At 39.5% G+C, this 109,605-nt stretch overlaps 6 protein-coding genes across 9 annotated transcripts in view; 3 read left to right on the top strand and 3 right to left on the bottom strand.

Moving 5' to 3' along the window:
* Window positions 1-4,866: 4,866 nt before the first annotated feature.
* Window positions 4,867-49,049, top strand: stag1a (stromal antigen 1a). The gene is made up of 32 exons (XM_023262510.3): window positions 4,867-5,031; window positions 32,995-33,217; window positions 33,722-33,842; window positions 34,020-34,175; window positions 34,564-34,660; window positions 34,759-34,835; window positions 35,726-35,930; window positions 36,153-36,304; window positions 36,567-36,640; window positions 36,758-36,881; window positions 37,088-37,186; window positions 37,292-37,371; window positions 38,547-38,654; window positions 38,875-38,989; window positions 39,105-39,222; window positions 39,485-39,588; window positions 40,128-40,220; window positions 40,590-40,883; window positions 41,533-41,603; window positions 41,928-42,096; window positions 43,309-43,401; window positions 43,496-43,670; window positions 43,908-44,047; window positions 44,436-44,537; window positions 44,656-44,804; window positions 45,205-45,333; window positions 45,423-45,625; window positions 45,724-45,892; window positions 45,998-46,114; window positions 46,703-46,817; window positions 46,930-47,010; window positions 47,494-49,049. Exons 2-32 carry the CDS (start codon window positions 33,189-33,191, stop codon window positions 47,515-47,517), a joined length of 3,783 nt encoding a protein of 1,260 aa, XP_023118278.1. The 5' UTR covers window positions 4,867-5,031; window positions 32,995-33,188; the 3' UTR covers window positions 47,518-49,049.
* A 387-nt stretch (window positions 49,050-49,436) lies between these two features.
* pccb (propionyl-CoA carboxylase subunit beta) lies at window positions 49,437-57,723 on the bottom strand. The gene is made up of 15 exons (XM_023262513.3): window positions 57,456-57,723; window positions 55,797-55,916; window positions 55,643-55,711; window positions 55,491-55,547; window positions 55,262-55,375; window positions 54,873-54,983; window positions 54,545-54,653; window positions 53,222-53,342; window positions 53,027-53,108; window positions 52,803-52,926; window positions 52,573-52,680; window positions 52,127-52,227; window positions 50,530-50,628; window positions 50,349-50,448; window positions 49,437-50,216 (listed from the first exon to the last, which is right to left on the bottom strand). Exons 1-15 carry the CDS (start codon window positions 57,696-57,698, stop codon window positions 50,095-50,097), a joined length of 1,680 nt encoding a protein of 559 aa, XP_023118281.1. The 5' UTR covers window positions 57,699-57,723; the 3' UTR covers window positions 49,437-50,094.
* Window positions 57,724-59,254: 1,531 nt separating this feature from the next.
* Window positions 59,255-65,353, top strand: msl2a (MSL complex subunit 2a). The gene is made up of 3 exons (XM_023262511.3): window positions 59,255-60,310; window positions 61,413-62,815; window positions 63,386-65,353. Exons 1-3 carry the CDS (start codon window positions 60,169-60,171, stop codon window positions 63,686-63,688), a joined length of 1,848 nt encoding a protein of 615 aa, XP_023118279.1. The 5' UTR covers window positions 59,255-60,168; the 3' UTR covers window positions 63,689-65,353.
* Window positions 65,354-67,163: 1,810 nt separating this feature from the next.
* On the bottom strand, window positions 67,164-76,348 carry LOC111563445 (tumor necrosis factor ligand superfamily member 10-like). 2 transcript variants are annotated; one of them, XM_035944573.2, is made up of 6 exons: window positions 76,107-76,348; window positions 71,333-71,476; window positions 70,869-70,911; window positions 70,641-70,757; window positions 69,111-69,343; window positions 67,164-67,910 (listed from the first exon to the last, which is right to left on the bottom strand). In XM_035944573.2, exons 1-6 carry the CDS (start codon window positions 76,218-76,220, stop codon window positions 67,701-67,703), a joined length of 861 nt encoding a protein of 286 aa, XP_035800466.1. In that variant the 5' UTR covers window positions 76,221-76,348; the 3' UTR covers window positions 67,164-67,700. The 2 variants fall into 2 exon arrangements, with proteins under 2 accessions (XP_035800466.1, XP_023118286.1); XM_023262518.3 differs by having other exon boundaries at window positions 70,869-70,914; window positions 76,107-76,346.
* An 8,026-nt stretch (window positions 76,349-84,374) lies between these two features.
* Window positions 84,375-90,862, bottom strand: nceh1a (neutral cholesterol ester hydrolase 1a). Its single transcript, XM_023262521.3, has 5 exons — window positions 90,604-90,862; window positions 88,589-88,844; window positions 88,162-88,231; window positions 87,686-87,857; window positions 84,375-86,449 (listed from the first exon to the last, which is right to left on the bottom strand). Exons 1-5 carry the CDS (start codon window positions 90,742-90,744, stop codon window positions 85,832-85,834), a joined length of 1,257 nt encoding a protein of 418 aa, XP_023118289.1. The 5' UTR covers window positions 90,745-90,862; the 3' UTR covers window positions 84,375-85,831.
* A 12,648-nt stretch (window positions 90,863-103,510) lies between these two features.
* ppp2r3a (protein phosphatase 2, regulatory subunit B'', alpha) overlaps window positions 103,511-109,605 on the top strand; it is a 66,865-nt gene continuing 60,770 nt past the window's right edge. The window contains exon 1 of one of the 3 annotated variants that reach the window (XM_055005879.1): window positions 103,511-103,781. The gene's annotated coding sequence lies outside the window, so the exon portion shown is untranslated. The other 2 variants (XM_055005880.1, XM_055005881.1) reach the window with 2 other exon arrangements.

The following is a 109,605-nucleotide window of genomic DNA, read 5'->3' as shown; positions in this document are numbered from 1 at the left end:
GCAGAAGGAATCCATTAATCGATATTTATCTGTCTCGAGGGATTATGGGTCTGTTTTGAGGCGTTGGCTGTTTATGAACCATAATCAGGAAGTCATTATTCAAAGCTGGGCTCCTTGAATGCCTGAACACTTGTTCTCATTACAGCAGGAGCTGATGAGAGCAGAAATAAGTGAACCACAACGGCAGACAGGACACATTCATCACCGGGCCTCCTCTAGTAGATGAGATAGTCAGAAAAGAAAAGTGGGGAAAAAAATGTTCCTGCTAAGATGAGGATAAGATGTAGGGAAACTGAGAGCAGAAAAACCTTGGCAGTGTCCACCACCATCTGTGTGTTCCAGCGAGGGAGGCGGATGTGATGGGCGATGACTGTCTGGTTCACAAGTGAGGTTGTGATAGACTGTAATGGTTTTTTAGCCGGTAATATAGCACTCTGCCTCTCGTACATTTTGCATTACCACTGTGACGGTAAGGAAGAGAGAAGGGAGAGTGGGGAGTAGAAGGAGACAAGGCAAGAGAGACATGTGGGGAGAGTCCATGAAAGGGATATCAGAAAGACAGCAAGTTAAAGAAAATAGCCTCGGGAGATGAAACGCTGAAAGCAAGGTCAGAGGAAATTAAAAATAGGACAGGCCTGCAGGGGTAGAAGAGCCACGTAAAGCCTCCCTGTTAGTCAACAGAGATGAGACACAGCGGAGAATAAAAAAGGCCTCTGTTGCGTAACTCTCAATGGGTGTGTTTTAGACTAAATAAAGACAGAAAACTATTATCAAAGAAACCCCGTAAGCTCTCCAGAACCTGTGTTTCCCCACAGATTGAGATGTTTGTCACCACTATTGACTCCCGGAGCGATAACCTGTGATTACCTTGACAGTATGAAAGGGTTTTCTCCGCTGAAGTGGCACCAGACAGACTCTGTTTCCATGGTTACAGCCCCGGGAAAAGTTTTTAGATTATGGTTGATGCTGCGATCGAGTGTGTTATACATATGCATCCTAGCGGGGCCACGGTTGTGTGTCTACATACGCCACACAGTTTCTCATCGAAACTCAGAATTGGGGCACTGGCATGGATCAGAAACAGACGTCTGCTGGTTATGTAACGACACACTGCACCATGCATACTCAAAAAGTAAGGTGTAGTCTCAATGAAACACTTTCAGAAGCCTAAATACTGAGTTGATTTTAAAACAGATTGACCATTAAGTGTGTATGCCATACATTTATGAAGACAAAATAGACTTTAATGCTGAAGATTTGGAAAGAGGAAAAATAAAAAGCTTGAAAAGCAAGAGTGAAAATCACTGCAATATATTGCAACACCCTGAACAGATGGTTGTCTTTGTCTGACTTTGACTGAACACGGCCGGAAAACAAAAGAGGAAAAAAGCAAGAGACAACAGTATAATCAGTCAGACAGCATCTCATTCGTGTCGGTGTTGGTGTGCCAATTGCTTGTTTCAATCTATCTGAATAATGAGAGGGCAATGCAGGAGGTTAAATATGCGTAGTGTGCATTTTAGATTTGGTGCTTTGCTGTTTATCAGATCAGAAGGGCATCTTCATATCCATCACAACTATGTTGCGAGTTAGAAGGATATGAGAAACAATGGAAGAACTGAAATCCTAAATTTAGAGCACACGGCATATAAAAAATTGAACACACATCCATTGAGAGAAGCAAAATACTGCATCATACCTGACAGCATACGTGCCAAAAGTGATATAACGTGGCAGCACATGTTTTAAAATGCTATACAATGTCAGTATCTGGTGAAAAGGAAATGATGACTCAATGTCAAGCACTGTTTTTTGCAAATAAAACAGTTGTGTGAAAAAAAAATGCTGCAGAACACAGATTAGACACACTCAATGAACCAAATCTTCCCCTTGCTGTACAAAGCCATTCATTTCTGGCACTGATGTCATTATTTTCTCATTTTTCTGGACTAAAGGTTATCTCTGTTGTGTAAATGCTGCTGTTGTGATCCAGTTCTTGCATCATCATCTTCTGCTAGCAGTCTAACGCAATGTAATTTGCACAGGAAAGGGATATTTTTTGGACAGAAAAACCTACCTTGAAAGAACAAACTTGTAGCCTGACAAAAAAACAGAAAACAAAGTGGCAACAAGATGGCACAGTCTACTGATAAGTACAATATCGACCATGTTGGTGAGCTTCTGACCCGAAGGATTGATCTGGAGAAAAAAGGCTCTCCAGTTCATACTTCCTTGTGTGTTGTTCTTTTGCAGCAGAGCCTCTTTTTTTTTGCTTACGGGAACCAAGTTGTTCCACTGTTAAGGAGCCCCTGGGTGGTGTCTGTGAAATAGTGAGACTTTCCCTGAAGTGGCCTTCAGCAGGGCACTTAGCCACATGGCTTCAGTACATATCTATGTAGGAGTCAGCTTGCAGAATAAGCAAAAATGTATTATTTGTAAGCACACAACAAACACAATAATTATGATGATTATTTTGGTTGGTTATTCACACTCTCTTGATCTTTGAATGCTATTTAATGCATGTGAATATATATATGTTGCATCTTTTTCTATTTGCTTTCTACACACACACACACACACACACACACACACACACACACACACACACACACACACACATATATATGCACAAAACTGCATGTTTCTTCAAAGATTATTGTAAAAAATATGAAAAAAAGGTTTCATTTCTGTGTTGCCAGTTTTATTTTTTTCGCACAAAGCACCTGTGGAGTGCCTCAAAACTCCAAATAATAGAGAACAGTAATGTTAATTATGCCTGCATGTGTTTTGGTTGTATTTGTGTTTGTGAAATAACCCTGAAGGGAAGCTCAGGCTGCAGCTTTTATGACCAAGACGTGCAGTTGCTATGGCAAACAATGCGTCCCATCAGATGAAACACTGCCCATTGTGTTTGTGTGTTTGTGTGTAGGCCTCTATGTACATTTGCACACACATCACTGCCATATCTATTAAGATGGGCACAGCAGAATTTTCTTGTTTTTGCTTAATGCGCCCACTCATTTCCTCTTCCTCACACACACACACACACACACACACACACACACACACAGTATGTAATGCAGGTGTTTGATATCCACTTAATGACTCTGAAGTGGGACTAATGTAATTAAACGAAGTCCCTGCTTTCCCTGTCCGTCTCTATCTCCCTCTGCTTCTGCTGGTATCAGGCCATAGCGAGCTGGAGTGAGTAATGTGAGTACATCCCGGCTCTGTAATTGGGTTTGTGCACATCCAATTTCAGCCCAAGGACCTGGTAGGAGTTCAGCCATGTGCACATGCTCGCTCTGATTTTTTTTATTTTCTTCTTTCTGTTTTTCTTGCTCGCTCTCCAAAGAGGGTGGAGGTCAGATGAAGAATCAAACAAAACAACAGGTCAAAGGTCATTCATTTTTATAGTATTGCACAGTTACATCTTGTCAACTTTGACAACCAAGGAAAAAAAAATCCGTAATATTATTAAAATATTAGCGCTGCAAAGTTGGTAAACCTTCTTGCGAATTGCAAGCAAAAGAAACTTTTCTTTTTCTTGTATGAAAATTAATTAAATCTCTTTGGGTTTTGGACAGCTGATGGACATAGCGAGAGCAGTTCAAAGATGTCACTTTGGGCTCTGGAAAAATGCATATTTCACTACTTTTACATCATTTGGACTGAATTTATTGATCACATTTATTGATAAGTTGAAGCATTTTGCTCGTTTATTAGGTATTTGGCTAAAATGACTGCTGTTCTATCCAATATTTTGTCATTTCCATTTGCACCAGTGAGATTTAGGCTAAATAACACAAACACTTCAGTACACTGCACAACGGACTACATGCTCACAAATGTTTATTAATTCAAATTAATATCTTTTAAAACAGTTACAACAAAAGCTAAACATTATAACCTCCTTTTTAATTGTGATTTATCACAGAATGCTTGTATCAGGTTGCATTTGTTACAGCTTTTAGGTTATATTTACATAAGAAAGAAAGGAATGGCATAAGGATTTTCTGATGTATTTGAAAAAAATGGTTGTATTATATCTAAAAAAAAAAAAGAAAGAAAAAAACTTGCTGTAAGGTGTATAGTATTCCTAAAAGTAATACATATATGTCTGCATATGGGAACTTTAATTTTCTTAGTTTATACTATTTTCAATCGAGAATCTAATCAAAATACAGCTTTGGAAATAATTATAAAACCACTGTGATTTAATTTTCTGACGCTTATTGTGCAGTTCTTGGTGGAGACGTATTGCATTGGCCTCTTAAGGTTGCAAAGTGGTTGTCTTTTTGTCATCTTGCAATTGTCTTTGTTTGATTTGTCAATTTATAAATTAGTTTGGACAGATTTTATGTTTATACACCAATGCACAGTAAGTAAAAATATGTTTTCTGGCACTTTACAACTTCAATATGTCATATCTTCAAACACAATTTACTGCATGTGTTGGATTATCCTAAAAATTTTCATGTATTTTAGAAGATGCTTTAATTATTTCACCGCTATGATTAAAAAAATCTAATAATATTATGAATATTGAAGGCCTGTCTTGCAGACTTTGTACAGAAAAACAACAGGTGGTCAAATAATTAGCTCCAAAGCCGTAATAATTAAAGTGGGAGAGACAGAAGAGGAGGAGGAGGGAGCGTCTCTCTCTCTTTCTCTCCCTCTCTTCTCTCTCTCTCTCTCTCTCTCTTTTCTCCCATGCGCGTCCCCGTCTGTGTTGTGCTGGCGGGGTCTCGGGTCCCTCCCATCCCCGCGCTCGCCCCCGGAGGCGCGTGCCCGCCGCGGCCCGGTGTGTCCGCCAGGGGGCAGCTGTGTCTCGGTCTGAGGCTGCGCCGCTCCCGCTGCATCACAGAGAGGAAAATACCACCAGATGGCGGTTTAGGATTGCTGCTCTTCTCTCAAGGCGCGGTTCCGCTCGCACGGCCAATTTTCAATATTAAAATACGCACGATATTAAAACGAAAATCGATTTATTATCTTGGAAGGCGATAATCAATTTGGCGATGGTCGTGAAAGGTGAGTGCCTTGTGTTTTTGTCGTGTTTTGTGCGGCGGGAAGGGAGACGGAGCACAGATTAAAGATGGTGGACACAGACAGGGAAGACTGGTCGGTTGGGGGATGGGCGCTAGCGGCTAACGGAGGTGAATGTGCTTTCTCTCTCTTCCTCAGTTACAATATTAGCCTAGCAGAGCCGCTAGCTTGCGAGCTAGCCCCCCTCACACAAAAAAATTTCGGCAACATAACTTGCTAGGAGGGCAAGTGGTTGCCGCAGCGTCGGCCTGTTTTTTACCCCTAAAATTTCCATCCGGCGCCGGAGTTCAGCTTGTCAACAAATAAAGAGCCATGCGGTGTGACGTGTTTTCTTGCTCTTTGCAAGGCAGGATTCAGAGCATCACCTTCTCTCATTTGCACAGCCGTATTATGATTGTACAGTATCGCCCTCCTGCCGTGCTGCTGCTTGCTCCGCTTATCTGTTTGTCACCAAAGCTCAGATGCCACGTTGTTGTTGACATATTCAACCATTTTTTTTTTGCACACAATGTGAGATATAAACGTGTTGCTACTTTTTTCTCTCTCCCTCTTTCCTCCCCTCTCCGTGTCAACATCCAGTCTTCAAGTTTTTCAGAGTAGTGGGGACTTTTCACGTGTCCAATAAACATGTTGCTTTTATTTTCAACAATGACAGCACGTGGATGGTTTTGATGTAAAACTGCAGGACGGACTCTTGCATGTTAAACGGGATTATTATGGCGCTTCTTTCACCTTCCCGCCCCCTTCTGTGCGGGAAGCAGGCAAATACTGAGCGGGGAAACATGAGTCACATTAGGGGGGATGGGCTCCACCAGCCACCCCTACAGGTTTAGACGGGCTCCGGCTCCCCTCCCACGCTGACCCCTGTGCTGCTCACCCTGAGCAGTGCAGTTTAAAGGGGGGGATATCGTTAATAGCGGGTCAGAGTGCCTCCTGGCAGTTTGCATGAATCTCAGATTGTTGCATAACTGCTTTGTTTACAGTCAGCCATGTGATTTCTCATGCAGGCTGTCTTGGATTGCTGTCTGCAGCCCTTACGCCTGCCAACTTGTCTTCCATTATCACTTAGGGTTTCCACGCCACACTGCACAAGTCACATTTCATTTTATCCTGCAGAACAAGTTAAACATTTTGAGAATTGCATGTGTTGATTATTCAGAGTTTTGCTCTCTTGAAATAGTTTTTATTCCTGCTGTGCTATTGACACAGTTTTAAATTAACAACTGTTGGAAAATGTATCAGATCTAGCCCTTCAGATTTTACGGGAAATTTATTTTGAATTAGCAAACATCTACACAGATGAAACTAACTTGACCCCATAACCATATTCTGAATGGAGTTTAGCTTATAGGTAGCCAATATGTATCAAATCCTCCTTAATGATGTATGTATTTATAACATAGCACAATATAGCATGATACAGAAATTCTTCTGGATCATTAATTAAGTGGTTTTAAATAATGAAATAGCCAGACATTAATGTCTGTTTCTCTAATTTAGCTATGAATACCCAACAGATTGAGTACTTCATATCCTTATTGTTGTAATTATCTAAAATTTCAATATTGCTGAAAGCACTCATTGATGTGCAACACTTTTTGGTCTAATGCAGCCAGAAATACTAAAATGGCAAATATATGCACGCCACATTATAAATTGTCTAATTTTCCCCAACTGACATTACATTAAGATTTGTTTTTATTAATTACCTTTTAATTTTCTATTGTATTCCACACAAACATCCATAGAGAAACAACCTGACTGAGGTTAACAATTGACCTGATTTCATTAAGGTTTTTTTTTTCTTTTTAAAATTTCAGGCTACAGTCAACTGGCATCTGTTTTATTGCCACCTAAACCTATTGTACAGCATTGCTAGCTGTAAACCTGTTTTGCAATTAACTAATAATTTATTTAGGTGGCCCATCCACAGAGATTTGTCCCAAACAAAAATGTATTTTAGGATTTATTCAGATGTATGACTGCAAAAAATTCATTCCTGTTTTGAATGCAGCTTTAGAAATTTATGAGTGCACCTCTCTAAGTAAATTGGAATGGTCTTGCATACTCCTCTTTTGTTGCAGTGTTGGGATCCTTTGGTGTGATCATGTACATTTTCATTTAACTCATAACATCTAGCTTTAGTCTCTTTTCCATGTGAGATGCCTCGGCGGGTCTCATGTTTTGATGACAGAGCTCATAGTAGTAAATTTGGACTAATTGTTGTTTATTTTCCCAGCAAAGGGATCCATATAAACCATTGTTGGTTCCTGTAGTAGTGACTCACTAAAACACACATTTGCAATTGTACTACAGGTGTCTGGTTGAAAAAAAAAATAAAAAACATCCACTGCTTGTTCAGCTAATAGGAATCGATAAAGTTGGTCTGATGCCAAACAGAAGTGCTCTCTGTTTGGGTATGTAATGAAGGCGTTCTCAATGAACAAAAATAATGGTAAATAGTGTAATCGGTACTGGATAAAACCCATCTTTAAATATTCACACAGTCTTTGCTTCTGTTTGTGGAATACAATGATGAATATTCAATTATGCACCAGTCTGTCCTTGCCTTGAGCTTGGGAATGAAACAGTTTGAAGCTGACATTCAGTGACATTTCTTGCGCAACTTTTTCAAAGGTGGCTGATGTGAAGAGCATGTTATTGTTTCAACCTTTAGATTTTCACAGAGGTTTAACAGAAATGGTGAATAATCCCTTCTCCTTCGTCTATCCCTTAAATCACTTGGCTCTTTGCCCTGGCTCTTCTAATAGAAAGCATTTAAAGGACATAGAATTACATAATGGCACTTAGTAGTAGATGCACATATGCAGCGTCTTGTAATTTTGAAGGTATTAATAATAGCAATGATTATGTAATGGATATTTGTTTTCAGGGGAACTCATTTCAGGCAGCTTCTGTTAAGGAAAGCTAATGAATGTCTCTGTGTTGCATTGGAAGCTACTGTAATTATCTCATCTAAATGTATTAGAGTTTCGTTTAAGACTTTGAATCAAACTGTAAAGAGCAAGCCTAGATTCTGTATCATGAAGGGTGCCGTTTGATAGTTGCTTAGCTTGAGGCTCTCGCCACTCAGCTGCAGTGTGCTTTTTGTTAGAGCCATATGCTTATAATGATACAGCTCAGGGGATTATGTAATGGGTTTGACATTTGTCGGAGCTCATTACACGGTGACGTTGATTCTAGATGTTGGCTATAGAAAGAGCGATATTTCCAGTTCCTTCTGTTGTCCAGCTCTTGGTGGTTTTCAGTACAGTCAAAGAAGGAAAAGCAAAATATTCCTGCCATCTGCCCTCATTAGCCTGTTTAAAACGCTGTCTTCTAATGCTTTGACCATACAGCACCTCTTTCAGCAATGAAACCAAAGATTATAGTGATGAGAGATAATTCTACCTTACCCTTTATGTCTAATGGGGATAGTATAATAAATCGCATATACATAGGTGCGTTTGGTGCAATGCTCTGACCACATTTAACATACCAACAACCCTAGAGGTCTGTGAAGATGCTATAGAATTACACTTACACTGTATGTAAAAGTGAGACAAGCATATGCACCTTATTTTTTCAGTGAAAATATGAGGCTAAAATAGTGCACTTAAGCCTTGCAGCCTGCTCGTGTCAATATGCGAGTAGCACTGCAGAACATTTTGCAAAATAGTTTAGTCACCTCTGACTTGATTGAGGCTTTCCTTGTCATGCGGTTTCCTGTTGTGTAATTATATGCATTGTTGTTGTCAGACCTGTTGACTGTCGCTTTTTCAGTTGAAGTTGGGAATGAGGTGGCTGTAAAACCAAGTTGACTTGGTAGGCTCATGGTGACAGAAGGATGCAGTAGGTCTAAATAATTTGTAAGACTTCTTCTGGAGAAGCAACTTAGAAAAGAAAGCAGAGAGAATATAAAACATACTAGAAGCATGATATACAAAAGATAGTTGAAACATCAAGTTGCACAGTCCTTTTTGCCTCCATTTACTGAATTTTGGCAGAATATTTCTATTGTTTAAATACTAACACTATGGAGTGTGGTTGTACCTGGTGTATTCCTTCAGCATATTATGTACATTCATTACCAGCACACACAACGTTATGTGCAGTCTCATTAAGCAGACCTTGAAACCAAAGTACAGGTGCACAGGAAATTCCGTCACATCACATTACAATTTATTAGTCTGGAAATACAATACATAGAATTGTGTGATCATTGAAGAATTTAGTTGACTGAAAGATGTGCCGCTGGAGGCATGATAGATGTGTTAAATAATAATATAGAATACATTTGGTTGTTCCAATGTAAATTCATAATTCAAGGAGCTGCAGAAATATCAGAGCCCATACTAGAAGGGAGACACAAGTTTTTATCAATCACAGCCCTGGCAAAGTAAGGGGTGGCAGCATGTTAAAAGAATTCTATTTGAGAAAATGCTGCACATTGAACGTCTTAATTTAAGTACAACTTTGGAACTTTTCCCAGCTCAGACTAGACAACACCGTCACTGTACTGTACCAGACACAAGACTATTTTCCTCTTGCAGGGATAATGAATACTAGTTTTGCTTTATGGCCATAATCAACCTTTTATTGCATGTTTTAATCATGCAATGTATTGCTAAGTTGAGTATGTTAGAAGTTGCCAGTTTGATCGGAAAGGAAATCGCATGTTGTCAACTAACACAGTAATGCAGTGTTGACATAGCGATTGGTCACATAACACAATGACAGCAGATTATATTTTCATTACCAGAAGGCAGGCTATTTTTGTATCCAGAGGCTATTTGTTTAAGGAATGCTATTCAGCTGTCAGGTGGAGCACTAATGATCCTAGGTGTGTTCTGTTGTGTGTTTTGGAGGTGTGGAATCTCTCGCTGGTATTCTTGCATGGCTCAGTGGTTGCTAGGCTGAGCAAGCTGCTTTTACCTGCAGTGTTTGCTGATGCAGACCAGCTATCATCGACTACCACTAGTTTTGGGTTTTTTTTTAAAGTCAAGAATAGGGAACATAGTCCCAAGGACTCATTTTCCAAGGTCGAGACACATCTTTGTCTTTCTCATCCCACTACCTTTACTAAGAAAAAAATACTTGTGTGCAATCTGACAGAAACATACACTTTTTGTGCATTTACATCTTTCAACATCTTAAGTTGGTCCCTGTTTTCTTATACAACTTCCCTACAAGTGTAAAAGTAAGTAGGAGTTACTGATGTTTTTTTGTTGTCGCTGTTTTTTTTTTGTTTGTTTGTTTTTTTAAATTAATAAATCCTTTAAATGAGGATTCAACTTCTCTGGCATGAAATTATTGTAGTTAACCTTACACTGTCTCTACATCAAGGCCATTTCAGCTGCATTTCTTAGTCATCTGTCTCGTGCGTGTGATAGAACAGGCAGCATAGTGACTTGTATTTTACTGCCGCACTGTGTCTGTAAGCACGACCAGAGGTTTTCTTTGTTATGCTTCAAGTTTGTTTTCCTTCATTTTATGTGCGGGGCTACTGTTTATTGTGTATTTAGCTCAAAGCATGTCCACAACAGCTGCTGCTGCTTTGCTAATGTGCTACACTTTCTGTGTGGACGGTACTTAAACTGATCCTGCTGAAGAGATTTGGGAAGCAGCATTTACTCAAGTAGTTAACATTTTGAGGCCCTGGTTCATGAGTATTGACACGTTTTGTAGTTTTAACTCAAACTGATTTAACAGCTACAGTTTCTAAATATATTATGAAACACAAGTTGATAAGCCATGTTTACTGGCTAATTAATTTAAATTCTGAAAGGGACATTTCTTTACATTAACCTTTTGACGCTTGATAATTTTCTTCACTTTTATACTTTTTCAATGTTAAAATAAACCAACTGCACTGCAACTGATTTGAGATGTTTTGATATGTATTGGTAGTGTGTGCCTAAATAAAAATTGCCCAGTTTTTTCCAGAGTGTTTTTAATTTAACTGTGTAATTAATTATAGGGCCTCAAACAGACTTGAATTTTCCAGATGACTCCCTGAAGTTCTAGTTAATTTTCTACTATTTTAAGAACATTACAAGGTCTTTGTAGCCATAGAAATGCATTTGAGTGCAAATGGTTACTTTCACTTCTACTACTACAGCAGGCTTATACGTAGTAATAAGTGTCCAAAGGCATTACTGTCCTTTGTTTTCCTCCTAATCATTAGATGAGCTGGTAATACGTCAAAATTGGCCATTTCTGCAAAAGGTGTAGACACAGTTTATAAGGCCTTGGAAAGTTGTTTGGAAGTATCTGCTCAGTAACCTTGGAAAATGTGTATTATTTTTGCTGTAGACATGTTGCATCTACTGCAGGTGACTGACACTGGAGTTTATTTTGGAGAGTTTGGATTGTGTTAGATAAAACTGGATAGCCGCCTATTGTTTCAGGTTGAGCATGCTGGATGCACTGTCTTTCAGTCAGATTAATGCATCATCCCAGTCATTGTCATCTTATTGACTCTTCAGTATATTTTGCATCCCATAATGGTTCATCGTGCTTCGGGTTAAATTTTTAACATTTTATATTTGACATTGTTTTTACTTTGAAGTTTTGCTTCTGTCAACTTAATTATTCTTTCTCCACTATTTTCCTTTCATGCACAGACGACTGTTATCAGTCATAAAGCTTAACCACACAGTGGCTTGGTTTTTTTTTTTGGTTTTTTTTTGTATTTCATAACGTACGAAGTGTGAATTCAGCATCAGTCAGATTGTTAACAGTAAGGTGTAAATCCATGGAAACATAGGACCAAAATAACACAATATATGATGATGCAGCCACAAACTTTCTTCTCGCTGGCAGCATAATAGGTGAAACATTACTCTGTTGTTATTTCCATCACTTGAAAAACATCCAGTTACATTTACAAAGCGCTGGTGTTTGTCTCGTTACAGCTCAGATTCTCAGGAAGGAATAAAATCAGGATCCATTGGCAACAAAGATATGTGGTTATTTCTGGGAGTGCTTTTCCAATTAAATAATTGATTAAAGGAAATGATTTACGAAACAAGTCACGTTTTGCAGTAGTAGTACAGTAGCTATATTAAATTCTTAGTGAATGGTGTATTTTGGCGCCAATTTTCCACTTTATTGCCCAAAATTACAGAATGTTTTGATGGATGTTGTGGTGTACATCATCTGCCTTCAGGATTTAGGACAGTTAGGAGATGGTGTCCCCGGCCTATGATTGGATTGTTTGTTCTGTTGGTACTGACAGCACTTCATTTTTACATCAGCACTGTAAAGCCAAGCTTTGTAGACTGGAACACCTTATTAAAGACTGAGCCTCAGACAGTCGGCTTAAAGAAATGACTGCCCGTAGCACTTCTCTCACACTGAGTGCAGGAGAGAGTTCAAGGTGGCATATAGAGTCGCAGAAAAGATACATTCACATTTCACATTTTTATAGGCTGATGTTTAGCTGACAGTATTTGTCACAACTATATAGAAAGAACTACAGGCATTGTGCAATCATGGATACACTTTGTTTAACATCCTGTTCCCATTTGCCCTTTTATATTCAGTGTGTATATATATATATATATATATATATATATATATATATATATATATATCGTTGCAAATTGCCTGTAGCAACCTTTAAACAGGTTAGTGGTAATCGCATTGCTTTGCGGATGACTAACCAGTGATAATGAGGCAGTACACATGTAAACATTTACAAACAGTTCAAGGCCAGTGCACATGAGACATAAAAATGTGTGTATATAATGGATGAAAACATTAAAGTGGAACTAGGATTATAACAAATAAGACAGATAAGGGGGAATTAAAATCAGAAACACTACAAAAGCAGCCGGATATAATGAATAAATGATGGAAAGCATTCTAAAGTCAGGTTTAAAGGGTTGGCTTTTAATTTTGTTTAAAAATATTAACATTGTCAGAGCCCTTGACATGCTGTTTCAATAACTCAGAGCATAAAAACCAAAAGCTGCCTCACCGAATAGTCTGCATTTGTCAGTTTCCTAATCCACGGGTGGAAAGAATTTTCTTTCAGAGTATCGGCCAACAGTATAGTAGTCCAGAGAAAGTCTTGGATTTGCATAAACATTGATTGAGAGGTGTGAAATGTATCTGTGGCTCCTCTATGAGTGTAGTCTATGTTTTTTATTAATGAAAAAAGAGGTGATGATATATTGTTGATCTCTTTATGCAGCAATCTAGTTTGTCTGCTGTTTCAAACAGAGTTTGATATCCTGCCTATGGAGACTCTCAGGGTTGATGTCTGGGAGATAAATAAATTCACGTCTTGGCTTGGAAAGGATTTCATTTGTTATTTACGTTCACAGCAGCCAGATCTAAATTTGGCACCAGACCTGCAAATCCTTAAGGTGTCATTCATACAGGCGAGGTTAACAACCGGCTTCTAGCAACAGCAGATACCACCTCCCTAGCATCAGCTGCGGCAGCGTCTGTCTCAGCGGTCAGTGCTATTTGTACACAGTCTTACTTAATATTGATTCACTGGCTTGTGCCAAGTCAATTCTCCGGCTGTAGAGTGGAAAATGAAGTGGTCACAAACAGACGAGAATTGCAGCAAAGTGAGCTACTCGATGGAGCTTTCTCACAGATCTGGAAATAGTTTGGCACATCTTTAGCGGTCTTGCAAAGTCTCACAACCCGTGATGCAGAAAAGCTGAAATCTGGAAAAGTATTTTAGCACATAAAAAAGTGAAAAATGTCTTGGATTCGTGGTTAGGTAGTTTGATTGTATTGATTTCATATGAATCTCACTAAGGTCTGATACAAGTGAAGATGTGATGAGATAGATTTACAGATAAGAGATTTGTTCCGGTTTTGTTCTCTACCCTGCACGGAGACATCGGTAGGTTAACCATCTGCTCTTTCGGCCTGTGTGCGCTGGATTAAGCGGCTTCCCTGCCCACACTGGCCGACTCAAACAGATTATTTACCCATAAATCTCTTTCTTATTCCCTACTGAATGTCTGAATGTGCATTATCTTCACAGCATTGTCCACATACAGAACAAACAGTCCTACACAGTATCAGAGAAACACACTGCAAACTGATTCCTAAAATTGTTGTCAACTGTAGTCAAGGTCCGGCAGGCTTTGTCTGATCACTATGTACAATCACTGATGGGCTTTAACAGTGTTTATACATAATCACCATTTGGCTCGTGTCAATATCAGTGCACATAAATGTGATTTTTACTTTTTGATAATAGAAAAGACACATTCTTCATCTACTACATTGTGTATGAACTGGAAATCAGTCATTCTTTCTTCTGCTTAGCCTTTTACTATTTTCTGCTGTAGAGATGCTGTGTGTAGCATGTGTTAAAAAGGCAAAGGTATGTGCTGTGTCATGCCTTTGTTCAGTTCTCTGTTCAGTCAAATGAACTGAAAATAACTTAGAGTGAAGCTGGTATGTGGTATATGGCCAACTCCTACTTCTTATTTGCATTTTCATTGATGACTTGGTGATGTATCTCCTGTAAATGCCATGCAGTATAATGACTCAGACTCTTTTCCTCACGGTGAATGTTTTCTGTCAGTCTATGAAGTGTAAATGTATAAACACAAGAATTTCTATGGTATCATGACTCACCCAGCGCTTCACATCCTTAATCTCCAGCTATGATTTATCTACATGTTCTATGCTTTGCATGTTGAGTTTGGGTTTCTTGTAATAGGATTCACTAAGTGGTGTTTTTTCTTGACTTTTACATCAACCAGCCATAGTAGTGTTGCAACTCTGAAGTGGGGATGCAAATAGAGCTGCAACTAATAAATATTTTTAATATACTTTATTTTGCATATATTATCTCAATTGATTAATCACTTGGTCTATAATATATGATAATTTCCAAGATGACAGCAATATAGATCTTATTTTGACCTACTAAATTCCAAAGTATAAGCAACAAATTGTCACATTTTACAAGCTGCAACTAAAGAAACTTTGACATGTTTTCCTCCAAGATGTCTCATTGTTTATCAGAATAGTTGCTGAGTGATTTTATGTTGATCAACCAATCAGTTAGTTCATTAACCTTTTTGGGTCCAGGTGCAACTATACAATTATTCCATTTTTCCATGAATACTTTACATCTAAAACATTATTTTTAAAAAAAAATGTTTTGTCAAAGATAATGGAAAAAGTTAATTAAAATTCCATTTTATTTCCACAAATACATAGTTAGCTGGGCATGAAATGAGAAATCCTCTGTAAAGAGCTTTTACCAGTAATTTTTTATTTATATTTTAGCAGTGATGTAAGTTTAATTAATTACATGTTTCTGTAATTTGACTAATTGATTGATCGAGTTCATGGCCGCTCTGCTCTAAAGTAATGATCTCTTTGTTGTGTATTGTCGAAAACACTTTAACAGTCCCTGGTAGACAAAGCTAATGCGCTTTTCTCAGCTGAATAGGTTGGTCTCTAAACATTACTGAAAATACTGCTCACCATGAATCTAGCCAGTTGAAGTTACCTATTCTAAACTGTCTCTTTCTCTTTGTCTTGCCATTTGTGTCACCTAGCCAAGATTTGCATACTCTTACCTCCTTGAAGCAGTGTTTTAAACCAACCATCTGCTTCACTCAAAGCTCACTAGCCTCTTCTTGTGATCCCTGAGCTGCAGTCTGTATCTGGGCAGTTATTATTCCCCATCCTCAGCTGCCTGTACATTATTGCTACATAACAGCATTTTTTTTCCCTTCTCGTGCTTTGACATCTGTCTGCTCGGATTAGCAGGCTACTTCCGCTCCCGTGAAATCTTGCCACTAGATGATTAGGAAGTAATAATGGGTGTAAGGACTAATGGCCTCCGCGAACAGTGTGCGACTCTGTGTTTGTGTGTGTCCTGCCCTCCGTCCTCTTCATTTCTTCTTCTCTATTAGAAGTGAATATGAGGTAGGCTGGAAATCTGGGCCAAGGTGAGAGAGGGAGCCCAGACAGATGAGAGAGGAGCAAATTAGTCTCTTTCTGCTCCCTCTCCTACAGCTTTCCCCCCCTCTCTGAGCTGCTGTCACACTTCTCCCTCTTTCCCCACCTTACCCCTCCTCCCATTTGCCCCCCTAAACCCTCCCTTTCGTCTCCCCCTTCACTCTTGCGGCTCCATTTTGCGTCAGCTGCAGCCAAGCAGGCAGCCATTGCACACAGAGGGGGAGAAACATTCATTGCCTTTTCCCTGCCTCATCTGTCTCTTTTATGCTTCTCCATAGTGTTGCCCTTTTTTTCTCTCTCTTATGATCTATTTATCCTTTATTCACAGAGGTAGTTCTCAAGAGATTGAGGGAAAAAATCTATTTTTCAGCAGAGATTTTATCAGTTTGTGCAGTTCATACAGCATCCTTCCCCTCCCCTCCTTCTGTGCTAAGATCAGACTTTGTGTGCTGCAGAGAACGAGCGTACAGTAGTTTGTGGCAATAACAGATGGCTGTATGTTTATGAGAGTGTGTGTTTGCGAGGCAACATGACTACGTGTCTGACTGTGTCTTTCTGTGTTGGATGGGTAATCTCCCGTGTGACATAATCATAATCTGGTTAAACCAGACGGCCACAGTTGGCCTCAAGGCTGCTCCACATTATAAGGCCAAGGCTCTTTGGTCTCAGTATGTATGGAGGCTGGCACCATGATAAAGTGCAGTTATTGTCTTGGTGGTTCAGCTTGTAGTGGTGGCCCAGAGGGACTGACTGTGGTTCAAGCTCACAAGTCAGGCTCGGATTGGTCTTCATTGTGGAGAGGCTTTAAAGGCTTAAGAGCTTGCTGATTTTTATGTGTTGCAGTTGAGAGTGGTGTGACATTGTTACTATTTGTTTTGACTTGATTCAAAAGCCAGGACTTGTTCCCACACTTGTCAGAAGAACAAAGACAACATAATGAGAAGTTCAGTTTATTAGATTACATCAAATGGACTTATTTTGACCTCAGAAACTGGCTATTTTCAACAAAAAATATCACTGTACACTACCTGCATCACATCACACTGCAGACAAACAGATTTACCGACCCTCTGGCAAATATAGTGGAGCATTCACCAGCTCAGTGCCTGATATTTCGTTATTTCAGCTGTCTAACATATGAGACAACAAAACAACATTTTTTTTTTAAACAGCAGCATATTAGCTTGCAAAATTAGCTGAACAACTGATCCTTTATTGAAATGGTTGCCAATGCATTTTCTAATCCTCAGCTAATTGATTAATCTATTTGTTGTTTCAGCTCAAGTGCAGTCAGGAGTAAACAGTGTCTCCTTTTACAAGATTGTACTCCTTAAATGTAAAGGTTTAAAAGTATCTCTTTATCTCTGTTTCTGGTACCTGTAAGGTTAATTTTCCTCTTTGGCTACTTGTAATAGGATTCTGTCATACTTGGCTTTATACTGTTACCCTAACATAATAAGAAATGATAGTACCACAACTCTGACGTGGGGATGCAAATAGGGTGGCAACTAATCAATATTTTTTATTATATGTTCATATGTATATATTTTCTCAATTAAATGATAAATCATGTCGTCTATATAATAAATGGCAAAACTCCACTGAGACAGCTTCATTGGCTTACTAAAACCCATAATATAAGCAGCAAATCCTCACATCTTAGAAGCTGCAACAAAAGAAACTTGAACATTTTTGCTTGCAATATGTCTGCTTATCAAAATAATTGCTGATTGATTTTTTTTGTTGATTAGTCCATCAATTGACTAACCTTATCAGGTTTGGATGCAACATACCAATAATTTTGTTATTCCATAAATCGTTTACAGATTAATAAGATTAAGATTATACTCCTTAGAAGTAAAAGTGCAGTGTCTGTCAATGCGAAAGTTTCTGGTACCTGTCATGGGACATTTACATCCTTATTTTTTCCTCTTGATAACTCAACATTTCAAGATTTGTAATTACATCTTACTCAATTCAGATTCAGATTCACTTTATTGCTTATCTCCCATGTGATGAAAAGGAATGCAGTGGTTGCAGTACAGTGATTTGAGTCGCAACCAGTAATGTCCTAAATGCGAGTATTTCCCATTTATTAAGGCACCCTTCAGTGAAACACTGTTATACTATACTTTAAAAGCAATATGGATGATTAACTCGTGGCTGGCATGGTTGCCCTTCACTAGATTTATCTTGTATCAGTTTCAACTAAATGTTCTTGAACTGTGCAGAAATGAAGTAGGTGCATTTCAGTTCTTTTTTTCTCTTGAGTTGCAAAGGCGTTAACATCACTTTACTGTCATTTTAATTTGAACTGACAGGTGTTAGTCTTAATGCATCTCTTGAGTTGACATACCTCTGCTATTCTGCAGTTGATTTCTATGAAAAAGCATCACAAAATGCAATAATAGAACTGTCTTGAGAAAGTATTTGAGATGTCATGCTGTTAGCGTGCCAGCTTAGGTGAATTGAAGGCATTGTTTGTACATGATGTATCTGTTTGGCCTGTTGAAATTTCCTGTTTGTAGTTGGTTATTGCTGCAGCATGTACAGATCATACAGGTTAGTGCCTGCTGTTACCATAGTCTGTTTCTGTTCCTTTTTTTTATTTTTTACAAGCACAGCAGTTCTGTCTAGTCTGCAAATGTGTTTCTACAAATGCTTACTCCTCTAATGTATTGTTTCTTGACTTCCTTTCTGGCATTGCCTCTAATGCTGTGCACTGGGTAGCAGTCATTTCATCCTGTACTTCGCACACCAACACCTGGCAACACTGGGAATATGAGTTCAAGGCTTTGTGTTGCACATTACAGGATGAAGTTGGTTTGTGGATATATGTGTTTTGACTTTCTCTTTACACCACACAAAGAACATTTCTGTATTTTCTTCCCAGTTTGAAGCTAGATGATTTAGTTAATTTAGAACACACCAACAGAAACAAATAAGCGAGATAGAAGTCCCACACAGCGGGGGGTTTGTATGAAAGCAAAACTTAGTTAAGCCAAAACTTTTTGGATCTTTTTCGTAGTGGTTAGTTAATTAAAAGTAATGGTAGGGTTTGTCTAAAAGCACTGTGTATTTTCACCACTATGAAAAAAAGATTTCTGCTCAGCTCTCTTTATTTTCTTCTTATTACTTTCTAGCATGAATAACATACTTCATGCAGACTTACCACACATTTTAGACATAAACCCAAGATGATCACACTTTCCAAACTATTTGTTCATTTTTTTGGCCACCATGCCCCCTACCTTCCCTCCTCTGATGTATTTTGCAGATTTAAACTATGAGACAGTCTGCTGCAGTTAGATACCAGTATGTAGTAGAAACACTACTATATCTGATGCAAACTGAAGCACTATCAGTTAAAAAAAAAGCATTGCTTGTGCTGGGTATGACAAGTTGAAATAGTCTTAGATAACTGAAATATTTAACATTGGCATGTTTTACTAATCACACTGTTGCATGGATCTCATTGGCCCTGCAGCTGCAGAATGTTAAAACTGAGTCACTTATTCAGAGTTGAACTGTTGACTCGATGTTGGCCTCTCGCCAGAGTGTTTTGTAGAACAGAAAAGTCCTCAAATTTACCAGTTTCCCTCCAGTGGTTTGTAATTGCAGGCACTGTGCTACTATATTTAATTATAGAAGTTCATCATATGTCAGTTACTACCACTGATTGCCATTCACTGTGCTGTTAAGTCGTTCCTGTGAGCACTTCAACCTTAATTACATTTATGCTGTCGCTTACAGCTTCTCACTGCGCCTTACAAGCATAATGCCTATGACCTTGGCCAATTGATTTTGTAAAATTCAAAATGCAGAGTTTGACTATAGCAGGTTAGGGCCAATAACATGCTAGAAAAACAGTTTTTTGAGGTCGTCAGTTTTTGGTTTCTGTCTTTATTTTTCTGCCAAAGCAAGCAGGGAGATGTTTCTGCTGTCTTCTTATTTCCAGCATTTTCTGCACTCTTGAACAGGATTAATTGAAATCCTTTCAAAAGCACAGACATATTTTATATTATTAAGGCTTCTTAATTTAATTAGCTGTCAGTGACGAACCAGTCATTGCACTCTATCGTGCACAATTTTTCAGTCACCTAGAGTGTTAAAAAACAGTCTAACACAGAACTTAAATGCTGTAAAACAATGTTTCATTATTCTTTGGTCAGTTACTTTAAAGTATAATTTTTCCAGTTTTATACTAATTTCATTTTAGTTAAGATAAACACTACAGTTCTTTGTGTTTGTACTAAAAATAGCTTATTTGGGAAAAGAAACAGTTTGACATGTTGGAAAATGCACAAATTTAACAGACATTACATCAAAAACAGGTCTATGTAGAAATGTAGAAAAGCTTGACTTAACAAAGTGTTGTCTTCAAACAGCTGAGCATAGTAGTGATAATAATAATAATAATAATGTTAAGTGGGGCTACAGTTTACAGTTGTTTTTGTTGATGAATCTGGTGATTAGTCTCTCAACTGGTCTAACACTTTTTCTCAAGGCCCAAGGTAATGTAAAATTAAACACTAAAAAATCTAGAACCAGTGACTGAAGGTTGCTTTTGCTTGACAAATTATTGAATCTGTTATAAAAAGTTATTTAAATTGTTTAAGCTCTATTATGAACCTTATTTAAGATCACAAGGTAAAAACAAAACAATAGAGTACACAGTATTATCTGTGGGGAGACTGATATGCTCTCAAGCTCAGCACAACACAAGAAGCTGTCTGACTTAATTACAGGCTTTTTGTGTTAAATACACACATACTACAGATGTCTGGAGGGCTATATGACACCTAGCCAGGTGGTTTACACATTTTTCCTTGTAAATTCAAGTCTTTTTCCTTCAGGCACTTGTGGGAAAAAGGCTATTTTCACTCCTGACAGACATCATCAGTGTGTTAAAGCCTTTTTCTATCTACATTTTTTCATTTAACACTACTTAAGAGTTTGTGTTTTTTGTAACTCAGCAACATTATATACATGCATTGAGTTGAGCTCAAAGCACATTTGTCCAGCTCCTGGTTCATTCAGGTCCCTGTGCAACTTAGACCTGCTGCTTAGAGGATTGACCCTCTCATTTTCCTATCATGCGATGATCCCTCAGGTCACCTGCTCCACCAAGATTCAAGTTAATTGAATCCATTTAAATCCATCCAAGCTAAGCTGCTCTGATACCCTCGAGCGGCCAGCATTCACACTTGACACTGCTGCAGCACTCTTGAGGGATAAACACAAGATGAATGAAGAGTAAGACACTTCACTCTGCCTCTTTACAACATCTTAGTGCCTTTATAAAGAGTGGTGTTAAAAGTACATTGCAGAGACCACAGTCTGACAGGAGGGAGAGGAGATACGGAGTATGGTTTACAGTTACAGATAACTGCTGAGGCTGATTTGGGTCAAATTCTCCTCAAGCTCAAAGTGTCAAGATGAATTGTTTTTGAGAAAATAATGAGCGGTGAATGGCCGTGGTGTAGAAAATTGCTTCATTTGAGGTCTTTTACTGGTGATGTTGCTACGGAAACCAACATCATAAGTGCTTTGCAGGGTTCAACTTCAATTTGTGCAGACAAAATGGTCAATCAGTTTTTAATAAGTCAGCCTGCCACAATGTTGTCCAAACCACTTTTTGATTATTACCACAGAGAAAGGTGGAGAAGTTAATCCACTTCAGCCTCAGCTCAATGTAACATCGACTCAGCAAGTCGGCAGCTGTAGTGTACAGAGACTGGAGAAACAAAGTTAAGCAGCTTTAGCGTGTGCCATTCAGCTCTGCAGAGTGCTGCATTCAATGAGCTTACAGCTGTAATATAAAGAGAGAAAAATTCCTCTCCAGTTTCCTTTCAGTTGATTTTTCCTCTGTAGTTTTTAAGTAAGCCAGTGGACAGTTTTCTATGTAGTGACTTTTGCTTGTACCCAACTTTTGTTTGCTTCAAGGCCATCAATTTTGCTTCACTAATGGGCTCGTGGCTTCCAGTCTGCCTACATGGCTTATTAATGTGAAGTTACTCAAAACTTTTCACTTTCACATGTTTCAGAGCTGAAATATAGGGACACCGTGGCCTGCAGTTGTGTTGTTTTTAATATGTGACTGCTTTTTCACAGAAAGAGTTCACTTTTTTTGCTTTTATAGCAATGGTTTCACCACTCCTTCAGTTGCATGTTCCAAATCAGATTTAGGTTCTAAGTACGTATTCTGTTGATTCTGTCAAAAAAATCCTGTTTGCTTCTTTCGTTGGAATAAATTTTTTTGTAGCATACATATGGTTGTCGCATGTGTTCGGCATTGACAATGAAATTGTCCTTGTGACCCTTTGACCTCTTGTAGAATCTCTTTGTGCGTTCATTGTCACCTTACTTTGAAGTTTTGCTTTGTGCCATCTATCAACCTGAGTGACACAGCTACTATAAAAACAAGGTTTATTGTGAGTCGTAGCTTACTTAACGTGACAGTCCTTGTCTTGCAGACAGCCCAAAGATTTATCTTTTTTTTGTCTGTATTTCTTTCTTTGTGTAAAAACTGACAACTTTTTAGTACATTTACACATTTTTTCTATGTGTGGCCCCATCAGGACATTTTGTTAACATCTGCTACAATGTAGGATCACTGTTTCATATCCTATAACACTGACCTCACTCATCCACTTACTCTCCAGACTGGAGCATTGAGGGAAGTACACGTCTGGCAGGCTGTATGTCCTGATCCAGTCTGTCAGTTGCGCTTTAATATTGACCGTAGAGACAGAAATAGCATCCAGATTGGCTTTATTGATGGCTGCATATAGGATATGTATCGTGTCTGAGTAACCCGTCTTTGCTTCTTCCTTCCTGATCTTATTAGTAGGGAATCCAGTCTTGTGTTTTTAGAATCTCAGACACTGTGCAGTTGTAGCCCACAGTGTTGGAAACAGGGACCCACCACACTACATCTCTGGAGATAATAGCCAATTATAGCAGATGCAGTCCAGGTTATAGCTGTCAGAGCAATCGGCCAGCAGGGACCACGACAGCAGTGAAGGTGTGTGTGGTGTTGTGTGTGTGTGTTAGCTGAGTTTTCAGAAGGAAAATATGCAGCCACCAGTATTTTCCACAAAGTATACTGAGCAGAATGCGTTTGAAAGCAATAGTCACCTTACTGTTACAACCTGTGAAAGCTGCTGTGTAGTGTTTCAAAAACTTTGTAGCAAATTCACATAGTTGAAGGCAGAAATAGAGAAAAATTACATTTTATTTGAGGTCGGGAGTGCAGGAAAAACTTGTTAACCACAACAGGGGTTAAACTCATGACTTTAACGTTGGTAGCACAGCTCTCCAACCAACTGGTCCAATTGGCTGTTACTTTAATACAACACAAAACTGATTTATATTTTGATGAGAGGGACTTTTTTTTTTTTTACACATTTTAACAGTCCTTAGGGATATAATTACCAACAAATTCTAACTTATATTCAAAAAGAAAACAAATACTTTTGGATCTAACAAGACAGCCAAATGCAACTCTATAGCTGTGTACCCGACTGTATATCCATTTACATATTTTCACACCTAGGTGAAACCTGACCCTAATGCTAAAAACCCCAAACTTAAATATCATAAAAATGTATTGCATTGAAGGAAGTTAGTTGATATACAGCAAAGGAAATCATAAAATCAGTGTCGAGCAACACATACACTGTAACATTCTTCAAATTAATCCATGAGTTTTAACTGGCACTCTTGTGCCATCTTGTTACGCTATCGTCTTCTGATGTGGTTTACTGACAGGAAAATTGGTGCCACCAGATTTTCTCCACATAACAACTCCCAATATTTGCACTAGTGGATGGAAACACTCATTTATTAGTGTTTTCTCCTGCTGTTTTTCTTTGCATGCCGTTAAGAGTTTGTGCTACATTTGGATGGAAGCCTAGATACTGTAGAAAAGTTCTGCAACTATTGTTTGTCTGGACTGAAATAAGTGTTGGGCCCCCACGGCTACTGGTATCCTCACTGCTGAAGTACCACTGAAACAAGTGATTCTGAATCACTACCAGCTGTGGTGGTACTGCAGTGTGACTGACCCTGCACTTTCTGATCTCCCTTTAGAAAAAGGGGGTAAAAAAGGAAAGAAAAGTTCCCTCTGTAGATCAGTTATCCTTCATTGTTGCAATGATAGTGCAGCTGTTGTATACTGGAGCTCTTCTCTGATGTTAGCAAAAGTGTCATTTTTCTATATTTCTTTTATGAAAGTAGTGTAGTTATTTTTGCCTTGAGACTAGAGCCTTATTTCAAGTGTCATATTTGATGAAGTCAAATTATTCAACACTGCTTTCATCCCAGCAAAATCTTCACATTTGAAGTGCATGATGTGACCATGAAAGGCATCAGCTTTGGTGAAAGACGCTTTGTATAACTTGATTTACGCTATTCTGTCAAGGTTTTTTCTCTGTCTCGCCACAGAAGCCTGTGGCATTGGAACTGATTTATTACTCTGGATATGATTTCACCCCATCACTAGCTGGATGGGTCATACATTTTCAGGTTTTGCCATGCATTTATTATACTCACAGTACTTCTGTTTCCACTCTGTCGTTAGCTTAGTCATATAACCTGACAACAGAAGTTTCACTTTGTTATTTTGCTTAAATGTTGCTGTCGAATGATGACCTGTTTTGAAAAGTTATAGAAAGGAAAGGCAACAGATCCGTCTAATCTGACATCAGTAAAATGGAAAAGGTTTCTGAAGCTATCTGACCATCTGTCAAGCAGTTCAGATGGAGTAAAAAAAAACAGCTCAACCTTATCAGACCAAAAACAGGACTGCTTTAAACTGCTTTGGAGAGGGCTTATGGCTTCAGGTACAGAGATGATTAAATATAATCTGGGAAGGCTGGTTTTAGTAATGGATTAATGAGATGAAGGGCTTATTAGACACCATCACAATCCACAGCAGTTATAGTACCATTTCCAACTGTAAAACATTGTCACGGTTTTATTCTCTTATCATCACAGTGGCAAAGAGAGCAACAGAAACACACTTGTTAATGATGCTGCATTGCATTGGGTCAAATTTAAGCAAGGTTAAAGTTTTTGTTGCATTGTCTTTTTGTTTGCTTGTTGAAACAAATGCCTGTATTTTTTAATCCAGTTGTGTTGCGTGTCTGAATACAGTTGTAGTGGTCCAAAAGCAGAAAAGAGAAAAAATAACTTTAATGGCTTTATTGGTGGCTTCACTTGCAGGTTTCCTGTTGTTTTTGATACTAGTGTGAAATGAAATATGATGCCGGAAGTCCAGCTTGAGTAGCAGATGAATGAGTTAGAAGGCTTATCAGATGCCAAATGCTGGACAGTATTTAATGATATTCAGTATTCATGTTATTTATTATCAGTCATCAGTGCAGCACCTTAGAATATGACACTGGTGGAATTGCGTTTATTTTTCTAAGTCCATCTCTTATGGCACCTTTGAGATCAATGCAGTGGTTGCATTTAAATTTTGCTTGACTGTATTGTAAATGCAGCCTCTACCTCATTGTGGCTCTGAATTTAAATAATGAAAGATTGATTAAATGCAACCTTAAGTTGGCTCTTCCAGTCATCTGCCCAGGTTTTAGCAGCATCATGAATGGTGTCTGTAAAAGTGGAGACACCAAGTTCATTTTACTTTTATGCGGAACATCATCATAGATTTTTGAGGGACAGAGAAGCCAGTCTGAAAACAACTTTTACCAACACTGGATGACTCTTACGAGACTCTTTAAGTCAGAATTCACGGAGCACTGACTGGTTCTGTAAGTGGTCCCGTTCTGTTCTGTTCTCCCCCCTTACTGTGGTCCCTCCTGTCTCCACTCAGCCAATCAAATATGCCATCACCGCCGGGCTTATGACCCACACTAGTTGCTATAGCAACACCGGCCTGCCTCCCAGAGAACATGTCATGCATGTTAAGTGGTTCTCAGATGCTCGCTCGTTGTCTCTCTGTCTTGTGTTCACTCTTAAGTAGACACACACACATACACACTCATACACACAGAAGATAAAATGACTCGGCAGACCGCAGGTAGTCATCATTAAGGTTTTGTTTAAGTGTTTCTGAAGCAGCTCTCGCAACTGCACCGCCCAACCTTTGCCTGGTTAAGCATGAGTGGCTACAGTTACATGCTGAATATCTTATGAAGTGTACCAGTGTCTAGATGTAGACCAAGATGTAGTGTCCTGTTGCAAACCAGTATAGAGATATGTACTGTTTTGATAGTTATCCATGATATTCACCTGTGCATGCCTGAAAGCAATGCCAGACAATGGTTGAGCTTCTCCAAAATAATATCTTCCAGTCAACCTATAATCCTCAAGTCGCGTTAAGAAAGTTGTAATGCCTAGTGTCCAATTTTTGGAATTTATTTAATACATGCTCAACAAAATCCCTTTTGACAAACATAATTAGTTTCAAACAGAGAAGTTTTCATCTAATCTTTTATGGCGCTAAGCTCCTAATGTTCCTCATAAACCAGACAAAATATTAGTTCAATCTTTCTGTTTGAAGTAGCTTCATAAAGTTTTATTATTCTAACTGGGCTGCAATTCAGTTTGGTAATTTATTTATGAAATCCTCGACTCAATATAAGCCAAGTCAAAGTTTCTCCACAGTTTTTGTAGAGATCAGCCTCCCCCGATGCTGTTTGACACCGTTAGAGATGAAATGTACACTTGCACACAGTGTGCCTCGTCAGCTGGAATGTCAGAGCAAATGTTTTGAAGTGCTTCAAGTAGAGGAACTGCCCTCCAGCCAGCTACCTGCCACACAACCGCTTGCATTTATATTGCCCGAATTAAAATCCTCTCCTGGCAAGTGTATTTGTGTTAATAGCATTTTCCTTGTCCCATGCTGTTTGATGTAAATACTATTAACCTTTCTTACATTTGCTCGTTCTTTAATATTATATAGCACGATACTGTGATGTCTATGCTGTGCATAACTAAGTAGCTGTGTCGGAGCCTGTAATGATAGTACAGCATAAGTCAAGGCGTACCATAATGATGATGTTAGTTTTTTGCACAGTGCATGAAGCACCTGTCACCTTTTCTATCTAACCAGCTGTCTATGGTGGCTAGGACTTTTACTATTCCTCCTGTGCAATATTTAAAACTTTTTCACTGGCAAAAACCTGCTGAAAAATACTCATACTGTAGGCGGTGCACCATTGGTGGATCAGATATTTTGTGATGTAACCACCATCTATTATATTGAAGTAAACTGGTACTGAAAGTTGGGCTGTCATTCTGTTCCTCCACTATTTTTAAGCAAAAATGCAAAATAATCATTGTTTATGAAAGTTATTGTTTTTTTCAGACATTTGAATTTGCATTATGTTTGTAGCATGCCTAACTAGACGTTTACCATTTTACAGTGATAACATGGCATAGTTTTGGGTTGAAATGGTAAAGATTCGGACCTACTAATATGCAGAGCAATTGGACAAACAAGTGCTGCAAGGCTGCAATGGAAGAAATACATTTCATAATGCCATAGTGTAATAAACAAAAATGTGGCTCTACATGTATAATTTATTGTTCTCCTTTGGCAGCAATACTTTTCATCTTGTTTAACATTGTGATTCATTTGTCAAGATTGTTTGTTTACATTTATGTAAACCGAACTGAACCGAGAAAGGGTGAGAGAGGGGGCAACATGAATGCAGTTGGCAGTTTCTGTCCTGTCCTCCAAAATTGAGGAGCAGTTCAGGAGACTCGCTGCAAATTATTCATCGCCTCCTGTTGAAGCTGCTACACTCGTGTGTATTTGTGTGTGTGTATTTGTGTGTGTGTGTGTGTGTTTGTGCAAGTGTGAGGAAGCCAGAAAGGGTGCCAGAGTGCTGAGAAAATGAGGAAAGCCAATGTGCGTTGAGGATTATTTAGTTGTTGGTCGATAATGGGTCAGTCGGGCTCACAGCTCGCACACACATACACACCCTTTTCCCGTTGCTCTGTGTAGCTCAGGACTGAGCGAAAACATGACAAGAGAATTGATTCAAATGAAGTTGGCTCTTGTCCCTTCGGTGAAAGATAATCTGATGATGCAAGGAAAGGCGAAGCATGTTGGGGGTAAAAAAAAATAAGGGCCAGCTGTCTGTGAAGTGCAGAGGGATGATGGTGGAGGTGGAGGTGGGGTTAGCATCCCCAGCTGGAGAGGGGCAAGTTGTTGGGTTGGGTGGTTGTGAAATTACATAATAAGAGCAGTCCTGCCTCCTCTGTTTTATGCTCTGTCAGTCATGTGAGGCTGCATGAATGTGGCTTTAATCCAGTTACTCAGCAAAGCTTAGCGTGCAGTCCCAACTGTGTAGTGTCGTTTCATTGTGCACATGGTGCCCTGCATCAGCATTTTGATTATTTTCAGCCACAGCTGGCTCTCTGGATGATGTCAGGTGTTTTACTGGGATTTATCTGCAAATTAAAATCACTCAAGATGATGAGACTTAATGAGATGATAATTCATTAACACCAGCATCATTGGTCAGTGCCCTGTCAATTACAGACAGATTTACCGTCATTTAGAGTTCAATCGTTTTTCCCTAATAGCTTTTTTTGACAGTATTTCTGTTTTTATCAGGTGTTTTCTGTCTCTGCCTCCACATTTGCATGTCCCAGAGGTTGTAACCGTCACCAAAGGAAGATCACTAGTACCAAAATTATAAGAAATAAGAATGAAACACAATATTTTAACTAGTTTTTATAATTGGGATTTCATTTATTCTGGCATAAAAGATATTTTTGTTTATCCAATGGTCAGAAATAACAGGAAAATGCACAGATTCATGTCAAATAAGAGCACAGACTTGATGCATTTACTGTTTGTAGACCAGACCGTGATTATTGTCATGTGTAGACATCCTCCAAAACAAACCTATTGATAAGTGTGCAAGAGGAATATGTTGTCTGAAATAATCATATTACAGACTGTAATTATTAAAATGATTATCAAAAAGTTGAACTGTTTGATGATAAATATATGCTGACATTCCAAATAAATACTAAAAAAAAGAGTATATATGTTATGAAAGTAATGGTTGTTTTAGGTCTTTTTTTTTCTTTATTCCCCAAGATATATAAAAGTGACACATAGTTTTGCAGTCAGTATGTACTTCAAGGCTCCAGCCAAGAAATACATGTGGTCATGCATCATATACTGGTCTCCTAAAAGGGTGGAGATGTTACATAATTTGCAAAAATATTTTTTCTTTTGCATGATATGACCTAGTCTTTTTTATGAATCCTGAGGTCCATGGTATCAACTTTTAGCATTTTTTCTCTAGTTTTGAGAACAGTAAACTGCAAACAGATATCTGCCTTGTATGGAATTATATTGGTACTGAAATGAGACAGGTATGAGGGTGGAGGCGGTTGGGACACGGCGGTTGGGACACGGGAGCAAAGCAACTTTCATTAGGAGTTTGACATTGCTGAGATTAAATATTGCAATGAGCCTGTGAAGCTTGCAGCAGCCATCAGATGTCACCACAGGGACTTAGTACTAGGGCTGCCACAAACGACGCGTCGACGAATCGCCTGAGCACGATACGTCATCAAAAGCGGAAGTGAGCGCGCAATGCAACAGAAATCACCGTCCGAGTGGCGCGCGGAACACGCATGGACATCCGCGCTGTATCGTGCATATATAGTATATGCACGATGCGGCGCGGATGTCCGCGCTGTATCGTAAACGCGGATGTCCACGCTGTATTGTGCATATATAATATATGCATATACTATATATGCACGATACAGCGCGGATGTCCATGCGTGCTCCGCGCGCCACTCGGACGGTGATTTCTGTTGCATTGCGCGCTCACTTCCGCTTTTGATGACGTATCGTGCTCAGGCGATTCGTCGACGCGTCGTTTGTGGCAGCCCTACTTAGTACTGTACCCTATGCCCTTGCATTCTCACTTGCTGGTGCAGCCATGATGGAAAAAATTGACACATTTCCTGTAAGTCATGTAAGACTATCATTAACCAAGGAGGTGTTGGCTTTTGATCATCTTTCTTTAACAGGCATGACTATCTTGAATCATCTTTCTTTTTTGGTTAATTTTCAGATATCAGAAGCTCCTGTGTGCTGCTGTGTTTAGATGTGCTGACCTTGATATTGTACAGAACTGTGTAGCAATAGCTAGTGCTAATAGAGGCTTGTGGTGTTGGTAATGAGAAATTGGTTACTTGTGCTTATATAAGTAAGTTGAACTGACACTGATCATACATGTTGGTATAAGTGAGTGGATATGAAAGTCGAGTTCAAACAAGTCTTTGTGTAACTGTTTATTATTAGGCTAAAACTTAAGAATTTTATGTTTTTGTAATTTCACTCTGTATGGAAACAATTTATGCATAAACGTGATAAACTTGCCTTGCTGTACCTAATGAACATTCAATAGTATTCCATGGACCATGTTCACATTATTACAGTAGCAAGCGCCAGCATAGAAAAAAGGTAAATATGAGATTGTAGTTGAACTCCATTGCATGTAAGGTGTATCATTGATTTTTATATGTATGTAATCTCTGAAATGTGTAGAATCTGAATCTGTAATCAGATTTTCACTTGGTATGCTTTATAATGGTGTAATGTTGACTAGAAAAGTGGACTTAATTTGACCCGAAAATTTTCTTTTGAGTAAAAATAAAACTTTCACAGTACTAGTTAGAAAAAAATGAAGTACATATTTGAATTCCTCATGAAAACAGCTTTCAGAATATATATACTTTTACTATGCTGTGATCAGTTGTTCCAATATTATGGACATTTTTCAAGGAAAACCCACACGGCTGTCAAATTTACCCTATGTAACGCAAATGAGACCAACTTAAGACGCATGACCATGTTGTGTGTAAATTTTATTCACATACTTCAATCTATAGTGATAACATTTGTAAGCAGGCTATGTGTGATGTTTAAATGACTTCATATTGCTTTTTTATTTTAGTATTTTTTTTAAAGTTTTCCTGTTCCTTTCTCTTAACTTCAAGTATTGCCTATTCCCCGGATCACATGCCAGCATCTAAATTAAATTTTGTACGTTTACAAGTTTACTTGTGACTGGCAGAATAATTTAGAAAATGTTCGATTTTTTTTTTTTTAATTTAAAGGGTTTGTTTACGTAGACATCAGGTTTTACATGACTATGCCCAGTTTATGGGTACAGAAAGATATTTTACAAAGCAGATGGATTTGGCATCTTTATTGTGGTATTATGCAAATCAGCATTTCCTCCTTGTCCATACAAATGTTTGAGAACTGTTCCGCGAGCTGCAGGGATTATTTCCCATACAAATATATGTGCCATGATGTCAGTAGAATCAGGTCTCTCTGTGCTTTTTTAGGTCTTGTGTCTGTCAGTAGGAATGATAACTGGAAGGTTATGTGCATACCAGCAGGTTATACATCAGCTGTTAACATACATTGCCCTCTCTTGGCTCTGGTTGTTATGAGATTTACTGTTCAAGTGTATTAAACATTATTAAACAATCAATTAATCACCCTCCAGGATTGCAGACTTTTAACAATAGCCTCTCTTGCTTGTGATTGAATGATTGAAATCCTTTACACACCTGTTGTCTGTTTCTCACAGTCTCACAGTTTGTTCAGATGATGGCTTGGCTGTGTGAGAACAGTGAGCCAGACAGACGACTGTGTTGGTGTGTGTGTCTCCAAGTGTAAGAGAGTGTGTGTAGTTCAGCATGGTGAAACGGGGCTCTCCTGCCTGTGCTATTCCACAGTGCAAACACTGTGTGGAAGACAGTATTTAAATACACACTCTCTTAGCCTGCCCCCTACTGTTGCCCAGACCTACATTCAAACACACACGTATGCACTCACACACACTCTGGGGAAAATACATCCCTAAAACACTTTGTGGGTGATCAGAACTCGATTGGAACTGAGCTGTGGCTTAATTGAGTGTTAGTTGATTTTTCTAAGCCTACTTTCCCCAGTTAAAACCCAATTAGGCTGTTTGGAGATAGACTTTGGACAGAGGACTTTGTGGATCATACTGCCTCTTTTGGTTGAGTGTGGTATTGCTCAGCCTCAGCTTTTTGCTCTTATTAGCATATGAACAGATCAAGGAATAATGTTATAATTATAACTTACTTGCAAATCTTTTTAAGGGAGACTCTACCCTTGCAGTCAGCTATGGCTGCAAAGAATTTTTGCATTGTTTAATTTAGTTTGCACCAAACATGAAACCTGGGATTTTCACATGTGCTGTTTTTTGTTTTTTGTTTTTTTTTTTGCGAGAAATCCTATTTCTCCCAACTTTTGTGGACCTTTAACTAACTTTTTAAAAATTAATTGCAATGCTTTGATTGACTAATAGTATGTCTCTGTCTTTTTTTATCACTCTACTTCCAAAAAGTTTAAAAGTTTTGAACTAAAGTTGCCCTTAATTTAGTAAATTAAGTCCACTAAATTGGACTGGTATTTTTTTCAAAGAAATGTGTGCGGCTTGTGCTCAACTTGTTTGACAACACTTCTGTGTGCAAGTCCTCTCTATACAACCCACATTTTGCTATTGTAGTTCTTAAATTGGCCAGTTGGTGTCCTCCTTACCTCATTTCCAGCTCTACATCCTATTTTGTTTGAGTGAAAGATTGAGCTGTCTCTTGCTTCATTCAGTGACTATTTACAGTTATGACACTTTGGACACTGAGAATTCAAATATAATATAAACAATTGTAACAACTGTCAGATGTATATTACCATTAGGACTATATAGAGCAGTTGTTAGTCACAGTTTATTCAATAAATCACAAATTATTTGAGGCAATCACTTTATTACATCATAATAGTGTGACAGCTTTAACTTGAATGTATACATGTTCATGTGTTGCATTTATTTGATAGTGTATCTGCCTCAGAGCACCGCTGTCATTAAGGATGCTACTGGCTAACTTTTGATGAAACGCATATTATAATCTTTATTTTCTTTATTTTTGTTTGTTTTCTTTCAGGAGCTAAAGAGAGTTAAGTGCCAGAGAGTCAGTGCAGTCCGTCCTGGAGGCTCTCCTCCCTGCCCTTCCAGACCTCCCCCCCCTCCTCCAGACTTGCCCAGACTTGTGCCTACATCTTCCCATCCGAAACAGCTCAGTCCTGAAGACACATATAAAAAGAATTGCACAGGTCTACAGCTCCCCCACTGACTAGGATGATCACCTCGGAGCTTCCTGTCCTACAGTGAGTACAAGACTTTATTTCATGATTGGCAAGTGGTGAACTTGATGTGAGCTGCTCATTTGTATTTGTTTAATGTAACCTTATAATTTTATTTATATATTTTTGGTTATGTTGCCAAGTAATTAATTGCACTGGTATTGGTATTAAAAAGGTCTCTAAAAGTCCTAAATTTAATTTGGTGATCTTTGTAGAAGCCCTGTTCAGTACAATAGATAAAAAATATTTTTAGGAATAGCTGTTATTCAAGTGGTACATCTGGTAAGTTTATATGTAAACATTAGTTCTGAAATGTCATTTATTTTGTCGGGTGTCTGATCTCAAAGGAAATAGTCCTTGTAAAAGCACATGTGATTGTGTTAGTGTTTGACTTCGCTAAAACAAGTAATTGGTTTGGTTTATAGCCCTGTTGTTTTACTTCTCTGAATAACATTGTCTGTAATTTTGAAATTGAACATTTAATTTGCTCTGTGGATGAATAAAAGCATATGTGTTTTGCTCTTTTAGGGACTCGTCAAATGAGTCTGGGGCAACAGATGCAGTGGGCTTAAGCATGAGCATGGGCGAGATGGAAGATCCAGAGGTGAAAGGCAAGAAGAAGAGAGGGAGGCCTGGAAAACAAGCACCGGTATGAGTCTCTATCAATGCAATGTGTGTTAAGAAAGAAGAAATTAAAGAGAAAAGAAGTTTGTTGGTGCACATGCATGTTTATTTTGGAAGAAGTGCAGTAATAAGCTGTTACGTTTCCCAGTGTGTATGTTTGTGTTGGTTCTTTGTTTGTAATTGATATTTCCCTCCCTCACAGGCATCTAATAAGAAACCCCGGAAGTCGCCGACAGACAAAAGTGTGGGTGTGACCAGAGGGCGAGGGAAAGCCAATGGTGTGGCTCAACATAACGGCGATGGCGGAGACCCCGTCACTCTGTTTGAGGTGGTCAAACTGGGCAAGAGTGCCATGCAGGTGCGAGAACATAGCTGTGATTTTCATTTTCAGAAATCTCCATACTCCAAACTGCAAACTTCTATGACAGTTTCGTTATTTATTGTCAAATTATGGTTGTTTTACCTTATATAGATAGATGTATCTCACAGGATCCTTCTTTTACACATACAGCACTCAGGTTTAACAGTGCTTCTAATCAATCTGAAATTTCTTTCAGTTGTAGCTTTTACTCTGTTGTTTAAAACTTCTTGAATTTAGCTGTTTAGAATATGTGAAATATATTTACTCACTTCCCATGTGTGTTTTGGGGCGAATACTAAAGTGACACAGAAAGAGCTAATAGATGCAGAAGTGTAAAATTCCCACTATTTTTATTTTGTGTCTTTTTTTCTGTGTGTTTGAACAGTCTGTGGTGGATGAGTGGATTGAGTCGTACAAACAGGACAGAGACTTGGCGCTGCTAGACCTTATCAACTTTTTCATCCAGTGCTCAGGTTGCAAAGGTAAGGCTACAAAGCTTTAGTATACTGAAAGCTGTTGTTCTGTGCATATGTCTCGGCTGACTCGAATAACAAATCTGCTATTATTATTCTGTAACCAGGCACTGTGAGAATTGAGATGTTCAGGAACATGCAGAACGCAGAGATCATCCGTAAGATGACTGAGGAGTTTGACGAGGTAACTGTCTACCTCAGTCTACACAAAACACCATCATATAAAAGTTTGCAAGGATGTATATATCTATTTATTGGCAGTAATAATACTTTATATTGCCTTTCTGTAAAACATTTGTGCACAGTGTGTGCTTTTCTCAGGTTCTCATTAAAACAAAAATAGTCCTGCACAGGAAAATGAAAGCATCAAATATGTTTGATTCCTGCATGTTCTTTCATTATTGTCCTAAACTGCAGATTGGGTCAGTTTCTTTTCATCTCTTAAAGTTAGATAGTACTGTATTTTAATTTCTCAACACGAAATGCATAAAAAGAATACTCATAAGCAGGTGCAAAGAGAAATTGCACATTTTAAGGTGCAAATCACGCAGTTTCTATATGTTTTTTTTTTTTTTTTTTTTTTAACGAACGTCTTACCACATTACAAGTTTTTGACATTACACAGTACAATAAGCAGAGCAAAGAGTCACAAACAAATAGTAGTGGTTAAAGAGATGAAAGGAGTTCTGGCTCCTAGTTGGTAACAAATACATTCCTCCAACCATAAAATCGCAACAGTGTCACTGTCACGAAAAACAATCTCTTCACAACTGTTTCCAATCATACACACATGTGTGGCACAGGCAGAACATTTGTTTTACAGTTCAGTAACAGCAAGTCATTTCTCAACACAACACAAGAAATCGGACATTGATTTTAGAATATCCCCCAAACTCTATGAAATGTCACCGGTCGTATAGTATCTCTACTTAAGTACTTCTGTAAATGTGACACTGAAGTGAGTAATGTTTGCAGTTTTTGATGCACAGAAGCTTGTTAACACAGAGGCTTGAAGCCAAATTGCCTTGTTGAAGGATGGTAAAGTCACTGTTATCACTGTGTTTTTGTCAACAGGACAGTGGGGATTATCCTCTAACCATGCCAGGCCCAATGTGGAAAAAGTTCCGCTACAACTTCTGCGAGTTTATCTGCGTGTTGATCCGCCAGTGTCAGTACAGCATCATATATGATGAATATATGATGGACACTGTGATTTCTCTCCTCACCGGACTTTCTGACTCTCAAGTGCGAGCCTTCAGACACACCTCCACATTAGCAGGTAACAATGAGATAGTCTTGGAGTCTTTGCAAAGACAGTAAAATTACTAAAAAACCTGTGGCTTAAAATGTTAAGGAAGTGTTTTTGGAACTTTCTGCCTCTTGCACAATTTAATTTAGAATTGTACTGAGAGATAGAAAATGTCATGAATCCCAGGAGGAAATGTTGAATGCATTTGAGTATGTGTTTGAACTTCACTTGTGCATTTTTGTCTCTGTATAGCCATGAAGTTGATGACTGCGCTGGTAAACGTTGCGCTGAACCTCAGTATTCACCAGGACAACACACAGAGACAGTATGAGGCAGAGAGGAACAAGATAGCCGGCAAACGAGCCAACGAGAAGCTGGAACTGCTACTACAAAAGAGGAAGGAGGTTCGATACAATTTTGGTTTTTTTGCAGTTGTTTAATGGAAGGCATTTGTGAGTATCTTCAAATAGTCATAGGATACTAACATGTCTTTGCAAAAATCAAGAATATATAGTTGAAAGTTAAAATCTCTATCAAAAAAAAGTTTCTTTAATCATGAATGAGGATTAATGGTTTTGATCATAATTTATTTTCATTAAACTAATGCCGTACTTTTTACCTGTATATCAAAATCTTACCTGTAGCTTTGTGTTTCTCTTTCTGCAGCTTCAAGAAAACCAGGACGAAATAGAGAATATGATGAACTCCATCTTCAAGGGTATCTTTGTGCATCGCTACAGGTACTTTGTAGTTGCCAGCTGCTCATTGACATTGTATAGTCAATGATTAAGTTTAATAGCATTAACTTTGAACCAAAAAGTGAACACATTGACAGTTGTGGTCATTTTGTCTCCCAGGGATGCGATTGCTGAGATCCGAGCCATCTGCATAGAGGAGATCGGAGTGTGGATGAAGATGTACAGTGATGCATTTCTCAATGATAGCTACCTGAAATATGTCGGTTGGACACTACATGATAGGGTGAGCACACACTCACACAACCATCTGTCTGTTGACTTTTCAATCATGTTTCTCCAGGATTTGGTTGATATTTAGCTGCACCTCTACTGAACGACTCAAGGGCTCTAGTGATATTTGCACAAAGACAGACTGGTCCATTTTTAGCCCTCCATCTGCTGATTTTATTTGAGATGTTTGCTTATTCTGATCTGCGTCTTCTTTTTCAGCAAGGAGAGGTGCGTCTGAAGTGCCTGAAGGCTTTGCAGAACCTGTACACAAACAGAGAACTGTTTCCTAAGCTAGAGCTTTTCACAAACCGCTTCAAGGTAACACCAGTAATAAGAATCGCTCTGACTTATCTGTTGTTTTTCTGCTGATTTATTCCAATTCTTTGCTGCTGTGTATCTAATCAATTCTGTATGTTTTGGCAGGATCGAATAGTATCGATGACACTGGATAAGGAGTATGATGTGGCTGTAGAGGCCATCAGACTGGTTACGCTCATCCTGCAGTGAGTAACTTCGATACTTTTCTCTACGTCTACCAGTGTTCTCAGTTGGCTTCTTAATTGTCCTCAGTCACAGAGATATCCAGTCACTACAAGCCCAATATGATTTACGTTTTTTCTTTGAAGCAGAGCTTAACTAGGGTTGTTCTGCAGAGTCCATTTATCTGAAAGAGTCTTCGCAATCAAGCAAATCTTTTGGTTAGTTTGTTGTGAAATAGGGCACTTTATTGACTCAAGTCACATTTTCCTCAGAATTCTACTTTTAACACAATTCGCTTAACTCCCCTTCAAATTTTCTGGTCTTTCCAGCTATTTGAGTATTAAGTGTGAACTGTAGCTTTGTCCCCGGCTCTGAGCCAATCTCCACTTACTGCATAATTCTAAAAAGTAGACAACAGTCTGAGAAGGGGGCAGATGTGGATGTGGGAGGAAGGAGTTGTTCAGTGACATCCTCATGCCAGAGAAAAATGTAGAACTACACAAAATTTGCTGTGCCTTTCCCATAGAGGACTGCTTTGAATTCGAGGATTTTTCTCTCCAGAATCCCTTAAAGTGAACATTAGTAGTGGAGCACCGTGGTGGTTCCAGACCAGATCAATTTGAGCTGTTAGCTTCAGATGGAAGCCAGAAATCTTGGAACCAACACAGTGAAAGTGCAGGAGAGGATAGGGGAAGTGTATGAGTAGTAACGTAATGCTGGTTAGAAGGAGGGCAGAAAGAGGGTCTGAAGGGGAAAAAAATGCAGTTCAGTTCTTCTTCAGCCTTCTATAGCACAAGTCCAAACCATTGCTTCAACATTTAAAAACACTAAGTAAAGGGTTCACAAACAATTGCTAAAATTCCACTATATAGAGGGTCTCGATTAGTATATATTTCGAACGGAGTGCATTTTCCCAGACTCCCACTCAAGTGGCTGAGAGAGGTGATTAGAGGGCATTAGCATTCTTTTTTAGTATAAATGTCATGACGTCAATAAGTTTCAAATGGCTGACTGTTATCTGCAGTTGGTGTTGAAAGGTTCAGAATGATGCCAAAAAAAAAATGTGACTAAGTGTGCACAACCTCATGTCATTATATATTTTTCTGCAGTGTTATTTTGATTCTCTCACTGCAAAGCCAGTATGATTTATATGGACATTTCTGCAGTGGATGTAACTCGTTGTGATTTTCTGTTGCAGGGGCAGTGAAGACGCTTTGTCCAATGAGGACTGTGAGAATGTGTACCATCTGGTTTACTCTGCTCATCGCCCAGTGGCTGTTGCTGCCGGAGAGTTCCTTCACAGAAAGTGAGTCCAATTTTGAAATCTTGAAATAATTTTGACCTGAAATATTGGCTGTCCTCTGGAATGCAGTTTTTATTCTCTTGTCGAAATATCTATATGATCTGCCTGTCTAATTTGCTGTTTAATAGCTGCATTTACACTAATGTATTTATCATTTCCTTCTGGGTTTCTTTCTTTCCACTTTTGCAACACTTTTCTCGCTTCCTCCCTTTCTTTGTATCAGATTGTTCAGTCGCCATGACCCACAGGCAGAAGAAGCGTTGGCAAAGCGCCGAGGAAGAAGCAGTCCCAACGGAAATCTCATCCGCATGCTGGTGCTCTTCTTTTTAGAGAGCGAGGTAACATTCACACACTTCACACAAACATGCATCTTGAACAGACCAGCACATGTGCAACCTGTCACTGTTTGGTACACACAAAAGTATTTTACATTACATGTTTTTGTGTCTGCAGCTCCATGAGCATGCAGCCTACCTGGTAGACTCGCTGTGGGAAAGCTCTCAGGAGCTGCTGAAAGACTGGGAGTGCATGACTGAACTTCTGCTGGAGGAGCCTGTGCAGGGAGAAGAGAGTAAGACTCACTGTTTCACACACTGTTCTCTCTGGAAACCTGTGAAATAGCTTCAGGCTACTTCACGTCAGGTACAACATCACAGCTACGAGCCAGCTTTAAGAGATGATGTAATAAAATCTTGCATCTTGAGACTCAGTCTCTCTTTTAATCCCTCTCTCTGTTTCTGACCTTTGCTGTCAGTCGGTTTCACTTTTGTTCCAACATTTGCACCCCTCTCCTCTTCTTGCGTCTTCCTGATTCCTTCTGTCTGTCTCTGCAGTGTTGTCAGACAGGCAGGAGAGTGCGCTAATAGAGCTGATGGTGTGCACCATCCGACAGGCAGCAGAGGCTCACCCACCTGTCGGCAGAGGCACCGGCAAACGGGTGGGTCAAACGTACACGCATCATACCTTTTAAACACTTTTACAGCTTTGAATTTTGTATGAAATGTGAAATTAATGCAATTAGAGAGCAGGTAAATACACCAGCCAACATAGCAACACTTAGAAAAATTTGGAGAAAATTAGGTCAGGGTTTTAACTTGTGAGTAAAAATGCTAAAGCCTATGATATCCAACTGTAATGTTCTGGATTTGTATTTTATTTCCTATTTTCTGCACTATGCTTGTTTGTGTATTTATTTTTTGTCATATTATATCTTACCTTTACTGGGCAACAAGCATTTCTGCCCACTTTATTTCTGTTTAGTGATTTTTATTTATGTGTAGATATGTCCATGTGGCATCCTTTTGCAGTAAGGAAATGTCTTTAAAAAAAAAAAAAAAAAAAAAAAAAAGGCAGAGTCTCGGAGACAGTTTTATGTTAATGACGAAGTAGCATTAATTTTCCTGCACATAAATAACTTTCCTACTCACATTTAGAGGATAGAATATTTGACCTTAAGTTTTCTCTCCGTTTATGCAGGTGCTGACAGCAAAGGAGAGGAAGACCCAGATAGACGATAAGAACAAACTGACTGAGCACTTCATCATGGCTCTGCCCATGCTGTTATCCAAGGTAAAGTTCTTTTTTTTTTTGTTTGTTTGCTTCGGCCTGCAGCCTGCACAAGGCCAACAAGAGAGGACACTGACTAATGACTTGGCCAGAAGACTGATCTGTTTGTCGAAATAATTGATCAAGTTGTGACTTATGTAGTCGTGAGAAGTGCTATTGAATAGCTGCCATTCTGCACAAGTGTGCTGGCTAAATACATAAAATGTAATTGACCATTTAACTGACCAAGGACCAGAAACAAAGCTCGGGTACTGATTGAGTTGGGCTCTTTTTCTCTTTTTTTTCCTGTATACTTCTTTAATAACTTGTTTCTATATGCACTAAATTTCCTTTTGTCTTTATTTAATTCTAATCTCCATCTTTTTAACGCAGTACCAGGCAGACTCGGAGAAGGTAGCCAACCTGCTGCAGATCCCCCAGTACTTCGACCTGGACGTGTACAGCGCCGGGCGCATGGAGAAGCACTTGGACGCCTTACTGAAGCAGATCCGGCTGGTGGTGGAGAAGCACATTGAGACAGACGTGCTGGAGGCCTGCAGTAAGACCTACAGCATCCTCTGCTCTGAAGAATACACCATCATGAACCGCGTGGACATCGCGCGCTCACAGCTCATCGATGAGATGACCGATCGATTCGCACACTCAGTCGAAGAGCTGCTGCAAGAGGTACAAAAGGCAGAACAACAAGCATGGTTTGGTGGGGATTTAGGACAAAGGATTTGTGGATGTATTTGTGATCCATGGATTTTGAAACAGAGGCATGCCTTTGAATTTTAGTCTCAGTCTGCAAATGATTATGTGTGCACTCTTAGAAATATGCACTCTTGTAATTTTCTGGCAGGCCAGTGGTTAAGAAGCATACCATATGCTCTGATTTGGTTCAAAGACACTGTCACGGTTAAATACAAACTGACATTACCTAAAAAAAACCTTTAATTTGGTTGTAGACTTAAATTTAAAAATATATGTTCTTTATTTTATTAATTCCTTTCAAACTTACTCTCAAAAAAGAGGAAATATAACCAACCATTCACACAATTTCCTGAAGAAATAATGTAAAAACAAAAAACATGATAGCTGCCAAAATGTATCCACTAAAATACAAATAAAATAAAAACATGTATACTTAGGAACAAGAAAAGTCTTATGAATGGAAATTTGTGGCTCACACTGACTTGTAAACACAGGTTAGTGTTTTGTTGGGAGTTGGTAAATATTTTGCTAGATATAAGGTATGTGTCCTATGTATGTGTGTATTCAGGTATGTGCCATAAGTATTAGTGGTGTGTACTCACAGGTGTTTGATGTATTGCAGGCAGAGGAGGCCGATGACGATGACATCTACAATGTGTTATCTACCCTCAAGCGACTCACAGCCTTCCATAAGTAAGATTTACTCTTCATCTTTTACTGTGCATCTGTTTAGAGATGAAACTAGCAACTATTTTCATTCCAGTTTAATCTGAAAACCTGCTCATTTTGGCTAGCAAATATTCCAAAAACTAAAGATGTTCATGTTATAATACCAGAAAGAGACAAAGAAAAACAGTAAATCCTCACATCTGTAAAGCTCAAATACAGCAATGTATTGCATTTTTGCTTGAAAATGTACTTTACCAATTATAGTGTTGCCAGAATTGTTTCATAAAAAACTTCCACCAAATACATTTCATGACTTTTAACGTGTTTTTTCCTTGTCTTCTGCCTCAGTGCTCATGACTTGACGCGGTGGGATTTATTTGGGAGTTGCTACCGGCTGCTGAAGGCGGGTATCGAACAGGGCTCCATGCCAGAGCAGATAGCAGTTCAGGCGCTGCAGTGCTCCCACTACTCTATCCTCTGGCAGCTGGTCAAGATCACAGAGGGAGTTCCCAGCAAGGTGTCCGACTCGCCTCACAAACAGAGCTTTAGCACCACACACACAGGTGTAGGTTTATCGTTGGTCAGGGGCTCAGAGTTTAGGCTGCTGTGTCTGAGCATCAGTGGCCCAGCGGGACCTGAGCTTATCTTTCTGCAGAGCGAGACAGCTGAGGTGTGGAAATCCATTTCACTATCAGAGAGCCACATTACAGAGGCTAACCCCAATTCTATCTCATTTAACACTTAAACACTTTACAAAGGGTACAGATACCAAGGTTGTTATTTTGTGGTGGACTGAAGCGAAAATTTGCAAGACACATTACCCCCTAATCTCCTCCCCTACAGTCCTTTTATCACAAGTTCAGTAGTTCTGCTCCCTGGGGTGTAAACAAACCCAGTACATGTCATTGTATTCCTCACTTTGAACTAGAACTGCAACTAAATATCATTTTCATTACTCATAAATGCAATGATAATTTTTTCATTTACTTAATTATTATGTTTGTGTAGCAAATTTTTAAAGCTTTACATATGACATAAATAATCATTAAGGCTGCATATTTTTCATATACCTATAAAATGTCAGAAATCATAATGTAAATTGACATATTCCACACTTCAAGACTGAAACTCTATTAAGTACACTTGAGTTTTTTTAGGGCTCTCATGAAGGTATAAAATACATCCAGTAAATGTTCAAACTTGAGAAGCTGGAACCAGAAAAATGTTTTTGCTTAAAAAAATTGCTGAACTTACTTAACTATCACAAGCGTTGTTGTTATAATATCTATCAGCTAATTTAAGTCCTCTTTTTAAAATGTCCTACAGGCTGCACACTGAAAGAATCAGCCAAAAATTTGTATAAAATGCAGTTGACAACTGTAGTTACTAAATCAGTGATATAATTTAATAGCATTTTAGACTGTCAACTGCTAATATGTCAATCACGCACAGTGTCTTGTGCTGACAGTGTTTCAAGAGTGAAAAATAAATTAGATTGTGTTTTCTGAGCCCTTCAACTCAAAGTGCATTGATTGTTCTTCCAAAATTTTATTTGTCTGTGACACAAAAACATTAACGTTCCTGCCTTGGAGCTGTTAGAAAGGGCAAGATGTCTAGCCAGACTGATACAGCTGTTTGATATTGTTTTTTTTTTCTGTAAAGTGCTCCTTATTGGTGACACATGACTGATGAGTAATGTGTGTCTGTGTGGTGTATTGTGTGTATTCAGGATGACCTGGTGGCTCTGAGAAGAGTGGTAAAGTCTTTCCTGGCTGTGTGTCAGCAGTGCCTGTCCAATGTCAACACGCCAGTTAAAGAACAGGTAACAGAAAGAAAACATGTTTTCTGTTGTCCAAAAAAATCAGACTTTAACTTTGTTTTAAAACTTCTTGCCAAACTGTATCTCTTTTGCTCAGGCGTTCATGCTTCTCTGCGACCTGCTGATGATCTTCAGTCACCAGCTGGTTTCTGGCAGCAGGGAGGGCCTCCAGCCGCTGGTCTTCAACCCAGACAGCACTCTGCAGAACGAGCTGCTAAACTTTGTCCTGGACCACGTCTTCATCGACCAGGATGACGAGAGCCAGAGCATGGGTGAGAGAGAGAGCATTTTCTTATAACATTTAAATAATGCAGGAACAATTTAAATGCCCAACTATGTGTTCTGTTTTAGGTCCAAGAAGAATAATTCCGAATGGCTGAGAGGATAAACAGAAATTACATAGAGTGACAGAGCTAGAGTTAGAACAGCTTGAAGAATTCCTGTCCAGGTTTAAATAGTTTCCTCCTCTTTGGTCATTACTCTTCATTACTGTCTTTGTGTGTCTGTAGAGGGAGATGAAGAGGACGAGGCCAACAAGATCGAGGCCCTGCACAAAAGAAGAAACCTGCTCGCAGCTTTCTGCAAACTTATCATCTACGACATCGTAGACATGCCTGCTGCTGCTGACATCTTCAAACACTACATGAAGGTGTGTTGATGTGAACTTGACAGAAAACTTGAATAAAAGGACAAGGTGATATGGAAGCAAGAAAAGTTGGAGTGAGGACCATGAGAAAAGGCTGTGCTGATTTAGAACATTGTGAATAAACATCTAATTAATTAATCAAAAGACTGTACAGCAGTAGCAATATCTTTGATTATCCTATGGAAATGTAAAGTATATGATTGTTTAATGTGACTATTAGCTGTTGTCTAAGATGTAGCTGAATTTTTATTTTTTTTTGCAGAGTTTCCTTTAGAGAAATTTTTAAATAACAAGCTTTTCTTGTCAAATCGGATTTTGATGAAAATTTGTAGATGATATGAGATTCCCTGAAATGTTGCATGTTTTTAACTGTCTCCTTTCCCTTCCTCAGTATTACAACGACTATGGCGACATCATCAAGGAGACCCTCAGTAAAACCAGACAGACGGACAAGATTCTCTGTGCAAAGACACTCATCCTCAGTTTGCAGCAGGTGAGACAGTGACAGTGCAACGTACACAGCTCCCTGCCTTGTGCAGAGTATTTTTCAAGTTATTAGTACTCTTTTGTGCACACCCACAAACACTTATGTGCTTCTGTGTGTGATGCAGCTGTTCAACGAGCTGCTGCAGGATCAAGGTCCCAACCTGGACCGAACATCGTCTCACGTCAGCGGCATCAAGGAGCTGGCCCGCCGCTTCGCCCTCACATTCGGTCTGGATCAGATCAAGACCAGAGAGGCCGTCGCCACGCTGCACAAGTAAGATCATGAGTTTCTCTAAACTGGGCTCACAGCTGCACCCAGATATAAATGAAGTCTGAAAGCGAGTTAAAAGACTGTGAGTGATGAAGTTTGAATCAAAATGTGAACAGCTGCTGCATTTTGATTGAATAATACACGTCACGGTTGTTTAATGGCAGATTTTTTGACATTAACATTTTTGACCACTTTTTGACAAGACAAGACTAAAATCTGAAGAGAAAAAAACGCACTACTGATTACTCTTTAGAGTTAAACAGGAGATTTTAGGATGAAAAAGATGTACACCTGTCTGTATCTGCTCTGTACTACAGCTTTCACTCACGCATACGGAGTTAGTTGACTTCACTCTTTCCCTGTTTTCACACGTTTTCTCAATCTGATTTTCTCTGTCACATAGGGATGGAATAGAGTTTGCATTTAAGTACCAGAATCCTCGAGGACCAGAGTTTCCACCCATCAACCTGGCCTTCCTGGAGGTCCTGAGTGAATTCTCCTCCAAATTAATCCGCCAGGACAAAAAGACAGTGTAAGTATCCTCGTGTTTTTGTTGCAGGCATAATTCTCACTTTTACTTTGTAATTGTGAAAGAATTAAAAATGTTGCTTGTCTCTTCAGCCACTCTTACCTGGAGAAGTTCATGTCAGAGTCGATGTCGGAGCGTCGGGAGGACGTGTGGCTGCCGCTGATCTCCTACAGGAACAGCCTGCTGACGGGAGGAGACGAGGACCACATGTCTGTCACGTCGGGCTCCAGCAGCAAGACCGGTTCAGTCCGCAGCAAGAAGGGACGACCGCCACTACACAAGAAACGCATCGAGGGTGAGCAGACAGTAGAGACATGAGGGTTGCCAGGTTTGGTTAAGTTAACTTCGCTTTAACCTCGTGTCGCTCAACCTGTGCCATGTGTGTTTTTTTAGAGGAGAGTAGTGTGGAGGGCTCGTGGATGATGCGTAATGACACCTTACAGACACCGGGGGCGCTTCAGACTCCTCAGCTCACCTCAACGGTCCTCAGAGAGAACAGACCAGCAGAACACATGCCTGACCCGGACTCAGAGCCCGGATCAGAGAACGACTTCGTACATAAGTAGGTTCACGGACGTACTGTTCATACGTGTGTTGTACATCCTCACGAAAACATGTAAATAACCTTTTAGAACTACAAGGCAAAGAAGTTTCTTTTCGTTTTCAGTCCTCAGATGCAGATGTCGTGGCTCGGCCAGCAGAAAATGGAAGAGGTGAACAGGAAGGACCGAACGGGCATGAACTACATCAAGTCACGCAGCAATCAGGGTGTGAGGCAGACTGTGTAAGTAGTGGTATAACAGATTGTAGTTAAACCTTACAGATCTCCTGCCACAGTTTGTCACATATGTTAACTACACATTAATTACAAAGTAAAACCATCATAGAGGAAAATGCAGTTTTACTGTCGCTGTCACTTTATACCGTAGCTAGACGAGCACTTACAGAGCCCATTCCTCTGTCAATGCCAGTGCCCCATCTTTCAATTTTAAACAAATTAATCCAGATTTGCAACAGAATTTCTCCACCAACTTTTAAGTAATTTGGCCTGGTAGTTTTTGCTAAATCCTGCTTACAGTCAAACAAATGGCACAAAAAATATGTGCAGAGTGGAGCATGTTAAAGCAGTTGATAATGACAGTTATTGTAGTACTCGTCCCCCTTAATTTTTTGTTTGTATTATGTTTATATGTATTGTTTTCTGGGTTTTTTTTGTGATACCAATCAAACTGTGAGTTTTGTGATCTGTTGCCCCCGTATGTTTAAGTGTGTGTTTAGTCTTTAAACCTGCAGCCCAAAGTGACGTTAGACATAAACAGAATTTGGTCAGCAGCTCTTCAGAAGAGATGATAAAGTGGTGTTTTTCCTCCAGACGTGGGCTGATGGAGGATGACGCAGAGCCGATCTTTGAGGACGTGATGATGTCATCGCGGGGTCAGCTGGAGGACATGAACGAGGAGTTTGAAGATACCATGGTGATCGACCTGGTCAGTGAGATCACTTAACTCGAAAACTGCCTTTACAACAGTTTTGGTTTTTTTGTTGTTCTTTGTATTTATTCAGTTTGACATATGCTTTTTGTTAATTTCTCCTTTCTAGCCACCATCAAGGAACAGACGCGAAAGAGCGGAATTAAGACCAGACTTCTTTGACTCTGCAGCGATGATTGAGGATGAGTCGGTGAGTAAAACTTTAGAATTTGTTGAGTGTTTCGTTAAGATATAAATGGTTTGTTTATATAGCATCTTTCAAGCACAGGCACTTAAAACAGCTTTACACAAGGAAAATAAAGGTACAAAAAAAAGAAAATTGAATTATCAAAACAGAAAAAAATGGAATGCATGAGCCAAAAACAGAACAGTGCAGTGACAGTGCAGTAATAAGTCATCCGAAATTCAATTGAGGGAAAAAAAGTGTAGCTGAGAAATAAATCACAGGCACTGTAGAACAGAGATTTCCAGAAGCTGTAGCTCTCAGATTACATGCTATTTTTCACTTCATGTAATGAACTTGAGATTTTAAAGCCCTTATTGGCACCCTTAGTGACAGTAATAAAAAACCAAAACACTGCAGCAACCAGCAGTGTGCACTATTTGCTCTAGGATAGTAGAGGAGGCCCATTTTCCATTTTTCTGACTTTCTCTCTCATCTCCATGGTTCCAGGGATTCAGCATGCCCATGTTCTGATCTGGGAAGAGGCAAAGATCCTGAGATCAGGATTCAAATCAGGAGTAAACAGAAGAGAGGGGAGGTTTGGGTCGTCAAACCTAGATCGCCTGCCAGTCAAACTCTTAAGAAGAAGAAAAAAAACATTGTTGAAGTACTTTTCTCTTTCTGTAAGACTCGATGGGAGGATGTTTGTCAAGCGGACCTACTGATGGATCCTGCGTCGACTGGATGTCACCTGTAAGCGAGGATCCGCTCTGTTCAGTCAGGCGGCTCGGAGGATCCACGGTCAAGTCCGAATTATTCAAGAGCTTCGTCCTGCTCGTATTCTTCCTCTTCAGCCTGTTGGTTTAGCTCTTGTTAGCGGTAGCTCTTAAGGCGCTCTGGCTACGTAATCCTGCAGCCGGCCGACGAGCACTTGCAGTTTTTACAGTTCCCCCCCGTTCCACAGATGTACAGTTGTTTGCTTCCACTCCCGGTCAGCAGCACAGAGCAGCGTAAACATTCTGTACAGCCCCCCCTTCTTTTGGTGTTGCACTTCGATCCATCTGGTTAAACATAGAGAGGATCTCAGTACTAAATGTTCTATATCTTTCCTCCTATTACCACCCACCGACCCCCTCCTGTCCTCTCTGTCCGCCATCTCCGAGTCCTTGTATGTGGTGGTGCGTGACGTGCGTGTAAAGTGTTGGTGGCGATGATGGTTGAGCGGCGGCACACGCACACACAGATCTGCAGCTGTCCCGGAGGAAGTGATGTAACCGTCTCGTGTGCGTGTGGTGTCAAAGCAAAAGCGAGTGTTGTCGTTTTAGCCGCCTCTCGGACAGAAAACCCCCCACTTTCTCAAATCTTGGAAAATTTCTGCACCCACACACCCCCCGAATAACGGCTTTTTGAAGTTAAAAAAAGTTTAAAAAAGACAATAAACATATTTTCAATTCTGTAGCTTTAGTACTAAAGTTTTAAATCAAGTGTGTTTTTGTTTTTGTCTGATGTTTGTACAGCTTTTTTCTTGAATATGTATCTTGTTTGTTGCCAAATTGTGGCCTACATACTTACAGTATATTCCAGCCCCTCTCCCCCACACCTGTAACTCATATCCAACGGTTACCAAGGAACTTTTACGCGCTGTATGGTCTGATTGTAATCGTTTTCACAGTTCAGTATTACAGCAGGTTATCTGATCAGTTCGTTCATTTTACAGGTGAAAACAAGTTCCATTTTTGCACCTGCAAGCAGTGTTGACAGATCCAAGAAGTTAAAGATTTGTTGTTACCATTGTTCATATCCTGTGCAGTGATGGATCTTTTATGTCTGACAGATTTGTTTGAATGTGTTTTGAATGTGTTCAGCCATACTTTTATTCACCCTCTGTTGGTTAATCAATCATTTTACAACCTTCAGTCATTGGCTGGATGGCAGTCCTGTAAATATCAGAGACAATTGGATCTTTTCTGCAGTGCAGTTGACATCAGTTGCCCTAAAATACTCTAAAAGCCTGTTTTTTTTCTGTGAACTTAAATTCTTTTTAATAAAATAAAATCTGTAATCGATTTATGGATCAGTATTTGTGCCTTATTATTCCAAAATGGCAGGGTGACGAGAAACGGCTGCATGATGGTCAAAAATAACTTTTAGTTTCGCCAGAGCTTTGGTGGTTCATTCTGAATCAGCATGCAAACAACCGTAGTACAAAGTGTACACGTGTTTGTACAGATTAAACGAAGAAGACATAAGATGCTAAATAGTCTGTACAAAGTGGTTCTCTAGCTAGCTTCAAATTTACAATCCAAGAACCCCGACTGTCAAATTGAGAACAGCACCTCCAAAGTCACACACAGTTCTCTGGGAATTATATCATGTGCACTTAAATCTTTTAAAAATATTGTTGATTATGCATATAAACTTCTGTATCCATAAGGTAAATAAAACACACATGGTATTGCGTACGTGATTTATTTTACAGACGGCAGAACGGAGGCTGCCAGAGAGAAAAGGCACAGTTCCAGTTTGTGAATATTACTTTTTCTTGACCTACACGGAGGCGGTCGAACGCAGGAAGTGCATTTGAAAGCACTGCACTGTTAAAATCTAAATACAGTACACTGAATTTGGAAACAGTAGGTTCACATTTTCTACTAAAACTATCATAATGACAGTTGCCTGCGTTTTTGAGATTGACGAATCAAAATTCTATCAACAGCAGTGACCAATATGGCCACTACAGTCATGACAATTATGTGTGTGACTATGGGATTGTTCATTTAAGGTAATTTGGAAGGTTTTAGGATCTTTATATAAACATTTTGCATATCAGTGATAAAAATGTAAAACATATCCTGATTTTGATTACAGGGCACCAACATTTCCTCTGAATCCCAAAAAAAAAACAAAACTAAGTGACGTGGGAAGGGGAACAAATCAGGGAGTGATCTTTCCTTGCTGCTTTCAGTGGAGTGGTAAATGGCAAGGAGGAACTAACATCTGCATCTCCCAAAGTCGTCGTCTCGAGGTACCACTGCGTTTAATCCGACTGACTTCAAACAAACGAAATCCCACAGCAAGTGCCTTCAGATAGTGTTGAGGCAGTTTAGTGTTTCACAGAGGAATGTTGGCGTGCTTCTTCCAGGGGTTGACCTGCTTTTTGCTGGCCAGCACCTCCAGATCGCTGCAGATCTTCTTGCGAGTCGTCGCCGGCTCGATGATGTCATCCACGAAACCTAAAACAAGCAAAGTCAAGACAGAGCAGAGCAGTGTGAATTACATCAGTGTGTGCAGCTTAATCGCAAACAAAAACAAAGAATTAGGTGCTGTGACGTTGCCGTGAGCGTTTTAATCGACTGCAGATTCACCTCTGACAGCAGCCGGGAAGGGGTTGGCAAACTTGTCCACATATTCAGCCTCTGCTTCTGCCTGGTTCTCTTTTCCTCTGAAGATAATCTGAACAGCCCCCTGAGAAAGCAGAAAAACAGACCGTGCACTTTGTTAAAAACAAAGGAGGGAGAGAGAAACAAAGCGTGAAAGTGTTTATACCTTGGCGCCCATGACGGCGACCTCAGCTGTGGGCCAGGCGTAGTTCACATCTCCTCTCAAGTGTTTGGAGCTCATCACGTCGTAGGCTCCTCCGTAAGCCTGAGATACAGAGACAGAAATGGAACGTTACCACTCTGCACGATAAAGTCTGTACCAAGAAGCATTGTAAGAAAGAAGCTGGATGCAGACCGCCTCTGGTGAAAATCTGTTTCTTTAACCTTGTTATCATGACCATGTGGTGTTTTTTTTTTTTTTTATAGCTGGAAAACATATCACGAGACGAATAAGCAGATTTGGCCTCATGAGGAACCAAACTGTCAGTGTGCAGCAGTGAGGCTTTTCATGTCATTACTTTGACTGAATAACTGTTGCGTCACAGAGTAGTTCTACAGTGAGCAACACTGTAAGTGAGCTGGTGTGCTTGAGTTCCCATCAGTGGGGGGGGATGAGTGGAGAGTGGGCAAGGACTTAACAGATCTAGTAGAAGATATAAGTTTTGTGGGGTTTATTCAATAATCTGAGGGGAATTTTTACGCATGAATACTGTTGGAAAGCTAACAACACCTCCTGCAGCTATTTCAAATCAGCATATTAAAATGAAAAAAAGACTGCATCATAATTTAATATTTTGACTCTTTAAGTAAACAGTACAGCTGCCCTCACAAAGCACATACTGTTTCATGCAGCATACATACAACTGAGACATACTCTATCGTCATAATGCATTTTAAGCTTTGACTGTTGCAGCTTGTAGAGTAAAATGAGCGTTTACCTTCTGGGTGACGTAAGAGAGAGAATTGTGGGTCATAAAGGCCAGAAAAGCATGGTGGCTCGCTTACTGGAAATCCAACCCGATGTCCTACTACATACGGGTATTTTTGGCATCCTACATTTGACATACTATGTATTGGGATATACTACATCTTTCTCTGGCGCCCTATATAGTATAGTAGTAGGGATATTGGAACGCACCCTCATGATGAGCACATTTAGGGATATTGTGAGGTGTCCGCAGGAGTATTGAGTTATAGAGGACATGTTATAAAGGAGAGTCTCGTAGATAGAAATTGATGGATGAATGTGACACCTGTCCTGCCCCACAGTCAAAATAGCCAATTATCTCCGTTATAACATCTGAACCAGGAAACACTCATTCAAATGTGTTGCTGCACCGATTCTAACGCAACGTTGTGAAACTTTGAGCATGGTAAGTTGCTTTTTAAACAATTTTCTTGGTCAAAGTCACAATAAATCTGATTTACTGGCAATTCTATGCATGTAGTTTTACATCAATTTGAAACCACAACTGCAGTTCCCTCCCCATTCATTTAGATAGCATCTTGGTGTTGTTAGCCATTGTTGTTATAGTTACTGCTAAGCATTTAGCTTGGTATTTTCAGATAACTACACAGTTCAGGTTAGGTGCTACAGTGATGTCAGCAGCATATTACCATCACCCCAACACCACACTCATAACAATATTAGCACAGTGCTGAACCAGCTTAACTACTAAACCCCATTTCAAGTCTAAATTTGGTCCCAAAATTGCACTAGTACCACAATAACCCACATCATCCCTTATTCTGTTCAGACGCACCTTTCTGGTGATGATGGTTATTTTCGGGACTGTGGCCTCTGCAAAGGCAAACAGCAGCTTGGCTCCGTGTCTGATGATGCCTCCATACTCCTGAGCTGTACCTGTAGAAATCATCACAGCGGTAATAATGAGTGACCACCATCAAATGTGACTGTAATATTTCAGTGCATTTTTGTTTGCCAGTCACAATATGTCCAGCTTATTCCCACAGTAAGTGAGATATACTGTTATTGTATGCATGTTTGCTATTGCTTTCTCCAGAGCAAGCAGCTAATATTTGTTTGCTCTGTTTGCTAATCGCAAACAATTGCTAATTGCTAATTACTTTATTAGTAGCAGCAGCAAGACTTACTACAGAAACACTGGCCATAAATGAATTAAGAAGTACTAGCCAATACTCTATGCATACAAATGCAACCTGTGTCGTGCACTGAGGGATTTTCTACCTGGCAGGAAACCCGGCACATCCACAAAGGTGATGATGGGAATGTTGAAAGCGTCACAGAAGCGAACGAAGCGAGCTCCCTTCACGGAGGAGTTGATGTCCAAACATCCTGACGAGCAAACAGGTAGATTATGGAGGGAACGGAGGAACTACTGTAAAAATCCAACATGCTCTTGATCAGCTTCATCAGTCTGTCTACCTTAGATTTGGCCCTTCATTTATTTTACCTACCAGAAGCTACTTTGGGCTGATTACCCACAATGCCTACAGTGCGTCCATTCATACGGGCAAATCCAACCACGATGTTCTTGGCGTAGTTGGGCATGATCTCAAAGAAGTCCTTCGCATCCACTATCTGAACAAACGCATGAAAAAAAAGCAACATTTAATTCATGCAGAAATGAAATATGTTGTTGCATATATTATAAAGTGAAGGTGTGTGTTCGTGCACGTACTGCTTGAATGATGTCCAACATGTCGTAAGCTTTAGTTGACTCAAATGGGACGATGGTGTCCAACGAAGGTACAAGTCGATCGCTGAAAGAGGAATGTAAAATCAGATAAAAGTTGGATTATAATAAGCAGATAGTCCCTCACAAAACAAAAGTGATTGGTTGTTGCTTTAAGAGGAGCTACGGGTGATTGGCTACCTGGGATCGTGGCACTCCCTGATGGGGGCGGGATCTTGATTGCTAAGGGGTAGGAAGTTGAAGAACTCTCGCAGGTTGAGCAAAGCCTCAATGTCGTTTTCAAATGCATGGTGAGCCACACCTGGGAAGAAGACGTGAGACAAAAACTGGCATCAAATGTTATTTCAAGTTAAGTTTTTCTGAACTGAAGAGCCAAAGTTTTTCTGAACTGAAGAGCCAAACTCAGATGAGTTAACACCGTTCAGAGCATCATCAACACCAGCCAGAAGATCATCTGCTGCTCACTGCCCTCTTTGGAACATCTATTCAGTTCTCGCTGCCTCAGTAGAGCAGCAAACACTGTCAAGTACCCACTTCAGACATCATCTGTTCAACCACTAACTTCAGGTAGATGCCTCAGGTCCATCAAATCACAAATAAACGGACTCAAAAACAGCTTCTTCCCCAGATCCATAAGGAAACTGAACACATTCACCATCTGGACCTGAGTGACTACCTGCACGATACTCACTGTTACATTTACAGAATTGTCTACCCTATGCACCTATGTATATACTGAATTTGTACACATTTTTACATATAACGACACTTTGTGTGTACATTTTGTACTACTAAAGGCAAAAACATATTTCTAGTGCAATACATCTGTTTACTCTTACTTTCAGTTCATTTTCTGTTAATCTGTTTCTTGTTATTAGTCTACAGTTTACATTTTGTACTTGTGTCGAATTATTTATTTTTTTAGATACTTTACACACTTAAGACATTTCACACAAACGTTTTTAGACACTTTGTATTTTTGCTTTGTATTCTTTCTTATTTCTATGAGACTACTAACCTCTGTGTAATTGTGCAGATTCCACTACTGTTTTACTGTTTATTGTTTATTGCATTGTACTCTGGCAAAACAATTTCCTCCGGGATCAATAAAGTTGATCTTATCTTATTACTGCAAATTTTGAGCAATGTGCAATATCTAGAAGTGCAACATCAGTTACACTCTTGTTTTTATACTGATCTTAATGCACCAGATAATTTGTCCATATAACAATCAGATGTGTCACTATGCTCATAGTTTACACTAGTACCATCTTATTTTACAAACTTTTTACATTTGCACAATTCTTATTCTATGTTTTTTGGAGGAAAAAAAATGTTGTCTGATTCATTTCAGAATTCTTTCATTTCATTGTACACTGTGCAATGACCAGTAATCAGTAACCCAGTCGCTACAGTAGCTGAATGTTTACATCACTCTTTGATATCTAAATATTTTCAAGGGTCACGTTCTGCGATAACTTTAAACTTTTGCATAAAACTGACCAGACACTGTTGTGTGAGTTTTGGCTCCACCAAGCTCCTCTTGAGTCACATCTTCGTTGGTGACGGACTTCACGACATCAGGCCCTGTGATGAACAGGTATGATGTGTCCTGTACACACAAACAACCACAATGATTTAGCTACTGTGACACAATCAGACTAACAGGATGACACGTTGTCTTCTGTCAACAACAGAGAAGTTCAGAAATAATTGCTTTTTTCATTCTTACTGCTGAAGCACCGAAGCACTGAAGCTGAAGCAATTTCGTATTTTAGTTGCTAATTTCTGTGTAGTTTAGTGTGTCAGCTGTACATGTGGGGCTCCATACCTTCACCATGAAGGTGAAATCTGTCAGGGCGGGGGAGTAGACGGCTCCTCCTGCACAGGGTCCCATGATGAGGGAGATCTGAGGGACGACGCCTGAAGCCATCACATTCCTCTGCGAAGGGAAAATGTATTGTTTGAATCTCTGCATTGACATGTCGGGGAAAACTACAGTAGCGTGTCTATAGTTGTGGAGGATTTCTTCTCATGCCTCCAGCTGTGTGCACTTCTATAATAGGAAATAACTTTAAATCTTAAACCACCAAAAACAAAGAGAGCCCAAAAGCTTGCAGGAAATTATTCCATTACCTGTTGCAAGTTGCGTTGCATATGATCTGCTTTGAGACTTTGAAGCGTGATATGCATGTAAAGCTCTTCCTAAAATAAACATACCAGGAATATATCTGCGTATCCAGCCAGAGACTCAACTCCTTCCTGGATCCGAGCTCCTCCAGAGTCATTGAGCCCGATGACGGGAGCCCCGACTGTCATGGCCTGGTCCATGATCTGAGAAAAGACATTCAAACAGGCGGTGCATCAAAGAGAGCCAGAAACAGAACAGATGGAAAAAAAAAACAAAACAAACAACTCTTGTAATCATAGCTGTTAAATGTTCATTTACCTTACAGATCTTCTGTGCATGAGCTCCAGACAGACTACCACCAAACACTGTGAAGTCCTGAGAGAAGCAGATGGAGAGAATATCAAGCATCAAGTCGAGCTGCTCTGTAGTGACACCAGTTCAGCCTCATGTATGATAATAATGCTCTGTACCTGACTGAATACATAAACCAGCCTGCCGTTGATCCTGCCACGGCCTGTCACCACGCTGTCACCTGGAAACTGCAAAAGAAAAAGAAACATTTTAGAAAGAAACATTTTCTCATCTGCGCTGTATTAGCATGATTCTGCCGGGGTGACTGTTTACCTTGTTTCTGTCCTCCTCCATGCCGAAGTCGGAGCAGCGATGTTCCACAAACATGTCCGACTCCACGAAGGACTCGGGGTCGAGCAGGAGTTCGACTCGCTCTCTGGCTGTCAGCTTACCCTGCAGCACATGACCCCAAAAGTTACTATACGTTGGCCTGAAAGAATACTACACTAGGGTTGTGCAATGTTTACAGTTTATATCATGACACAATGCTAATTTGTGACTCATCAGAGATTTTGCTATAGTGTTTATTCTGCAGAGGCTATGATTTAAATACATCTAATTGGGTTCAATTATTGTAGTCACAGCTGTATACTACAAGTGAGACTGTTTTATGACAATATTGCATTTCTATGGAGTTTATTGAACTGATTTATGAGGTTAATGTCTGTTTTAACAATGAGCAGTTTGATAATTGTTTAACTGTCAGATTTTTATTATATCCAAATATACCGCAAAATTCAATCCAATTCAATTTTATTTATATATAGCACCACTTGACAACATATATCACCTCATAGCACTTCACACAGCAGAGTGAAGACCTTACAAATTTTAAACAAAGAACAGAGCAATCCAAAGTTGCCTTTGGATTTCCTATGAGCAGTCAGCAACAGTGGGATGGAACCAAAAAAAATCCTTGACTGATGAGGTGAGAGTGGGGATGAGTGGCTGGTGAATATCAGAGCATTCCTGGACATTTACCTACATAGAGATCACAGAACTGTGTTGCCTACTCCTATAGGTACATGCCCGCTGATTTAACTAGGCAGGGTAAAGCAATCTACGATTATTATGCATTAATGAAATGCTGATGTAGTAGGTCTGCTCATGACCAACATAATACTATAATTTTTGATGACACTGCAACTAAAGATGAACAATATGCAAAAAAAGGGCATATTGTGATTACTTTGAGTGCAATATAAGAAATGATCACAGTGGGATTTTTTTTAGCATTAATAAATCTAAAAATGATGTGATTATTGTGGTGATTGGTACCAAACAAATATGTACCTTTACATTTGGAAAGTACTGTTATGAAGCATGAGCATCTCTGTAGCAAGATATGGCTTATTTATAGTATTATAGCATCTTGTGACACCCTTTATCAAAAAAACTTGCAGCTTGTGCGATTAGGATTTTACACTTTCATTGCAATTTGATTTACTTCGAGCACTAATAACACATTTCAAGTAGGAAAATGACATTCATTTTTGTAATCTGTGTCCATCACATTGGTTTATGACACTAAACATTAAAATGGGTGTCATAAGCAGCATTTTTTTTTTTTTATTATTTATTTCTTGTAAAACCCGCAGATGATAACTTGTACCAGAACTTGGTAGACCATTACCAACTAGCTCAAGGGCACTGGGAATCAGCAGGATCGACGTTTACCAGGTTAGGACACTGGGGGAAGTGAGTAGCAGTTAACCCCAGCAATGTCACATAATCAGTGTGGGGGGAAAAACAAACAACCCATCAGCACCCACTGTGATTTAGAGCCCTTGAGCCAGGCACTTCTCCCCTCAACCACTCCAGCTGACAGTGTGTTTTAGGCATTAGGTAATTAAAAAAAAAACGCAGACAGATTCAAGTAAACAGGTGTTAACATGAAAAGTAGTAACTTCAATCAGTGCTAGTTGACTTTACCCTTTTGTGTTGTGCATCTATTCTCTTCTGACCTCCCCCGACTAGCGCCGCCTTCCGTTTCTTCTCGATTCTCTCCCTAACGGACAGGTGGCTGACCGAATACCAGCGGCAGTCCCGGTGCAGGTTCGTCTGCGCCACCGATGCAGACACTGCGCCATATTTTACTTGCGTCAAACTCCTGAAAGAGACCCTCAAGCCGTTAACCAGTCCGCAGCTGCTCCGAGCCACACTGAAGGCCGCCATCTTTGCTGTGCGTGTTCTCGGATGACAGCGATGACGTGCAGAAATTTGAGCCAATGGCGTACGGGGGGCGAGATCTAACAGCCAATCACAAAGAAGGAATTTCGAGTAACAGGATGGGCGGGATCTTAGTATTTCCTGTAGTTCACAGTTAGCTGAATGTCAAGTTAGAGGGACGTTTTTGCCCTGAGGTTGGTTTGCCAGGTAGATGTTCATGTCAGGCAGAATTCTGTCGACAGGTGATTAAAAAGTAAGGGCGAAAGATAGACAGGTTGTTCTGATGGCCCCTAATTAAAATATCTTAAGGCAGTGAAATAATTCCATGCAAAAGCAGCTTTTTTCTAAAGAAAAGTTTAAGTTTTCATAGCCTTTTTAAAATTAATAATCTTATCTCAGGGTTCACCTGTCTAAGATGTGATTGACAGTCTAGGGAAATAGAAAGGAAACATTTCACCTGCTTACATGTTTTAATAAACAAATAAATTAATAACTCATCCAAATCAAATAAACCATCTTCTTATCCAAAGATCTTTACATGTAAAGAGATTTACCTAAAAGTAGTCAAGTAATTTGTTAGAGCATATAACAATGCAAGAGCTTAACCTTAATATCTAATTTAGTGAGGTAAATTTGTATTTTGTGTAATACTGCAGGTTCTTAACATTAACATCTAAACTTGTTATGAAAATTGATAATGCTGGTCTTATTTCTCTATTGGTGAAATTCTTCAGCTCACTGCTGTTTTAAACGAGCTATATAAATAATGATGATTTGATTTGACTTTTAAGATTTTTTATTTATTTTATTTCTATTTATTAATACTGACATTTTGCATTTTTGTATCTGTACACTTTTTGCTTTAACTTTGTCTTATTTCTTGTTATGTTGCCCCTTGGGTATTCTAATTTTGGCTTGTTTGTCAAAGAACTTGTGTAAAACTTTGTCATTAAAAGTGATAAATGAATAAAATTATTATTGTTAGTAGCAGTACAACCTTTACAATAATAAAGACTGAAACACTAACACTAAACATGTCCAATCAAAGCTGCAAGATGCTGTTGGTGACAGACATTTTGATTCGTTTATTTAACCAGGAAAAAAACCTAACAGTAAAATGTTTTTTCATTATTCTTGGAAGGTCAATTACAAACTAACTCAGTTTTTCTAATTGAATGACGTCATAAAATGTGCATAGCATTTACTACAAACCATGATTGTAATTATTGTCATTTGTCAGCCAGTACATTACCGAACCCATTTTGCACTTTTTAAAAAAAAAAAAAAAAAAGAAATGCTTGAGTTTCAGCCTTGATTTACGATTTTTAAAAAATACAACTGGAACGGGAAGTGGTAACGCTCATGCCATACATGATATCGCTAAATTATTCGATTTTAATACGTCAGCCCCATTTTGAGAGAAAAAAACAAACAAAAAAAAAAAACTGTTGAGTATAAAATTCGGTTTATTGATGTAGGGATGTACAGTGAACGAGACCACGAGGACGGCGCTGTGGACATAACGGGAACCTCTGGTACACCGCGGTAACCACGGTAACTAGTAGAAGTCTCGCGTGATGATCATGCTTGTCGAGAGGGGTTGATGCAAGGAAAAGTGGAAAATCGAATGATTGATGCGTTTGTAAAACGGAAAGTTAGCTATGTTTCGGTCTCCGTTCGTCAAGTATTACAGCAAAAAGTACCCGTATCGTAGGATTTCAGTTTGCAGCTTGCATTTTGCTCCTACGTGTGAGGCATAAGGCGGCCCTAGCGGGGTTAGTGATACGGTTGAATCCTCGCTAGCTAATTTGGTTAGCTATGCTAACGCTAGCTGGTTAGCTTTGTTTACATCAAGTGCGCGCCTGGGATCTGTTTGCTGATTTCTCACGAAACAAATTATTCATCTTAGCAGCAGCTCGCCACTCAGTTAAACGTCGATGAGGAGACAGCGTTGGATAGTAAATGGGCTCTATGGCTATCATCGACCGCCTCTTGTGTAAATCGTTTGGCTGATGTAGTAAGCTAACGTTAGCAGCATGATGCTAACCTTTTGATCATGGATCTTTTGATCATTTGATTCAGCGTTAGCCCTTAGGCTGCCTTAGGGATAATTATAAGCTAGGGTCTAATTAGTCCGAATAAACAGAAACCTTAATTGTGATTTGGAAGAGCTCGTCGGTGAAAAGCAGCGACTACGAGCCGGCGATGCTAACTTTAGCTAGCCACCTGCCGAACTAGCTAATGTTGTGCGCGTTTAGCGATAACCGCTTCACCATGGACGCTGTCTCATATTGTGTCTGCTATTAACTCATAATTCCTGCATCGACACACTGGAGTGATTGTTGCACCGCCAGGCCAGTGTATATTTCCTCCATCACCCTGAGATTTGACTGCCCTTAACTCCGTCTCCTGGAGCTTGCGGCTGGATTTTTTCCTCCCCAGACCGTGTTTCCCTGAGGCTGCGGAGCCCAGCGCTATGAACCCCGTTAATGCAACCGCTCTGTACGTGTCCGCCAGCCGGGCCGTGCTGCAGTGCGACCCGCGAAAGCCTCACACCTTCGCAGAGATGTACAAGCTACTACCCTTCTTCAGACAGTCCCTCGCATGTCTCGTCTGTGGTAAGCATCCTGAAAATAATAGTATTTCATAGCAACACTCAGCACGCTTTCACTGCTGCTTTGTGCCATCTCGCTGCAAGATGATCTTATGTTTCGTACTATAAATCGGATCCGTTTTTGCCAAACTGGATGGGGGATTTACTGAAATGCATGTGTGTTTTATAACCCTACTATTCATCCTGACTGAAGTGTCCGTGGGCGAAGCTGTTGACACGATTTGTCGCGCTCACCAGCGTGGTCTCCTTAGCAACCGAGGCCGAGCCCCAGTCATCTCTCCTCTTGACAAGACAGATGACTCCTCTGTTGTTGTGCCTGCTGCACAGCCATGTGTTTCCTATTCATGCTTTATTTACTTGCTGCGCTTAGGTTGTGGAATATTAAAGCTGACACGGGCAATATTGACAGAATGAAATATGACAACATTACTGATTACTGCTGATTATGTTGCTGTTTTTGTTTTGATTTTTCTATGATTTCATGCAAATATGCAATCACAGTTGCAGGTATGGTGATGTTAGCAGTAGAAATGCATAATATGAACTTATGATTTAGGCAGGTTGGTGTCTACTTTGCTTATTTTGATAAATGGAGACAGAAAAGTTAAGGGGAAGAAATTCCAGAATTGGCAACAGTTCAAATCCCATCAGATTGAGATTGCATTTATTGATTTCTCAACTTTGCATCAAATGCATCAGTTGGTGTATAGTGTTGCAACAAGTATTGCTAAATCGATTAGTTAATTGGTAAAACGTCTGAGCAGATATTCTGACATTCTGTCATTTTTTTTAAACGTGAAACACCAAGTATCTCTGGTTCCACGTTCTTTTGAATGATGGCTTTCTCTGTTCTGAACTAGTCGAACAGAACAAGATATTTGAAAGCTTAAGGAAATAATTACTCATATTTTACATTATATCAAGAAAATAATTAGCACTTTAATTGGTAATAGAGTAATTTTAGCTGCAGGTCTGTCGATAAATGTACTGTTTCTATAAAGCCATGTATGTGAGATGGTGTGGAGTAATGACTAACTCTTAGCCAGCTATTTTACTGTGCATTTGCAAATAGCTGATTAGTAAGTATATTTCTCTTTTTGTTTTAGGTAAACTGCTCCAGGATCCCATTTCTACAACACATCCGGAGTGTCAGCATTATGTTTGCTTGGGCTGTAAAGGCCAGAAGATGCAGATCAGACTATCATGCAGCCGCTGTAGGGACTATTCCTGCTTCCAGGAGAACAAACAGCTCTCTTTACTGGTGCAGTGCTACAGGAAGCTCTGCCTCTATGTAACTCATTCACCATTGCTGCAGTCAATCAGCAGCCATGCAGGAGGGTCTCTAGAGGTTATGGCCTTGCTCGAGGAGGTGCTAATGTCACACAAAGAAGAGACGGAGGACCTAAGCCTAGCACAGGAAGATGTGAATCCTTCTGCTCCTGAGTCCCTTACCCCCACAGAGGCACCACCTGTTCCTGCAGAGCTCTCAGCTGTACCCCAGAGCGCCTCCTCTGATCCTCCCTGTTCCAATGGACCGCAAGAATGCAACGGAGAAGTGCTGGAGGACCTAGATCCTTCTTCTCCTGAGCTGGAAGTATGTGAGCTGGTAGAGGAGCAGCCACAGGCAGGCCTGTCTGTATCCAATACTGCTTGTGGTGGCTTGGAACTAAGTCTGACCACTGGACCTTTAGCCCCAACACCAGGCACTGTGTGCTCACTCAGGGATGGGGAATCTAGTAGCAGGGAGCTGGAGGAGGGGGAAGTGTTGCTTCTCAGCGTGGAGGAGGTTTTACAGACATTGGATCCCCTTCAGCCTGGTCGAGACTCTCTTCACACACAAGAAAGGACACACAGTCACACGCACATAGCCACGGACAGAGCTCACACTCAAATGTACATACAGTTGGATACAGCTCACAACTACACACAGATTCAAACAGGCAGGACTAACATATTGGCAGGCCATGGTGCTCACATACACACATCCTCCTTTGAGCCTCCTCCAACTTCCAAGCCCCCGTCAGTCCGCCTTAATCGTAAACGATCTCGTTCAGAGAGCGACAGAGAAAAGGTGAAACCTCTCCCCATAGCCTCCATCCTGCAGGGCTCCCCTTCAAATGTACACACTCCAAACCCCCCTCACACACTGCACACACAACCACCCACACCCACCATAACTGTACCAGCGCACACATATTCATCGCTGTCCAATGGGGTACCTCCCAAGCCCAATCGCCCTGCGCCGAACCATAATAAAGGTGCCAGGAAGCATGTGGATCCGACCCCAAAGAAGCCCCACGCCAAGGCCCGCTCTGGTGGGGGCTCCAAGACTAAGGACCGCAGCAAAGACCAGCGGTTGATGGCAGGCTGTGTTGTTCCCCCAGCACCCGTCAGGCCTCCGTATAAGAAGCCAGTGGAGAAGAAGGGCTGTAAATGTGGTCGGGCCACCCAGAATCCTTCTGTGTTGACCTGCAGGGGGCAGCGCTGTCCCTGCTACTCAAACCGCAAGGTAAGACTGTGGCTGCTCTGTGACTGGGATTTTTTAAATTTTACTGAACACAAACTGAATTTAGCAAATTAATTATCATTCTGTTCACTTTGATTTTGTACATTCTTATTGGGGTTTTTTGGTAGTGTAATTGTGTGCCATAGTAGTTTTTCTTTATTTGGAAAATAGAAAAATGTTTCCAATTAAGCCAGTGATAACAGTTCAAATAAACAAACCATAAGTGTGTCAGTTCATTAACTGGACAGTCTTACAGCTTTTATTGTGGAGGATTTTTATTTGTGCACTGCTTTCACTGGTTTAACATTTAATCTTGGAGAGAGTCAGGGTTGCCCGCCCACCTGGATCTCCAAAAAATGCCAGCTGTGATTTGGAGGCTTTACCGTCACTGTATATACAAATTTAATATCTATATCCCTATTGAAACCTTTTTATTATTAAATGAAAGCAATACAATGGTGTTTTTAGTTCAATTGCATTCTTTCAGTTACTCGTGATGAGAACAGATACCATTTGACAGCTTTTGTACACAGGGCAAATGGAGTAATGTTGGTTATTTTCTATCTTTTTCAGGCATGCTTGGATTGTATTTGTCGAGGTTGCCAGAACTCCTACATGGCCAACGGTGAGAAGAAGCTCGAGGCCTTCGCTGTGCCAGAGAAAGCCTTAGAACAGACACGACTTACGCTTGGCATCAACCTCACCAGCATCACAGCGGCCGCGGCTCTCCGCAACCCGGCAACCACCAGCATCCGTGCTAACACCCTCCTCAACGTCGCTACAGCTACAGGGACCCCGGTGACCACGGCCTTCCTGTCCCCCAGCCCCCCACAAGACCCCAACTACGAGGACAGCCTGGAGCTGCTGATTGGATGAGAGGCTGGGACTCCAAAAAGAAACAGCTTGGTGCTGATTGAATGTGACAGCTGATCGTTGTGTCTGTCAGACAACCTGTATCTCCCCAGCTGAGGGGAGGCAACCTAAGGCAGCTATAGGTCTGTCCTGTCCTGTAACCTGCTTTTCTTCTGTGTTCGAAAAACGCTGAGTAGTAAGACTAGCATGGGTGTGCCAAAGCCTCCTGTATTGTGCCTGTGTGCCGGTGTGTATTGTTGCCCCTGTCTGTAGTTAAACACTTATACTCGGTTCCAAGGCTGTTCTGTACTTCAGAGGTGCTTTTTTTGTGTTCATAGACCGCAGACATACTGTAAGAGGCAATAGAAAACCATACCAGGTTTTGCGTTTGTGTGCGCGCACAACTATAGATTTTTTTTTTTTGTTTCGTTTTACATTCGGTGCATGATGACAACAACTGCATTATGGTCATCATATCAAGGTTACAGCATTTTCCACATTTTGAATATTACTCCAAGTATGTTTAAGAAAATGCATAAGTGGTATCAGGACAGCCCTTACTAATCCTTAACTCTGTATGTGCTCACACCTTAATTGTGAATGACTCTCGTGACTAATCTGTGGAGATCATCTGTCTCACACAAGACTGTATGCCTTTTCTATCTCATTAATTCACTTAATCCAAGTACTGTCGGCTGTTAATGAATTTGTCTTAATGAACTTGACTGATGCAGGCATTGTACAGGCAGCGAGATAATGTCAAAGCACTTGGCTGGCTCCACGGTTTGTGTGTTTGCGTGTGAGTGTGTGTGTATGTGCCTGCTGAGATTTACTGTAATGTCAGTGTGGAAGCGGACGGTGGGTTGTAAGCACTTAGTCTGATTGATTGGCCAAATTACAACTAAAACCATTCTTGGTTACCATAGCAATAGGAGCACCAACAAGGAGCCTCCCAGCTCCCGTGCACACACAGTTGTTTACAGTATTGCCATTGTTGACTATAACTGACTGTCTTCAAATATACCGTTATGTTTCGATTATGGGATTGTACATGACTCTCTGTGTGTATAGATTAACTGAAGCCATAGGTTGTCATTAACAAGACAAAAATATCCTCCATGTGTGCATTTTCCCTCCCCTCCTCCACAGTTGTAGTGTCCCGACTGATCAGAGACCAACTCAGAGACTATTTTTGATACCAAGTGTTTGAGATTTGGTACCACTGTTTTTTTGTGGGGTTTTTTTTTTTGGTTAAATCACAATGAAGCCCTCCTATTACTCAAGAGGCTGTGTGTTGTCCGTGTTTGTGTTTACTGTCTCAGCTGTAACTACAATATGTTTGTCAGTCCAGTCATGGTGACCAAAAACAGACTGAAAAGCGAGAGAGAGAGAGAGAGAGGACTCAGGCTGACCAAACAAACACCTTGGTTCTCCACTCATAGACCAGGAAGTAGCAGGTGGATTACAGTGTGATCAGCAAATATGATCTATCTTCCTCTGTGCGTGTGATTGTTTCAAAAATGTATTTCTTTTGGGCATTACTTGAACCCTGATTAGTTTTTGGTATTGTTTTTTTTTTAATGTAAAAACTCTTGTTTGAGGAGTGACTATTATTGCTGAAACATTCACTGCCATATTATGGAAACATGTAATACAACATGAATTAAATGATAGTTTTTTACTTTTTCAGTTCTGTGTCTTTTTGTGTAGAGGGTGACATTTGAGTCCTGTTTGGTTGTGGGCAGTTTAGATATTTTACGTTTTGTTCTAGCTGCAGGAGGGCCAACACCAGAGGCATTTTATTTAATGTGAGATTAAAAATAAGTGAACATAATAGATAGATAGAAAAAGCTAAGCCATTAACAGAGTTGAAACAGCTTAGCTTGGGAGTGTGAAGGTATGAACTCTTTCATTTAACTGCTGTTGAGGCTTTTCTGTGAAAACCACTAATTTCAACCTCCAGGTGACACTAGAGGAAAAAGAATCAAAAGTAAAGTTGTGTCAAACCCTTCAGAATTTTTTATATTTGTGTATGAGTTTGACCTAAAGCCTTATCACGCAAGTCCTAAAAGTAAATGACACAAAAACTATAATATTTGGTCTCATATTTATTGAAGGAAATGGTCTGATATTACACATCTGTGAGTGGAAAAAGTACGTAAGTCTGTAGGATAAGCAGTTAAGCTGAAGGTGAGATTAACGTCAGGTGTTTTCAGTCAATGGGATGACAATCAGGTGTGAGAAGAAGCCCTGTTTTTTTTAGTTTGATCTTCTCGTGCTCGTTAAAGTGTTTCATGACATGACTCCACCAATTTTCAGGTAACCCAACATGAGAAAGAAATTCAAAATCATTGTTAACAACAAAGATCACTCCAATGGCAGGGTAACTTCTAAGCACCTGAAGGTCTTTCTCACATTCACTAATGTTAATTTTTAAAAAAACCCACCATCAGGAGAACATTGGCGAGTGTGGCAGTGTTGCAATGAGTCAACCACTGTTCGGCACAAAGAACTTTGCTGACTGTCTGCAGTTTACTGAAGGTCACATACACAAGCCAGAAGACTTTTGTGGCTGGATGAGACCAAAATAGAACCTTTTTATTGAAATCAGAAGTGTTATGTTTCGAGCACAGAAGAAGTTTGGGCCTCTTCGGCTGCATATGTGCCAGGACAGCTTGCCATCACTGATTGAACAATGAATTCTGGATTACACCAGCCAGTCCTAGAGGAAAATGTTAGGAAATCAGTCTGTAAACCGAACCCCAGGAGAAAGTAGGTCATGTAGCAACAGTGATCCCAAGGACCCAAGCTGTTCGACCAAAGAATTGCTGAAGAGGAATTGATGCTTTGGATTGACAAAGTCAAAGTTCTGACTTTGATCCAAAAGAAATTTGGGTAGAAGGACCTGAAGCAAGCAGTTTAGATGAGGAAATCCACCAAAATCCCAGAGCTGAAGCTGTTCTGTACCGAGAAATCGACAAACATTTCTCCAAGCTGATATGAAGGACTGATTAACAGTCACCTCAAACATTAAGTTACAGTTATTGGGTCTCACCAGATACCGAAAGCAAGGGTTTACACAATATTTCCACTCACAGACAGGCAATATTGGATACTTTTACCACAATAAAGGCCCATATGTGTTTTTTTTCCATTTGTAGGGTTTTTGTCATCTACTTTTAGGTCTTGTGGAAAATCTGTTGATATTTAGGGCAGATTTTTGTGTTTGCAGTCTTCAAAGCACCAGTGTATTGGGATTTATTGAATGTCTCTATGATTTTTCATGGCAGTTCATTCAGTACCTGTCAGGGATATTGGTCTTTTTAAGTGACGGAGTATGTGGGCTGTCAGGATTTGTGTCCATGGCATATAAAAAGGACAAGACTTTAATACGCTGTTCATTTTCACTATTTCTGTGCTCCTCCTCAAGATCATCACAATCTGTGTGACACCCTGCATTAACTGAAGACATTGCACAATGAGGAAACCCAGCCATAAGTACTGTAAACAACAACAAGCTTCATTCATAATCCTGAACACGCAAGATCTTGTCCTGTGGCATCTCTTGTACATATTTTTGATAAAAGCAGTGTCATGTGTCCAACACTTCTGGCACTTCCTGGGTATGACAACTCAGCTGTTGACTGTTTCACCTGCAGGCAAAACAGACACTTGAATAGAAGGCGGCAACATTTAATCTGCATCTGTTGTGCAGCTCCAAATGATCTGAGTGCTCCATATAATCCACGTTTGCTGTCATTCAGTGCATTCTGTTAAACGGCCTCAAAAACGGAATTAATTTCCTGTGTGGGTTTGAACCGCAGTCAGTTATTAGGCCACTGCTGGACCACCAAATGGCTCCTCTTCCTCGCTATTTTGGCCACTCGGCGTGTACAACTGCAGCTCCATGGTCCAGAAGAATTCCTTTTTGCTTTCCTCACTCCTTCTTTCTTCTTGTACCTTCAGACACCCACTCATCTTATCAAGCAAACGCCTGACATTTGGGTCCACTTCATGTCTTTCCAGGATGCCCCCTTTATCCCACCAAGAAAGCCCCAAAGTAGCTCGCCCTCCCATCCATCTCCATGGTGCTGGCGTTGCTAACGGTGATGAAGAGGCGGTCTGCAGGCTGTAGAAAGGTGGTTCCAGCCTGATGCAGAGAGAAGAGTCCAGGCTCCTGACCCCGCGGCCAGCAGGCACTTCGGGAAGATTTCATCAGCAAGATGGGAACCGTGTAGGAGCTCATCTGTGGGCCACATCACAAAAACAAGGTCAGAACTTTCAACAGAAATGCATTACATTATATAACATAATACTGATTTAGAGGCATTACATCTTTCTGATGCCATCTGAAATGAATAACATCATTGTGTCTGTTCAAGGACACTCTGACATTTTAGGTTTGAGAGTTGGCTTTCATTCACTGGCAGCAGTAATGAAAAAATCATTATACTCAGTAAATAGACTGGATTAATCCCATCTTGTCCCGTGTCATTATATTACGCTTCTATTCAGTTTTTCCCTTATCCTGTTAATGGCAAGTGATGCGTCCATCTTTTTTTAAAACTACTCTATTAATCCTATCATAAATATATCTCAAACATACAAAACAAGTACTTAAAAAAACAGCAAATAAATCTAAAGACCAAAGGAAAAAAAAATTCAATTGACATGGAGGCTGAGGTAAAAATGTTTAGAAGCTTTTATTGTTCATCTTGTCGATAAAAGAAATATACCAATTGGAAAGTTTTAGATTTCTGTGTTCACTGAAGCTAACTTGCACACACACATCAATGACATCCAGGCTGGATATGCAACCAAAAATGCACTTTTTAAAATTTTCTCCAGTGAATTCTCAGAAAACAAATGACACATCCACGGTACTGATGCTTGTTTCTATTACTCTATGGCAGACATTAAACTGGTGCTGTTTTGCTAGTGAAACTATGACATATCCAATGATACTGATGAACAAAGTCGGTTAGATTATGATACCTGGACTGGATGTAAAACTGATTTGATTACAGTTTTTGACAGAGCTCAGATGTGTTTTAAACTTAGTCTATCCTTTGTACTTTATTTCTCAAAAATGCTGGAAGAAGTCATGCAAGTATAAAATTGAAAAATTTCGACTTAATTCCAGTTATTTCGAGGGTCTGTAACTCTGAAAGTATTCATGAAATGAAAGTAAAATTTTGCATGGAGCCATTAAATATAGGGAAGTTATTGGGCATAAATTTCAGCTGATTCTGAGGGAGTCAGGTTGGAACTTCTTTTTTTTCCAGATTTTTGTTGATTTTGTATGGAATGACCCTTTTTTAATTTCCTTGACTCAAAACATCCCAAGGAGTTTTGATCAGAACTCCGTTAACTACACCACACTTTAACAGCATGAACTGAAACATTAAATTAAAAATTAATAACAATTCAAAGAAAAAAGCTTCACCTTCTTGTAGATGTACTGGACAAGCTCAGTTCCTTCCTCCTCCTTTGCGTCCCCCTCCGTCTCCCCCGTGGAGGGGAGTCTGAAGTAGGTCTGGGCGTAGATGTAGTAGAGTCCTGCTCTGGGCACCAGCAGCTCTCCTTCCCTCAGCTCCATGTTCTGCAGGAAGGACAGACCTCTCTGGCCCTCCCACGCTCTGATACGCTCCCCCAGGTAACCCCTGCTGCTCCGCGAGCCTGCAGTGAATGAACATGCAGAAACACACACACGTACACAAGGGTTACAGTTGTTCACTGTGACGCGAGATCACATGAGAAGTTTACACAGCCCCTGCTACCTAAAAAAAGAAACATTAGGTAAAGATGTGGTCAGTCTGTAAATAATGTGTACATATGTGACCTCAGCTGTGCGACGGCAACTGCTCCTCTAATAAATTCCACCAAACCTCAGATATGTGTCAGTGCTAAGACACATGTAGGATTTTCACATTGTAAAAAGATCTACACTGCACAGACAAGATCCAGCTGTTCAGAATGTGTATGTGGAAAATAAAAAGATTGCTGAAATAATTCTTATGAACCTTTAAAGCCATTAAATGCAAAGTGAGAAGATATTTGACTTTGGCTCCCCCAGTGGTAGCATGAAATAGACTCCAGTCAGGCAGGACTCTCTTTAGTGTCAACAGTGTTAAGCCCCAGTTATCTTTCACTTCCAGCTTTTCAAGCAGCAGTGCAGATACCAGCCAATCACGGTTCCTTTATGCGATGACATCAGGCATCAAAACATCAGGCATGCCTACCATCAAGCACTAACACAACGCATACATGTGAGTTCTACCTAATGCATGCTGCTCCACACTCCTCCTACTGACATGATTGGTTCAGCCAATTCAGTAAGGTATAAACCATAAAAATTTCAATACAGGTTGTCAGACATGAATGCACATATACAATTCTTTGCAATGTGGCTTTAAAGAGGAAAAAAATACCTGTATTTTTGAGTGTCCCAGTAAAATCAAAGCACAACTTAACTGTTGTAATGTCTTACAAACTTTTAACACCTTGTTGCAGTAATATAGAAGTGTACTTCAGGGTTAGCGCACTTTGAAGAGCCAGAGGTGCAACGAATAAGGCTGTGTTAAGTTATTCTCTTTTGCCTTTTTACTAGATATTTATATTTCCACAATTTCACAATAGTGCAATTGCACATTGGTTTTATTCTAGTAGACGCTCTATTGCATATTGTCCCTTTTGGTCTTTATTTTCTTTAGTTCCTGGACTAAGAATAACTGAGGCATTGACTCATCCAGAAGACAACAGCAGGACACTCAGAGTTGTGCAAAAGCAGCTGCACATCTGCAGGTCCTGACAGACATGTAGGCATGAGGGGGTAATTGAATCTGAGAGCAGCCTGGGAAGCCTGGAAGCAAATTCCTCACCTGCGGCCCTGGAAAGGTGGGTGAGCAGTGTGGATAGGTGTTTATTACGCCGACTCTACCCTATCTGCTAAATACGACAATTAACTTATCCTCACTCTCTGCTGCTGGAGGCTCCTGGGACGAGACCACACCGGTCACATGTGCGGCAACCTTGGGAAGCGGGACCCCTCGCATCGAAGGGCTCAAGACAGGCAGCATTCCTGCCAGCTTATCTGTGAAAACCCAAACAGATAGGAAACACACACACAGGGAATTTTTGGTGGAAAAAGTCATACATAAGCTCATTAGCGGTGATTGACAGTCAATGGTGGCATTGTTCTTACTTCTCATGGCAGTAGATATCTCCTTCTGGAATCTGTCAGCAATCTTCTGATAGAAAAACACAGGAAAAGGAGGGGAAAAGAGAAAGTCAATAGGCCTAAAAGTTAACACTCGTGGGAAAAAAGACAGAGCTAACTACATCAAAATCAGCAACGCTGAGTAATTCACCAGGGACCCCATGAATCATTCCGTCCTCAGTCTTGTTCAACAAATATGTCATCTTTTGACCCAGTTTGGATGAGTCAGGGTTATGTAGAAGTGTTGCAGAGTTTCCCCGCTTTCATTCAGTAGTAGATTCTGATTTGAGAACAGCTTTTCTTCTGAAGGTACAGTTAAACTGTGGATGGAACATTCCTGAGAACTCCAAAAGCTACTCAGGAATCTGGGCCCCTGGCATTTTTAACATTACCAATAACACAACCAATGAAGCCGGGCCAAATTGAATTAAACAAAGATAAATCAAAACCTTCTCTATGTGGTGGTGGAGCTGCTGCGTGACCTGCCAGCAGGGGTCGCTCTTCTTGTCCTCGGATGCCGGATCCTCAAATTCTGAGTGCAGATTTGTGTTTATGAGGCAGGAGACGCTGCTCCGGGAAAAGCTCTGCTGCATCTGTGCGCGAAGTGCGAAGGAAGTAAAACAATGAAGTTCAGCTGGAACTAATTTAGCCGAGTCTGCAGATTATTTCCTCTGCAAACTGACAAATAGTTATTCTGTCAGGTTGGATCCTTCCAGAGCCAAAAGTCGCTGTCTCACTTAGCCCAAACTAAATATATGTCTTTGTTTTCCATCAATATCTTGTTTCATTTTTTTCCCCTCCAAATGATTATCACTTCAGTTACCATGGAAACTTTCTGTGTTTTGACTACGGCCACAGACTATAATAGGCATTATATTACACAACACACATTGTGACAAAGCTCAGGTGTAATTACCGATGCCTTCGTCCATCGAGTATGAAATGTGAAATGACAATGAACCACAATGCACAGTAACAGGACCCACCAAAGAGGAATATAAACATAATTAAAGCTGCAAATATATCCATTTTCTTACTTTGTTAGAATGTATTGTGAAAAATGGTGATTGCAGGTGTGTTTATGAACCTCACTTTCAACAGATTCAAACCGTAAATGTGGCCCTTTTTCCTACAAGCTGGTGAGAAGTGATGACAAGTGGTGAGAAAAGGAGCATATTTTTAAAATGGAAAGAAAAATGTTTGGCAGCAGGAGGGAAAGTCTCCTTTAACAAAGCCTACACTTAAAAAAAAAAAAAGTATAAGTATTATTTTATAGATATTTGTCATTATTTAAAAATGGTGAATAATTCTTTATACAGTTGTTTGTACAGATTCTCCCTGTTTTGTTAAATTACAGACAACTAGTAATATTAATTTACATATTAAACATAAAAATCAGGCCAAAATTGCAAATAATCACATCAGAAATCTGTATTTTTACAGATGCTAATTCATATTATTTTACTGATATTTGCAGTTATTGAAAGAAAAACTACGCATAAGGATTTTTACACAGCTCTTGTACAGATTCTCTCGGTTTGGTTATATTAGAGATAACTAATGTCATGATGTCAACCTTAAAAATCAGGCCAAATTTGTAAATCTCCACATCAAAAAGTTGTATTTAATGAATTTCAAAATCTAAAACATCTGACCATAAAATTCCACTATATTAACTGTGATTAAATCATATTTGTAGTTAATTTATAGATGTTTTGTGAAAGAAAAATTTATTTCACGTAATCCGTTCTTTCAGGCTTTGTGACCATAAACCTACACTGTTTTACTGTTGCAAACCAGTTAAAAATGTAATTATATTACAGACAATTCTGCTGTTATTTTACAGTTTCTGAATGTTACAGTATTCCACCATTTTTTAATATGTTTTTTTTCTGGCACCCTTTACTACCAGATTTTTTTTTTTTTTACAGTGTAGTATGTTGGGTCACTAATCGTTGAAGAAAAAAACAACATGAATGTGCAGCATTCTAGCTGCTCTGCTGCATGTTCTATTGTAATCGCTCATTTAGTTGCAACCTTAGAGACTTTAATACGCCTGTTAGTTATTATGTGCCACAATCCCTGCCTTGAAAAAATGTCACCAGATGTATATAGGCGATGGCTGCATCATTTAGGCATGTAAATAATGAGTTGCAGGAATCAAGCTGGGAGAAAGTAAGGGTGTGGGTGTCTTGTTTATTAATTTTTTTTTCGGAGAGCACTGGTTTGACTTTGGAATATTTCTCATTTTTAGATGCTGACAGGAAATCTTTAGTCTCACAGGGACCTGAAAACTTTTTTAGGCTACAACATCTCTCTGTATATGGTGTTGACACAGTCCAACCTTAACTGGCTATAGTTAGCTCAGAAAGCAGCAGCTAGCCTCTTAAATGGTATAAAGAAAAACAGCACATTACCCTGTATTTGGCTCATTTGTATTGGCTAGCAGTGAAATACAGAACTGGGTTTAGAATTTTACGATTTGTTAAACTTAACGGTTGAGCTCCGATATGTCAAATCCGTTTTCTGCCCAGAGGTCAGTGAGGTCATCACTGGTTACATCTCTCATGCCTCAAAACCAAAGATGACTTTTTCAGTTACTCCATCCAGGCTCCTGTTGCACATTAAATTCTGTTCCCTCAAATTAAAAGTGAAGTCTCATCCCCCCCCCCCCCCCCCCCCCCCCCCTTGCTTTTTAGATCCTCCTGAAGCTGCTCTAGTTGTGTGCTCTACTAGGGTCTTTTTATCATATTGATCGGTTGCCTGATTTCTGATTTTACTCAGCCTTCTTCTTACTCTTTGGTGTCTGTAATTCTACTTCTTTTTCCCACCTTGGCTATCAGGTTCACATGGTTGTCTCACATGTTCATACTTGAGTTTCCTGTGATTCTTATCACTTTCTACCTGCATTTCTACGCACAGTTGCATGTCATTAACTTTGAGTCTTCTCTCTCCCAAAGTTTGTGCTTTGTCCTTTCCCTTTCAAGTACATCTCTGCAGATATTTCTGTATCTGGAGCTGCACAGGTTTGACCCCAGCTTCCTGTCTGGTGCTTCTGTTATCGTTTATCTCTGCTTTCCTGGTCTCTTTACCCTTTACCCTCACTCCAACCTGTCGAGGTAGATGCCCGTCCTCCCTGAGCCTGGTTCTGCTGGGGGTGTCTTCCTGTTAAAAGGGAGTTCTTCCTCTCCACTGTAGCCAATATCCTTGCTCATTGGGAATCTTTGGATTCATTGGGCTTTCCATGTATATTTTTGTAGGGTTTAATGCTTTAAATTAATGAGGTAATTTGTTAATGTGTATAATACTGTCAGTTCTTAGCCTTAACCTTTAAGTTAGTCAGATAAATCTGTATTATAGATAATATTATAGTTTTTTTTTTAGCCATAACATTTAAATTGCTCATCTAAATTCGCATAGTAAATAGTACTGTAGGGTCTTAACCTTAATTCATTTATATAGCACCAATTCACAACATATGCCACCTCATAGCACTTAACATAGTAAGGTAGACACCCAACAGAAGCCAGGAATCCAAAGTTTAAAGGCCCATTATGGCGAAAAGCCATTTTTTATTGTGTTTTTTGGTTGTAAAACAACTTCCCATAATCAGCTAGCCTCCCAGCTTTACAATCCAGGAAAGGCCAATTCATGCTGCAAAGGTGCACGTGGTTTAAATTTAATTATTTACTCAAGTCCATGAGGGACTAGGCACTACAAAAGTTTAAATTGTGCAAGTACATAAAACAAATGTTTGGTATACGGTGAGAATGTATGAGTTGACTTTCCATCACCCATTAAAGAGTTATGATTGAAATAGTCACTGCTAGAGTTTGGAGAACCCTTGACTGGTACATGCTTTCCATCAAGGGAGCCCAAACACAGTAGGAAATACAAATTTTTCCAGAAATCCTGTGCTGTGATCACACATGGTCCACCTCATGAATAATGTGTAACCAGCTGCTATATCCCCGTGCTTTGTCCTGCGTTCAGTATCAGGGGAAATGCAACCCTCTGCATCAGAGACCGGCACACATCTATTGTAGTACAAAGATAGTGTGTTCACTGTGCACTTACCGGTCTGCACACACGGACACGGAAAGCATGAATTGGTCAAAGAATTTGATCAGCAATTCGAACACGAACAGCTAATTGGTTTTTAATTCATCTAGAGCATCCTTAAAACTGAAGGTTGTACAGTCACAGTGAAATGAATCATCCTTGTAGAATTTTGAGCTGAAAAATTGCAAAACATACTGTGGGGACATGACATTTGATTAATTTGTTAAAGGGGGGGGGTAAATTCATAACAAAACTTGGGTAAATTCATAACATTTGGTTCAGACACCAGTTTTATTTTTCTACTAGAAAGCACTTTTACTCGAAGGCTGTTTTAAATGTGCTGTATAAGTATCAGAGACAAGAAATCCGATTGTTAGAAATATGATTGAAACCAATACTAGTGATTTTAGTTTTATCTGTGCTTAGCAACCACTGTAAAGCATATTATACTGTGTTTTTTGGACGATAGGTCACCAATATATTCAAAACAAAGACATTTGCCTTTTAAAAAAATTTAATAATAAAACAAACTCTGAAACTAATTTTCCTCAAAGTAACATAGTTCCTTGGTTTAGGTGAATATCACCTAAGGCATTAATGCACTTCCCTCTAAAGTGATCATAGGTGTGCATAAGGTGGGCGTTTCCCTGTGACTCAGCCAATCAGAGCTCTGGACCATATCAATCAGTATTAAAAGGGGGTTCAGCAACATTCGTAATTCATGTCTACTTTAGTAGGAAACGTGTTACTTTCGGGTGTCACTCCTTTAAGTTCCGACTAATGTCATTTCCTCCCTTTGTTTTCTGTTATCTGCTCGCCCCAACTTTCTCATTGTCCAGAAGCTGAAGCAGAAATTCCTGCAGGGTTTTGTAGGACTTTGACACCTCCTCGTTTCACTAACCTAAATGCTTGGAGCCATTTCTTTTTTCTTTTTTTCCCCCCCTTTTATTACCGTCTATGATAAATAGGTCAGTTCAGGTTAATATTTTAATGCCCTGTCTCTATGTCGTCATAGACCATTATTTCCTTAATCCTACCATGAATTGCATGTGACAACAAAGTTCAGAAACTTCCTTTGCCACCACGAAAACTGTCAGAACGCCCTGTTTAATTTGATGCGTTCATTCTCCATTAATCGCCAAGTCAACCCGCAGAGCTTACCGTGCTCAGGACCTTGTTGAAGTACATGAAACTGACCGCAACCGCGATGGTCTGCAGGAGGATCGCAGCCAGTGTGATGAGCCCCAGACACTGCACAGAAATAGAAATGGCCATATCACAGCGTGGAGATCCAACAGAGTTCACAGAGCAGCGAGAAAACACTTCCAGCAGGCAGGACAAGTCAGATCAAGCTCTGCTGCATTTCTGCTCTGAACGGAAAGAAAGAAGGAGAGAGAGAGAGAGAGAGAGAGAGCGAGAGAGAGAGAGAGAGAGAGAGAGAGAGAGAGAGAGCAGCAGTTTGTAGGTGGAGCAGAGAAGAGGTTATGGAGGATTAAAACTGCCTCAAGATGTCACTGTTATTAGATAGAAATGAGCCAAGGAGCTTTGATACTGCACATGCAACTTTAGGATGCGTTCAAGGGGTGTTGGAAATTACGCGATTATATTTTATGTGAGGAAATAGTTGAAAAAGTTATGCAGAATTCCATTTAAACTGAAGTGATTCCCTTTTTTGACGAGACAGTGTAATTCAAATTCCATTTAGTAGCTGCTTTGGGCTTTCAGTCATCTCACAGAGTCTTCAATAATTAATAAATTGGTGACCAATTTAATTAAAAACCAACAAAAGGTCTCTTAATACATTGTAAGGTAGTACAATTTCAGTTTGCAATGAAGGTGCTTTTCCAGAGGGATGGAGCACCATTTAAAAAAAATCCCTCATTTAGTGTTTTGATGATTTATTTTTTAATGTGTCTATACAATACCAGTCAAAAGTTAGGATACACCTTTTCATTCAATGCTTTTTTTTTGTATTTGTATTATTTTCTACATTACAGATTAATACCAAATATTAACACACGTTTACAACATAATTCCATATGTATTCTTTTATAGTTTTGATGGCTTCAGCATGAATCTACAATGTACTAAATAATTAGATAAAAACCATTGAATGAGAAGATGTATTCAGATTTTTGACTGGTAGTGCACGTGTGTGCATGATAGAGCAGAGTAAATGGACTTGTATGTGTCCATGCAGTGACAAGAAGGAAAGCCATTAGATTTGAGTGAAGCCTAACACGTCTGTCCAGAATCCACCAGAGGTGTTAAACTTGGCTGAGATCTGGTGACTGAAGGTCATAATATATGGTTCCATTCCTTTCATCAAATCATTCAGTGACTCTTCCTGTCCTTTAAGATGAGATAAGACAAAATACAATAAGATAAAAGTTGTTGATCTCTCACCGCGGAAATTCATGTTACACCAGCTTGATATAGATGAGGCGAGAAAGAAGCAGTTACTAAAGTACAATAAGGCTAAAAATAAAGATGCAATAGAGATAATGTACAAGACATGGTGAAATTACATATGGATGTGTACATATATGACTTGGTGAATTTACTATCACAGTGTCAGGGCATCAGCCGTTACAACAACATTCATTTACTCCTTATTCTCAAGCAGGACCACTTCAGTGCAATACAAATAGGTTTGTTGTTGCTGCTGTTTTATCTCTTTATGCATGGATCTATACACATACTGTTTGACATGATGAATTTACATATGAATGTATAAATGTGGGTCATTCCGCCTCAATTCACAGAATGCCCTTCGCCTGACCATCATCAATTTGACTGCTTTTTGTTTAAAGCAGTGAATATTAACTGAGGTGACCATGTGTAAAATCTGGGTTCAGAGGTAACATTAATTTTTGAGTTAAAAATGCTTAAAGAAGGTGGGGCCATGTCGATTTTTGCGGGGATTTTTTCTCACCAGTCTGTGGAGCGATGCTTGAAGTGCCTTAACTTGAGCAATGATGAAATTTTGTATGATCATTGATATGTGCATGTGGTCTCCAGTGGCACACCCTTGGTTTGATAGAGCAATACAAACTAATTATATGATGGTGTAAATTTAGGTAAAAAAAAAAAAGTTCATGTTTCTGTCTACTCCGACATTAAACCAACCATGAAACCTTTGTTTTTTACTGTAAGATGCAAATTCTTTTCCCCTGTGATTGGCACCAATATGAGCTTTAACAATATAGATTGTGTTTTACTAACTGATGTGCACACTCACAGATGAAAAATCTGACAAATGTGAAAAAGTCAGGTTTGATTTTTTTTTTTTTTTTTTTTTTAAACATTCTGTGAATTGAGGTGGATTGACCTATATAAAACCGGTCAAATTTACATATGGATATGCACAGGGATGGAAGGAAAACAGAAAGGTCATCATTTACAACAATTTGCATTGATTTGCATTGAATCTGACCTCTAAGGGGTAAACAGAACCTAAATCATACCAGCAAAAGGCCCCCAACAGCAAAACAGAGCCACTGGATATTATCATTGTAGGGGCTGTGGAAGAATACAGTCAAGGATTTAAACCATGTGCTCGTATTTGTTTAATATATAATCACATATGCTAAATGTACTGATGGTAAACATTCAGGAGGTTGAAAATCATAATATATAGACAAGTTTCACGTGTCTCTCCACAAGTGAATTGTCAAAGAAAGCTTTGATAACATTGTTTTTCTGCATGCATCACTCCTGCTTTGAAGCTGCCAGAGATAGAGCAGATATCTAATGAGGTTTTTATGTAAACATGACTTGCAAAAATCAGAAGATCCCGAATGTAGCCACACATTCGGGATCAACGGGAAAATGAGATGATGACTCATGTGAAAGCTTGCTTCACCCAACCTAATAGGAGGCTCTATGAAGCATGTTTGGTAGTGTAATGAATAAGTTGATACGCTTTGTGGCCTAGTTAGTTGATTTCAAGACCAGCAAACTTACAAGAAGATTGCACACTGTGCTCACTTTCTTTACAAATTTCTTAGGTCAATGGTAGTCAAAAATATTATTTAAATTTATTTTTTAATTAATTATTTAATTTGCAGTTTTCATGAAAAAGATCTTTAAATGTCAGAATTTTTGCACCTTAAGAGCTTTCTATAAGTATTGGCTCAAATGTTGAGGTTCAGAATTCATTCTGCTACTAAGTTAGCAATATTCAGCAGCATTATAGTAGAATCAAAACTATCCTAATCAACAGACACCATGTTCTACTTTATATGCCTATAATAACCTCATAAAGTTTAAGGTGATATAACTTTGTGTCTCCAGTCAGCCTTTACGACTGGATTCATTTACACAGTATTCTCGGCCAGGACTACTTCAGTGCAGTACGAATAGGTTTTTGGTTGACATTCTTTTTTTTTTTACTCTTTCACTCTCCAAATGTGGAGCAGCTGAAAGTAGCATAAGTGAACTGTTTTGGCTGAATGAGACCTTTTAAGGAGAGCATGAATCTCCTGGAAACAATGAGTGGCAAACAGTCATGTGGTTCATTAAGAAATGTTGTCTTTTTGTATTGTGTAATTCTGTTTTCACCCCTTTTGTTTATTTCAACAATACGTTGCTATTTTACTGTGTTAAGTAGCTGCAGGTGAAATCAGCTAATTCATAACAAGCGGTGCAGGAGAACTTTCTCATCTAATACATGATTTTCCTCCTGATGTGCAATTTATCCTTTTGCTGCAGATGAAAATAGCTCAACAGCATCAGCTTAACAATGCAGGGAAAGTTTGGGTATGAGTGCAGTGCAGGTAGCAGATCCTCAGCTTCTGAAAGTAAGATGAAAAAGACCCTTTTTCTTCTCTTTCCTGCTATTGTGTGTTGATCTGAGAGAATGCTAGCTGATTAGTAGCCAAATGACCTGCCATTGTTAGGATTTCAGCATAGCTGTCCGTCACAGGGGAGTCATTCAATCTGCAGAGCTTGACCCTGAATGATTCCTGGTGGTTCCTGTGCTTTCATTCCTTCACCTCTAACCCCTGCTATTGTCAATGTGAGGAAGTGAAAGTGCAGCTGAGGGAGTTCACAGCTCCTGCACACAGGTGACCCTCCCAAAAATCCAAAAACTTGTGCTAAAGCAGGTAAAACACATTCAGATCTTCACATAGTCATGTGCGTGCAGATTTAGAGCGGTAGGTAACACCAGATTTATCTGAAAATGTTGTCGGATGTTAAAACAAGATTATCAGCAGAGGAAAAGAAGGTTTTGTTCACTTCCTTTGCTGATTAAAATCTCAAAATGCGGAACTGAAAGTTGATAAAAGGTTCCCGTGTTCCCTTAAGTGAGTCAATTCCCAGGCTCATTAGAAGGAAGGAATGGAGAAGGTGAGTGATATCTGAAGAGCGTTTGGCCTTGGGCTTGGAAGATGACACCCTGAGAGACATGCCTGCCTACTGTCTCACAGCAAACAGGCATTTAAAAGTACATTTTCATCAATCTCTTTCCACTTGTGTTATTGTTGTTTCATCCTCTTAGGTCTAGTCAGCACGTGATCTTTGACCTCTGTCAGATGTATCAACACGCACCAGGCCCAGACTAGTTTTAATCATCTTCACTTCAAAGCTTAAAGGGACAGGCATTTGAGTAAATATGTTTATTTTGCTTAAGCTTCAGCGACTGAGATGGGAGAGGCTGTGCATACAACGGCTGTTGCCCGGTTTCTTCACCAGTCAAAGCTTTCATGGGAGAGTGATAATGAAAACTGCTGTTGAAAAATCCTCATGTTAACTCTTGACTAGAGTTCACCAGAGGGCAACTGGGAGACTGAGTTTACGTGAAGAAAGGTTATTTAATCTGATGAGACCAAAATTGAGCTTTTTGGCCGTCAGAGTAGACTCTATGTTTGGCAGCATCATGATGGAGGGATGCTTCTTGCCAGCATCTCAACTGTGATGCTGCCACCACCATGCCTCATAGTGGAGATGGTGTGCTTTGTATGATGTGCTGCATCTGATGTCTGCCATCAGACGACACTCTGCTTGGCAGACATCAGACACTGCACATCATACAAAACGCACCATCTCCACTATGAGGCATGGTGGTGGCAGCATCATGGTGCAGGGATGCTTCTTGGCAGCAGGCTCTGGAAGGTTTGTAAATGTAGAGAGGAAAATGGATGCAGCAAAGTACAGAAAAATCCTGGAAGACAGCCTGCAATAGAACTGGGAGATATTAGTTTTCCAGCAAGACCGTGACCCAAAGCATGAAGCCAGAGCTACACAGAAATGATCTAAACACAAGGTGTCTCAGCCTGAACAGTTTTGCTCATGCTCAGTTTCAACCCATTTTTCTTTGGGTCTCCAGATGCCCCAGACTGACTGAGACCTTTCACACAGATTCAATGTTGTAATTGCAGCTAAAGGTGCTTCTGTTAAATACTAACTTGAATCGTGTGAATAATTCTGCAACCACTTACTGTACATTTTATGTTTTTTTTATTGACATTGACATTACTTTGTAGAAACCTGTTTTCACTTTGACATGAAAGAGTCTTCTTTTGGTGTGTGTAAATTACATAAAAGGCCAAATGGAATTGATCACGATTCAATGTTGAACAGCACTAAAACTTCCAAGGAAGGTAAAAAGTTTATATACACTGTAGATAAAAAGGCCACACCCAGACAGGTGCCAATTATCTTAGCTTAGCATGAAGACTGGAAATGAGAGAAATCAACTAGCCTAGCTTTGTCCAAAGGTCAAAATCTGCCAACATCACCTTTAAAGCTTTATGATAATAATTAACATGTTAGATATTACTTGTGTGGTCTGTACCAAAACTTAACAATTATAATTACACTGCTGAATAAATGTCGACCATAAACCAAAATGGGTTGGATTTAATAAAATTGTTGTGAACTTTAACTTTAAAATCCTGAAACCGAAGCATATCTTTGGTTAACACCAAAATCTTTCCAACTGTGAGGAACACACGGCTGTGTAAAACTGAGAGTGACTCACAAGAAACTGTTTTCCAAACCCCAAATCTGAAATCAGTTACACAAAGAATTGAAAGCAGAAAAGAGGAGGAAGAGCTGCTGCTTCTCTGCAAATCAAAGCAGTTTCCCTCTGAAGCAAAGGACTTGAATACCCAGAAGACGTATAATGGATTTAAGGGACGCTCCATCCACGGTGTTCTACCCTCCACTCCTCTTTTCACTCCCTTGAGGCTTCTCCTCCCTACGTTCCTCTCAGTAAAGTCATGGAATCTCCCTGAATTCCCATCTGAACACGACAGCTGCTCATTGTCTCACATATAAAACAAAGAATAGAGCCGAAAAAGGCTTCAGCAACACAATGCAAGCAGGCAGTTGCCAATACCCTAGCTGGCGTGCCACTACAACGGTGTTTCCTTGATAGGAAACTACTGTATGTGAATGTATTGCATAGAGATGGAACCAAAACACACAAGTTAACATTTAACTCACCATCTTTCCTTTATATAACCTATAACCTTTAAAATAAACCATTAATTACAATTCAGCTGAAAGTATTACCAAGTTGGTTATCAAATTTTTAAAATAAAGATGTCTTTTATGCTTTTCAAATATAGCAACACACAGAGATGGAAGAACTCTTTTAGAATTAGAGAGCCTCAAGGAACTCTGAGGATATTCAAGGAACTCTTGCTTGAAGGTTTCTACAACAAGCAACCTTTAACAGCTAAATTTAGAGAAGCAGTTACTTGAGAAACTGCAAATAATTAAAAAGATGTTCCTGGAGAATTCTTTTGTAGAGTTAATTACAGTTCTAACTGATACTTTACAATGGCAGTTACAGTTTTCTCATTTATTTTATTTCAAAAACTTAATTTTGTTGTAACTGTGTATGTTGTAAAATTTCAACATGCATATCATAATTGGTTTTCTTCATTTTACGATAAAGAAATAATCATTAAAAAAAGAATATTAGCAAATAGTATTGGGTTACAATAAATTTGGGTAAACATTTTTGAGATATTGCTAAATGCAAATTTTAGAGACTGGTGTTGGGCAGATTAGGATCTAGTCTGACCTTCTCCCTATAGATTAGAGTACAAATGAGTGTCAACAGTAATGCAAAGCTCCCTATTTGCTTCTTTCAAGTCTCTCCAATTGATTTAGAAACATCTACAATATTGTCCAGTACATTTTTTCTTATGTTTAGGGTAGAAAAAACACACCCCGTAACAGCAACAGTGGTAATGAATTTACAGTGGATTTCCAAACCCCACAAAATGGTTCCTTGAAGAACCTCTCTGAGGGGTTCCTCAAGTTTGGCCTCAAAAGCTTCCTCGACAATGACAATGATAAGGAACCCCAAAAGGTTCCTCAAGGCTCTTCCATGTCTACGAGTGTAGTGTTCCGATCAGTAAAAGTGGCAATATGTGAAAAAAATATCCATACAAGTTCAAGTCTTGCATTCAAAATTTAAAAATATTTTAAAAGCATCCAGCTGTTTTAGCTTTTTCCTGTACCCTTGGATAATTTTATTTTTATCAGTGCATCATAATTTATAAGCTGATGACATGTAGTTGTCTAGTTCTAAATAACTGGAACTAGACAACTACAGCTGTCAGACAAATGGAATCGTCCAAAAAGTACAAAAGTTGCCTCTTCATAACAGGTTCATGCTGCTCTCAGTCCAACAGAGGGCGCTGTTGCATTGAAGCTGCAGGATTTATGGACAGAAATGCTCTCTGCTCCGCTGAGGGCCCTGGTTCATGAACAATTCCATGTCTGATCATGAAATGGATTGAAAGCAGTTGCAGTTTTAAAGTTCATGTATTTGCTTGTAACAACAATGCAGAATACACATGCAACGTGTCATCAAACCCCACTGTTATTCATGACCTGAGGTTTCTATTTTACGAGAAAGTGCGTGTTTCTGGAATGGTGGGGCTTCCACTTGTGTATGTTTCTGATTAGCCAAAGAGGAAAACCCTTTTTTCTAACTTTTTATGACTTTTTTTAATAGGTAGAGGAGCATATGTAGACTACATTATTATTTGCACGTATTTTCTCAATATCCACTGATTAAGGTGGTATATTTTAATGATGGTTGAAGCCGTACTTGAATGCACCGAGGGTCTGGAAATACTCAAATTATACTATAACTTATTAGGTGAGGTCAGTTTTTAGCAAACATCTGTCGAATTCAAGCTATATTTTTATGCATGACTCTCGAGGCCTTGATTGTAAAATTTCAAATAAGATTGCAAGACAAGTTCGCATTTTTACGAGGCTGATGTTGACCAAAAGTTCTTAAATAATCAACAGTCAATCTGAATGTCAAAAGGTAATCTGGGAAGTCTAATGTCATTGATGAGGCACACTTCAGTTTCACTGAAAGCTAAAACATTCAAAAATACACTGACTTACAAAATACTGACACATCCTGAACATCACAGGCGGCAACAGTGTATCTGAAAGTGGATTTTGTTTATTTTTCTGAGCAAACAGAGCAAGTTGTTCTTCATGAGTTCTGTTCTTTATGACACCCATAATCAGTTCCGTCATAAATCCCAACTGTGAGCAGAACAGAAATACTGAGGACATCTGTGACCAACATGACAACTTTGAAAGATGCAACAATTAGATTAGGATGTAAAATGACATTATTGGAAGCCCTTGGATTTATTTAATGTACACACAATGTTTAAACACTGTAGGAGTGACTGATTACTCAGTGCTGATCCAGCAGAGCAGATAGAAGACAGTGGACAGTGACGTACTCTTTGCCTTTTCGAACTACTACTGACAATGTTCATACATTTATATCACAAAGCATTTCATTCGTAGAAAGCTAGGAGCAGACACAGTGTGAAAGCTAACTGGAATGACACTAGGAGGAGCATTTTGTTGGTGAATATCAAGAGCAAGCAGAAAAGATGTCGCCTTCTTCTGGTGCAAGAAACAGATACAGCTGTGCTTTGAGCTAAATTCTGATGCCAGCATGCTCACAATTAGATTACTTGCTAAGCAGAACCAGCTCAGGCTTTAGCTTCATATGCTAACACATGATATTCAGCACAAGTACAGCTGAGGCTGATGGGAATGTTATTAGTTTTGCTGGTATTTAACCATAAACCAAACTACTGGACAAATTTAAGTTTTGACTTGATGACACAAGATGGAAAGATAAGGGATCACCAAACCTGTTAAAAATTATTCTCACAGGAGCACAAATGTCTGCAAAATTGTTTGGAAATCAGTCCCAACTTTATGGATAGATTTCACTCCATACCACAAATGTCAATACTGTACTGAATATTGAATATTGAACACTGATAAAAGTGTTTAAATAGCCTGGAATGCACTGAATTTTATATATTTTATCGCCGGTAATATCTTAATTTGTGAGATGTTTGGACAACATTTAACATGCTGATGTTACATAATATGCTATAAAAAGCTCAAACCACTGCGAACACAGACTAGCGGCTCTGATCTATTCATGCTTTTATTCAAAAAGCAACATTTAAAATAAATTACAACTCTTGGGATATTTATTGCTCATGTGTTTGTGGTCTGGATATAAATGAGTGTATTAATGTGGTGCCTCACAGTGGAAGCAGCTGACTAATTTATCCATTCATGGAAAACTTGTGGCTGTAAAAGTACTTTTACGCATTTCTCTTCATTAGCTGGTCCCAGTGTTAACTATGTTGATGTTGCCAGCAGGCTGCTTCTAAATATCAGAAAAAGTTCACATGGACTGAGTGTATACAGTAATATGCAGATACATGAAGGCCCTGAGCTGAGAAGTTACATTTCTGAACATTTACGAGCCCTTTAGCGAGTCACAAAGCAAGGGCTAGTGCATTTGTATAAGTGAAACACACACACACATGCATGCACCCATTACTCAAACACACACGCTCTTATAAATTGTTCTGCAGCCAGTTGAGGTAACCCCTGAACATCCTCTTTCCTACATGGAACTCCATCGGCCACGTGGTGAAACTGAAACTTCCATGGAAGCCGTCCTCGATGTGGTCGTTGGTGACCGTGACTCCTGCATCCTGTAAGCGCCGAGCGTACATCAGCCCGTCATCCCTCAACACGTCATACTCACATGTTATCACGTATGCACGAGGGCATTTAGCCAACACTTCGGGTCCGGCCAGCAGTGGCGAAGCCCGCACATCCAGCAGCCCCGGTACCTTCACATCCTCGTTTGATCCTTTCTCCGCAATGACAGGCTTGTGGTTCTTCTTGTATTTCTGAGCAAGGAGGGTAGTCCAGTCTACTCGTGACCTCAGCTCCGGGGTGATAGTTGAGTGATGTGAGGCACTGTGGTTGTTCACCATGAGCTGAGGCAGCAGGGAGAGGTCAGCGCCGAGGTACTGCAGCCAAAATCGCACCATTAGAGTCCGGTGGAGGACTGGTATGTGTTGGTTCTGTATGTAGGAGGGTGTGTTGAAATCCAGAGCCTGAAGCACCGGGTAGATCAAAGCCTGGACGCTGAATTTCACACTCATACTTTCATCTAGGGAAATCTGGGAAAATATAGACACACGAGGACACACAGTGCCTTTAAAATTATTCACTCCCTTCGGAAGTTTTCCCTTTTTATTCCTTTTTTAAACATTGAATCATGGTCAGTGTAATTTGGCTTTTTGGGCAAAAATTTGCAAAAAACACTCTTTCATTTCAAAGTGAAAACTGATTTCTACAAAGTAATCCCAGTTAATTAAAAATTCAAAATGTAAAATAAGTGATTTCATACATGCTCACACCCTTAAATTTGAGTGTGACAAATTATTCAACACAGGTGCTGCCAACTGGCACTAGACATCACACAGTTGGTGAAATGGAGATACTCTGAGGTCAGTGAATGTGTCTCAAGTGATTGTAGTATAAAGACACCTGTATCTGGAAGGTCCAGTCACTGGTGAATCAGAATATAACTACACCATGAAGACAAAAGAATACTCCAAGGAGCTAGGAAATAATGGCACTTGCGTAAATCTGAATAGAGAAGACCGTCCTTAAAATGCAAAAGCGAGACTAGTGAGGGAGGTCACCAAGCCACCTATGACTACCCTTAAGGAGTTGCAAGCTGTAGCATCTAGTATGTGCGTACAACAACTGTTGTCTATTCTTCACCAGCCAAAACTTTGAGACTTGCAAAGAGAACGCAACTGTTACAAAAATCTGAACTAGTCATGTAAGAGACTCTGAAGTCAACAGGATCAAGATTCTTTGGTCTGATGAGAACAAACTTGAGTTTTCAAGTTTAGACACTATGTTTCACGGACACCAAACACTGCATATCATCAGAAACACACCATCCGCACTGTGAAGCATGGTGGTGGCAGCATCATGATGTGGAGATGCTTCTTTGCAACAAGCTCTGGAAGTCTTGTAAAGGTAGATGGTAAAATGAATGCACCAAAGGACAAAGAATATCCTTGAAGTCTGCAAGAGAACTGTAACTTGGGTAAAGACAATAACCCAAAGCATAAAGCCAAAGCTCACACAGAACTGGTTTGAGTACAACAAGGGGAATGTTTGAATGAATACTTGTGTAATCACTGATTTTACATTTTTATAATTTTACTTAACTGACGCTGCTTTGTCAAAATCTGTCTTTTTATTGCAAATTCTTCAAAGCCTGATTTTATTGAACACAATTCCATGCTGAAAAGCAGCAACAAGGGAAAACCTCCAAGGACGATGAATACTTATATTTCAACTGTCACACACATTAAAGAGGTGGATTGCGTACGTACCTCCTGAGCGACTGCAGCAGCCAGGTTTCCTCCAGCACTGTCTCCTGCCACCGCCACACGTTCAGGGTCAATCGCATATTTGGCAAGAACCTCTGGAGACAGGAAGTGTTTGGCAGCAGCGAGGCAGTCTAAATACGGCACTGGAAAGTGCACCTCTGGATACAGACGATACCTACACACAAAGAGGTGTCAAATGCTATTTTACTGGAAGCTTAGAGAGCGTTGGAGCATGCGATTGCAAGTACTCTTTCTATAATTAATGGGGCATTCTACTGATTTCACACATGAAGAGATTACTTGTCACAAGGAGAGTTATTCAGCCTGTGTAAGCACTTTATATTATATTAAATGGCTATAAAGGGAGCTTTTGAAAAACAGGGTTAATACACAAATACATTTTCTGAAAGGGCACATCTGTTTGATTAGTCAGTGACTTTAAATAAATAGCATAGTGTTGCAAGGGGAGACACACTTACTCAACAGAGACCACAACAGTGTTGAGCTCATCTGAAACTATCCGGTTGTTGGCATCATATGAGCCTTTCTCTGAGGATGAGGATGGAAAAGAAAAATATTTCTTAATTTCTAAATTTATTTGAAACTTGACTGAAGTCACTACACAAACTCTTCATGTTGAATCTGGAAAAATTGCCCTATTCCAAGCAGAAAATATAAAATACCACACACAGTAAAGAATCAAATTAGTATGGATCTGCATGCTTTGGATGGTTCAATTTAAGATATTAATATTGTGATGATAGTTCCACTTACAGCCGATTTACAATACAAATGTATAAAAACAGAATCTGTACCTGAATTGCAAAGAAAGGTGTAGGTACTTTGACTGAAATGACTTGCTAATTGAGGTTAATACTTGAAAACAGCAGTCGTATCTGTACTCACTGCCGCTGCCGAGGGCCCAGCCACCTCCATGGAAGTACATCAGCCCTCTCCTCAGATGACCCTCCCCTCCAGCTGGAGGCTCGTAAAGTCGCACCGGGATGCCGACGAATTCGATATCGCTGACTTTAACCCCTGGGATGACGGCACTGCCGGACTCGGAGCTCATGAACCCCTTCATCGTGCCCTCAAACACCGACGTGGAGCCCCTGATAGACGTGACGTAGTGGTCGATACCCAGCCAGTGCTTCAAAGAGGCCTGAAGATGAAGAGAAGAAAGGCAGGGAGGGGAAGTTAAACTCTATCATCTTGATTGACACAAATGAGAGATTTAAGACATAGAGTGAAAGGCAAAGACAACATGTATTCATCTCTTGGTGAACTGGTCAACTGTCTCACCCAGTCACCTCTGTCCTCCTGCACTATGTCTTACTGACAGATCTGACCTTTCCCCTTCTCAGACTGTCACAATGTTCAGCCAAGGCCAGGACACACAGCTGCTTGGCACAAGTGGGAGTTTAGATCCAGGCGGCTGCACTGAAACATGTTGTTTTCAAAGTCGACATTAAGATTAGTCTCACTGATTCTGTCTGCTGGAATTTCTGTGTAAACTAAAAAATCAGAGACGTGCACACCGGCTTTGGATACATTTAAGCAAACTTCCTTATCCAGCTACAGCATTTGAACTGAACTGAGCCACTAAGCACCTTACACATGATTTTTTTTTTTGTATTGTAACTTTTTTTACAGTTTGTTTCAGGTATTTTGTGCTAACTGTTTGTCTTTTTGTTAACTTTTCTTTCCTACCTGATTCAAAAAAGATTTAGTACATGTCTGTGTCACTTTAGTGTTCTTGGTCAGCATCAGATAATTGCATTTGACAATAACGTCCAGTATTGCATTGTCTGCATTCTGTTCTTTTATTCAGAACAGTACATTTATCACAAATGGAGATTTATGTGCAGCAGCAGAAAATTTAAAGATCTCAATTGATATCATTTTGGCCTCTTCTGCTGCAAATCTAAATGCTGTAGACTGTTTTATATGTGACAAAAGAACTCTTTGAAGCCCAAATATATAAATAATGATGGCAAACAGTCTACCTGTAGGACTTTATTCAAGAAAATGCATTAGTTAGGATTATTTGTTTAGCAAATCAGTTCAATCATCTTATCTCAATTCATTGTCTCCACCTGATTTCTTGAAAGTAGATCAAACAAAACATGACAAGTCCTGATTAGGAAAAACAGGATCTTCTAGAAGCCACACATTAATCTCTGCCTGTGTGGCAATAAGTGACAAATATCGTCTCTTTTCATCCACAATTTCAAAATGTAGTGCAAAGGTGAGGGTGAGGAGTTCATTGTCCTCACAGTGTGGGAATAAAAGGCACTCCCTATCCTGCTTTGCAAATTATTACACCAACCGTTTCAAAATCACTCTGTCAAATGACTAAATAACGTCTTTCACAGAGTTTGTACATCTTGCGTTGCCGTGAAATGATATCTTGTGATACAAGGATGAAAAATTCCCCTATAATCTAGTACAGTAAAGCACTGTAGACTGCCTAAATCCATGACAGCATATGATGTTCGGATTTTTGATAATGTGGGTCTGTGTGTCACTTACAGTTCGTTCTGAAAGACACTGCTGCACATGAACACACTGTAAAATTCAGTTAATGTCCAACTGAGCCTTAACAACAAAAACACTGGGGGGTTAATTCACAAAAAGGTTTAAGCGGGAAGGACCAAAGTCCAAGTGTTTGAGTGTTGCTCTGCTGCACCTTCAGAGTTTCTGCATTTTATCAGTGCCGTTATTACCCAACCCATTAATGCAATAGTGACTCAACATGCACCTACCTATAATAAAACCCATTCACACTTGACTGCATTTAGGTGAAATATTGCACAGAGGAAAGTGAAGATATATTTTTGATGATCATCCATTTAAAAAAAATTTTTTTTTGGATGCAGCAGAATCTATTTACCATGCATAAAATCTGTCTCCTCTCTTACCAGGTGCATGGCTGTCCTGAACCCAGCATCCAGAAGCATCAACTTCCACTGCTCCTGGATGGCATCAGGCAGCGGGATGTAGATGTAATAAGCCACAGCAACCGTGAACACAACAGTAACTACGAGTGGCAGCAGCCTCATCTTGATTCTGGCAGCTTCAGGATCTTCAGTGAGTCTCAGGCAGCATTCAGGATCCAAACAGGCTCTGATGTCCGCAGCTGACACTTTCTTATTTGTCAGTGGAGCTCTGAATGGGGCTGGTGGCAGAGATGTGCACTGACGCCTGGAATAAAGCACTTCCACTGAGGATTTTCAAAATAAAAACGTATTTTTTCTACTATGTAACGATGCAATTTAGTTTTAAGAGAATAAAATGCAGCTTGTTATGAATGAACCTATATTTTTATGCAATCTTAGAGTCAATAAAGTCAAATCAGTGATAAAATCAGTTCAGCTATACAAGAATTGTATATGAACAAAAAATTTCAACAATATTGCACTTTTTCCTAAAAACCCATTATTTTCACTTTTTTTTCCAAGATTAACGCTTTTATTTTGAAGGCTGGGTGGGAAAAAATGAATGGGCGTCTGGGAATTGGAGTCGTTTTGTCACAGCTGTATTCACTGCAACGTTGTATTACACATATGTGACCACGGAGGGGCACAATAGAGCTGCAGACTGCAGGTATGGGCAGATTTGAACATATTTTAAACAATAAAATAACTACTATTATTACAGTTCTTTCATTTCGATGAAAAATAAACTAAACAAAATATAATTTCTGACTGATGCACATCTTCTCATGTGAGATAAGAGCAAGCAATCTAACAGGCAAATGCAGCAAAAACAAGTGTGTTTCCTGTTAATACATAATTTCTTGAATTGCAAGAAGTGATGCTTGATTTAACTGCTTTTACTTTTATCCAGTTATCACATTTTTGAACATGAACCAGTTTCCTAACGTTGTGGGGGTTAATAACAACAATTAATGAAAGATACAGTAAATAAGAGAAAATAAAATGTAGAAATGCTGTTAGAGGATGTTTTATGAAAGCTTTGATGCATAAAGGGAGCGGTCTGAGATGAAGTCATGATCCATCCATGATCCAGTGCATTTGGCAAATTCAACTGTACTTATCTCACTGACTTTGATGCCTTTTTGTGTTTCGACATCAAGACCGGGAATGAAGTCTCACTGGAAGGCCTCGGTGCAGCAAGTTGCTGGCAAGAGATACGGCAGCATTGATTTCTCTACAGTGCCATCTTACCTTTTTCCATCTGTTTTTGGACAAAAAGTTGTTTTTCTTTTGAGGCTGAGGTGAGGTGCCTTTACACTAGGTCAGTATTTGCTGAAAAATCAATCACAGTGATGATTTGGCACAGGAGACATGAGAAAAAAGAAGAGGATTCATGTCCTCAAGGGCTGCAGAAAGAATCGGAAAGAAGAATGTTGCAGTTACCTGGTATGTATTTGAGGCCACTGGGACACTTCATGACTGATTTTCAAGATTGATAGCAGATGCAACAGTGCACACAGGCCCTCTTCTCCCTCACTTTCCCTCTCTGTGTGCTATTTATCTCCCTGTTTCTTCTCACGGTTTAACTTTTAAATGACCACTGTCTGTCCCTGGCGGCCTCATGAGAGAATGTAAACAAACACGAGACCTGATGAGGATTTGACCCCTGCGCTGGGATGATTTTCCAAAACATCGTAGCTGGACCACCAGACCGAGTCAGATTAGCCTCTTGGAAGACCAGAGTGGAGTTGTCAGGAGAGAAGGTGGCTGCCGAAGATCATGCTGCTGTATTTCATTGAAAAACACTAAGTAAAGTAAAAGGAATCTGCCCACGATCTCCTTTGAAGCTCACTAATTAACACATTGTCACATGGAAGTGTGAAAATGACATGACGTGGTTTCATTCATTCAATATCCTCTCATTCTGTCTAGGTTTGACCTCCTTTTCACCTTTCACTTTCATATTTTTAGCACACAATCTCACTGGTGCATTGTGCTATTATATCCTAATATAAAGCATTATATGTATTTTTAAACTTTACAAACCAACTGAACAGTGTAATTCTAGTGTATAGCTAGAAGAAGAAATGTATGTCGTTTACAACACCCTAAGAATGTGAATGAACAGCAGAAGGTGAACTGTGCTTCAGAATTGCTTGATTTTTTTTTCTGCTGTGGTAATCTGCAACCTCTTACAGTCCCGTTCCGACCGCTTCTACAGTTACTGGTGGCGCACCGAACTGCCAACTTTCTGCAGTCATCTTCAAATCCTAAATCCTCCGCGGGGTCAGTGTTGCGCATTCAAAAGATCACTTTAAGTCAGATGCTATACTTGTTCACTTTCCAAAAATCCCTCCGCATGAGGGTGTCAGCAGAAAGCTTAAATTGTAAATGTGATATATGTGCTTCCAAGGGTGTGTGTGTGTGCGTGCATATATGTGTGTTGTAAAGAGTGTGCATTAAAATTCCCTCTTCCTGCCCCCTTCCCTCCCTCTGTGTGTTGGCCTGGCGTCTCCCTCCAGTCTGTGGTATGGAGGGAAAGGGAGAGGGCCCCTCTCTTGTGTCGCTGACTGGAATTACACTTATGGCCATTTAACATGACTAAACGCATGAGGCAGAAATGAAGGTTTTCCATTTCAGGCGGCCTCTGTCCTGATTCTGCCTTTACAACACCTTGAACTAGCTCTTCTGTAGCTTGTATTCTAATCTAATCTCTAGTAGAAATCACAGAAAACAACCCAGTTACATGCATGAGCTTTAACATGTATTCTTCTCTTCAGTCCTCTTTACTTTTCTAAACTAAAGCCCTCCTGCAAACATAACTTGCATTATGTTGATGTGGCTGATGTGCATGTGAAACCAGGAATGTTGTGCCCTTAATGTGTCATTTAAACTGGGATGCTGCAGGCTCTGGATGACTGATGAGGGATGAGTGAATGCATGCACATGTGTAGAATCTTTCTGTGTCAGTTTGTCACAGAGACACAAAGGAATCGTAAATTCTCCCTGCTGTGCACTTGAACGTGCACTGCCCAGCTGTGTCTTGGTAAAACAGTATAAACAAGCATTTTCATTCTGAGAAAGCACGTTGGATTCTGTGCACGGAGCTTTCATATCCTCTGCTCCGAATTCCTTTTGTCTGCTTCAGTTGTAAGTTCCGGCTGAAGCAACGTCGCACTGTCATGACTGGGACATTGAATGTAACTATATACGTAAAAGGCCAGTTTGGATGATTAATAGGAGCAATTACTACCCAACATCCTTTGTAGTTTCATAATTCTGCAGCTACATGCTATGGGTAACCTGCCACCAGTCTAAGATTTGCAGCTACTTGATTCCGGTTGAGTCAACAGCAGGATGACGTGCCATATGATATATGATAAATATAAGCTATGACAGCTGCTCGTTTTGGTAAAAGAGGAAGCTAGCAGTCATCTTTTTAGTTTACGGTAACACTGCAAAAGTGTTTTATATATTCTCATGAGAGCAGAACAGAGAGGATTAACAGAAAATACTGGGATAGTAATTAAATAGCCATTTAGTCATTTATTCTATTTGAATCACTGGGCAGATTGAATGTTTAGACAGCCAATCTTAACTATGTTGCTATTGTAAAAGCTGTAGATGAAGACAAAAGTTCCTATAGTGGAATAAAACTAAAAATTAGATGTGAGAAATATATTAATTCAATAAACCTAGATAAAACTTAAGAAAAAATTAAGACAAACTGATAAAACGTAGATTTACGATGCGAACTAACCTTAAATAGAAATACATGAAAATTACTCTTAGTTTTGGTCAATGTGGTTAAATCTGTCAACACAACAAGCATGACGAGGTACTGGCACACACAGAGACATGGCTGTGAAGTCACCTGCCTTCACAGAGCATTACATGTGTGTTTTGACACCTATTCTGCATTCCTAAATCTTGCCCATGACAAATATTCCCTGTACTATAATAATCAAAAATAAATGTAAAAAATGTGAATTAAGTAAAACTAGTACAAATAAAGTGAAATGCCAAAACAAATAACTACATAACAATCTTTAAAAATGACACTAAACTGAATGTAAAACAAAATAACTGTAAAAACTAATGAAAAAATGTAAAATGTGATTACTGTGGTTAAGCTAAGCTAAACTAAACTAAGTTAAACTCAGTTCAGTTCAGTTAAACTAAGCTAAGTTCAGCTGAGTTGAGTCAAGATGAGATAAGATGAGTTTAGTTAAAATAAGTTAAAGTTAAGATAAGCTGAGTTAAATTAAAATAAGTCAAGTCAAGATAAGATAAGATAAGATAAGATAAGATAAGATAAGATAAGATAAGATAAGATAAGATAAGATAAGATAAGATAAGATAAGATAAGATAAGATAAGATAAGATAAGACGTCCTCACTCTTCTGAAACAGCTCAGCCGTCTTCAGTTAGCACATACCTAACTGTGCCAGTTTCTTGACGTTATAAAGCAGGAATGTCCATGAAGTCTGGCAGGGGTCAGAATCTGGGGATCAAAGGAAACACTACTGGCTTCTTATGAAGTAGAAGATGAGTGATCAGTCAAATTTGAAATTTCTGAAACGATTGATTTTAATCTGCTTTAAAATCCTTTTCTTTGCAATTTAATATTTATTTAAATGATTATTTCAAACACAAAAGGATACAATGCGTTGTGCAACTGGACACGTACACCTCCACATGGTGACAATAATGAATTGTGGTATTTGGGAATGTCATGGACAAGAGGCCAGTTGGTGCTTCAGCTGCAACACAGACTCTATTTCTGAAATGACAAACAACAACCTGTTGTTATTCCGTCCCTCTGCGAAACAAGGTGTCATGTCTGAAAGAAAGGCAACAGAAGCAAACTCATTTTATTATATATTTTTCTGTTCTGGGTGGCATGCTGTTTTGGATGCGAGGCGTTCAAATACACTGTGTTCTTAATTGGCTGAATAATTGGCGGTTTGCTCTACTGGTGATGAAACATCTAAAGGATGTGGATTTGTTTCATTTTTAAGTCATTTTCACCACACTTGACTAGAGTTTTCAGATGGATAACAACAATAGTGTGAGAAAAAGAAAGAGCTTTGACATACTGATTGTTCTGCCACATGTTTCAAACTGTTTACTGTCCCTGAGAGGTGCAATCGCTTTCACAACACGAAACTTCGTCAGCGAGGATATGAAACAGAGCTGATAATGAAGAAATCAAACGTCTCTTAGAATGAATGTACAAAATCAGCTATTAACCAATGCACAATGCGGTTTTCTGAGTGCAAGTAGGAAGAAAGTGTGTAAGTGTAGACGCACATTTGTCAGAGAAAATCATTTTTTTTTCCAAGTCTGTTCTGCTTTGTGTTTTCTTAGTCATAGTGCAAAGGCCAGCAAACAGCAACATGAGATTTTGGATTAAATGCCCACACAAAAAAGCCAGGGGCAAAGACAGACTCTGACTAATGATGACAGGAAGAATGAATTAAACTCCTGGTTTAGTGTAAATGAGAAAAGGAGGGCTGCTCTGGTTACTGCCAGGTAGATATTTAGTGATTGATTCAGTTGTAGAAATGGGAGGAGGTTTCATATGATCATTAATCGCCATTTTGACAATTTCTCCCTATTTCTTTTATTTGTGTGTGTGTGTGTGTGTGTGTGTGTGTGTGCGTGTGTGTGTGTGTGTGCGTGTGTGTGTGCGTGTGTGTGTGTGTGTGTGTGAGAGAGAGACTTCCTTCCTCCATTTTTAAGTAAGTCTTTCCATCAGCAGCTCAGAACCAGCTCATATCTTGTTCCTGTTTGAGTCAAGTTTTCCATTTGCCCTCCGAAGGATTTTGGACTTAGAAGGATGGATGGCATGGTCCTTTCACTGTGCACTGAAACAAAAAGTAAAAATCTGTAGATAAGAGTCTAAAAATCTGTCAACAAGGGTACTGGAAAAATATGCTAAAGTAAAATAGAATTTAAAAAACAAAACAAAACGAAACATTGGAATACTATAATGTATAAAAACAATAAAAATGGTAATGTTGACCATTTGAATCGTGATGTTGACATTGTGCACATTTTTTAAGGCAACATGTAAATGTTTATTTATTGTGAGTTCTTTCTCTGTGATAGTTTGAAAATGATCAATTCTTAATATACAGAATTTTTCTTTTAAAAAAATGGCAAGTTTTTGTAAAATTCAAATTTTTTGCAGATTTTAATACAATAAAAATTGTGTTATTTTACAGTCAAACATTGTAAAAGAACAAATTACCATCTATAAAAGAACTGATTTTTTTTAATGTGAACGTTATTTACAGCTTAACCCTAATTTTTTATGGTTAACTTAAAAATTAGTACTTATTTACTGAGATTTTACTAGTTATTATCTGTATTTTAACAAAATGTGGAGAATCTGTAAAATAAAATCAAAAATTATTAGCCCTTAATATCGATATTTTTTTCTCTCAAATGACAGCAAATAATATTTTTGCTGATTTAAATACTGTAAACATTGTGCCATTTTACAGTGAAATGTTGTGAAAGAACAAATTACTACTTGTAAGTAGTGCAGATTTTTGATGAGGACATTATTTACAGTCTTGGCCTGTTTTTTAAAAACTTTATTTTACAATTAATGTGAAAATGAATGCTTATCTTCTATGATTTTATTAGTTTTATCTGTAAGTTTGCAAAACAGGGAAAACAGGTCAACATTTGAGGCTGATTTGCCTACAGTAAGAAAACAGTGTAATTATATGGTCAAATGTAGCAAATTACTATTCATAAAAGTATAGATTTAGGATTTAGACATAATATACAGCTTTGGCCTGTTTTTTAAATGGTTAATATATACATTTTCTGTAACTTTGCAAGTTATCTGCAATTCAAGAAAACAGTAAATTGTTGTTAAAAAACTGTTAAAAACATTCGTTTCTATTTTTGTTTTTTACAGTGTGGCCAGCAGCAGACAGCACATTGGTTTCCTCAGTTTATGCATCCCACAGTTTGGAAAAAGCATCAGGCTGGCAGCTGGCCTGGGCAGAGCGAAGGGTCGAAGGTGAAGAGTCAAACTGATGTGGACGACCGCATGCCTCTGCCCTGACCTCTAACCCGGGCGACCTCGTACTGTTCTGCTGAGGAGAGCCGAGACCAACATGCTCGACCACATTAGAGACAAACCAGCAGAGCGCATGAGGCACGCAGGGATTAACATGTGCGTCTGTGATCAAACTCCCATTACAGAACATGCAGATGAACATGCAAACAGGCATGACCTCCACTTCCTTCCCCCCGGCATGCTCGGCCGACGCCCCGGCCCACTCCCACAGGCCTCGCTCTGGTCTAAATGGGATCCTGATGTTCTGCTAACCAAACCCCCACCCCTCCACGTCCCCTTCAGCCAGAACCGAGGCTGTTAAACGCGATTTTTTTTGTTTTTTTGAACTCGACCTCAGCTGCTGCAGAGCGGCGCTGACAATTGGCAGCTGTTGCGGTGGTGAGAGGGTGTGAGTGATGCAGTAGGCAGCAACCAGAGGAGATACATCAGATAAACAGGCAGATAACTCAGACTGGTGGTGGTGGTGGGGGGGTCACCTCCAGAACACACATCCACATGCTAAATATGTGAGTAATTGCCTGTTTTATCAGCACATAAGACTGCGGTTGTGGCTTGTGGGATTTTAGCGAATTAACATGCGTGGATGAGAACATTTTAGCTGCCGTGTTGGACCTTGACAAGCTGCAGAAGAAGACAGGAAGAGAGTCTAGAGAAAGGGGAGCCGGTTTAGACAGCTGGTATCATGTAACACTCTAATAAAACTCTTCCCCTTTTTGCTAACATCTCCCTGTGGAGACAAAACCCAAAGTTTGACAAGCCTGCTGGTAGTAGAAACACACACGTACACATTCAGACAGGCTCACCTTGTAAAAACGAAGGGTTTTATTAACTTTGCGTTAGTAATAAGCCCACCTCTGTCTGCCACATTTAGGCCTGAATACTTGAACTGTGATGTGTGTGGAAGTGTGACCCCGCCGTCCTTGGCTCTCTGTGCGATGCTGTATTCCTGGCATCTGTCGCTTTCAGCGGCAGCTCGGCCCCAGGTGTCTGATCCTTAAGTTCTCATGTAGGGTGTGTGTGCAGTCTATCTAAGTTGGTGTGTGAGGTGCTGAGTGACGCTCTCTGTCCCGTTTTGTCAGGATGTGTCAGCGCCCTCGTGGCCTTTTTCTTTCTATCCCTCCAGCGCTCTCCTCTATACGTCTCTTTTTCAGCTCCAGGATAGCCAGGTTGTTCTCTTTTTGAGTTCTAGTCGAGGTGTTTTTTTTTTCTCTGGGCTAAAGCTGTTGCTCTGTTCCTCAGATTTCCCCTCTGAAAGGCTTAATAAAGCCTGGCAAGAGTTGTGAAGTAACCAAGTCTCCAGTTGTTGTTTTGGTTCAAATGATTCACTTTATGGAAAACAAAAAAAGGCCTAAATGGTCATTTCACACTCAATTAGCAAAGCAGGGTCAATTTGGGTGAACAGAAGGTTTAAGGTTTCACTTTATTGCTGATGCTAATTTGGGTTCCCAATCATTGCAGACATAATTAGACGCCTGGTAAAAGTATATTCTGCTCTCTGCTGCTCAGGAACTTGCCATGCTGAGTGATCTGAAATGTTTAGGGGTCATTTCATGTCAGATCATCTGAGGCCTTCTGCTTGACCATCTTTGGTTTGCCTGCACATTTTTGATCATAAACTATAGATATTTAAGATGATAGCTGTAAATTTTAGTGATATATCAACACTTTCGTCCGTTGACCCACTTTGAGCATGTTTTTTTTCGCACTGTGACATTTGAGACTTTGTTTGAATGACAATATCTCAAGAACTGTTAAAGATTAAAGCCTGAAATTGTCATTGTTATTTCTTGTCCTGTCATTGATTCAGCATCTGTAATATTGGAGAAGCAGCTCAAATATTCTGTGATAATGGGTGAATTGACATATGAAAGGAAGTCTCCCCAAACCAGGGTTTATGTCCACAAAGTGGGGTCTGAAAGAAACAAATACGGCCATATTATAAAAGAAACAGATTTTAAAAATTTGAAGTTATATTTTGAGAACATTCTGAAAACTTCAGAAGTCTGTTCTACTGAATTAGGCTATCAAACAATATTATAAAATTAGAATATATTTAATAATATTTTTGTAGTACAACTCAACATACCTGCTCAATCAGTTTTGAAAGTCAAAAATTTAAAAAAAAATCACTTTTCTCACTTTTGTGACCAAGTATTTGATATTAAAAAGTATTCTTTATGTTTCATTTTCTTATTGTGACATGTAGCTAAATATGGTTCTAAAAATACCCCTACTTGACTTCTGCATGATTAGGTTTTGTGCAAATGTGTGTTCAAAGGAGGGTGTTTTCATGTTACCAAATATCTGAGATTATTTGTTCTACGTGTCCAATATGGCAGATTCTGAATTAATGACATGATGATAAAAAAAAACCTGTGAAAATTTCAGGCTTTTATCTTGAACAGTTCCTGAAATATTGTCATTCAAACATAGCCTTAGATTTCAATGTGTGAAAAATGTGCTGAACGTGAGTCGATTTTTAAAAACCATACCTCAGAAAGCACTTCATATATCACTCTGAAAAGTCACAGATTGTATTTCAGTATAAATAGTTTATGATAAAACAGCTTCAAGCAAATCAGAGATGGGTTGAGATGGAATAACCATCAGGACCTTGCTATGTTAAGTGTTGTAAAATGTTTAGGATGCTTGTTGTTGTGTCTCTGGCTGGTCCTCTTCCTGTAACGCTGCTGGCTCCTCCTCTAATTGAGTGCATTTATTTTTACCCTGCGTGGGCAGAACAAGGTAATGTAACACACACCAACACCCACAGATGTACACACGGTCGCGTAAACACACACAAAGTGGCAGTATTCGTCATGTGATGCGAACCTTGTGATAGTTGATGTTGTTATAGGAGACACATTCCAGGAGGATTTGCAGACGAATCTTAAGTGTGAGCTTGTGTGTTTACCTAAATGTGCACGTGTGTGTGTGTGTGTGTGTGTGTGTGTGTGTGTGTGTGTGTAAAGAGCTGCTTTAATCAAATCCACCGCACATCGTCCATCAGCAGGTCTGACTCTCACTCATCATCAGAGTTGTAACTTCACACCGACGCCAACACAACCAGAGGCTACATCCCCTTTTAGCTATTTTCCCCCCTGTTGGATCATCTGCTAAAACTGCAGCCTCGCCGGCTCTTTTAAAGCAGTGATGGAGGACACTGAAGTGCCATCAGCTCCTTTAAACATGTGGCTCTAATAACAGAGGTCATGCATGCAGGTCAGACATGCAGGATTTCAGTCACTTTCTATCAACACGACGTGGATGGATTGAAAAAAAAGGGGCCTGTTTGGGTGTTAGTCTCAGACACCTGACAAACCGAAAAAACCTTCTTGTCGACATCCATAAACTCAGACTGTATCACAATCTGCAGTCCGCGATGAACTCGACTACCTGGTCTCCATAGAAACACAGATTCTGAGCACAGAAGTCTTGCACTTCACCAAATTAGTTGTTACTATAGCTGCTGCCTGATGTAAAACACTGCATTTCAGTTCGATCATTTATAATTCAGCCATTATTGAAAGTTGCCTGCAGCGTAAATCTCACAGACTGTGGCAGTTACAGGATCATTAGAAGCTTCAGGGATGTGAACTGTGCAGTTTCCCCAAATTATTCATGTCATGGACCCCAAAAAGCTGCTCAAAGGCTCCAAAGTAAAGATACTTTGTTGTGGATTTGGTGTAAAAATTGACAGCACTGTGCACAGGTGAGAACAAACTAAGTGAAACTGATAATGAAACTTGTTATTGAAGTAATTATTATTTTGCAAATTCTCAATGGATACATTTTATGTGACAGAAAACAAGTAAAGAAGGGAAAAGTAGGTTTTTCAGGTCCCTCTGAAGACCAGATGTGCTCTATGTTATGACGACAGATGCCATTAGTCCAAACTACTGTACATTAAAGTGTGTAAATGCGTTTTATTAAGAGAAATTCAAATTGTATAGAAAGTTGCACAGCAATTCAGCCTTGTTTATTGATTTTTTAAAAAAATCTTTTCTTATTTAAATCATATATTTTCAGGCAAACTTCTAGTGAGAGTGCTGCACACACCCATTTGAGATCATTTTATTTTGTGTAATAGGAACAAGACATTTCAAAAAAACATTTTTCTGTCATTTAGGAGGAAAATTGTGATTTTTTTCGTAACATTTATGTTTTTTTTATTTTAGGACATTTCTCTTAATGTTAATTTAAAGATATTTTCCAACAACAATTCCATTTTTAGTGAAATAATTTCTGTTCTGTTCTCACATTGTTGTTTCCTTCTTTATTAACACGAGAACATGTCTGCCAATTTGACTGTTCTCTCAGAAATGTTGGACTCTTTTGCTTCGACGTCTCATCCGTTGGTTTCCTTTGTTTCTCAGCAGATTAAATGAACGCATAGTGTGTCTTGAATTTTTTTCATGGGGCTGCTGAAACAAATAGCACAATTTGTTAATGTATTTAAATATTTTTTTTTTGTGAAAATGTCAGAAATTCACAGCTTTTCAAATGAGACTACATGCCAGTTTCCATGCAGTTTTCTGTTCTAGTAACTCAAATAAAGTTGGAATTTCAACAGTTACTTGCACAAACAAGCAAGTTAAAAATGGTAAAATGCTACCAGGATTTAAAAAACATTAAATGAAAAAAGTATCAGCAAATTATTAATGTAAATAACTGTCAGCTGTATCATTCATTTATTTAAATTTAGAAATTATTTGCATGAAAGAAAAAAAGAACAATTAATTGAGAAATTATGAGGAGACTGATAATGAAAATAACTACTGGCTGTAGCAGTGATTTACTTAAAACTAGCATACTAGAACAAAAGACAAATAAATGAAGACATTTTCAGAAGATTGATCATGCAAATAATTGTCAGGTGTAGCACAATTTTTTTCCCAAAAATATTAATTATTTAAAAAATTATCAGCAGGTTGTTAATGAAAACAATTGTCACCTACAGCACCAATTTATTTAGATTTTAAAAAATTTGCATGCAAGAGCAAAAGAAAAATCAATTGAGAAAGTACCAGCAGATTTATAATAATAAATAATTGTCATTTGTAGCACTAATATATTTACATTTTTTTTACAATAGTAATTAATTGCAAAACTATGGAAGCCCGTTTAGATCACTTGAAAAAAAAGCCACGTTAACTCATAATTATAAGATACAAAGTCATAATTATGAGATAGTAAGCCATAATTATGAGATAGTAAGCCATAATTATGAGATAGTAAGTCATAATTATGAGTTTGTATCTCATAATTTTGAGATAGCATGTGACTTTTTTTTCAAGTGGCAGAAACGGGCTTCCATACAAAATGATCACAAGCTTGTTCATGAAAAATAATCGTCAGCTGTGGCACCAGTTTTAAAAAATCATTTATTTGCACGATAAAACAAAAGATAAATCAAGAAGTTATCACCAAATTGATAATGGAATTAACTGTCAGGTGTAGCACTAATTTATACGTGTAGACTCATATTTTATGATCTGTTGTGTTTCATATGCAGGTGAAATACTGATACACGGATGGAATGCAGTGGAGAGAAACTGCACTCACAAGTATAAAGTTGGAATATTACAACCTGCAGTGCAAATACAACACTTGGGTATGAATACATGTGCTACTCTGCAGCTCAGTGCTCCCCTGGACTGCACAAACGAGCTGTGAAAAAAAAAAAAAAGAAAAATCTGGCCAGCCCGTCACTCCTGCTGGAGCCCCCGCCCCGCCGGTCTGTTAACGGGAACTCCCCCTAAGTTCCCCGGTTCTCCTCTCTCTGCTCATTCTCTCCATGAGCTGTCACACTCACATATTCCCACCCCACACACACATTCACACACACACACATACACACACACACACACCGAGCGTGTTGAAGCAAACCTCCGTATTTCTCTGCTGTTCCCCCGGTTACCGACCCAAGACCAAAAAAAAGCGGCTGTTTGATTTCGCAGTCTGCGTCGAGCCTCGTCGTGACAGAGTTTGGAGACGCCTGGAGGAGGAGGAGGAGGAGGAGGAGGAGTGGAAGAGGGGGCTGGAGGAGAACAAGAAGGTAGGCGATGGTGTCCAAATGAGTGTTCTCTCCTCTGTCTGTTTGGAAACTTCACCGTTTCCTCGCTGTGTCACGCGTAATGTGGATATCGCCTGAACCGTCAGCTGGAACCAGGGCGTGTTTATTCAAGTGTTTCTGCGCGTAAAGGTGCGTGCGTCCGCGCGTGCGTCCGCGCGTGTCTTTCCACATTGTGTACGTGTGTGTGCGTGCGTGCGTGTCGGTGTGTGGTGTTGGGGGGGGGGGGGATCCTCGAGTTGCGTGAAAAGGAAGTTTGCAGATCGTAGCGGATCCTAAAAGGAAGAGGAGCAACCTGAACCTGCAGGCTGCAAAAAGTAGCCACAGCTCATGTGAGTGAAACCTTAGAAGAAAGGTCCTGAAGCGCTCAGGTAGCTGGATTTTCATAGCGCAAGTGAACTGAACTCCTGCGTTTAAGTGCAATTTTGTAAGCTGGATTCAAGATACTCGCTCTAGTGCACTGGAAAAAGGTGATTTTTTTAAAAAATGAAGTTGATCCAAATTGAGATAACAAGTAGCATTAATGCCACTGGCTGAAGTTGGATGGACTTGGATCATTTGAGTGCTCTGAAAGGAACAGTTTGCATTGCTACAACTTCATTTTGAGGATTTTTCCAAGTTAAATATTCGCTTTGCCCGAATATATATGTGAAACACGATTTTGTTATTGGACTTCCTGAGTCATCTGCACTCAGTTGAGTTGAAGCAGTAAAACTAAATCTGATTTCAAGCCGATCGAATCCTTAATAGTAAACTGGCATCACCAAATGACATTTATTAGAAACTGTGCTTTAATGTAACTTCAACTTTAATACACTTTATACAGTGTATATAGCTCAAATCTAAATGTTTGGGTTTGGATCTGTGCAAAATTTTTGAAGAATATGAGAATATTATGGGCTAATTATGTAAAGTTATGTAAACTGCGATTGTTTGCTCTGCAGCTTTGGTGTTTTCTGCAAACACGTGTCCTATTAATACATTTAAAAGCACAATAATTCATCTTTAAAGCACTATAACCAATGTATTAAATAAATAAGCTTATTTCTGTTGCACAAATAGAAAAAATAGGACGAAAAAATACATCTTGGATGTCAATACACACATGTGCTGGCAGTTTGTCACCACTGTATGTCTCCTGTCTATGCGAACGCCCTCCAACGCTCCCACAATGTGTTTGTGTGTGTGTGTGTATGTGCGCATACGTGTATGTGTGTGTTGTCCGGGTGGTGATATCCTGTCAGATCCTGCAAGGTGGGGGTCGGTCACAGGGTCTCCCCTCTGGAATTCTCCTAGAATAGATGCAGCACACACACACACACACACACACACACACACACACACACACACACACACACACACACACACACACACACACACACACACACACACACACACACACACACACACACGCACACACACACAGATGCACACACGCTCTGAGAAACCTCTTCAGTCACTTTCAGGTCTTTTCTTTTTTAATGATGACCCATAACAACCTCACTGCTTTGATTTTGTTCCATGTAAAAGACTATTGTAGCACATCTGTCTTATTTCAAAGCACCACAAATTGATGTTGTGCTCTCAAGTTAAAGTGTGTTTTCTCTCCTTGACATTGACATATGTCCCTTTTCTTGTTTCATCATTCGATTTTTTGATTTTTTTGTTCCATCCACTCCGCTTCAGTGCATTTAGCTGCTTTTGAAACTGCTTTCATTCAGGTGTTTGTCAAGCTGCTGATTCAACCTATTGTTGAAAGTGAATAGAGTCCGTTAGTCATCACAATTGTGCTTTTATTGCTATACATCCAAGTTATTTTCCACTATAGCTGGAGACAAGAATCCATCTTTGTTCTTCTTTCTTCTTTGCTCCCTGGGTGTCAAAGCGTCGACACTCCTAGAGATGTATTTCTAAAGGACCTTTAAGCAATCCAGACAATCCCAGACTTAAAATATAGTCTTTCTGTTGTGCGGCTATTCTTCTTTCTCTTGTACGTGGTGCAGAGTGACGGGAATGAGTCAGAGAGGGGATCAACAAACCAATGCTCTCTTGTTGCTCACTGCCTGCTCGCTGGATGAATTTGTAAGATGATTGATGCTTGAATGTGTGTGTGTGTGTGTGTGTGTGTGTGAGGGGAGGAACGAGAGGATCTTGTCTGCTGTAACTCGAGCCCGGCTGGACACACTGACTCTTTGGAAGGCCACAAAAACTGCTCTGCATGAACTGTGTGGAATGTGGAAGTTTGTGTGTACGTGTGTGTCGCATCTCCGACTGCAAACCCTCAGAAACCGACACCTACAGACGCCGGCGTCGTAATCACAAAACCCATCGGTGACAGACTCTGAATTGAAATTACAGGTATATTAACATATTATTTTGAAAAGCTGACAACAATTATGATGCTCAGTAACTAGATTCATCATTCGTCGTGCAGAAACTCACAAGCGCCTCGGGCTTTGGCTGCTAAAATATGAAGATTTTCTGCTTTTCTGTATTTGGTGCCATTGTGAATTACAGCGATGCACCAATCTGGCTTTTGTCTCTCAATTCTAAGTCTGCCAGTACTGAATACCAATCTGTACTCTACTTGTTTTAATAAGTTAAAATCTGAAACTCTCACTTCATGAAACTGACTGGTTTACTGGAATAATAATTGCATGCAAATATGTATTGATGAGGCCATAGACAAGGCCTTGCTGTTGTGCAGGAAATGCATTCGTTGGCTTTATGTAGTTAAATACAGGGTGGATTTTGTGAAGATTATTGACAAAGAGTCCTTTTTCATTGTGGGCTGATGAAATCTGGCTGATATCAGATCTGCCTATTTAGGAAAAGTCACTTTGTTGATCAAAAAACAGAAAGAATATATCCACAATTTGGATAGTAAGCTTACCCTAGATGTGTTTTTAAGCAAAAATGCTACAAATGTTACGGTAAAACAAAAAGAAACTTAACATTATCACCTTTCACTCAAAGATATTGTGCTTTATTTCTGGAATTGGTTAATTGAGAAAATAACTGAAATCATTACATTGATATTCAAAGAAGGTATTGGTTACTACACTGTACACCGCAACTCTGTTAGAAAAGAGAAATAGCTTGATTTGGTTATATTTTTTCATAATTTTTACCTGTTTTCGGCCTGCACTGAGGACCAAAGGCCTTTTTATGGTGCATAACAAACAAAACACACATGTTTTGACTCCTCGTCATTGATGTACTGAACAGTGCTTTCCTGGTGTGAAACATGATGTTGGGTTAGCTCGGGGTCTGACGTGTTCTTCCTGTGTAAACTTATCCAAGAGCCTCAACCCACAGGGGGAAAATTAGTAAATTCACACTTAGAGGAGAGAGTGAGGGGCCTCGCTGTTTGCATCCTCCTTCCCCCATTAATCAAGAAGTGGCTGCGGTTTTGCTCTTATATCAAAGGATTTCAACTCTTTATCGCCTGTATGTGACACACAGCACAGTGGTTACTGAGATAATGATGCTAGAAGGTGCTTTTTTCCCATCATGATCTGTTTTAAAAAGGCACACTGCTATCAGTTTAATCGTTTTAAAAGACCACCTTTCACCCACACGTTGCGGAAAAGGTTGTTTTCTGGGTTTTAACTTCTAGATAAGTTGACGAATGTTCTGCTTTGCTTCTTCTCGGCTCGAGTCGATATTTTGTGGGCGAAGTGGTGGGCGGACGAGCGACAGAGTCCGTTTTGTATTTATGTGAGCCATGGTTTCTCGCAGTTCCCCACAGATGTGCGTCTTTTCACAGGTGCTTGTTGTTTCCAAGCTTTGTGGGATTGACTCTGAGTTTATGTGTGTGTGTCTGTGGCGGGGCATTCACGTGTGATATTAATCTGGGTTTTATCCATCTCTCAGTTAGGTGTAGAAGGACAGTAAGCGCCTAGAAACAAATGTCCTATTGGGATACACTGGGAGTGTCCTGATGTAATGGAGTAACGGCTGCGGTTGTGGAGGTTTTAGTGCAGACAGATGTAGGTTGGATCAGTGGGCTGAGTCACAAACTGCACACTCACAACGTCCTGCTTCATTCTTGCTCATGTCACGTCTATTAATATCTGTTTTAGGATTTAAATGCAACATCTCTTGTTGCTGGGGCAGAAGCAACAAATAACATTATTTTTAGATTTAGATCAACTGTGACAGTTTGACAGTTAACTGGTTTCTGATATTTGATTGGAAAGTCAGAAATCACATGATATATATATGTTGTTAATCGTCTGTTTGTCAAAGAAAACCCAAAAGATTGCTTTTAGCAGAGTGAATTATTGTACTTTTATTGCATGTCTGTCAACGCTGGACGAGGGATTTCTCCTCTGTTGCTTTTTCACTGGTTTCTTGTGTTTTTTTTCCTGTTAGAAAGTTTATTTTGGGAGCTTTTACTTATCTAAGCTGAGGATCTAAGAATGGAAAGTGTCATATTTGTACAGATTATACAGCACTTTGAGACAAATTTGGGTTTGTGATTTTTATATATATATATATATATATATATATATATATATATATATATATATATATATAAATAAATAAAAAAAATGTGATTTTTAAAAAAAATCTCTTCTCTTATTGCTAAAAAAGCATACAGAGGGACTTCCATTACAAATCAATCAAAATTAAAGAGCATACCGTGTTGCATTCAGTTTAGTTCTCCTGAGGTGTACTTTTGCTACAATTTTTAACTTCCTGCTGTCTTCTGGAGCTCTGAAGGGAGACTATAGAAGTCTGTGAAAATAACCTCAATGATTTCATCAGGATTCCACTGAATTTGGACTTGGAGGCTAGACATTTATCACAGAAAGCCTCTGTTGCCAGACAGGTCCAAAGAAAGACGATAAGGAGTAGCGCTGTGGAAAAAGTAACTCAGGCCACTACTGTGAGGCACTTTGTGACACTTTATCAATTGTAAAAATCCAGCATTTCTGAAGGTTAAATGATACAATGGATTTGTACCATCAGTCTTGTTCATTATAAGTTTCCATCTTTGCTAGAGTAGCACTTTACTGCATATTTTTAAGTTTCAAAACTGTGATTTTGGAGGATATTTGTGGTTGCTGTTGGACATAAAGACGCACAGAGTTAGCATTTAGTTTGATAATTGGGAAAATAATGTCAATAGTTGCCTTTTTTTTCATTGTTTTCTAACCAAGGGAGTGGGCACATTAAAAAAAAAAATATTGTGTCTGTTTTACAATTTCAAATGATGCACGTGTTTTGTGTGTCTGTTAAAGCTATACCGGCTCAGACATGCAGGATAATGCACAATAGGAGTGCAGTCAATAAAAAAAAAAAGTTATGTAACCGGAAAATAACAGAAGTGGAAACTGTGTTTGAACTAACAGCAACACACACCTCTTTATTTAAGTGCAGACAACTCCCTAAATCAGTGTTTAACTCTGTCACAAAGCTACTGTGTGTGAATAAGAGTTTTATGTACATGTTTGTCAGCAGATGCACACAAAGAAGACAAAATCCAGAGGCGTACAAAGTTTTAATTAAGCGTCATTTCTGGATTACTTTTATGGGAAACCGTGAGTTACATCATACCCACACCCTGAACTGTGTTGTGTGTCTGGCTGTACCTCTGCTTGTGTGTGTGTGTGTGTGTGTGTGTGTGTGTGTGTGTGTGTGTTGGGTGTGGTGTGTCTGTAATCAAGCCAACATTAAACTGTGTACCAGGCCACCGACTGCTGTTGGACTTCTCACATTTATGCTTTCTAAATCATTCAGAGTGTGATTTATGTTGCTCTCCGCACCCACATGTGCTCACCTGCCCTCGGTTGTGCAACAT

This window comes from Amphiprion ocellaris, chromosome 20 (genome assembly GCF_022539595.1).
Source record: "Amphiprion ocellaris isolate individual 3 ecotype Okinawa chromosome 20, ASM2253959v1, whole genome shotgun sequence".
Lineage (NCBI taxonomy): Eukaryota > Metazoa > Chordata > Actinopteri > Pomacentridae > Amphiprion > Amphiprion ocellaris.
The sequence above is the reverse complement of the archived record's forward strand: the minus strand, read 5'-3'. Positions and strand labels throughout refer to the sequence as shown.

Bases quoted from the DNA above. Each gene is read 5' to 3' on its own strand.
- pccb (XM_023262513.3), bottom strand. From the start codon at position 57,698: ATGGCGGCCTTCAGTGTGGCTCGGAGCAGCTGCGGACTGGTTAACGGC. The intron at 54,984-55,261 runs GTATGTTTATTT...TTCCCTTCGCAG, and splicing joins GATACGCAGATATATTCCTG to AGGAATGTGATGGCTTCAGG. The intron at 50,629-52,126 runs GTGCGTCTGAAC...TCTGTATCTCAG, and splicing joins TAACCATCATCACCAGAAAG to GCTTACGGAGGAGCCTACGA.
- stag1a (XM_023262510.3), top strand. From the start codon at position 33,189: ATGATCACCTCGGAGCTTCCTGTCCTACA. The intron at 33,843-34,019 runs GTATGAGTCTCT...CCTCCCTCACAG, and splicing joins GGCCTGGAAAACAAGCACCG to GCATCTAATAAGAAACCCCG. The intron at 36,305-36,566 runs GTTCGATACAAT...CTCTTTCTGCAG, and splicing joins TACTACAAAAGAGGAAGGAG to CTTCAAGAAAACCAGGACGA.
- nceh1a (XM_023262521.3), bottom strand. From the start codon at position 90,744: ATGAGGCTGCTGCCACTCGTAGTTACTGTTGTGTTCACGGTTGCTGTG. The intron at 88,232-88,588 runs GTGAGTACAGAT...CCTCATCCTCAG, and splicing joins CTGGGCCCTCGGCAGCGGCA to AGAAAGGCTCATATGATGCC. The intron at 86,450-87,685 runs GTACGTACGCAA...ATATTTTCCCAG, and splicing joins CTGCTGCAGTCGCTCAGGAG to ATTTCCCTAGATGAAAGTAT.
- msl2a (XM_023262511.3), top strand. From the start codon at position 60,169: ATGAACCCCGTTAATGCAACCGCTCTGTACGTGTCCGCCAGCCGGGCC. The intron at 60,311-61,412 runs GTAAGCATCCTG...TTTTTGTTTTAG, and splicing joins CCTCGCATGTCTCGTCTGTG to GTAAACTGCTCCAGGATCCC. The intron at 62,816-63,385 runs GTAAGACTGTGG...TATCTTTTTCAG, and splicing joins CCTGCTACTCAAACCGCAAG to GCATGCTTGGATTGTATTTG.
- LOC111563445 (XM_023262518.3), bottom strand. From the start codon at position 76,220: ATGGCCATTTCTATTTCTGTGCAGTGTCTGGGGCTCATCACACTGGCT. The intron at 71,477-76,106 runs GTAAGCTCTGCG...CTTCGCGCACAG, and splicing joins TCAACAAGGTCCTGAGCACG to ATGCAGCAGAGCTTTTCCCG. The intron at 67,911-69,110 runs GTGAAGCTTTTT...TGTGGCCCACAG, and splicing joins TCCAGTACATCTACAAGAAG to ATGAGCTCCTACACGGTTCC.